This window comes from Symphodus melops (assembly GCF_947650265.1).
Source record: "Symphodus melops genome assembly, chromosome: 7".
Taxonomy (NCBI): Eukaryota; Metazoa; Chordata; class Actinopteri; order Labriformes; family Labridae; genus Symphodus; species Symphodus melops.
The window spans coordinates 8,892,254-9,036,432 of record NC_136697.1 but is presented as its reverse complement, the minus strand read 5'-3'; the positions used below and the strand labels follow the sequence as shown (position 1 = coordinate 9,036,432).

At 41.6% G+C, this 144,179-nt stretch overlaps 2 protein-coding genes across 8 annotated transcripts in view; both read left to right on the top strand.

The window, feature by feature from the left end:
• Positions 1–11,601, top strand: part of cdh24b (cadherin 24, type 2b) — a 178,347-nt gene extending 166,746 nt beyond the window's left edge. For both annotated transcript variants that reach the window (XM_079348041.1, XM_079348040.1), the window contains 4 exons: positions 2,579–2,899; positions 6,663–6,870; positions 8,502–8,985; positions 10,140–11,601. In XM_079348041.1, the coding sequence (XP_079204167.1) occupies positions 2,579–2,899; positions 6,663–6,870; positions 8,502–8,985; positions 10,140–11,126 (2,000 nt within the window). In that variant the 3' untranslated portion in view covers positions 11,127–11,601. The remainder of the gene's footprint in view (positions 1–2,578; positions 2,900–6,662; positions 6,871–8,501; positions 8,986–10,139) is intronic.
• Positions 11,602–40,838: 29,237 nt separating this feature from the next.
• carmil3 (capping protein regulator and myosin 1 linker 3) lies at positions 40,839–137,414 on the top strand. 6 transcript variants are annotated; one of them, XM_079349438.1, is made up of 41 exons: positions 40,839–41,089; positions 42,065–42,288; positions 46,669–46,763; positions 59,669–59,719; positions 61,444–61,503; positions 61,591–61,712; positions 66,067–66,161; positions 66,587–66,657; positions 66,812–66,885; positions 74,648–74,723; positions 76,251–76,339; positions 77,865–77,959; positions 79,679–79,765; positions 83,639–83,748; positions 85,233–85,310; positions 91,947–92,023; positions 97,565–97,669; positions 103,042–103,111; positions 103,218–103,299; positions 107,193–107,289; positions 107,383–107,437; positions 108,459–108,631; positions 109,660–109,728; positions 110,108–110,201; positions 112,851–112,949; positions 113,058–113,177; positions 116,270–116,383; positions 117,908–118,083; positions 118,178–118,265; positions 122,590–122,718; positions 123,049–123,115; positions 123,784–123,971; positions 125,861–125,940; positions 128,839–128,958; positions 130,774–130,933; positions 132,225–132,591; positions 133,863–133,969; positions 134,061–134,271; positions 134,444–134,515; positions 134,855–134,974; positions 136,686–137,414. In XM_079349438.1, the coding sequence occupies exons 2-41, from the start codon at positions 42,231–42,233 to the stop codon at positions 136,724–136,726; spliced, it is 4,242 nt and encodes a 1,413-aa protein (XP_079205564.1). In that variant the 5' UTR covers positions 40,839–41,089; positions 42,065–42,230; the 3' UTR covers positions 136,727–137,414. The 6 variants fall into 6 exon arrangements, with proteins under 6 accessions (XP_079205564.1, XP_079205563.1, XP_079205562.1 ...); XM_079349437.1 differs by having other exon boundaries at positions 130,771–130,933; XM_079349436.1 differs by having other exon boundaries at positions 118,178–118,271.
• The last annotated feature ends 6,765 nt before the right edge of the window (positions 137,415–144,179 follow it).

The window sequence follows — 144,179 nt, the reverse complement described above, 5'->3', positions numbered from 1 at the left end:
TTACAGTAGAGCAAATCACTGATTTCATCAGCTTGTAGTCTTTGTCTTTATTCTGCATGTCAGAGACAGACTGTCAATAGGTGAAATAGAAGGAAACTGAACTGCGCTCACATGGACTACACGTATGCAGAAATACATATTAAAACATCAATGGGGTGCTGTATAGCCTTGCGGTTTTATCATGCGCCCCATGTACAGAGACAATGGTCCTCGTTGCAGCCGCCCGCAGGTTGGAATCTGACCTCGACCCTTTTCTGCACGTCATTCCCCCCTCTGTCCTCCAAACATTTCCTGTCTCTTTAGCTGTCCTGTCTCGTTTAGGCAAAAATGGCCCAAAAATACATCTTAAAAAACATAGCATCAACAATGTTTAATGCTAAGGGGAGTGATGTCTGTGAGCTACTACAGGAAGTCGTCTCAAGCTGCTTAGTAAGACACTAATGACACGGCTTCTTCTCCTCAAACATAAATGGAACACGCCTCGTCCACGCTTGAACTCTTATTTAAAGGTACAGTATGAAGATTCCACCGCCTGGAGGCTCTCAATCAATAACTCAATTACAAAAGATGACGTGAAGGCTAGCGGGGAATCACTGGACTTCTCTCTGCTTTCAGTAGCTTCCTTATGTGGCCTTCCTTTACGGAAGATCCGGTGTTTCCACAGCAACGATTAAACATTCTGTCTCTCTTGGCGGCTTATCATGGCGGCCGCCTCGACAAGACACATCCTGTTACGACTGTAAATATTGGTTTTGGTTTTGATGACTTAGATCTGCTTGAGGTCATGTAACTGCACCAATGCACCCGCCTGTCAGTCATTTGATATTTAATTATCCAAAACACAAGCATCTACCATTATTTGTTTTTGTCTCCAGTAGCACTGAAGCTGGACAAGTAGGTAATTGGAGGTTTATCAGAAAGATACATGAACTGCCTGCTGTGATTAGAAACTAGGTTTTATTTTGGTGTGAAATCCATTTACAGGCCATAAAGCCAAATTGGTCAGCTAAATAACGTTTGAATATGTTGAACACAAAGGCCATTCTCTGTTGGCTCACTGAGATTCTATACATATTTCACTTTATGCAGATGAAATGTTCTTGTTAATGCAGTCTGCACTTGTGTATTTTGTGGCAACTGCCATGACACGAAACATGTTTACTGTTGCCATGGAAACACAAGACGTTACGTCCAAAAGCGCCTCGTAAGGAAACGGGACTGCTCGAAAGTTGCTATTTGTGCTGCAGTGATAAAAAACGTCATGTAATTTATACTTGGATATGTCGTCGGTAAACATATTGTCCTGCTCAGTTTGTCTTGTTCCGCTCCTTTCTGAGTTCATTTTCATCGAGGGTGGGGGTCGAGTAGAAAAGAGAATCACTCCCATGATTCCCCACCAGCCTTGACTTCATCTCTTGTCATTGTTTTTATTGAGAGCCCCCTGTAGGCTGAATTTCCTTACGGTGCTTTTAAGCACTCTTTTGCTCTTATGAGCACTATTTTTCAGCTAATTGTTCCGAAACTTGGCAAACCATGAGAAACACAGCAGCTGTAGTTGGACTGTGGCTCCAGAGAACAAATTGACTGACATCTGCAATCAGAGTCCTCTCTCATGTGTCATCCAACAGGAGAACAATGAAAAAAAAGAACATGTTTTGTTCTCACATGGAGAGCTCGTCTAACAAAGGCGTGCTACATGATTTTCTTTGCTGAAAAGCCAATGATTTGATCTGTGATTTGAATCAGAGAAAATTGTTTTGATCATTGAGTTGAGTGCCTTTCATGCTGGTCTCATATTTTCCACTCTCTGTTATGTGCCCTCTCCTCTAAAGTTGTTATTTTTTATGTTGCATTGCTCATTTAATTTTGATGAAACATATCAAGAAATATTTCTAACATTGACACTTCACATTTCCTTTACTCAAACGTAAAAGAAGTCAGACTGACAGAGTCCATTAGCTGCTCTCTGTGTGAAATTGTTCCAGCCTCTTGTTATTTAAATAAAATGGATGTAAGATGAAAGTTGTGTGGGCTCCTGACATGATCCATGTCTGAAGAGACACTTAAATTGTGTAGCACTTGGAGCTTTGTTCTGCACATACTGGCTTTCAGTCAGAACAGGTGTGAGCTGACGCACGTTTGAAATTGGACAGTTTTCCCACGCAGATGGAATTAGTGGCAGCACTTTTAGATGTAAAACTATATCAGATTTGAGGTTAATAATTTGAAGTCAATTTGGAGCCATCGTATCAAAAATGACATTCAACCATTTAACCATAAACTTAAAAAAACATGTTTTCAAATGTTGTCATATATCAACCAAGAAGTAAGGACATTTTCTCTTCTAGTTCCCTTTCAGACAAGTGGACATCTTTTTGCAACCAGTGCAATCGCCCCCTGCTGGCCGGTAGAAGGAATACAGTCATAAAAAATGTTTGCATTTATACTGTAGCATTTACTCACAGTCCATTTTCCCCTAACAAAATCCTCTACGTGGGAAGCTTTTTTTGCTGATTGGCTAAACCCAAAATACTCAAACGATGGCACCATTCATCCTCTCTGTCTATCTTTTTTTCAGGCCCCACAGCCAGCCTGGTCCTGCTGTCCCAGCTGCAGCCCCTGTCTCGCTCCGCGTCCTCCACCCTGACGCTCTACGTTCCCTTGGTCCTGAGGGACGGGACATCAGGCCTCATAAGCAGCGGGACGGTCACTGTCTCCGTATGTCCCTGCCTGAGAGGAGGGGCGCGGGCCGAGGAGAAAGAGAAGGACAAACAAGCTGAGGGCGAGTGGGACTGGGAACGGGAGGCGGTGTGTCTCCCTCAGCAGTCCACGCTGCCCTCCCCTGGGCTCAGTACTGCCGCCCTGCTGGCTATTCTGGCATGTGTTGCTACACTATTAGGTAAATACTTTGCTTTAACCTGGTTTTTAACATACATTTCGAAGAAGTCTAAGATAACTGTGAGACCATAGAAAACGTAAAGAAGTATTATGCTTAGCTACATCATTTTACTTTACAACAGTGTTTAGTATTTTCAACACAGTGAAGTTATAATACGAACATTTACTGCACATAAAGAAGTTTAATGCTACCCCACAATAAAAGAAGAGTGGTGTGAGAGAGGCTGTTTACCCTCCACTATATCCTGGATACTTCATCTACATATGAAAATAATGGAGGTAGCAGCGTCAATATTTCTCTATACCAGGTTTACTTTCCCTCACAACCCTGGTCCAGTTATCTCCCCTGGCAAGGTCAGCACTAATCACTGCTAAAATAACAACTCTGAGTGATTATCCCAGCCCTCCGGTTTTTGATAGCAGCATAATAAAATGTCACTGCCACCTTTGCAGAAACTCAAATGCTCAATTGGATAATGTGTTAGGTGCTGAGGAGGCTTTGGCTTGTGGCCAGCATCATTGTCATTTCTATTCAGTCTGTTGGATCACTACTCATGCCGTGTTGATGGAGGCATTATCATTCTGGAAGAGCCCAGTTCAATCAAGACAGAGGTGCAACGCAGCGTGAAGGTGATCATGCAAAGTGGCATTTGGAGGAGTTTAGAATTCACTCCTCTAAGTGACAAGGGCATAAACGATACAAGGCAACACACACGACTTTGGAGCGATCACATCAAGTCTGTAGTTTCAAAATAGACTTGACGTTTGTTCAAGTGCTGTCTTGTTTTTCTTGTCTTTAAGACTTCCTTAATCCAGAGCTATTTAACTGGGACCTCCGGGATTCAAGATGTTCCTACAGAAGCTCTGACAGTAGCCCCATCAGGATCCCGTCTGGTTATTAAAAAGGGGCTTGGCATGCATAAGGTGGATATCACACCATTTGGTAACCAGTCTGAGTTAAAGCCTTCTGGATGGAGATTCTAATGAAGACAGAAATACATGTTCATTCTAGCATGAAAAGGCTCCTCAACCCGTTACATGGATTAGAGATTCCTCACTCCTTCCAGCCATCATTTGATTAGATCCAAGGAAATCAAATAATGCGAATAATGCAAAACCACCCAGGGTGCTTCATGTAGACGCACAAGCACATGAACATGTTACCAACCATTCCTGTGCACAGTTGGTTTGACAGTACATCTCCACAAGATGAAGCGTCAGCATAAACTTGGCCTACTAAGCCAGATCAGCCAGGAACATTTTCATTGTACTGTGACAGTAACTATTTAAAAATGGAAATGCAGTTTTGCTTGGCGTTGAATGCTCTGCTTGAAGGATGCTTCCTGGGTTAGCTTAGCAGCATGCCGCAGTTTTCCAGGAAGCACAGTGTTTGACCCCCCCCCCCCCCCCCTGCAGAGCGAACCAAAGGCTTGAGGCAGAAAGGAGGCGGCTCAGGATGTGAAGGCAAAGTTCTGCCAGCAGCAGAGCTTTGACTTTTGGTGTAGGAGAGATCAGTGAGACGGAAATTGTGTAAATGGACCGCCTTGATGTGAGAATGAGCTGTGATTGGTGCGTATGTGTGCGTGTCTGTGTGTGTGATTAGAAGCAATGATTCAATCAGCTGGCTGTCAGCTAATTGCATCTGGGGCGTTTGACTTCCTTGTCCTGCATGAACTAACACAAAGCTTCCTGTTCCATTATAGTAATCAGCATTACTAGTTCTTCTTGTTGTAATTGTATAGCTGCATTGTTTTGTCGACGTTACAGGTGACTTTTACTAACCAAACATCCACCAAGCTGGAACCAACATGCTAGTAGTTTATAGTTGCTTTCATGCTATCTGCTTTGTCCTGCTTTCAAAACTTTGACAGAGCTCTCATCTTAAAAAGAATCAGCTTAAAACATTACATTTAGTCAGTTTTGAACCCATTCCTAAAAATGGAGCGTTGGCATCAATCTGCCTTTATAAACCAGAAACAAAAAGCTTTCATTTTTTGGCTTCCTTTTTGATTGAGTGATTTAAGAAATGCTGCATATTTAAAATGTGAAGTTGTAGTCAAAGCGCTGTGATTCTGATAAGAGTCTCTGTAACTTGTGTCAGGTTGTCTTGTTCATTTTTGGGTGAGCTATAGCTGAAGACTAACCTTAAAGGTTTTCTTAATCTTTCCTCCCAAGGTTAAATTTACAGGAGACGTGCACTTGAGCTTATTTGCTGACAAAGCTGCAACCACAGCGAGACATCACTTCAGACCTTTAAACGACTTTTACCTGACAGCTGAGAAACTCTCAAATTGAACAGCATATCCTTGAGCTTTAACAAAAAATAAATATATGAGGTCCTAGAGCAACCTGTATATAGTTTAATAAGATGGCTATTATCCAGGACTTCAGATTATCTATTTATTCGAAGTGTATTTTGGGTTAAAAAAAAAATCTGTATTTGAAGTGTCCTGACCATAACGAGCAGCAGCACATTTAGACAGAGTAACAGATATTCTATATAGCAAATAAAAATAATGATCAAAACAACTTAGGTCGCAGAGCAGAAGACCATTAAAGCATCTACAACCAGTTGCTTCGTTTTCCAATGCAGGAAATTCATTTTTAAAATGATCAAAAAGAGACGAGCTCCCCCAGAACCAAATCCTTCCGCAGCAGATCCCAGGAGCACCTGAAACTACTTTACGCTTTTTCTGGTGTCTGGCTTGATTGAAAAGACTCCTCCATTAAAGACATCAAGTGACCAGCAGAGGTGGACGGCGCATATTGATCGTTCTAGGCCTCTGGTAGGTCACAGGATTGAAAACTTTCAAAAACAGAGACAGAGCTACACAGCTGCACAGAAACTACAGAGACAGTTTAAACCTTTTTCTCTCTCGGAGACCCCATAAATTCAGTCTTCTTTAACAGTGCAACTTATATTCCAAATTTTTCTCCGTAAAATTAATACTTACATATAAATCTGCATATTACGATTTAACCTTAATCACAGAAACAAACTTGGCAAACCATGTACTTTAAGTTTATAATTTAATGCATGTCCTATCTGATAACATGGAGGAGGCGGAGCTTATGCCTTGCTGCAGCCTGTCAATAGGTGTAACCCAAAATGTTTTTTGCTTCACTTTTTGGAAGCTGTCATGTCATGCATGTTTTAGCACTGTGGTTTAACATATCTTCTGGATAGGGACCGTGTCTACGTGGGTGACGTGTTTTAGGGTAAAACCATTGATGCATGTCGAGGTCATGGTAGATTTCATTTCTTATTGGGTCCAAAGATCTGCAGTTATTAAATGTATTATCAAATATTACAGTAAAGTGTTAAAATATCAGACCGAACCCACCTCTCAGAGTGGATTTATCACAGGTCGCCCTGATGACATCTGTCACAGAGCCACAATAGCTTGATTCTGAGCCCACAGCCCTGGGTCAAATGCAGCTGTCTGCTCTGGGAATATGGGATAAGAGTCATGGAGTCATGGGAGAATAAAGCGTCCATTTGCCTGGCTGGAGCTCAATGTCAATTACACAGTGGAGGCATGCAGCCTGCTGATATGATGTGCCAGCCCTCTAACCCAAGGCCTCTTCTGTATTTGTTTTGTCTCACCTCTTTGTCTGCCTCAAATTTTCTCCCCTGCTCTCTCCTTTATTTTACTCCTTCCCTTTATTTCCCCTGTGACTTCATCCCCTTCCCCATTGTTCATCATTTTTAACAATTTCTCTCCTATGCTCAATATCCTTTACCCCCTCTAACTCCTCTGCAGCGGTGAGTGCCCTGTCATTGTCCCTGCGCCGCCAGAAGCGTGACTCCCTGTCGCCGCTGGAGGAGGACGACGTACGTGAGAACATCATAACCTATGATGATGAGGGTGGGGGCGAGGCCGACACCGCTGCCTTTGACATTGCCGCACTCCAGAGTGCTCCACACAGCTCCCGCTCACGAGGCTATCGCACACTGGACAGCAGGAATGTGTGAGTAGGAGTGCGTGGTTTGTGGGAGAATCTGTTAACTTGCTGTTTATTTGCATCAAACTTCAAAGCTGGCTTTCTCGCTCTACATGTAAAAACAAAGTTGGGAAATAAACAGACTGACCTCTTCAGAGAAAAAGCTTTTATCTCAGTCCAGAAACTTCAGCATCTGATCAAGCTGTAACACCCCGGTCATAATCTGTCACCGATCAAAATGCTGAGACAGAAGGCTACCACGCGCTGCGGTCCGTGGAGACCCCTTTGTTGTGCTCTTTTTGTTAAAGCGAGTTTATTCTCTGCCACATCAGAGTTGTTTGCACCCACTTTGATGTTTCCGAGAAACATTGTTTTTGCCTTTGGACTAATAATTAAACACGATGAATTCATTCTTGCCATATGGGGAGACCATAAAAAAGTACAAAGGCTGTCTTTAGTTTATCGGAAATTGCTTCCATTATTTATGGAGGTGGTCAGAACAACAGTAAAAAGCATATACGTCTAATGCAATCCTCTGCAACATCCCTTTAATATATAAAACACCTTTCTTAAGTTTGTCATGTTTCTTTTTTTTTTTTCTTGACGCTGTTGTCCTGAGGATTGGATAGTTAAAACATTTGGTTACATTGAAGCAGAACAATGTGGTTTAGATGGAGAATTCCCACCAAAGGAATTTTCTTGTTTGTTGGTCGTGGGGAGCAGCAGCAGTACTAAAATGACCTCTGAGGCTGCAGACGGAGCTGTTTTGAGTCTGAGAAAGAAACCCTGATGATGTCGTCAGGTTTTGCTTGGACTGGGCTTGGAAGAGATTTTTTTTAACTGCATACCTATATCACTTCTTTTAGCCTTCATATCTTTTTGAGTTAAAATTAGGATGTCTTTGTTCTGCCTGTCCACAAATGTAAAGAAACATCCTACAATATGGAAATGTTTTACCACCACTCATCACTTGTTAAGTGAATATCTGAATATGCAAAATATGTAGGTAGAGGACATGATTAGTCTTTGTGTTGGAGGTTTTCTGCTTTTCATTAATAGTTTGAGTAATATTCTCCAACCGTGTTTCTGAGGGATTCATTTGTATGCAGGGAAACAGATTGGAGAGCAAAAGATGCAGATTGTATTGGCTCTAATGCAAATACTGTGAACATTTTAACATATTATCATTGTGTGTAATCAGATATGTGCATAGAGATGCAGAGAAAAACACACTGCAAATCTTGTCGAGCCAGCTCCATTCTCACAGTTGAAGTTGCAAGTAGAACTACTGTGACCCTTGTGAGTTTTCCTCAGAGGCCATAGTTATAGTTGTCAGCTAGAAGCCAGTGTTTTCAAAGATTGTAACATAAGGGCCAGTTACAGTCAACAAATGTATTTCTTTGTAAACCCTACTAATATTGGTCCTAACCCCGTGGTCCACTAAGACATATGGTCATAAAACACTCTTTAAATGACCAGGGACCATTTGTCTTGGTGGGCCATGGGGGGTAAGGCCATAAAAAATAATGGCTTTATTCCCAATAGAGACTTTTTTTTGACTGTCACTATTTATTGTTTGCTGTTAAATATGGTGAAAAATGGTACAAAAACAACACAACGTACAGAGTTAAAAGGAGAATTCTCCCTGTGTCTTACAGACGTTACACCCAACGGAACCAAGAAAAAGCTCGTACCTACAGCTGGGCTCAGAACCCAGGTGTGGAGCACAACTATTCAGGACCAGGAGGTCCTCTGTACGGTCGTCTCTGTTACAGCAGCCACACGTTACCGGTTCTTCGGCGCACACCAGGTGGAACATTTGAACCAGGCCTGGCAGAGATAGGATACCGCTTTCCTGCAGGCCATCCAGACCACTCTTTGGTCATCCAGAACCAGGGGGCCATGGTGGGGCCGATGGAATCTGGGGCAGTGTATATAACGCCAACGGACCTCGGCACAGGGAGCCGAACAGGAAGTCGAGCGGGAAGCCGTGATGGTACTGCACCCCAAAGTGGCACATCAGATGGAGGTACACCAAGGACCAGTGACAGCCAGGAGAGAGGAGGGGGCACAGGAACCGCCAGCAACTGTACAGAGGGAAGCAATGAGGATAAAGGGAACCATAGTCAAGATGTGGACTGGGTAAGGACCACGATCACCCCACTTTCACACCGAACTTGAATTTTTTAAATCAAAGTTGATTTGATCCCAAACATATTGCCTTCCATTTTAAATATCCAAGAGGACAGAAATGTAGACTGCATATATGAAGTGGACATAGAACCAGGTTTCAAAAGTGAAGCCAATCTGTAAGTGCCTTAATTGTGCATTACATTTAATGACCAGCAGGGGCATCGCCAGTGGCTGCACACATTAGGCCTGATAGTAGTAAATATTACAAATACCCACTTCTGAGTAGATTTTTTACCTCGGTAAACTCTAAATCCAAGGTTGCAATTCTTCTTGGATATAGTTTGATATTCACTTTGACAAATATTGTCCTGAAATAATGGATGAGCAGATGTATGAATGGACAGATTTATAGCCTGATGTTAAAGGAAACAGACATGCGAGAGACGCTGCATTAAAACATGAATTACAATAAATAAATGAAGTGATTAATGATTGAGGGCGAGCGTTGGAGAAAGCATTAAAGTTGAATGAATGACTCAATTATTCAATTAAATAAGCAAACAAGAAAGTTAGAAAGTAATTACGCAGATATAAAATAATAATAAAGTTTGCTTTCAACCAAACATACCATATAATTGCAGAGATTGCAGCACCGTTATATTACTGGTAGCAGAAGTATGTCGTACAATGCTTGGAGAAAAAGATGATTCAGAGATATCAGCACATTTATATCCTGCTGTTCATTATCTTTTCTATGTTTTGTTTTATTTATTAGATCATTGCAAGGCTCTCTAGTCCTTCCTTTATTTAATTTTCAAATATTTTATCTCCTGATCCCTTCCCTCTCCATCTCCCTCTCACAGTGCAGTGTTAGCTCATTTTAGCATCCAATTAATATGGCTTCTTCCAACTCTGCTTTTCTTCCGCTCTTTTCTGCTCAACGCCTGTCTCTCCCTCCTCTCAATCACTTTTTATCATCACCATCTCCTGCTTATTCTCCATCTGGGCAATATGTCATCACACGCCCCCCGCCATCTTATTACTCCTCTTATTGAATTACCCTTCATTCCCTTTTTTTGTGTATTCAAAACAAAACCTAACAGTACCACACCCATCCCCAGCCCCAAACTGAAACCACTCGTGCTCGCCTACGTCCCCTCCAGGTGCAGTCGGAAACATTACCCAGGGAGCACAACCTCGTCATGACCCGGTCTGGCTCACTGATGGGCCCGGCTCACAGTAGCGGAGGCTGGGTTTGCGACTCAGCGACCCTCCCTTTGGCCGGACGCAGAGCCTCCCGCTCCGGCTTGTCCCCGAAACACACAGGCTCTGTGCAGGCTGAGTCTGACTCCGGTGGAGGAGGAGGAGGTGGAGGTGGAAATGGGGGCACCTCTACTGATGGACAACCTGCCAGTGGACGCAACTACGCCACTGTCCAGCATGGAGAGGTGTCTGGACAGAGGGACTACCCAGGCAGCTTGGGGAGAGGAGGCCTGGAGATGGGGAGCAACTTTGTGGTGGCAAGACCAGACAGGGAGGGCGGGGGGATACCATCGGTCTACCCTGAAGCAGCCGGCTTTATCGGAGACTGGCGTGATCGGATGGGTCTGGGTGGGTATGTTTTGGGCAGGAGGGATATCAGCCCCCAGTTGTTTCCCTTCCATGGGCAGCCGCAGGGGGCATACGGAGGAGTGATGGGCTTTGGGGCGGGCTGGGTCCCAGGGATGGAAGCAGCAAGAGGAGCACACGGTCCCGGGGGTCCTTCTTTGGCACTGAGGGTGGGTGAGTTCCTCCGTCTGCGTCTTGCCCAGGTCACTTTTGACCCTTCACAGCCGCCGTACGACTCTGTGCAAGTGTACGGCCTGGAGGGCACAGGGTCCCGGGCTGGATCTCTCAGCTCTCTGGAGAGTGAAGGAGAAAAGGATACGGAGAAGGAGGAGTGGGGGGCAGGGCTGGAAGAGTGGGGTCCACAATTCCAGAAGTTAGCCCACCTTTTTAAAGAAAGAGAGAAAGAAAGGGAAGAGAAGGAAAACGTTGAAGACAGGGCCATAAAAGGAAATGAAAAGAATAAAGAGAAGGAAAAGAAAGACACAAAAGAGGGAATAGAGAAGGCTGCAGAGGAGGAAAAGACTGAGGGAGGATCAAAATAAAACAAATGGGGGCAAAAGAGGGTAAGAGAGGAAGGGGGGAAATGGGAGGATGATGAAAAGGCAACCAGAGCTCGAATAATGTGAAGAGAAGTTAAAGGAGAGAAAGATGAAGAGGCAAAGTAATAAAAAGAGACAGAGAAAAATGAGTCTGGGGAGGGTGGAGACGGCGAGGGCAGGGGAGGGAGTGATTGATGTAATTTAAAGCAATAAGTGTTGAAACGCTGATATGGTTGAGCACAGATACTGAGACAATGCAGAGGCTGCTTCTGCTCGGGGCAGCAACAATTTGTTAAATGCTTTGGACAAAGAAAAACAACCCAAACATCCAGGACTCGATTTAATTCAGCTCTCACGTATGGAATAGGAAGCAACACGAAACAAGAAGAGAGACGTTTCAGGGCCAGTGTTTGGTCTGCTGCTTTCTGTGTCTGCACGTGTGTTTGTGTGCGAGAGAAGTGTGTGACGGAGGATCGAAGTGCATCCACGCACATGTATGCACGAGTGTATGTGTGTGCAAATTTAACAAAGACAGAAAATGGAGAGATAATTATCCTAAGAGACAAGCTGAAAACGAGACTGCTGACTGATGATACAAAAGCTGCAACATTGCTTTTCATAACAATGTGCAAAAGTAAACATAAAGAAAAAAAAGTTTAGAAAGTAGGATAACACACAGGGGATTTAATATGTATTTAAGTACAAAGCAAACAAGCGGGCAATGGATGTATTGAGAGGAAAATGGCTGGGAAAGTGAGACGATTGTACAGAAACTGTTACTTTTTTTATTCCATCTGCAGTGGCAGAAGAGTGAATTATTCAGCTCACTACTTCATTCCAAATGAAAATGATGAATCATTTAAATCCTGCAAATGATCGTCCCTCCTCTAAGCCCACAAGGAAAACAGATATGGTGAAAAATTTAAGTCATTTTGGGGTGTGATCCCTCACTCCTCCCCCCCAGCTTTTTGTAGTCGAGTGTTGTTATGTTTACAGAGATTTGCACACAAACACACACAGACAAAAAAAGACACCACAAGGCTTTGATTGTACTACAGTGAAATATAAAAGCGCCACCAACACAGAATTCCATCTACTCTATGGAGAAATAACGCCTCTATAATTAATCATTTAAATGTTTTTTTTAACAAAAAGTCTCCTATTTTTTATCCCCCTGTAGTCACTAGTCACACCTTGAAAATAAAGTATGCATGGTTTTCTGAAAGTTATAAAAATCCTTCAAAAAAAGATAAACAAGTCCACTCAAACACTCATTCTGCCCAAATGAAAACCTCCATAGATCTGTGATGAAATGATCATGGAACAAACCCACAGAGATTCCTGCGACAGGCTTTTTTGTTCTTTCAAAAGGTCAGGATGCAAATGAGCTGGAGTTTTCAGCTGGAATGCACTTTTATACTGTGTGATGTCCAATAATAGATTATGAATCATGTCAAAGATTACATTTGTTTTATAAGATGTCAATTAAAGAAAAAGATACATTGTTTGACTGTATGTAAAATCATTTCAGATGTAAATACCACTAGATATTATTGCTAAAAGAGAGTATATAAAAGAAAAACTAGTAAAAAAAAAAAAAGAAGAAGCTGAATTTATATGTCCAAAAGGAGAATTGTTGGGATTATCTGTATGTACTGTAGATTAGAAATGGATTTACTGAGCTGGACTAAACAGCCTCCTGGGCTGAAAACAACACCATGTCTTCAACATCTGTGTACCGATATTAATGAGCAGGTTGGGGCTTGTTTTGTGGTTGCTCTTGTCTGAGATGGACAAGCCAAGGATTCAATTATACATGTGGCCTCTGGCAGATGGTTGTTGTGCACTATATTAGTTACAGAAAGCCTCAGAATCTGCTCGCCCCAGTGAGGAACCAATTTGATGAAAATCCAGTGGAGTGAGGAGAAATTCCCCTCTTAGGCATACAACAAAAATTCATTGTTTTCCCTAAAATCTTGATTATTATTCTGCAAAAGCAGAAATATACACTAAAATGGAATTGGTAATAAATCTCAAGGAAAACTTTGTCATTAGTGTTGCTCTGCCTGGGAGACATGAAATAAGTTTGGTAGATAGTTACTTATCTCTACAAAGATAAGAGAGTGTAGATTTAAGAGTACAATTTTTAATGAGCAGGATAAAATGACTGTCCATTTACTTTAATCTTTCATGTGTTTCAGGAAATGCAACTCAATGACCATATTAGCATTCCTTTGCTTTATCTTGCCTACTGCATATATTTTAATTCAGAAAAGGTTGTAATTTGTGAAATAATAATAATGTTAATAATAATAATTTCAGATTCCAGAGGGAAATTTCTCCGCATATCCTGACCTGAATGTTGATGTCTTTGGTGTAACATCACAGAAATGTCACCTTTTATTACCGGATCACTGTAAAGCCACCCACATAAGTCAAGCTGCCAGCTTTGCTAGAGTCCGCCAGTTTGGTCCACCATAATCTTGTTGTCAAGGTCTTCTACTGTCAGCACTTACTTAACCGATCTGGAGGTCCAAAAGGAAACCCATAACCACCTCTGTACCCTTTACTTGAGCCACAGACGTGTCCACACAGTGCCACTGTGCAGACTGGATGGTGTCCGGTCCAATGTACAAATATCGCACAATGACCACAAGAGTGGGGGGTGCAGAACCAGGGCCAATCTGAGATTAAATTATGTTTGGCCTCAGCAATACGTCAGTATCCTGAAGCTATTTATACCTTCAATCAGCTGTACAACCATTTTAATCCAAAGAGACTCATATACGAGCGAGGACTGTTAACTGGAAGACCACATTGTTTTTGGTGTTGTTTCTCTCAATAGTCATATTGTTGGTCGCTGTAACTGCTGTGATCTGGGGCTAGGGTTGCCATGATACCATATTTTTAAGGTATTAACTTTAAGGTAGAAAAAAGATCATTTAATAGTGATACGTGTTTTAATAACACAACATCCAAAGTCTAAGTCCAATACACCAAAAAATGTCAAGCTAAATCTTGCACACTGTCCTAGTTGCACAGATATGTTGGAAACATTTTGGTCGTGAAAAGTTTCCAATGTAATTGGAGCTCTCTCACTTTTGGCAAACAAATGTGACTGGATATCTGCATTTTATTTCAAGCTTCAGAACTTGTCAGTATCCTAAATAATTTAAATTACAGAAATTCTTTCAATACAGAGATTCTTTCATTTTTTCATTTTCAAGTGTTGAACATTTTGAAAACCTTATCTGGAACAGGGAAATGTACAGTATGGCTGTAATCTGACCAAAGGTTGTTGGTCTTAACCCTTGAGCTACTTGGACATATGTAGAAGTCAAAACAAAGGCGACATTCAAAAGTAGAGTAGTTACATGTATTACTTGCGTTACTTGAGATTGTTCCAAACTGTTGGATCCAATTTGTACCTTGTACCTAAAGTAAATAGGTTTTATTGCTTGTAAAATGGATAGAAATATAGTTGTTTCACATTTAAGCTAGCTGCTACAAAGAAGAAGTTTTGTCTGCCTCTTGAGAAATGTAGGCTACCTAATGTTAGTCCATTAGAAGGCCTTTTCCAGTGGTCTCGAAAAAAATTTGAAAGACTTATTAAATAATAACTAGACTTGTTCCAACTCTTTGGTCTCTATCTTGCATTTCTGGAAGGTTGAAAGTGGTTATCTAGCTAAGTAGCTCAGCTCTTAGCTTGCCAGATGTGCTAGCTCTTAAACCATCTCTCTAGCCTCAACATACACCAAGTTACCGTAGAAACAAATACAACCAATCACAATTAGGCTAACAATTGTTAGCAAACTGAAGCTGTCACTGTTACAGTATAACTTAATGCAAGTCCAAAGTGTAAGTTTAACTGTTTACTGGCTCTCGTGAGATAAAAGGACATTCAAAAACAATTAAGATGAAACATGTGAATTTATCAATGGGGGTAAATAGAAAACATTGTTGTTAGGTTGTCTAGCTTTTGATTTCCTTTTTTAATTTGACATTGTTGTAGCAATGTTGCCATGTCCCTGTTCTCAGCAGTGTTACATTATCATCATAATTGATAGAAACGATGAACAGAACTCAAAATACAAGAACTCACCCAAAAAAAACCTGTGTTATCCTTTACACCTCATTTAATTACATTAAAATTTCAAACAATAATATGGGACAGAGTGATTAATGTCATGAATGATAATTGCCCTGCGTACACCTAGAAAGACTGCCAAAGAACTTGGACCCATTCTGTTATGAGAGTAAGGATTGTTGTTGTTAAGAGCACTAATTCATCATTCAATGTTCTCTCTGCATTTTAGAAGGATGTGCCAGCTTTCTGAGTGCCTCTGTCTCCAAACACACACAAAAACATTCCTCATTTTCACAACAATTATGGCAGTACTGTGGCAGCCATTACTAAAGTAATTATATTTGGTATACCAATAAGTGACCTCTCTTGTACTCAAATGATATGGTTTATTATTGCGTCTTGATTGGCTCCAGGTGTCTCATCTCTGCTGATTCGTCTAAATCAAAGTTCTGCTCCAGCTGATTGGTCAAAATCAAAGTGATGATTCTCTTGATTTGTATTATTTCAGAGTTCTGGAGAGCTGTGCTGACTAAACCACTTGACGGAGCTGATTATTGCGCCTCCTGAGCCCGGCAAATTGATTCAATCAAAAGAGTGATTAGTTGAATAAGTTGTTTAAAAAGGGATAAAAGTCTGCAGACTCAGCTGCGCACCACAGCTCTTTAAGTCTACCTTAGATATACCACACCACAGTGGCAGGTGAAAGTGGGGCTGTCATTGATCAAGTCATCTTTCACCCCCCCCCAAGTTGAAGGCTAACAGTAGGTTAACAATGCATTTACCTTAAGAGTCCCAAAACAGGTAGACCACATTGGTTCTGCACCCCCAAGGAACTTCATTGCTCCTGCACGATGTTGATACAGTTCCACAATTGCGTGCTGAACAAAGTGTATTTATTTCTGTTGTATTTTTCTTTTTGTAAATTTAAATAAAAAAAGGAACTATTTCAAAAAGCGATGACTCAGACCTGTTCTCTGCTTCTTTCTACTCTCCTGATTTTTTGGGTAATCAGACTGCTGCTGCTGCTTCCGTTTGCTTACTTTGTATGCGTGTGTGTGTGCCTGTGTGTGTGTGTGTGTGTGTGTGTGTGTGTGTGTGTGTGTCTGTGTGCGTGTGACAGAGAGACACACAGAGGAGACAGCGATTGAAAGATGTTTCGTGCAGGGCATACAAATATGTGCGCACCTCGTGAGCATGTGTCTTGTTGTGAGTTGGCAGTGGTGCCTTGTCAAATTGGCCCCTTGAAATTTCCAAAGCACAGCCAGAGTGTGTGTATACGCGCGCGTGTGTGTGTGTGCGTGTGTGTATATGTGTCTCTGCAGGATGAAGGAACACCTTGTCTGGTCTGATCCAGCCCGATGAGGGGATGTGAGGTCAGTAATAGAGGACAGACGGAGAGTTCTGCAGAGCAATCACGCTTTCAGATGGAGGGGGAGACTTCTGTGTTTGTTCCCCCACAAAAAAAAGAAAAAAGGACATTTTGAACTCCAGAGAAGAAGCGAATATAGCAGACCTGACAGCCCAGACCAAATACTGAGGCCCCTTTGACAACCCTCGCAGCCATCCTGTATTCTGCAGGCTTTGCTCTGGCCGGATGATGGATCGGGGAGATTTAAGCCATTTCTGTGTGACTGAATTGCTGGTTAAAAAGATTTATTACAATAATCAAATATGAAGGAGGGGATTATTTCTACATGATGGTTTAGAGAATGATCGTGTTAGCCGGGTCTCCGCTTGATTACAATGATAATACCAGCCTCAAGTCAGGAGAGAGAGTGAAACAGAGGGAAGAGAGATGGGAAAGAGAGAAGCATATTACCAGTTAATATGCAAGACTGTTGCGTTACATAAAACTGTATTTGTGATTGGGTTAGAGCTGATTCTACACACTGCTTAAGATAGATTTCTCTCCATCTTTTGTGTGTCTTTGCACTTCTATAATTATGCAGTTCTAGGAACTGACCCCCCCCCCCCCCACCCCCCAACACACACACACTGAGGCAACACCCTGATTTGCCGCCCTCCATCATCAGCCAATAAAACGTAACTTGTAACCATCACAACATTCATATCGATTAACAACGCCTACATGTACGTTTATCAGTCCACCTGGAGCGTCAACACCGCAATGCAGCATCCTAGGTGAGAATGAGATGCTGTCATGGCGATGTCAATAATTACAGCATGCATAATTGATCATAGTATAATGGCAGAGCTGCAGATAAAATAGGCTTCTGTTTAAGCAGTACACCTGGGAGTGACTAAATAAGCACTGGACCAGAGAGCGGCATACACACTGCTGCAGGATTGCATCACAGGGCATCAGCGTGTGTGCGTGTGCGTGTGTGTGTGTGTGTGTGTGTGTGTGTTACAGTCCAAGTACATGGAGATTCCTCATTCTGTTTGAACCTTCCTGCCGCACAAAATCCCTCTGGCTATTCAGCACAGCATGAGTGCCTCTGTGTGTGTGTGTGTGTGTGTGTGTCTGTGTCTATATCTATGTATTATTGTGTGTGCTCAGTGTGTGCTTGAAATTGTGTCTCTGCATCTTTGCATTTAAAGTTTGAAGAAGCGTTAAAGGCAGCTTCCAAACATCAGCAAAGTGTGAGAGAATGAGGTGAATCACAAGCACCTGGGTACCCAAGGCAGCTGGGAAAGTGGCCAAAAGCATCATGTTATGACATTAAAGGTTCACCTGTGAGGATATTCATTGACACTAATTCATTGTTCTAATGCTTGTTGTTTTTATGCACTTTTAATGTTAGGGGATGAAGTTTCATTTATGGGGAAACCCACTTGGAGTGGCGGGTTATAATGTCGAACATAAACTATCCATCCACTTTCATCCAGATGACCAGGGTTTGATTCCTTCTATAGACCCTCGAAGTAAAGCTAAAAGACTTGAAGCTCTCCGTATTGACTGTTTGCTGAAAAGGTCAAAAACCCTGCCACCTTTATGTTAGCAGAAGAGAGAGGGTCAAAATCTAATATCAAAATAACATGACTTTTTTTCTCAGAGTAGATTCTGATGGGCAGTTATTGTGATGCTGATTCCAATCAGGTGTTCATTTTTCTGTGAGCCTCAATAATTATATGATGCAAAAATGAGCAGATGCAGTGCCATGATTGACAGCTCTGTGTGTGTGTGTGTGTGTGTGTGTGTGTGTGTGTGTGTGTGTGTCTGTCATAGACAGAGTAGAAAACTGGCAATATAGTCATTAAACTTTCCATAACTTTGAGTGTCTGCCTCAAACTGACACAAGAATGATATATACAGTGAACGGTTTCCATGGAAACAATCATGCTCATGTATCTATTTTAGAAATCCAATTTAACCAAGTAAAGTTTCTTTTTTTGTAGTAGTATACATTTATCAATTTTGTCATTTCACTTCTGTTTTCACGATGTAACCCTTAATGATTCTGATGATTCTTTCAAGGCCAAAATGTTCAATCTATTAATCAACTTTCATGTTGAGAATATAACCAGATGTTGCTTATTTATTATTAATACATCTAAGTCTTATGAGTTGGTAAACCAAGGCAAACTGATGCTGGGTAGCACCTAGGTTGTCATATTCTGAAGCGTTGGTTCACTTACAAAGCTGCAAGTTTTGATTAGTTGGGAAGCAAAATGTGTCGCAAAACATCCAGTGTAAATTATGGATGTAACAACAACTTGCCGGGTAGTTAAATGCCTAACAACCTCCTAAGAAACTTTTTACTCCCCTGTTCCAGTGTTGTTCTACCAGCCTCTCCTTTGCCTCCTTTCGTCTTCCTCATTACTTTCTTTCTTCTCGCTTGAGCGTTTCGCTCGGGACGCTCTAACAGTTCACCGTCTCATCTGAAGTGGAAAATTAAATCTTCATTAACAATCTTAATTAGAGTTCGATCTTCTCCATAGTAAGTCGACAGGGAATCCATAGTGTGGCAGGGGGAGACCTGGAGCAGGAGCTGGTTCCTTGGTGCGGTGGGGGAGTATTAGGTGGTGGGGGGTAATTATTGAAAGGGAACTTCGGGGTAAATTGCACAAGAGGTATTTACTCTTTAAAAGGCAGAGCGATGGAGGGAGCAGTTGGATAATTAAAGGGACAGTATGCTGACTAATCTGGGAATGTTAGTCCAACATGTAGGAGGGGTTTGGAGGTTTCTCAGTTTGGGTTGGCGCATTAGTAAACTTATGGTCCTTATATCACTCAGGACTGATCCAAGCCTCAGCCAGCTCTCACTAAAATCTCAAATTGAAAAGGGTTACCACAAACAGAAATGCAACAATAGGTAATGGCTTTGCCACAAGAGTTGTTCAGATCGACACAAAACTATATTCTGGCAAAGAAATAGCTTTAAGAAATGTATGGACAGAAATGTTAAATGTGTTTGATACATCATTGTAAGTGATACAGATTGAAATGATTAGTGGATACAGAAATGGAAAATGAATGTTATTTGGACTTATTTGAAATGGCGTCCCTGCATTTTTAGTGCCACAGTTGACACCCATCCAACCATTGTCTTCCGCTTCTCCGAGGTCAGGTCACCGTGGTAGCAAGTGCAGTAAATCAACCCAGACTTCTGTCTCCCCAGAAACGAGGGGATTCCAAGGCTCTCCCAGTCAGATGCCCAAATCATTTCAACTGGCTCCTTACTGTGTGAAAGTAACACAATAATGAGCTCCCCATGAATGTCTGAGTTGCATCACACTATTGCTAACGCTAAGCCCAGCCACTTTCCAGAGGAAACTTATTATGGCTGCTCGTATCGGCGGTCTCATTTTTTCGGTCACTACACATGGCTCATGAACATGAGCTCAACCGGTAAATCAACATTTTTGCCTTCAGGCTCATCTCCCTCCTCTCCACAACGGTCCGGCACAACACCTGCATTACTGCTGACGGTGAGCAAATCTGTCTGTCAATCTCACGGTCCATCTTGCTCTCGCTCTCAAACAAGATTCCAAGATACTTTAATTCCTTCATTTGGGTAAAAGGCTCAATGCCTACCCGGAGAGAGAGCAATCCACTGTGTTCCGGTGACACCCTGCTAAAAAAATTGGACAAGCCCCGAGAGAAGGAGGTTAGAGGGCAACCATTAGTCAGAAATCTTTATTGGAATTGCTTCTTGTCTTGCTGTCTGGTGACATGGTGTGACTGGAGGCAAGATAATCCCTTATCATGCTCCCATAAGCATCGAGAATTTGCCTAATACCAAACAGTAATCATTCAGACACAGCTAAGCATGCAGCCCAATGCTCCCTCTTATCCACATTTACATACCACAGCATGCCATTCAGCTGTGTGAGAGGATTTGTTGGTAAAGAAAACAATTATGTCCCTGCACAATTAGTATATATATATATATATGCACACTGCTCTTAAAACAAAACAAGAAGAAACTCTTCTCCTCGCAGCTTTTCTTTTCAATTCTTGCATTCACTGATGTCTTTTCTGGCTGCAGCTCTATTGTAGCGAGCTGCCCTATCAGAAAGCATCTCTGCAGTCGCCTTTTTGTGCGCAAAATGAGCTGAGGTAAAGAGATTTTTTTTTTACCCGAGGGAAACCAGGTGACACGAGCTAACCCCCGGACCAGTAAGGCCATAAAAGGCGGCACGGCAACCTGGCCTAAGTGAGACTGCATTAGCCCCCACAGGATGGATTATTTGTTCAGCTGTCCAGCTGCTTCTTTATTCCCAAAGAACACACAGATACACACGGCCAAAGGAATATATCTTAAATGTGAGTGCAGGAGATAGTGTCTGAGCCTTGGTTTTTATTTATCTCCGTTGCACGGTTTCCTGGGAGCTGAGCTGGGCGACCGCTCCGAGCAGGGTGATCATATCTGTGGTAATGTTGCTCTGGTGGCTCAGGACCCAGGAGACATGTCTGCAAATGTGTGTGTGTGTGTGTGTGTGTGTTTGAAGGTGACAGACTCTATTTACACTGCCGATCATTAGACACAAAGGAAAAAGAGAACATGATAACAATTACAGGCTCACAATCACAGACGGCGAAGACGCAGACAGAGAGTTAAGTACGTTCATTAGCCCTTTGTGTCAGATTGGTTAATTGTTCAATGAAGTGAGCCGAATAATAAGTTTGAGGGGGATGTTATTGCCTTCAGTGAAATGTTCGTGGGGATTCATTCTCATCTGCTGTGCCTCTTATTGTCCCGCATAGATCAGGGAGAAATGTTAACAGCTGAGGGCTGCAGAAAAGGCAGAGCAAGAGTTTGGTCAACTGCCCACTCACTAAATACCAACAGACACTCAAACTGACCATTAGCAATCCCTCTGCCATCACCCAGAACATTTCTATGCAAAACTAGACCCCTGCCAAATAAACAATATCTGCTCAGTATAGGCAACACAGAACTGGTGTTGCTCAGAATGTGTCAAGACTTATAATCAAAACAATCAACATAAAGAATTACTGTAGGCAACGGGGGAAAAGACACTCACACACTTTTGTTATTCAGTGAAGTTCATATAATAATCTATAGCTGCCCTGAGGGCAAGTAAGAAAAGAAATCTAGCTGATATACAATCCCATTTTGAAAAAGTTGGAACACTGTGTGAAGTACAAAACCATAAAAAACCCTATCTTTCATTAAAGCAACATAAAGACAACATATGGAATGTTGCATTTTAGAAACTTCATTGTTTTTAGTAAGGTATGCCAATTTGGAGAATTGGGGAAATCATGACATACTTTTTCATTCACTCTTTAAACACCATCTCTACAGTGCTCTAAAATCTTGGCAGCGTCATTGAAATCTCTGTTTATTTTTATTTTTTTACATTTGGATAAACATGTTTTGGCAGGTAGAAAAGAAAATGCATCTCATAATATGAGTCACATTGCTGTAAATCGACAAAATCAGTAGGAAAAAAGTTTTAGAAAACTTTCTACAGAGTTTACAAATCAGTCAGTGTTGTGTGTCTTTTTCTGTCCTTCCTTTATGGCCTCAAGAATGTGAACGTTCATCTCTGCTGGACAGTAAAATCAACAAACTCCTCACAGGAGCTTTAATGTGATCATTGCTGACTTTTGTTTGTCATTGTTGACTTTTTTATAAACAAGAAGTACATTAAAGTGAATTAGTTTAAAGGCCACATAAACGTCATGTTTCCCCATTGTATTTCACTGGCGCCATCCTTGTAACTTCATCATTAATGTCTTCATGTTCTGCCTTTCTTCGTCTCTTTCACATTGACTCATTTATACTCCCAGACTTGAATTACATAGGCCAGGAAATAGGGCTGCCTATTTGCATCTCTCTAGGATATAACACATCATGTTGCTGTACCATCAATTATATGAAAAAGAAATCATGATAGATAAAATGTTTTGAATGTGCAATATTGCACATAGGTATAAACATCCCTTGATACAGTATTTTACTGAATATCACAAAACTTCCTTTTTAAGAAAAGGTTATGAAAATGCTTTCTGTCAAACGGCATCACGCAAGTTCTTTTGTGTGTGTGTGTGTGTGTAGGTGTGTGTAGGTGTGTGTGTGTGTGTGTGTGTGTGTGTGTGTGTGTGTGTGTGCAGTATGAGTGCAGTGCATGTATTTAGAATGGATTCACCCCTCATAGTGTGCATGTGTGTGTGTGTGTGTGTGTGTGCATAAGTTGGTACCCATGGCCACCCCTGTCTGGACACGACGCTGCAGTCAGCTGTACAACTTCATTCATCCAGCCTACAAACAAATGTGCCACTACTCTTTATGTAGTACCACATGACATTAAGTCCTCAATGAAACTCAAAGAAGATTGTGACATAAATAGAGAGAGGATCGAGACAAAATGCTGAAGGTTAAATCTCAGATTCTGCTTCAGTCTAAGCAAAAGTGTCTTTTTAAAGGAACTCTTAAGCCCTAAATGGTATCTCTGTTGATGCTGAACTCTAGCTGTCAACCTTTTCTCCTGATAGGGAAAAAGATGTGCTGTGCATCAGTATGCTGTGTCATCACTGTCTGCTGTGGTTACAGGTACTACAGAGCACCGAAAACAAGATTCATTATCAGTGTTGGGATAAAGAAAATTCAATCAGAGTAAGCCTTGAAACATCATTTTAAAGCCTGCTGCTTTTCTCACCTGTGTGTGTAGGTGTGTGTGTGTGTGTGTGTGTGTGTGTGTGTGTGTGTGTGTGTGTGTGTGTGTGTGTGTGTGTGTGTGTGTGTGTGTGTGTGTGTGTGTGTGTGTGTGAGTGTGTGTGTGCGTGTGAGTGCATGTGAGTGCATAAAAGTGTGAGCTTTCAGACCTGCTACTGTTTCTGAAAGTCCTGACAATTACACTAATGGACCAACTCTGTTCTAGTAAATGAAGGGTGTATTATCAGTGCACACAGGGTTATGAAACTGAAACTGAAAGCACAGCAGCCTGTGCAGCCACAATTACATAAACACACTCACATAGCTGCACACATTGGTTTGTGTCTGCTGCCACCTGCTGGAAACCATAAAAACACTCCTCCATACCTATTATGTATTATGTCTGGAGCATGTCCCAGAGGGAGCATCCTTCACACATCAGCTGTTCATTACTGAGGTAGCTCACTTGTACACACAGTGATTCACATTCACACCTCGGGTCAATTAAGAGCCCCTCGCTCTGCATGACCAGCGTGTGTTTGGGGAGAATCGGAAACCCCACCGAGAATTCACAGAGAGGAGAGCTGGGCAGAGGAGTCAAATATTCACGTTGGGAGATTAACACAGCGGGGGGGTCAAATTGCAGAGCACCTTCACTAACTGATGTAAAAGTAAGAATTTCAATTCGGGGTAATGGCTCGTTAAAAGGATTCAGTGCAATAATCTTGAGTCAGGGAAGACAGTTAATGTGTTCGTTAGATTTTTACTTTATATTGGCATGTAGGGCTGCTCCATTATGGCAAAAATTCTAATCAAGATTATGTTCATTGATAATGAGATTGTGATTGTCACACATGAATACTCATTTATTTTACATTTGTATGGCAGGACCCCTCACACCCCTCATCTCCACCTGAAACGGACATACATTAACTCTATCGTCTCTTTATGGTCTTCAGAAGGAAATGAGATCACCAGAAGGAACACAGACTATAATTAAAGTGTGAAAGGGCACAGTGTAGAGACAACCTCTATGCATTTCATTTCAGGTACACAGTGGATGGTATGCTTCTTGTTTAAAGAAAAAAAAAATCTACTACCTAAGATGCACCGGTTTTATTCAACAAACAGATGCTAACGTCGACAAACTGCAGGTTCCTCCCAGGAGCAGGGAGTATTTCCACCTCACATTTAAATAGCTCAAACAGTACTTCAACTGTAATAACGATAATCATGATTTGTTGATATCGGCTGATAGATCTCTGTTAAATGTTTTTCTTTTCCTGTCTTATCTTTGCCTGTTTTTCAAAAATCTCATTCTATACTTAGCTCTGCTCGTTGTATCAGCACATCCGTCAATCAATTGGAGAGTTACAGCTCTTCTCAAATCTGAGATCTGTTGACACGTCCATCATGTCCTTCTGCAACTTTCAACACTTTTCCTTCTCTGCACCCTGAATAACTTTGTCTGAAGAGTCAAATGAGTGTTTGACAGGCTGCTGTTACACTGTGTATGTTGTCAGGAGTCTGATCTTTCCCTCTGGAACAGTAAAACTACAACAATATGAAGTGGACTGGGTATACTTGTGTTCACTGTGTTTTTCCTTCCTCCACTGATACTTTGCGCACTAGAGTTGTGCCTTCGAGTCCGGTTTTATTCCCTTTTATCCCATGTCCAACTGCTTTCAAAGTTGTCTACTAAATCCTCTGTCTGCCTGTTTCTCTTTGCCCTCCTGGCTTTCACCATCACATAAAACAATCTCATTTAAAATAACATCAGCCAGGGCATGTTTTCTTCAGGCTTTTTGCTGAATCATGCAGGAACACTCTTGTTGCACAGTTATTTTCTGGCTCATATCTCTACAACGAGAAACAATTTAGAGACATTTTGCGAGCATTTGTGTTTTGTTTTGCTATAGCACTTGGCAAATAAAGCACTTATAAATCAGAATATAAATGAAAATGCACTCTCCTTCGAAGAATTAAAATGGCTCTTGTAATGGTTTACTCTAACTCTAATGGTTAGTTTAAACCTTGTTTTGTTGATTAGTTGTCACTTCCTGTTCTTTTTTGGTCATTTTCTATGCTCGTATGCTTATTTCCCTTGTGTGTATTTTTGTCTTATCTTTCTCAGTCTGTCGTGATTCCTGTTTTATTTTGTCATTTCTTATGTAGATGTTTCTCTGCGCGTCCTCTGTGTATTGGTATTGTTACATTCTTGAGTTCTCTGTATGTCTTTATCGTTTCCTGTTTTATCTTGTAGTTCTTGTCTTGTCTTACTTTCTTGATATGTTATGGTTTCCCTTCACTCTGATTGCCTTGATTAACTTCAACTATGTCGTTAGTTTCACCAATGTCTATTCAGTCTCAGCGTTCCTTCCCTTTAATTGTCACTTCATACGTCCTCTTAAGGCCCTGAGACACCAAGGAGATCTTCAGCCGTCAGTCCTAGTTAGAATCGGTGAACAGTCGTCACCCTAGTGTTTGTGATGTGTCCAGCTCCCATTGACCCTTCACAGGTTAGTCTTCTTTTTTCACTAAAAGACCAAGGGCTGATAACGCCAGTGCCATTTCCACTTTTTTCCAGACATTATTCTCAATTAGTAGTCTACCTATAATATGAGTGGTGTGGGACAGCAGTGTGAAAATGGTCTACTGTACAGTACCACTGCCTTCTGGCATGGAGAGTTACTTCCTCTCACCCACGTGCGAAACGTACAGTATGTAGTGATTGGCTGACAGCTGTATTTTTTGCGGTGTGTTCTAGTGCAACTTTTTGGCCAAGATGTGAGGCAACTTGAGGCGACACCACACGATGCCTGCATCTCTCTAGTTCTTATAGTGGGGGACTTTCCCTATTCCTCCCTGTGATTCCTTTGACTGTTTGTGGGTTTTGTTTATACTTTTGCTGAAGGTGGGTTTTGATTCTTTTTTGTCAGTTTAGCCAATTTTCTTACTGAACATGGGTCATCCTTTTTGTTTTGATCAAATATGACCGATGTTTTGAAGCATGTTCATGTAGACCCGGAAAAAACCCCAAAAAAACCTCCTACTCCTGACTGTGATGAGGTCAAAGAAATCTAAAGGATTAGCCGGCTCTTTTCAAGTGGAATTCATCAAAGGGAATTTTTCATACGATATAATTATGAAAGTACCTCAAACCCACAAGTTTTTGATCCAGGAAGTGCTCCTTTCTTTTCCTTTTTTAGAGTTTTGTTGAGCACAGAGTGGAGTTAGCATCCTTTATGTCATTCTTTTACCTGTTTGTATTCTCCACTTTTCTCCCTCTCCGAACTACAGTGATAGCTTTCTCCATATTAGCCTCAATCCCCATTGATCAGCAGCTAAGAGGTCAACAGAGAGTCCGGTGAGAGACTTCAGCACAGAAAGAACCCCCCCCCCCCCCTCCCCCCATTCAGTCTCGAGATAACAATTTATATTTTACAGGCTTATAGACTCAGTAGGTTTTATAACCCAGCTGTCTCAAATCCTCTTTCTCTGATCCTGGTCATCAGTCCCCTCGCTGAGGCAGCAGAGGAAAATATAGAGCACAGCTGCTTTTTTGATAGCTGCTGTGAAAGATGGGCAAACAGAGCTGTCAATAAAATGACGGGAGGTATGGGAAGGCGGAAGTCCTGAATGAGAGCTGAGAGAGTTTGGATAAAGAGACGGCACAGAAGATTAAAAGTGGAGCACTCGGTCCATAATTAGGGCCACAATAAATCTTTAGAAAGTGGATACTTTAAGTGTTTCCTCTAAAAGTGGGGGAAAGGGAGCTCTCAGGGATTTGTGGGTGAATTCCAGATGGTCTCGTGAAAAATGAGCAGTCATTATGTCTTAATCCCCTCATTAGAGCACATATTTATTTATGTGATTTTATTCCCCCACTCACCATCTACCTTTCACTGATTGCTCATATATATACAGTATTATATACACCATGAAAATGAAAAATGCGAGATATCTCTTTGTAGACTAATTAACCTGGACATAGCATTACATTCATAGGCATAAATCAAGTCCAACCTGCAGTGTTGGAAGCATGAACTCTGCAGCAGCTGCTACTGTCCCGCCTGAAACACATTTGTGGTCCACAAAAGATCATTTCTAAATTTAGGTACCTTTACCTTTAACATAAGTATTACTACTCTGTATGGAAATGCACAGGTGTGTGCATGCGCTATACCTTAAGAGATCAATTGTTTTTATGCATTATATTTATTTTCTGATAGCACTACAATCACGAAACATGTCCTGTACTTGTTTACTGTAAGGCTCTGAAATAGATAAAAGTTATGACATCTCAAGGGTTTAAGACACTTATTGTCCTCTTTTACCTTACTTTTTCAGCATTTAGACAAACTTGTCTCCATTGTAGGACATTAACACAAAGAGCCAGAATTGGCATGGATCCATTTAGTAATAGTACTGCATTCATAACAAGATTTAAGAAAGCTAAAACACTCCTAAAAAGCAATGTGAAATAATGACGTTTGTGTTTACATTACAGTATTATTTCCGAGGGTATAACTATTTAAATTACATCATTATATAATGCTCTTTTCTCTTTTTTTTGTGGAACTATAGGTTAAAAGAAAGTGCAGCATTAATAATTACTGTGAGGAATCCATAAAAAGGTAATCTTTGAATAACACTGGATAAAGGCTTATTTAAGAGCTGGTACATGTCGTCCTTTGTTGTCATTGTGGAGAGACATCAATAAATTATTTGTTCATGTGTCCCCCTTCTGCTCTTCTCTTCAATTTTCTACAAAAGTCAAACACTGGCGATGAAGAGAAAGACCATTTGTCACAGTTCAAAGCCTGAGAGAATGATTCCTCCTCTGTTTGTTTTGTTGCCTGCTGGTTATTGAAAAGTAATTTGATTTGGAGTCTGTGATCGATCTGTGACTCTGTTCAACCTGTGCTTCTGCTACAAAATATCCAAAAAGTACAACTGCTTTCAAATAAGAGCTGTCACAGTGTGGTATACACAGGAAAATCCTGAAACTCTGCTCCTGATGTATCTGGTCATGCTTGAGTGAACTCATAGTCTAACATTCTGACGTTGATGGAAAAAATCCTGAAATGTTCTGTTTGAATCAGATCAGTTAGGCCACTCTACTGAGACCACATTCCTGTCCTTAACAGAATCGTTGCGTTCAGAAGCAGCTGCTGGTCAGTCCTGATATTGCTGCTTGACGTGTCAGCAGCCTTTGATGAAGTTAACCTTTAAATCCTCCCACTCTCTGAACTTGGCATCTCAGGATCTGCCCTCTAATGACTTCCCTAAGGGAAGGACACAAAACAGCAGTGTCCCTCAAGGGAGAAGTGCAAAACGCACTTTTCATCCACAGGGGTTCCTCAAGGGTCAGCGCTCGCTCCCCTTCTCTTCTTTAAATTCACATACTAACTGGGTCAATATTCTGTTACACCCCTGCTATGCTGACGGCACCCAGCTCTTCCTGGAAAGAATGTCGCCCCCAGGTGGTGAAACAAACTACTAAACTTCATTCGAGTTCCTTTGCACCATTCAGAAAAAGTTAGTGAGGCATAATTTTTATCTTATTGTTTTTATGCTGAAAAGTAAAAAGAAAAAGCTCTTTTTATGAACACCTATGCAACTAATGATATGGATGAACATGATGATGGTGATGGTTTTGTTCGATAACGATGATGACGATATTAAGGAGGGTTTGATGCTTATTAGAACCCTGAAGAGCAGCTCTAGACGTTGTTGTTGATGATACATTATCTTTACTTATTTGACTGCTTTGCCTTTGTGTACTGCCTTTCATCACCTGTGTGTCCAATCACATGTGAAGCTTGTTCTCTCGAGGTCCTTACTTGTGCAGGCTACATCTGATACTACAGATCACATTGGATACAAGAAATAGCTAAATGAATTGTAGATGTGTAGATGCTAGGGTAAGTGATAAAGACTGTGCTGCATCTAAATCTACCTTTTTAAAATAAAAGCATTCTGAAGTCGAAAAAATCCCTGGGTGAAGTATTCAGAATATTGGACTTTCTTTAGATCTGGTTCCAAGACATTTTTCAGCTTGAGTGAAGATATATATATCTTCAACAACCATGAACAAAATAGGGATCAGTTTTATTCAATGAATTAAACTGATCCTAATGTTGTTTAAGGTTGTGAGGCAAACTGTGGATGAACTTCCATCACTTGAGTGACCGCTGAATACCAGATAAAGAGTGAGAGATGGATAAAGTTTCAGCTTTATAGATATTTTATCCTTTTTTTTAAACCCTTTTCTTTTAGCTTGACCACTCTGATCCGGTCCTGTAAGGTCTCACCATGTCCTCTGCCCTGTCTGTCACACAGAGCAGCTTGAGGAGCAGATCCTCACAGGGGTGTGCAGAACAAATATCCCCAGACAGACAAAAAAGGCTTTGATCATTTTCGCTACATCACAACTCCTGCTGCTAATATTCTCAATAGGAGATTTCTATCATCCCACTTCAGCCCATAAGATCGATTTATGATGTATGGCGGTGGTGTCCAACATTTTTCCTTGAAGGCACCGTTTGTATCTAAAATCAGCTGAGTCCCCCCAGGGCCAACTCAAACAACATCGGTAACTCAGATTTACAACAGTAGTTGAATAATATTCTTAAACAGGTTCCTGGTACTAACAAAAGGTTCCTGGTACTTAAAAATGTTCCTGGTACTTCCAAAAAGTTCCTGGTACTTAAAAAGGTTCCTGGTTCTTAAAAAGGTTCCTAGTACTTTATGTATGTTATGCCTTTATTTGAGGTAGAACAGTGGATAGAAACAGAAATCACGGAGGTAGAGAATTACTTGCAGGAAAAGAGCCACAGGTCCGATTTGAACCCGGGCTGCTGGGAGGACTGCATCCTCCTTACACAACCACTCTGTTAAATCCTAAGGCTGTCTTTGGTGTTAAGAGAGTCACTGATGCTGCACTGTTGAGTGGAATGAAGTCAACTAAAGACTTTATACCCATAATGAAGTTTTCATTGCTCTGCAGAAAGTATAGATACACAGAGAATAGAGATTCACTCACTCTGAATCGTTTTGACAGAACAACATTATGTTTGATCTGATGATAACTTTGTTAACAGGAATTAATTGAAATGCACAAACATGCCTTCAGTCGCTCCCAGATAATATTGTTTTGAGTATTTTTCCTTCTTCTTTAACTGATTTAATCATGATCCCACTCAGTGCATGCTGGGACGTGCTCCAGCCCCCTTCTTCTCCCCCTCCTCCTCCTCCATGGAGGGGAACAGATGGGCAAAGAAAATTAATGAGTGAATGAATGAGAAGCTGCAGGTACGCTTCACTACACTGCTCACTTATTACTGATTCTTAAAATCTGTGAAGCATTTCTGTTTTTTGTAACACTCGTGATTTTAAGCATGTCCACTTTTGATCTAATATAAAATAAAACAATGTTAAAGGCAATCATTTTAAACTATTTTATGATCAATGTATGTATAATATGGCTCTAGGATGCATTTATTAGGAGACTTTATTTTGCTGTGACGTAAAATCTTAATCATTTCTACAATCTCAACTTTTCCCCCAACACACCTTGTTTTGTAACAGGTTTCATTGTGAGCTCCTGTGAGAAATCCTTAGTTTGATATGAAATGGACTGACACTAATAAAGTCTATTAAAGATCAAATATTATACTAAATACACCGTTACATGGTTTAGACTGTATACAAATCCCCCAATTATGAGAAAAGTCCAGCCTCTCTGTCTTTTTTCTGCTCCACCTTTCAGAAAATGTGTGCTCAAACAGATCGTTTGGCGATCTTCCCTTTGTGACATCACATAGAGCAGTAACCCCTCCCCCAGGTGGGGGATCATAGACTTTCCTCTCCACATGCATTAATAGCGTTATTCTTTGCCCAGATTACTGCATGCACTAAGCAACTATAGGCCATGCAATCACCCTCATCTTCTGAGCAGCTGGCGTTAATTCAGAGTGTGCTGGAAAGTGCATACTATTTTTCAGCGTTCCGCACATTCAGTTGCAGACGCAATCCAAGGATCTTTAATTTACTTTCTGAGGCGCTGCACCTCACGAATAATTACAGACTTCCTTACATACTGCATCTTCACCACGATTTCCTTGTCTTCAGCCCACCATCACCACCCACTCCATCACCACCAAACTTGGGACTCGCTACCCTCACAAGTGCTTTTGCAGATTAAGTTTCTTGGCATCACCCTTGACTCAGTTTGATTCCAGGCCTCACTGCCCAAAAAGAAAACAGTGCATTTCTCTGCTCCTCTCCAACTACCTCCTGAAAGATAGATGCACCAAACGCCAGCTGCTAGCCCTCCTTTGCTACCTTAATCACGCCATTCGCATCAGTCCTCAAGCCAAGTCTTTTCTGTCCAGCCTCCTGAAAAAATCTGCCACGTCCTCCCTCCCTGCACGATCGTCTCGTCATTGACGAAGCATACCAAATAGAAATGCAAATGTGGAAATCATTTCCTGTCTTCTTGAAACATCATTTTTGTTTTTCAACAACAATTTCATGACATTACATTACATTTGAAGACATTCAGCTCTTCACAGATGCAGCTCCTTCCATAAGTTATGGTAGTTACTATAAGCCCCGTTTCCACCGAGCGGTCCGGTTCGATTCGTTTTGGTACTGCACACATTTTGCGGCACTTCCAGAGACTAATCCCGGGAAAGATTCCCAAATAATTGACCCGTACCGTCCTACTTTTTGGGACCCCTCCATTGGGGTGCCAAGAATATCGAGCCGACCCTAAAAGGTGGAGCTAAACACTGCAGTCCATTGATTGGTCAAAAGAATCGCCACTTCCCGTGTGACAAAGGTAAACACAACCCCTCTGTGTTAAAATACACAGCCGATTGTTTACGTCGGTTTATTTCTCCTCGCGGCACACAGCCTTCTATGAAATAAAGCTGGATTGAGTTTTGTAATAAAAAGCCACATGTCAGTGACAGAGTAGATGACCTGCTGGATGTCTTCATCGTTGGTTATGTGGGTGTCACGTTTTTCTCCTTAGCGGTTAGCTGCTATCATGTGACGTTATCGCGTAGCGGACACAGCTATTGGCAAATAGGGCACAGGTGGCTGTGGAAACACAAACGGGATCAGGCTTAACCGAACCAAACTGTACCGATCCGTACCGGACTGCTGCGTGGAAACGGGGCTATAGAAGGAAGATGGCTGGCTTCCACCTAGCCCACAGAGATAACATCTCTGGACTCCAAATCGAAGTCTCCTTCATCTGCACAAATGTTACCCTATCATCATCGCTGTCTTACTTTGGGGGCAGAAATGGTCACGGAAATCCATACTCATACACTCAGATAACACAGTGGCCATCAAAATCCTTAACAAGGGTCGATCTCCCAACCATAATGTCATTTCTCGGCAGACTCACATTACTCTCAGCCAAGAATCAGTTCATTCTCAGGGCAGCCCACATTTCAGGTCATCGCAACACTATCGCTGATGCACTGTTCCGTTTCTCTTTTCAGAAATTCCGACTCTTCGTGCCAGAATCTGATCTGCATCCCAAACTGGTCCCACTGTTTTCAGCCACAATATTCAATTGGCTCCACAGCTCAGAAACTGCTCCCCAGCTTCACAAGGAGCAATCCATAACAACCTATAGATACTAGCCCACTCTTCGCCTACCTAGCTGGCTCGAACTGCTTCAAGGCAGTCCACGCTATGCAAAAGCTCTCTAATCAATCACTGGACATCATGTCAACAATTTGGACCTATACCTAGCGGGAATATACTCCTTCGTCAAACTGTTAACAGGCAATCAATGTGCTTCTATCTCTCACCCCCACATAACTATGCTAATATAAGGCGTCTCTTTCCTCATCTTTACCTTAAGCCTCAACTCATATCTCAGCCCATATGGGCCTCGTCAGCTCCAGGTATGCTACACAAGCATTACCACACCATCCTCTCTTCTGAACTGAAACCGGAATTCAAATATTTTTATTGAACTTTTTAAAGGCATGGTACATGGCATTGACATATTTAGAAATTAAGGATATAGCAACCCCATCTTACACAAAATATGAGGGCAGACTTCAGTACACATATCTAGTAAACATACACTAAAGCAGCAGGCCAAACAGGAAAAAAAAATATATATATATATATTAAAAAAAAGATAAATACATCCAAATTATTACAAAAAATGCTTTTCACAGCAGAGACAAGTACAATCAGGAATACGTCTGAAAGATGATCCTATCAGGGATGAGATTAAGAATTATTTGAACATCCACCCTTATGTAGTCCCAGAACCTGTCCCAGGGAGACTCCTTTGCCAACCGTCTGTTACTGAGTCTGTTCAGCATACATTTATAAGATGCGGTTTCAGTCATTGCACTGACCCATTCTTTCACATGTGGGGCCTGTGATGTTTTCCAGTGTGTTAAAATAACTCAACAGGCTGTTATTGTACCCGCCACCATCACACAGAATTCACCCTTGGCTTTGATAGGTATCTGAGATTAGTCTCATAGTAAACACAACATTGGATTAAAAGTTATTTCTGACTTAAACCAACTGCTCAGTATATGCATCACTCAACACTTTCATTCTATGAAGTCTGGATGGTGTGTGATAACATCGACGTTTAACCTTGTACAGTGTGAGCTTACCCCGAGCCTCTCTCACATTATTTACCACATTCTACCACAATTTTATTGCTTTTATTACAATCAATCTGATCGTCAAGATCCCATTGCCAAATAATCTTCAAATGTGCAGAGAGATTACACAGCGAAGAGTTAACAATCTTATAAAATTGTGAGTTATTGTGTTTTTCTGAAGTTTTGAAGTTTCGTATAGTTTACAACATTGTTTGTTGAAAAAACAAACACATCTACCAGTGTGACATGAAACAAAAATTGACATGCAAAAACATTTGAATTTCTCTGTTATTACCTTTCTTTCATAAATTCTGCCTATACTGCCATCTTTTGTTTTTTACCGCTATCAAAATACTTTTTTATATTAACTACATCGACAGCTGAAGAGTGCATTAACACTTCTGCATTCTGCAGGGGCTGTTATAAGCACTGGTGAGGTTAATGTTTTTAATCGTTCTTTGTAACTACTTATCACACACCCTTTAGTTCTGTCCTTAAATATACAAACATGAGTTGTCTTTTAAACATGCAGTCAAGTGTTTTAAGTACTGTACAGTATGTCCCTTTAAACTCCGACCCTCAACAAATGCAAACTAACATTAAAATTGATGCTTGAATATATTTTCTTTTCTGACTTTGCAGTGCCATTAGAACCACTCATTACCCCCCTTTATACAACTTGAAACCACATGTTTTTCCAGGAGCCTTGATTTCCTCCTTTACGTCAAGGACCAGGAATGAATAATTATTTTGCACTCACTGAAAAGCCTCTTAATGCCACACAAGTCTTTAAGGTCTTGTCACAATTTTAAAGCCTTTTGTTGCTACCAGACAGTCAGCCATTGTCAGACAAGACAGGAACAAAGTGCAGACCTTCGCTTTGGCCTCAGAGCCCTTTCATTTAGCTTCTACTTTCACAGGAAACACTATTCAGACATATTTGTTTTATAAGAGTATTACAAAGTGCAGCCTGGTGCTGGGGATTCCTTGTGGGAGTGTGAACATACACAACAGCTCTAATGCCAAATCAGCTTTTAGCCTTTGAAATATGTTGATCATGGACATCGAAAATAAACAGATGGATAGAAATGATCAGATAACTTTCTTGGAGAAGTAGAAAATATACATTTCATTGAAACAACTATACTTCTGTAAAACAAGGGTACTTAGCATAAAAACATATACTTCTGCATGATCCTGTTCATTGTCAACTGAGACTTGTCTGCAATACTTTCACCTGGTAGTAAGGTCTATAATAAACCCGTTGGGGGGGGGCAATGTTTTATAGGCAATGAACAAGTATCTGTGCACCTTGAATTCCTTGTTTGTGTGTATCTGCTGTGTTAAGCTGAGAGTCTTATTGACTCCCCATAAAGGACAACAGCACACATTAGTACATGAATCAATAGAAGTGTCACAGGGCTGCTTTTAAGAAAAGCAAGATCCTTAAAAGTCAACAGATCGAGTAACACTCTGTGGGTGCTCACTATTGACAACATTAGCACATGTGATAATTTAACCATTATCTCTAGAAGAAAAAAAAGTGACCTGGACCCTCTCTAAGGAAAGTCAAGGTTGTTGTTTAGACAGTTTCTTGCTACATTACCTTTCAGTTGGTGTTGAAACAAGTTGTAACGCACTTCACATGTCAACAACAACAAAAAAGACAATTCTCTTGTAAAAAATTATCTATAGTCTCTGGTTTGTGTGTGTGTGTGTGTGTGTGTGTGTAGGTTCAGATCATTCCCCTTTGGCTTCAACAAAGAGGCTCAGTCCTGGCCTTGACCTTTCTTTTTTTTTTGTCAGGCCATCGTTTCTAAGATTAATTATGATGTGGAAATTTGAACTGCACCTGTTTTAATGCCTTTGATTACTTTGCCATCCAATCCAGAACATAAGTACTTCATCACCTACAGCTTCCATAAACAGCTTTGACATTCATTCTCTCTCCCAGCTCTGATCCTCGCTATTCCACCTCTGCAGCCTCCTCTTGCATTTGCATTTAGATTTGTGTGATTTCTGGGATGTTTGTGCTCATTCAAATGGCTTTTGTATCTGAGGCTGTGCCACGGGGGTCTGCGTGCCCAGAGACGGTCTGTGAAGGTATTTTTTTTCAATGTGTGTCAGGATCATTTCAGGGGCACAGCATTGCCATCAAACTTAACAGGACTGCTGCAATAAACGCTTCAAGCGTGGATAAAGTGTTTTGACTTCGAACTATAAAAGTGAATGTCTCATTCTCTGTCCCATGCTAGCTTGATGTCAAACCCTGCTTGTTATGAGACATCTAAGACCCTAAAGATGTCTGGAAAAGGACAGTGAAGCCCTTTAGGCATCGTGTCCAATCAATAGTCTTTTCAACTTTTTGGTGTGTGACATTAACTGATCAGTGGAGCCATGAAATAGAAAGCTGGAGTGTTTTCCACTCTCTGGTCTTTGAAGTGATCTTCTATGTTACCTCCAATCACTCACTAGCGACATTATAGCTTGAATGTCTTGCTCCTCTTGCAAGACATTCAACCCCAGGTTGCTGCTTCAGTGGCATGGTTTGAATGTGACTGGATTAGTTAATACTTAACATAGCAGCCTCTGCCATCAGTGTGTGAATGGGTCGGTGTGACCTGCGAGGTAAAAGTGCTTAACGTAGTCAGAAGATTAGAAAAACACGATACAAACCAAAATACAATTTCACATGACAGGACTTTATCTTTTCTGTTATATTGCTGTTCATTTTTCACCTCCTTACCTCTCATATTTATCTGATAACCCTTTGGAGGGGTCGGACCAGTCTTATGCATGTTGTCAGAGTGGGCTTTGAGGTGCTGGTAAGAATTGCTCAAACACTTTTTCCTCTAAAACTATCAAATTATTCAAACCCATAAGTATAAATATTAAGCAGAAGACAAAACATATGTCATTTTTAAGTAGAAACAGATCTACTTAGTTTATATTCTTAGGTCTGTTTACATTAAAGGCATCACCTGTGAAGCTCTTAGCTCTTCAGCTAATGTGTACTCCAGACCACTAACGATGACAAACTGATATAAGAAATGCAAAATTCAGTCACAAAATATAAAGACGAGCTAGAACATTGGAAGAAGTTTGCACAAAACATTGTCCCCAGTAAATCAATCAATCATTTTCAATTCATAAAGTGCCCAATAAAACTAAAAGTTATCTGTGAATGTGAATGAATGTTTATTTCAAAACGATGCAAAAAAAGAATAAGATTAACAAAAAGTAAAAAAGACAGAATAGTAGAATTCGAAAAGGAGTAGGAAGAAGTAAAAACGTATATAATCCTACCCCCATGTGACATATCTTATTATAGTTCATGGATGATTCCAATCTTTGCGAATATTTACACACGTGCAAACAACATTTCCCCGACTGTTTGCCTCCTAAAAGGTAAAACAATCACTGGTGTATCACAATCCTATCAATCCCTAAATGTTGTCAAATAATGAAGTCTTTATTCTAATACAATTGTTCCTCTTTCCTATAACCATCAAACATAGATTCTTTGTGAAGTTTTTTAAATCTTATTTGTGCTGTGTTTCAGCTCCTCAGCCATCCCGTTCCATAACTCCACCCCGGAAATACTCAGCTTCTTCATCATTGTACGATTTTTAAAAAAATTTAATTTGCTTCCCTCCCTGTCACAAAACATTTTTTGAATGTTGCCCAGTAGTATATTATTTCTTGTTTTGTACATGATTATTGCAGTTTTAAATTTGACCAGATCTACAAATTTCGATGCATGTGACCTTAAAAACAATGTGTTTGTGTGTTCCTTGAACCCCACCTTGTGTAGAATCCTGATTGCTCTCTTTTGCGGTATGAATAATGGTTGTAAGTTGATTTTGTAAGTGTTGCCTCACACTTCCACACAATAATTTAAATATGGTAGTACAAGTGAGAAGTACAAAATGTGCAGTGATCTGTGGTCGAGTATGTGTTTTGTTTTCCCCAGGACAGCGATGCTCTTTGTTTTATTCAGACATAATTAAGATGAGGTATCTCAGGACACTAAAGAGTAAGTCAGGACTGTGTAGTTTCTTAGACCTGTCACAGACATCTTCAACAGCACTATAAGATCTGCATTAAATGCTAACGATATTTTAAGATGATCATCCAACCTATGATTTCCAACCAGATCTTAATTCTTATTTTAAGAATGGTGGACAATAAGTTTTGCAGTTCCTAGATTTTAAGGTCGGGAATTTTAGTTTGTTGCCTTCACAGATGATAATCATCATTTGATTATAAATACTACACACTGATGCTTCAGTATGTCACTCATGATCACATATCACATCAGTCAACACAACCATATTTTTTACACAGCACAGTTAACACTTTAAGATTAGCAGTGTTTTGCATAGTTGTTTTGGTGCCTTTATGTTAATAACTGTAATCGAGTTCAGAGTTACAGTAACAGAATGAGATAAATGTACACCACCTGTCCGTTCAGAATACGTCTTCTGTTTATATGTGATACAAGCTGAGTGTCCTCTGGTGTACTGTGTTGAACCAGAGGAGGGCAGTGTATCACAATTCTGTTGAAATGTCTGACAGAATTGTGTGTGTGTGTGTGTATGTCTTCATTCTGCACACTTAGGAGAACCCAGCTTATATTGAATGATGAGAGAGGATCGTAAGCCTGCTTTCAAGCATCATTATGAGTTATTACTGACATCAGGAGGTGCAGTGAAACGGCAGGTGCTCACACTTTTATATCTTCTGGCTGTTCCTGGATGCAGTTGCCAGTTTGATACTCTCCTACCTTTACTCCTCCTCCTCCCCCTCTTCATCGTCTTCTTTATCTTCCTCAGTGCCTTTAAGTATCTCTGTGATATGAGGATGTCTCACGTCCTCTCTGCACAGATGTTGTCTTGTGTGCTTTTTGCCTGCAAAATGACTGAACAAATGTGTGCAGAAGTACAAGCACAGAGCAGATTTTGAAATGAATGTTCCCTTTTTTTTTTTTTTTTTGCACACAAGCTTTTTCTGTGTTAAACACCCCGCTGCTTGCAGGATGCTGCAGCAATTTTGTAAAGCCTTTTATTCCAGCATTGTTTTATGTAAGCAGATTCATGCACACATAGTACCCAGATAGAGGGGTAATTGAGGGCACACTGAGCATCTTGATTCCTTTCTATGAGATGCTGCATTGATGAATAAATAATGCAACGTCCTTTCAAGTGCAGCTTTGAACTGTGTTGAAGTTTTTAACTGGATGAAACCTGGAGACAGTTACTCTCTCTCAGACTATAAACCTCTTATTGTAGCTGTCTTGGCTCTCTCTCTCCTTTAATGCCCCCACCCCCTTTTCTCTCTCTCAGGCATAATGCCCCCCACTGAGTCTTCTTTCATCATTGAGAAAGTATCAGTGAGACGCAGACACAAAGGTCTCCCACCACACACATGCGCAATCACACATTAAACCATGCATGCATATAATGTCTGCACTTTTGTTGTGCGCCTTTGAGGGCCAATTTTTTTTTGGACACAAGAGGCAGCTGCAACCTCCACGACCCATTCATCAGTGCTTTATGAACACATTTGTCAAATTAGGATGTTCTATATTGGACCAAAGGGGTTAAATGTCTGGTGTAGTTTTTTTCCGCATTCACGAAGAACAGCTGAACTGTGTTGCATAAGCGATGACATTGACAAGTAGCGGCCATTCACATGAGTAGGTGAATCATACATCATCGTTACTTCCAGCTTGAGCTTCAACCTGGCCTCACAACTCTCCAGCCCAAATCCTATCACAGCAGAAGTGTGGTGCTCCAGCAACTCGGAGGAGAAATGCACTGAATGAAAGAGTTTGCTAGAGTATGGCTCCATTCCCTCAATGTCCTCAAATCAGTACAGACATATTGCCTTGAAAACACATTCATCAAAGGCATCAAAACAACTTTCTTCTCTGACATATTGAAACCAATATTTCTTCTATTGGGGCTATAGCTTTAACATTCTTTAAATAAATAATTACTTAGTTTCTGTCTACATCAAGCTCGCACAGAATAAGATTTATTGGACACATTAAAGCTTCTCACAATGATCTAATCCATGTCATTTTAAAATAAATGTTAAGATTATTTTTTTTCTGAATTCTCCTCATTCACACCATACACACTCACATTTCTGTTCATCTGGTAGGTTTGGGGCAATCATGACCAGATTTACATCTGTAGTCCAGAGGGAAATAAAAAAGTCAGGGTAGCATGGCCTCAATTTCATGATCTGACTTGTAGCGCCATTACAAAACTAAGTCAAAGAGCTTTATATGTTCTGCTCCCTGTGCCTGGAACCAACTGCAATTGGATCTAAATCTGCAAAACTTTTTGAGAGATTTTGGCAGCTGATGCTTTAGGGAACTTCATAATCTTATTGTGTTAACTTGATTGAGTTTTATGGGGTTTGAGATGGGTAATATTTTAAATTAATGGTTTTAGACAGTACTCGGGCTGTATTAAGACTGCCTCCTGGATAAATCTTTGTATGATTGCACTGAAAAGTGTATCCCATATTTTTTCAGCCTGTACCTTTTTATCTGAGTTTCAGTTTGTTGCATATAGCCTATTTTGTTTTCTGTTGTTTTTTTTTGTTAATTATTCCAATGCCAATGATAAATAATAGATAAATGTAAAAAAGAACCAAGGGTCCCACATTTTAAATATTATAAACAACTAAAAAAAAACCAATAAAATGAATAAAGAAAAAAACAGTCAAGCATTAAGATAATAAACAATTATTACTTTCCGATAATGAACAGTGTTGTTGTTTTTTTCGATTCGCTCTTTCATGGAATAACTTTTTTATTTGCATTTTTTAACTTCACCTTACAGGTGATTTCAGTCGCCATTAGGTCCCGCCCCACAGACCTGTCAGCCAATCAAATTTGAGGCGGCCTCCCAGCGGATTGATCGACTGTTGGTGAAGTAGTGTCTTACTAATAACAAACAAAGAAGAATGTATGGCTGACTAATAAAGTAATTCTCAAAGCAGGGGGCTTTACAAGCAGGCGACTTTCGATAGATTTTGTGTAACTCGTCTTTTAATGAAGTGACATTAACCACGTCTTGGTGTAAATTGACAAGCCAACCTTTAGACTGACGGGTCAGGTAACTTCTGCACGCCCCATTTACCTGAATAAAACGCGAGGCTAGATATTGTATTGTCTACTGCTTTTTGTAACATGTTCAGCTGTCGCTTTTATCGCCTAAATAATTACTTTTCAGCGTAAAAGCTGCTGTAGCAAAAGCTAACTGGTTTAACTTCACAGTGTCAGTGAGCTGCTGATTGATTGGTCAAAATGTGAGGTGGGCGGGCACAGGTGGAGCTCTGCTGTCATACAATAAGACTGCGTAAAAAAATGCTACAGGATAAACATTTGAAAACTCTCAAAAACAAAGGTCCTCCAACATAATAATAAAAGAAAACATTTATAGCTTAAAGTGAAATGATTTTGGCTCGCTCTCCACAGCCAATGAACTGAGTTTGAGTAATTTAATTTACATAGTCATAATTCATAAGTGACTGTAGCCTATGTTTTAATAGGCTAAAGTTTCTTACCCATAATGTCCTGTTCTTTTTTTTATTACATTGAAGAGTCCACAGGGGACACTTTGGCTTACAGCAAACGTTATAGAATAAGTTAAATTCTTGCTGCTTAATACAGATGAGCTACTCCACTCACTCGGATTGTAAATCAATAGAAAGCAAATCATCTGCAGGTTTATCTGTTTCTGAATTTAGTGATGCAAGTGTTAATCTTAGATCTTGAATGGTTTGATATTTTAAGCATCAAATCAACTTTTAGCTCCTTTCTGACTCGCTGCTTATCTGCCGGGGTCCACAAAACTACCTCAAACACTCAGCCACACGTCCACTTCACGTCATCTTTCATTCAGTTACACATGTATCATTCACATTCTCTGTTTGAGATTCTTTGTCACGGGAGCGTTTCTTTTTTTGCTCCAGCCTCTCTCTCTCTCTTTCTCTCTCTCTCTCTCTCTCTCTCTCTCCACCCCCCCCCTCTCTCTCATGTGCTGGAGTGCTGAGTCGGAGGCGCTCCTCGGGTTTCTTTGCCAGTGCGCAGCGCGGCACCGCTTCACACACACCGCTTCTGTCCGGACTGTTGCTGCGTCCCGGAGCCGCTGCAGGCGCTGAGGAACGAGGACCATTAAAAAGTGCACGTCCGGGGACGTTTATTGTCGGAAGAACGAGAAGGGGTCGGGCCGGCGTGAAGGAGCGTACCATGGCTTCAAAGGAAAGCACAGCGGCGGGCTTCGGCAACGTCAGCAGGGAAATCACAGGTGAGCCCCAACGTGACTTTTAAGAGGAGGAAGAGCCGTTTTAGTACATGTGGGGTCAGTTTGTCTTCACTCCACTGCTCTATAAATCTTCGCTTTCTAAGTTCGTTTGATTTGGAAGGAGTTATCACCACAGGAGATCGCAGGAAATGTCTCCCCAGGCAAAAGCAGAGTTAATGGCTGTTTGAAGCTCGGGAACATTGTAATCCCATCGATCTCTGAGCGGGGGTGTTCACTCTCGGGTTGATTTGATATGAAAGATCTGCCGTGGAAATGTATCGGGCATCACGTAGTCCCGTAGTGCTGACAGAGTTATTTTAAGTGCATCACTGTGCGTGAGTGCGCGTCACGGCTCTCGATGTGCATTCATTAGGACTTTTCATCTCTTTCTCTCCTCCCTGCGTGTGTGAGCGTGGGAGTGGGAGTTATTGTGCGACTGGGAGCGCTTTGCGTGCAGCAGGCAGCCAGCATGGGTTCAACTGTTCAACTGCACACTGGCTCAGCCACTTCCTGCTGGGAAGATAGGACCCGTACACACACACACACACACACACACACACACACACACACACACACACACACACACACACACACACTCAGTGACCAGCATGTGTGGATGATAAGGTGTTGAAGTAGGTGTGTCCTTTACAAATAACTATCCAGACGCAGCGAGTTAAATCCCGCTGTTTACCAGCTCAACCTGTCCAAGTCCCGTCTGTCCGGCCTGGTGTTAAGAGTGCTGCATGAGGACATTAGCACACCTGCCATCGGAGCCCAAGATGAAGAGGGGGGGGGGGGGCTGACGATGGGGGGTTCATGAGAAGACAGTGAGTGAGCAAGATCCGTCAAAGTGTCAAAATGACAGTGGAGGAAAAGAGAGGGAATTGAAGGTGAAAAGAGGCAACTGATCCATTGTGCTTCTTCTTCACCTCCTCCTCCCATCATGCACTTCTTATCCTTTTGGGAGCAGATGCCGAGGTCACACCAGCAGTCCTGGGAGTGGGGGTGGGGGGTGGGGGGGGGGGGGGGGGGGGAGAATCAGTGTGTTAAAAGGTTTAAACGATTGGGTCTTACACAGCTTAATGTCAATAACTCTCTGTTTGTCTTCGGCTGATCCTCCGTTCGATCTGACGGCGTGACCCCCCCTCCTCCCCCCCTTCCTCCCTTGCATTCCTGCATCTACAGCTGCTCACCCAAGTGCGAGAGCAGACTCCAAAACTTGTTTCTGGATGTGGGAATCATGAGTGAGGGAGTCAGGAGATTGTGTGACACAGCATGACGCATTGGTTTCTCAAAAGCGCTGGTGGGCTCACATTTAGCCAGAAAAGTGAAAATCACACATAGCGAGCAGGCATATGTGCGTGTTTTCACAGTCTGAGGACACAGGTTGACGTTCCTTTCGCGGAGAGCAGGTGCATTATGCTGGTTGTTGTGGAGGAGAAGATGTAAATGGAGGAGGCCTCCGGTGCGGATCAGTGAGCCTCAGCGGGGGCCGGTCGTGTACTGAGGTGGAGCAGAGGCCCCTGAAGAAGGCAGCCCTGCATGTAGTGGTCGGTTCCATTGAGAGGAGCCAGCCTGTCATTTTCTTTCTCTGAGGCTAAAAATAGCCCAGTTAAGAGTCTTTTTCAGCGAGAGGATATGTGTGTGTGTGTGTGTTGTTTCCTGTCCTCATGTTTGTTACTGTCTTCATGTTTCTCTGACTGTTATCCCTGCGTGGCTGTTCTTAAAAAAAAGAAGAAGCTAGCAGCCTGTCCTTAAGCTGGAAATCAAAGATAAATCATTCTGACGGCATCATCAGTATCTCAGTGGGGATTTTACTGCCAACTGGGAACATTTCTTCGACTCAGCTATGTTCAAATACTGTCGATTGTTTTGCATGGCAGATATTGGGGCGAGTCACAGCGCCTACAGCAACATGTCTGATGTGTGCTTGAGCGAGACGTTGTACCCCAAGTTGCTCCCGCAGCTTCGTCAGCACCGTATGACTGTGTGTGAATGTTATTAGTTACTTCTGATGGTCACTTTCCACAGCAACCTCTGCCATCCGTGTGTGAATGGGTGTGAATGTGTTGGTGTGGCGCCTTGGTCAGCCTAAAGACTAGAGAAGTGCTGTACAAGCGCAAGAACATTGACCATTTATGTGAAACAAAAGCTTTCAGATAGCCAAGGTTCTGATTTCATGTTTTATGACAACGTCCAAGAAAAGTCACCTCCGACTGCCGTAAACCAAAGAACGGAGTTTAGTTTACAGCTTACGAGCTGAAGTAACTTTGACAGCACAAGGTTACCCGTGAGTGTCTGAGGTTTGTTGCTTCAGTGCTCAGTGACAAGAGCTCTCCTCTCATTTAACATTGCACATTGGACTCAAGATGGACTGATCGAAAGGGTTGAGAAGGATGTTGACCAACTAGAGATGTTTTCTTTATTATGCACAATTCATCTCAGCCGCAGAGGTTTACCTTTTTATTTAGTGGTTGCGCTACCTGCTGTGTGTGTGTGTGTGTGTGTGTGTGTGTGTGTGTGTTCTAGTATTGATACCTGAGTGGGGGTCTGTGACCCCGAGCTTTAAGCAGAGACGAGACGTCTGATGAACCCACTTCTTTCCATCCTCACGGCCGTGCAGTGGAAGAGCAGCTGTATGAAGAGGTGCTGTTAACCTGCAGGTTTCAAGCTGCTGGTTTGTCCGATCAACGTTCAAACACCTTAAGACGTCAACTTTCCTCAAACCTTACAGCAAACATTGAAATGTCCGAGGTAGATCACACAACACGATTGCCATTTTAGCAGAAAGCGAACTCAAAGCTCCCGTCAGAAACTTTCGGGTTGTGCGGATTTTGCCGACTTTCTGGATGTGGTCCTCTGAACATAACGTGAAACATAATTCAAAGAATCCTGAAGTACTAAAAAGTAAAAAAAAAAAAAAAAAGAAAGAAAGAAAAAAAATCTTGTGGTACTTTTTGGGACTTAAGGGGTTCCATACTTTCTACAGTGCAACCCACAATGAACATTCAGGGGAAAACATGTCAAAATGTTGATGCATGGCTTACATGCATGGTTTACACAGGATGATGATATTGTGCTCATCAGACACCAGCCCTGCAGCAGAGCTGATGGGAATATTAAACGGCTTTATAGAAAAGATAAATCTTCTCCCTGATTGGCTGTTTTGCTTTTATTGGTCAGAAAGAGGCATCAGTGTTCTGAGCAGCTGCTTGTTCCTTTTTTTCTGATAGAACTCTATGAAGCTTTTCTGATCACTTCCTGTCCGTGTCGGCTAAAATGTTACGCCTGACAATTCATCCTTGACCTTTTTATTCTCTCTGCTGAAAAAAGACCATGTGTCAAAGAAATGATGGTGGTGGTGGAGGGAGAGCGCTGTCTCACTCCAAACTCTCCCACAGGTATTTGTACATGTCTGGTATAGGTCCAATAAGCTGCTTCAGCAAAGTTACTGACCTTATTACGCAGATTAGGTGTCAGCCTTGTCCAATAAAATCTACTTTTCAGTAACTGCTGTTTTAGACCTCAATAATTTAACTTTTACGAAGTTGCATTAGACTATCAAGGGCATTTTGGGCTCCATTGTAACTCCTCAATCGTAAAGGTCCCATGTGATGCCCTTTTTTTGGGCGTTCACATCTCATTTCTGTGCCTACTAAAGTACCTTCACAATCATGAATGTTCGAAAAAAAACGCGTCTGTTTTCATAGACTGCCGCTCCACGCAGCGTCTCTCATCTGCCTGTGTTTGAAACGCTCTGAATCCCTCACGATCACGGTCCCCAACGTGGGCCGAGTCTGATGTGATTGGTCTGGCTGTTCTGCTCTTGTTGTAATTGGTCAGTCGCTCAGCACGGATGTCACATGGGCGTGCAGCACTAGCATGGTCTTGCTACAACGAGCCAATGGGCTTGGATCAGTGATGTCACACTGGCAAATTTCATTCATGGGGGCCGAGCGTTACATGCAGCTACTGCTGAAGCTAACACGAGGACGAAGGAGCAGACACATTTCCACAGACTTTAATATTCAACCTTTCCATCAACAGTTATTGTACATCAATTCAGCATTGTGCCTCCTGTCAGTTTGTTTCAGTAAAATGTCTATTTTTGTGTGCAGCAGGTCATTTGTAGTGACCGAATGTTACCTTACACATGAGGGAGTTACTCATCCTGAGCCATTCAGTGAGCTATAAAGGGATAAAATCAAAAAGCTCAGTGCATCCCTCCAGTCAGGGTTTCCCTTCCATTTATTTCCCAGCTGCATATTTGAATTTATTAGTTTCTCCGTTAAAAGCTTTTTATAGCTTTTCTGAGTGCTTTTCATTCTGTTATGTGTTTACGTTATGTAATTAGCTCTCCTTTTTTTTTTTGTCTCCCTTCAGAGAGCATCAGGAAGGTGCTGGACAAGCAAGCCATTAAGTTTGTGCGAGCCATCAAGCAGGACACGAGGAGCGGCAAAACAGAGGACAGAATTCTGGTGAGAGACGCGCACACCCTCATTTGCACCCCCCCCCCCCCCCCCTCTCCCCCCTCCGCCCCCTGTCTGCTGTCACACCAGGTCATCTGAAAGAGATATCCATTGTTAAAGTGAAAGTGTCTTCCCGTGTGAGGTGCTGAATATGAAGCAGACAGCCGACTGCTCCTCGCAGGCAAAATGGGAAATCGATGGACGTTAATTGGGACAAATTGAAGGAGCCATAAGAAGTCACGGATTACACATCCTGAGACACACAACAGCAGACGTGTTGAGAATCAGGCTTAAGACACATGCCGCCTAAGAAGAGCAGAGTGGACACCATGCCATGGCCTAACTGAGTCCATCCAAAGAGTTTATTAGATGTGGCAGGATGGCCTTAATGCCATAGGCGAGAGTTTGGTGTGTGTGTGTGTGTGTGTGTGTGTGTGTGTGTGTGTGTGTGTGTGTGTGTGTGTGTGTGTGTGTGTGTGTGTGTGTGTGTGTGTGTGTGTGTGTGTGTGTGTGTGTGTGTGTGTGTGTGTGTGTGTGTGTGTGTGTGTGTGTGTGTGTGTGTGTGTGTGTGTGTGTGTGTGTGTGTGTGTGTGTGTGTGTGTGTGTGTAAGCCTAACATCGTGTCCATTCTGAGGCATCCCTTATTGTTTTCTTTTCTTTGAAGGAGGCTGTGTGTGTGTGTGCGCGTGCGTGTGTGTGTGTGCGTGTGTGCCAGAGGGTGTGTGGGCAGTCTGTGATGACTTAAAGGAGAGTGTGCGAGCCAAGGCCACCTCTGTTATTGAGAAATCTTCAAGTCAGCCACATAAATGACTGATCAGTTTCTCACTTCTCGGTGTGAGCTCATTTCCGCCCCTGAGGAGCACAGAAAGGACACGCTGATAAGCCAATCAAAACTATTAATCAGGACTTGTTTTGCTTTTTCTGTCTCTGCTATTATTCCTCCTCCCCGCCCTCGCCTCCATCCATCTCCATCATAACCACCCCCTCTATTTTTGTCATCTGGTCTCTTTGTTTCCTCCCTCCCTCCCTCCCTCCTTATCTGTCCATCTCAATTATCCTCCACCCCATCATCGCCCTCCTTCCCTTCCTTTCAGCGCCACCACACCGCTCGCCTCTCACTTTGTCTCCCTTTGACTCTGCCCTTCCCTATGCCTCCATCTTTACTCCAACCTGTAAAAGGGTATTGAGCTCTTCTTTCCATCACAAGCAATTCAATTAGGTCTCTTGCCTTATGAGAGCTTTTTTTTTTTTTTTTTTAAACTATCCAAATGGGCCTTGGCTGCTGCTACCGCTGCTACATTGCTGCTGTTGCTGCTGCTCCAAATTCTTCCAAGGGAAGACAGGGGGAGATGGATGTTAGCATTCATTCTAGCTCGTTGTCAAGGTCTCCCCCTCTAAAAGGCAATCTTTTCACTCTAATGGATAAATTTGTTTGGATGTAGGAAGGGTGAACAGATGAGGGAGTTTGTAAATAGACTGTTTGTTTCAGTCTCTAGGTATTGTGAACACGATATTCATTCATGCTTGAAAATGTCTTACATGGCACTTAGAGGAAGTGGAATATTTTAGGGTTGCTTACTAATACGGAGGTGGAATTTTGTTTTTGAGATCCTTCTCCTGCGTCTGAAGGTTTGTGTGAGGCCTTTCTGCACCTTTGTCCTCCCTTTCATGTGGATCCACATGTCACGGCTCTCATCGACTCAGCAGGTACCAACTGAATGGGATCAAAGGCTCCTGTTGGTTTGTTTTATCACCTTTAAAGAAGTTTTTTTTTTCTCATGTTGCATTTCATTTCAGTTTTGGTTTACTCTATGACATTCTTTGTTCTACATCTTGCTCCTTCTCCCCCCCCCTTTTCCCTGAGGAGGCTGCTGGTATCCAGCTGTCTGTGTGTGTTGACTGCACCAGCCATCACGCTGTGACACGCACACACACACAGAGCGTTGTATCCCCCCTAACCCCCCATATCTCAGACAGACACAGGGAGGGCCCAGCATGACATCCAAACGGCACCCTGGGCAATGCATTGGGGAGCATCACCATGCGCCTTTCCATGAAGGCAGACATGCACAAACACACATACATGACCACAGACGCACAAAAGCATGCGTAGAGCTTGACAGTGGCAGGAGGCATCCACACAAACACACACACGGCTCGGTGCATCAGAAGTTTCCCCCTCTTCACACTCTTCCGGCCATTATTAGATCAGCCTATTTGAAGATTAGACACAAGTAGGAAAACAAAGCATCTTCAAAGGCTGAGAAGGATGGAGATAGGAGGGGGGAGGAGTGCGTGGCTGGGCGTGATGGAAGACGAGGCGAGGGCACCCCACAAGAGGAAAGCGAATTGAGGAAGGAGTGAGGAGAGGGAGGGGGGATGGGGGTGGGGTGGTGGGGGGGGGGGGGGGGATCTCTGCTGTGTTGTGATGCCCCAGTTGCCGATTTGGTTCTTCCGCTACTTATTTATCGTGATCAGCCGCTCCGCTTTCTCCTCGTCGGACTCCGCGGTTCCCTCGCTCCCACCTAATAATGTGCCTATTACTGGCTGAGATTGCCACAGTTTGACAGTCCAGAGCGCACTCGGGTGCGTCAGACACTTACTTCCACTTAGATCTCAAGATTACACGGGAGTCCCACTCGTGAGACTCGAGTCGGACGCAGATTTGAGGTTGAGTTAGCGGTGCAGAGATAAAAGATCAGAGTGTGGTTGCTCGGTGGGTGGGTCTGTTTCAGGATTTCGCTTCAGGGCGGCAATGAAGAAAGTTATGTTCAGAAATTCATTTTAAGTTGCTTACAGTCTTGACATAAATCATTAAAGTCACTTATGGACAAACCTATTTATTTACTTTACTGTTTCCTACTTCATTGGTACCAGACAGAAGTCAAATCATTTTTTAATCAATTTTGATTTTGAAGATCAACTGAATGTTTGTTTATGAGCCATTTTTTTTATTGTACATTCACACATGCAAGGAATGTCTTGGTGCAGTGGTGCAAAGGAAGGTAAAGGAAGTAAAGGAAACACTTAAATGATAAAAATAAAAAAAGCATATATAGAAGTCCAATTTAAAAGTGTAATAATATTAGACACAAAATGTATAAAAACGTTAAAGGAGCTATGCAGTTGAGAGTGAAACACGCCTTACAGTTTATATTCAGCTGCGAGAGCTCGTCCTGTAGCAGAGTGGGATGGTCGGATGGTTAACGTGACAAAGCCTACATACAAACTTTATCACAATATTCCAGATCAAAATACCCTCAAAGCCGTCAACACCATCTGCTCACTGTGCAGGTAGTAGAGCTTTATGGCAGTGTGGCAGCCGGAGCCACAGCCAACTTTGAGTTCTGTCGAAGTATATAGGGCATTTTTTTTTTTTAGCATTGTACATGCTGAATGTGGCAGATTAGCCACAAACAAACGTGACAGCTAAATGCAGCCCTGCAAACAAAAGGGTTTAAACGATGTACTAGAGCTAGAAGCAGTTGTTTGAATGAATGTTTAGGTATTAGCGTCATACATTATCCACTTACCAGACTGTCTTGACTCCCATTGGCCGCTGCTCCTGTCTTCTCTGTGCATTGTTCTGCACAAGGAGGCTCCTGTGTTACTTTTTTATGGTCTTTGGAGGTTTTCATCAAATAGTGTCGGGATAGCTTTTAAAATGTTGCAGTTGTTTGTTGATAATGTTGCCTATTGTTCATGCATGTAACAGCTATCTGGGCGTTTTGGGACAGATATAGTTCATCATTAGGCCTGGGAATCTGTGGGTGTCTCACAATTCGATTTGATTTCGATTGTTGGGGTAACATTTATTTTTGAATTAGTACATAGTTCAGGATCTATCTGTGAGACTGGCTGAATTTCTTGTTGCTCTATTTGCCATTCTACTGAGTTAAAGAGCAGGGAGTTTCTGTTTTTTTTTTTTTTTTTTTTTTTCTAAAATCGATTTTTGGAAATAATCAATAGATTTTATCTTTATCTCTATCTCTTTATCTTAGAAGAGAAGAATCTCAACTTTTACGTGACTCTTTTTTTTTTACCACCTCTATTCATCGTCATTTTCTCACTACTTCTGTCCATGTGTGTCCTCAGTCCAACCTGGTTTGTCCTTGTTTTATTTTATGTGTTTCTGCTTCTGCTGTGTGTTTTCTTTTCATTTAAACACTTCATTTTTCCCCCGTTTCTCTGTTTGTTTTACTCCTCGGGGCATTTTGTCCTTGTTTGAATGATTTGGTGTTTTCAATCTTTTTGTTCGGTATCTTTTAATTGTTAAATGTTCTCTCTCTCTCTTTGGAATTGTTAAATTGCTTCTGTTATTAAGGGCTCTTTCTGATGTTAACAACATCACTGCTTAACTGATTTTGATCCAGACCCTTAGGTATTTTAGACGTTGTTAGTCCAAGCCTTCACAGTTTAAGTAAGACCACTGACGTTGAAGTGGCTCTGTGATTTGACACATCAAGTTGAGTTACTCATCATGAGTAGAACTGTTCCTCCTGTGAAACACTTTCATCGAGTCTATGCAGGAAGCTCCTTAAACCTTAAAATATCCCCGATGACGTAATCCTTGGTGTATAACTGGACTTTGAAGACGCAGAACATTTCAATAGAAAGCCTGCTGGACAAATACAGGCTCACATATTGAAAAAGGAAACGGGCACAAGCCTCCTGGATGGAAAAGGCCTGGATTCAGTGTTGGATGTAGTGGCCCGTTTATTCCTCTGAAAGCTGCTTAGAGTGGCATAAATCCAAAACAGATGGACTAAATTACCTGGATCTTCCAGATATCTTCATCAGTGTGTGGTCCATAAAGCCAGCACACAACAGTTTCCTTTAACCCTTCAGACAACTCCAAAAATAACTAAATGTGGCTTCTATTTATTTTTATTTTTTTTACAATGTTCTGACTTTTTGGTTAAAGAAACACAACCTAAATGTGTTATGTAGAATTATTACACAGAAAAACAAAGAAAGGACTACACCTATGTTATATCTATGATTTTGTTGAGTACATACAATACCTCAAATATTTCCAACAGTTATTAAGCCAGAGATATCAGTAATTCTATGGTTGGTCTTTCATATCTTTCGTGGCAGCCTCCATGACAGAAACAACATGTTTTTGTTGCCGTGGAAACGTCAAACGTTGCGCCATAGACATAAGGAAGCGGGAACATCTACTGAAAGCTGCCGTACTGTTGCTGTATGGGTCATGTAAATACTTGGATACACTGTCGTTAAACACTGTATTCTCCCCTCAGGTCACACTCCCATGTTTTCCCACCAACCTTGATGTCATCTTTTGTTATTACTTGGATTTGAAGCCACCTGGAGTCTGACTATATACGTTTAACTGTCCTAACCTGTAAAAATGCATTAAAATGATCCATTCAATGAGAGAAATCGTTCTCAAAGTTTAACAAAGGCAGAACTTACAATTAGTGTAAAATCCAGAATATAAGTCGTGCCTGTGTGTAAGACGCAGCTAACTTTGTGCTGAAACAAAAGGTGTTAAAAGTGCGTCTTATGCACCAGATGTTTCAGCTACCTTTAAAAGTTTCCCCGTAGGGATCTCACTGTTCAACTCCACACATTTTTTACTGCAGATCGTGCTTTCATCTGTTTTCATTCACTTGACAAACCTTGCAGCCTCTCCACAGTAACTTCAGCTTCCTTTTAAAAACCAAAGCTTGTTTGTAATCTAAACTGGACATGATGCAACGTCAGTGTAAGGCAGTAAAAAAAGCAAGATAATTCATCATACATAAAACACTTTTTCAAAACTTATCTCCAGAGCTTGAACGTACACCCTTAAATTATATCATTACATCCCTATTGGATTCAACACGTCATATACGTATAAAAAGTGTGCATCTCTACTTTGGCTCTACGGGTGTCGGTGTGCGTGATAAATAATGTGTTCCACTGATTGATGGTGTGCAAGATCTTATGATGAGTTAGATCTCACACATACGTCTGAAACGTAAGATGTGAGAGTTACTCGTCATGAATTCATGGCTGTTTTTTTTTTTTAAATATTTTTTTCCAAAAAGCACAAAGAGCCAAAATACTAACGGCCTCTTGCAGAGTTGACGTCTTCTAAGCTTCTCGCAAAGTCAGTCACAGTCTAAAGTGTCAACATTAAATGAAACCAGAAGGAAGGGATTGAGGGAAGGAGGATGTTTTTACTCTCACAGTCCCAGTTTATATTCCAATATGTTGTTTTTTTTAAAGTCACCATTGTGCCGGTTTGAGACAGCGGAGCCTGCAGGACATGAATAAATGATCAGAAAGCTAAAATCCAGCAGTTTATTTGTTACTCCTTTTGAACTGCTTGATTTTTAAGCTACCAAGATGTGGCTTTGTGGTAAAAACAAAGTAAGATGCATAACACACTTGCTGAATTACATAATGAAATTGTGTCTTTGGGAAAACTGGGCCTCGCTTTTAGTTCTGATGATACTCTGTTGCAGGGAGACTCCAGCTGTGCGTTGGACTGTGATGAAAAGCTGAATACAAAAGCAGCAAAGCAGAGACGGATCGCGCTAGCAGCAAAATCTGCAATTCTTCCAGCCTCTCGACAACACTTCCATTTTTTGGGGGGGGGTAATACGCTTGCGTGATGGCGAACATTACCACTGCATCATCCACTTTTTCCCTTTCATGGGTTTTCGCTGTGAGAGGCTCAGCTCAGAGCTTTTGATTATCATAACACATGTTGGTAGCCTATGGCGGAGAGGCTCTGAAGTGTGACTGCTGACCTTCCCTCTACCCCCATGAGTAGAGTGAAGTGTGTGTGTGTGTGTGTGTGTGTGTGTACACATTTCAGGGCTAAGAGGCAACTCAAAGTATCTCCGCCTCTGTTTTATCTCTCCATCCTATTCCATTTCCCTCTCTCCCTTTGCTCCCTCGCTCTCATTGTCCTCATCCTCGTGCATCAACCCGTCTCCTCTCTCCCCTCATCCATTTGGCCTCTCCCACACTCCTTTCTTGTCATCCCTCCTCTGTCGCATTTGCACACTTTTTTTTTACATTTTGTTTTCTCCTTCTGCTGTTTCCTCTGAGCCCTTTCATGCAGTCTCAACCACTGTTCCAACACCGTTTCTCCCCTTACGTCCTCCATCCCTTTTCTGTCTTTTGTCTCGAGAACCGGACACGCTCATGATCCATCAGGGCGCTTCACCTGCCACCTCTTCGATTTTAAGATGTTTTGGATTCAGTTTTCATGAGAGAATCTGGCACAAGATGCGTTTTTGTGCCCTCCATTTTTCCCACCATCTCTCGCTCGCTCTCTCTCTCTCTCTCTCTCTCTCTCTCTCTCTCTCTCTCTCGCTCTCTCTCTCTCTCTCCCTTTCAGCCACTCCAAAGACCACTTATAGAGCAGGACCTGGGGCATCTGTGCTTTCAAACCCCAGTCTGTCACTCATACACACACACACACTCACAAACACACACATGCACATAAACTGACAGATTGACTGATGGCAGGGTTGTGTTCTTGTGATGCTGGGTTAACTTCAGTGATGGTGGCTGAATCTGTGTGTGTGACATCTAGAGAGAGAGAGAGAGAGAGAGAGGGAGAGGGACAGTCGAGTGTAGTCCAAAGCCAGCTTAGCAAACAATAGTGCATTCAATTATCAGACAGGGATGTGTGTGTGTGTGTGTGTGTGTGTGTGTGTGTGTGTGTGTGTGTGTGTGTGTGTGTGTGTGTGTGTGTGTGTGTGTGTGTGTGTGTGTGTGTGTGTGTGTGTGTGTGTGTGTGTGTGTGTGTGTGTGTGTGTGTGTGTGTGTGTGTGTGTGTGTGTGTGTGTGTGTGTGTGTGTGTGTGTGTGTGTGTGTGTGTGTGTGTGTGTGTGTGTGCGCGCGCGTTTGCGCGTTTTAAAATGCCCTTGTGGTTGAGCCAGAAATACCGTAGGCGGTCAAATCTGGCTCTGATCCTTGGCTTGTACCCTCTGAGGCAGTGCTGCAACACACACAAACACACACACACACACAACCCATAGACACACTTTGATTTGCACCATCTCGTTTGAAGTGCGAGACCCAGCGCCTGGCAGCTTATGATTAATATAAGCCCCCGCCCTCTGCCCCTTTCAGCCGCGTCTGCATGCAAACACACACATCGACAAAGAGATACATTAGGTTTTTTTTCCATGCAAATACTGTACTGTACACACACTTCCTCTGTGTGACACACACTCCCGCTCTGCCTTCAGGGGCTAAACAGCTGGTTGGCTCTTTGAACTAGAGATTCTGACAGTGTGCAGCCACAGCAAGGGCACCTCTGTATACAGACATCCCATCATCTTCCTCCTAGTCCTTTCCTCTCCTCCCTCACTCATCACTTTGTCTGCTCGTCACCTGTCGTGTCCTCGGCTGACCAGGTCAAAACATTTGACCCGTCATGTCTCTGAGGATTTCCAGGGTGGAAATGGAATCTTTGTGGGGCTTTGCAGATTTTTGATTGATCTTCTAAAAGACAAAGTTCCCAGAATTCCACATAAGGAGAAGGGAAAAAAAAACTAGGTTATAGTAATGGGCTTTGGCCTAAGCTCAGGATTTTATGCCAATTAAAATAAAGTGCTGGATAATTTATCAATTTGGCCTCTGACGGAAATAATTTTGTCTGCATAAGAAAAACCTCATTCATTTTTCCATAGATAGTTCATGTACCGGGATTGTCCAGGGGGGGCAAACAAGCCAAATAGTCCTTTTCTTTGAGCTGTACAGCTCCATCCAAGTGATTTAAAAAATACTAGTACACAACAGCAGAAAATGTATGATAAGATGTACATGTTTCACTCTAAATAACACAATAACAAATAAAAGTACTTCCTATTGGTTGCACCTACAGTGAGGTACAAACTAAAAGGCAGGGTTGGTAATTTTCTCCAGATACACTTTAAGATTTTGCTTGAAATTGTCTTTCGGTCTTTACTGAAATGAATATTTCATGTGCTCTGTCAATTGTATCAGCTGTAAGCCTGTAAAACTTTCTGTACCAATCTGATGAACCAATCAAGTCTCCCTGCTCGTGCTTCTTGTGTGCCCTAGCCCACACTCAGCATGTCAACGTTTATACTGCGAGTTGACTTAGTGCTAAATGAGGCGCTCGTGCGTGTAAGTCAGGGAGCACAGAGGGAAGATGGTGGGTGTAGACGGAGCACTGAATGAATGCTACTTTCAAAATCATGCTAGTTTTCAAAAATGACCAAGCCTGCCTTTTAACTTGTATCTGGGAAACAGCACTAGTTTCCTGCGTTTCCATTCAGTAATGGATGAAATATCATACTCACCATTCTGAGCTGTGTTCAAGAGAACGAGCTGGTTTTGAAGTCCATTTCTGTTTCATTTTAAACCAAATAAGTTGTGTCAGTCATTCAGAGCTGAAGAAATGCCCTTCTTGACAGCTCACAGTCGCCCTTTAAGCGTCTGAGATAATGCAAGTCAACATGACTATTTTCTAACTAACAGAAAAAGTTAATACTCAGCTCTGTGATAGGATTGATTATAATATGGGTCTGATTTGCTTAAAAAAGAATCATTAGATTCTATAGTATTAATTAGTGTCTTGAGTCATTCCTTATATTCATTTCTTACCAAATACAAGTTTTTTTTCCAAGATAGACATTGAAGACTACATCAGTTTTTGACTGTCTGATGTGCTTCAGGAACAGTGAAAGACCCACCGCCTGCTAGACTTTTACATTTCACAACTTTAAAGAATGGTATTTAAATCCTCAAAAACCCCTTCTTGGCTGAGTTCATATTCTGGCTTACCACCAGTTTGATTTGGCCAACGTCAGTCCTCCATTTGCGCTCGTTCAGGCTCGGTAATGGCATGAAACATGACGCACACTCACTGCACTTAGTTTATCTAATCTGTGCATAAAAAGGCATTTTGTAGCAAGTGCAACATGAGCTGTTATTTGGCCAGTATAGACGGCTGTGTTGATCTTCAATAGCAATACATCTGCTCCATTTAGACGTGTGAAACTAAGGACTGAAATCATTTAGACATAACTTTAAAATCAAAGATAAAAAAGAGCCTCTGCTTTTTGAATAATGACTGGTTGCAAGGTGGTCGTATTGAGACATGTGTAAGTGTGCATGGAGACGTCACTGTAATGACACACGCTCAAACCTCATATCCAAATGTCATTTATATTGAATAGATAAATTCACTTCTTTTGTCCCACTTTGCTGCACCTGCCCTATCTGAGTAGTTAAAATGTAACAGTGTTGATTGTCTCTAAAATGTAGTGGTCCAACAGATCACAGTTGATCTGATGTTGATTTTACACCATCTTACTCGTTCTAGAAACTGTTGGAACCCCTCCCCCTTGTCTGCGTTTCTTTTTTAGTTCCTAGAGACTGGTACAGTAATGAGTCCTAAAACCAGGAAGTGAGTTGGCATTTTAGCGCCATGGGTTCCTCACTCTAAAAGTCAATGGGAATTTTGAATGGGTTTGTGGTTCGACGCCTGAAATAAGGTCTGTGGTTAACACAAGCTGAAGAGATGTTGACGTATTTTTAAATGAGATAAACTACGTTAGCTAAGACCCCCACTTGTGAATTTTAAAGTTTTTACGCAAACTTTGAACGGCGGTTGCTAACAAGTAGCTAACTGAGACGAGCTGCGCATCAGAAACATGTGTTTGACACAGAGCTTATTTTCTGCAGTGATCCAAAATCCAATGCAAAAATCCCATCGGTGAATTTTTGTAAGAACCACCAGTGCCATTTCTTTCGGGTTGGCCTACAAAAATACGACATCACTATACCAGTCTAGAGCCCCATTAAGTGGAACCTTTTTAGCTTCAGGGTAGGTACCACAACGTCGGGAATGCAGACAGAAGATGAAGTCCCCATGGTGTATGTTCTCAGGGAACTCTCTTGTGGGTAGTTCCACTTCAAAAAGTCCCAAAAACAGTTTGGACCAAGAAAAAAACCCGCATGGTATCAACTTAGCTTGAGGCTGTTAGCTTGTCCATAGGATGACGGAAAGTTAGGTCGAAACAACTTTTGATGTTTCGATGTTCCTCCAGTAACACATGGGTGACCTTACATGCACATTTTGCTGTGGAGCAGGAAAGTTGTATTATAAACTTCATTTTTGAAGCTTATCTAAAAAAAAAAAATGCTGATCTGTGACAAAAATCGGCGATCCTGTCTGACCCATGACAATTGTTTTCTTTTGCACCACTGCTAATAATAGTTAACAAGGCTATAAATGATTTCAAGAGAGGAGGAACATATGCAAGAGGTCTAGTTAAGCATCAGATGATCAAACTAGCCCCTGTCAGAGAACCTGCATTATTGATGCATCTGTTGCCATGATGACACCTTCTGTCAGCTTATTGAAGGGAGGAGATGTTTCTGACTTTCATTTTTCTCACAATATAAATTTCTCACTCAACTCTTTTTTCTTGTTCTCCTTTTCCTCTTCCAGTGTGCCTCAAGGTCCCATCACACATCCCCCGCTCCTTTCTAGATTTATATAACAGAGTTTTCAAACTTGTCAAAGAGCTGTGATTGGACTAACAATCCTCTGCCAAGGCCCTTCCACCAGCTTAGTGCAACGTTTTCTTTTCTTTCCCTTGGTGGTGGTGGTGGTATCATTCTGTCTCCTCGTTTTTAGTCTCTTGTTTTCATTCCTCTCCCTCTCCCCTGTCGTGTCTCTGCGGGAGTCTGTTATGGATGTCTGTATAGTTAAGGCACAGGGCTGATCTGTGAGGCCAGCTTTGCCAGGAGTTGTGGTATCTGAAGACTTCATTATCAGGAGGGAAATCTGGTGTCTCTGTCCTTCCAATCGCCTCCGCTATCACTCCCTCTTCCCCTCTCTCTCTCTCTCTCTCTCTCTCTCTCTCTCTCTTTCTCTCTTTGAACGTTTCATTTTCTTTCTTCCTCTTGACGCCACTCAGCGGGGCGCCATTAGCCATTCAGCACAGGGAGGCCTTGAGGAATCGAAAGCGACAGAGCAGAAAAAGAATAGAAAAAACTGAAACGTGGAAAGGAGACAGGGGAATTGAGAGAAAGCAGGGGGGTAGGGAGGCAGGGCGAGGGCAGGAGGAGATGGAGAGAGGTGTTAAGGCGGGAGCAAAACCAGACAGGGCACCCTGGCACACACCCTGTGTATGTGTGTGTGTGTGTGTGTGAGGGGGGGATTAGGGATTAAGCAAGAAGACAGGGAAAATGAACAGATTTCCATGGAGATGAAGAGAGAAATCAGAGGAATGACAGGATGCAAGGGTTGGAACTATGAGACAGGATGAGATTGGAGTTTGAAAGCTGGCTGAAAAAGTGCATAAGAAAAGTGTGGCCCAGACTTAGAGGAAGAGGTGGGGAGGGATAGAGATGCACAATGCACAATGCATGCACAAGGTATGCTAATGATAGACATTTGAATTATGAATGAGATTAATTACATAGACACGTATGAATTTATTCACATTTTTTCCTCCTCTAACTTCAGCCCAGACACTTTTAAATGGTAATTCCTTTCTTTTGGCATGTGCACACCGTTTTTATTTTTTATTTTTTTTGCTCTCTCTTCATGTCTTCTTTGTCCTCATCCTCCCTGTTATCTCTCCATTAGTTTCCTCTCTGACACAATGAAGCATCTGTTGAATAAGTGCTACTTAGTTCCATCAACACGCTTTAGCCCAATGAAACGGACTGTCATCCGACTCCCAATCTCACCATCATATTTCTTACACACGCGCTCACAGGCGCTATCGTCATTAGCTCGCTAATGTCTGGAGTGCTTAGCATGACTTACGAGCCGCAAGGATGAGCCGCAGAGATGATTTGCTCTTTTTATGGGGTGTTTGTGCTGTGCTATTTTTTGCTGCGATTAGCATTTTGCATTTCCTGCTTTGTGACAAAAAATGAATGTGTTCTCCCCTCAGGTCCTGGCAACATGGAGGCTGTATCTCTTTGCTGTCAAAGTGCCCACCAAGGTAAATGTTCCCCCACGCTCTCAGTGGAATTTTTACGGCTTTCACTCGCCAGCTTTGATCTCTTGGTAAATCACAAGAGATGTGACAAAGAAAGTAGACTTTCAGAGCAGGAGTGAAGACATGACAATGATGACTGTGGCGATGTTGTAGAGTGATAAGAGTGATGACAACGATTACAATGGAGACGACGAGGTGGCAGAGGGAATTAAGTTGGTGAAGCAATAGTTTGACTTTTTGGGAAATGCACTTCTTGTCCTTATTCTTTCCTGACACGAGTTTAACGCAACAATAAAGACCACTCTGATTCAAACAATTCCCCCGCCAGGATGAATAAATGAATTTCCCAAACTGTCTAACTATTAAGGCTGTCCAACTGTTTTAAAAGACAGTCTTTGTTATTTAATGATCGTGTTGAAGCTTTCAAACATCTGCAGATCTACCGTATTATAGATCTATTATTAAACCAAAGCTACCTAAATTGTGCGTTTGCAATGTTTTTGCACAATTCAGACAGCATGCCAACATATTTACCCACTCTTTTACTTTATTTAACTTTTATTTATCTAGGAAAAGTCCCATTGACGTTAAGAACCTCTTTTTTAAGGGAGTCCTGCAAAAGTTACACTCGCAACATACAGACAGCCATTAAAATATTAGGTTCCTGGAGTTACATTTTATTGCTTTGGTATTGCAATTAAGGTTTTGCTATAATTTATTCTTGCTGTTATCATGTTTAAGTTTAAAATTCTGGAATAGTAAACACCCTACTATCTTTGTCTTTCAAGATAAGCTTTTTGCAAAGAGTAACTTTCATTATTGTATTTTCTGCCATCTCACTTGAATCGGTCTGAAACTGGAACAATTCTCCCGCTGGGGAAAAAGCACAACCAATAAATTAGTCATGCAGGTTCTAGTTCAACAGATCAAATGTTTTATTTCTTTATTAAAGTGCTAAAGTGTTGTTTCTTTTTGATATCTGAGTTATTCATTGTGATACAGTTCCAAGAAACAGCAACAACAGTTTAAATATTAGACAGCTTTTAAAAACAGCTTTTATTATATTGTAGCCATAAAGGCAACTGAATTCACCATCTACCAAATCATGGTGAGCAGAAAGTTTGACGAGAACTTTGAGAATGATTTTCTTTTATAGACTTAGCATTAGCTTCTCTCTGTCAGCTAAAGTTATGCGGGTCCATGAGACCCATTTAGCATTAACGTGGCTAACATTAGCTAACATCAGGTTTCAGCTTGTCCAGATTTTGACCAACCAAGGGAGGGTTCAAGTTTTTTTTAATGTTGGCTACCCAATATATACATTTTAAAAAAATATATATAACAGCTTTATAGCTCCCATTGTTTGCTTACCTTATCTATCGATACCTGGATGGGAAGTAAGCAAGCAAATAGTTGACAATGAAACCGGTTCTGCGCTAATCCAAACTGTTGGGAATAATCATAATGAAGAAAACGGTTTCTCAGTACTCAGTGTTTGATGTTTACAACACACAGGGTAATAACTTATCCGTTTGCTTTCTCTATCTTCAAATATTTGTAACTTTCTGACAACGCAAGTGACTTTGGCCCAATCTGACTTCTTTTAAAGTGATATTTCTGCTTTTTCAACTCTGTGCTGTGACTTCATTGTGATCTTCACACAAAACGGAACAGTAGCCTAAAGTTGATGCAAAATATAAATGCATCAGTGTTACTCTGTTTTTTAGGTGGAGGTCACCTTTAACTTCTTGGAAATCCGAGCAATGAACACCTATCAAGAATACCAGGTGACATGCAGCATTTAAACTCTTTACCTTTAGATTTCACAGCTGGATTACACACCACTAATGACAAACTGACATATCTATTTACAGGTTGTCATTGATACAGACAAGACTACCTATTCCCTGAGATTGCAGACCCAGGACCAGCTGGATCATGTGGTCAGCCACATCAACTACGCCCTCTCCCGAGTCTTCAACAACTCCATTTATGCGTAAGCATCTCCCAGCAGCCTCCCCTCGAGCAGAGAAACCAGTCTTTTGTTTTAGTTGTTGTGTGTTCTGAGGAGTAACGACGAGTTGGCCGACGTTAACAGCACTCGACAGTGCGTTGGCAAGTTGGCAGCTTCACTTTGGGGCAGCTTTCCTCCTCAGCGGCCAAAAGAATTCTCGTATTGCTGTAGTAGTTTGCATCCAACCCATTTCTGTGTCACGGTAGACTTTAACACCCTGCAATCACCAGGATTAAATCAGCCATCTGACACTGAGTAGGCTGTTACCTGAAGGCACTGTGTTGCCTCTTCTTTGCTTTTAAAGCAGCTTACTTAGTATAAGCATTGAGTAGCAGAACACACATTCACTTATGGAGCAATAGACTCCGGCCTTCAGTCAAAAAGCTGTTCTTCATGCAGTAGTACGTCGTTTTGCATTTTCTGATGAGGACACAAGCGAACGAAAAGCCTGATAAAAGTTTAAGTCAAGCCCTGCACATGTTTGTCCCACGGTCATGTGAATGTATGGGTGAGCAGACAGGCCAACAGAGTGTATCCTCCCCTCTCTCGGGTCTCATCTTCAGCTTGTAAGAGCAGTGGGATTGTCCGTGCTCCGACAATTGACCTACACAAGGCTATCACCACACTCCATCATCTTTCCGAATGGCTCTTTTCCATTAGGGCCACAGCAGATGATTGCTTGCAGTGAGAACATTAAAAGAGAATAAAGACTGTGTGTATATGTGTGTGTGTGTTTGCTGGAGGTGGGGTGTGTAGATAGAGGACCATTGTTGCGGGTTTATTGTGCAGCCTTGTAACTGATTGGTGCCGCTGTATCAAAGTACGTAATGCAGATAGTATCAGGACAGCGTTCACATACACAGGCTCCACAGGCGGATGGTGATTGTAGAGATAAGGTGGGGATTAAGGTCATGGATGTGGTTAGGTGTTATGTATGATTTCTTGACAAATGAGATTAAGGATAGAGTGTGTGTGTGTGTGTGTGGAATGAAACAGTATAGTGGTGTAATCCTGTCATAAAGCCAAAGCAGGTACGGCCCAGTATTATGTAGAAAAACAGTATTTACTTTATGATCCCAGTCTGCACTTTTTTGTGCTTACTGGACTGTTTGAGTCAAAAAGATATTTGAAAGAGAGCAACCTTTAAGCCTGGGGATATGTATCTTTTCACATAATACGAGCAGCAGCTTCAGACATTATCACAGGGCTACAATTTACCATTTTATCTTATTTTTAATGTCCAAGTGAATAGCGTAACCCTGACTGTTTTAGACCTGACCGATTAATCAACCAGCTGATAATACCGCCGATATTAGAATATAACGTGGCTATCGGTATCCTCTAATTTTATTGCAGGTATGTGCTGATATTTCTGGATTTATTCACCAGTCAAATAACATTTCTGTTAGACTAGCAGTTCTATCTCTGGCTGTCACCAGCAGAGGGTGTTGTATGGATTAAAACATTATCACTCTTCATGGTGTCAAGTGGTGACATGCACCATCTTGTCTTACATTATACATCATTACCACAAGCGCACAATAACTGCATTGGAGGGATAAACATAATGAATGAGTTTATCTGTGTACATCTATCCTTAGAGAGCTATGACAGATCTTGGGTGGCATATTGATTTTTTTCAATTCTTTTCACCAATATCAGCTGTAAAAAATCCCTTATGGGTCGTACAGTTCAGCACGTGTTATGTGACCCATGATAACTATAATATGATAATACAGTGATTCTGGCATAAATTATATCATGTCATCATATTCTCTGCAATTTGGGGTCAGTCTTCACGTTGCTCTCATTTACGTCGAAGTGCCGTCGTGAGGAAGTAGACACGACACGGTGGTGAGTCAGTTTGGCAGCTCAGGAAATCAGCTCAGAACACTGATTGTTGTTTTTTTTAAGTTCACATAGCAACATTTTGCAGCAGCGATTTGATTATTGTACCACATGAGTATCAATGTTTTATTCCACACTCGGCAGTAACGAATAGAAAAAATAGTAAGCCGGAAACTAGCGCCCTGCCAACGCAGATAAGATATTGTTAATATATTGAAAAAAATGTTATGTAGCTGTGCTTTATTTATTAGACAGAGGCTAAATCTGGTTCTGAATCTTGTTGAGTCAAATAACCTTCTGGTAGCCTTATTCATTAAGCTGTCTAAAAATATATATCAATTTCTAACCATGACCTGCAGGAGGAGTCTTTGCAGGGAATGGGAGGGTTGCACTCGGTCTTCTATCATTATTCTGTCTCTTGGGCTCTGAGCTCCACTTAATGCAGCTGGGAGTTCAGCGCCTTGCTAAAGGGCGCTTCAGAGTCAGGAGCCAGGAAGGAGAAAGTTAATATTTACCATCTTTATTTCCCCCCAGTTGTAATAGGGATCGGAGTTATTCTAATCAAACACTGCTTTAATCTGAAATCAAATAAAGTGCCCATCCTGCAAATACAGATATTGAAGATGATTCATTTTCAGTCAAGCCAGCAGAGTGGCTCTGGGGCTTTCACTGTCAGTCTGTCGGTTGTGTCCTCCACTTTGGTGATCTGGTGACTTTGTTCTGTAAGTGCACTGGTTTTCAAAGTCTGACACTGTGGGCCACCCCCCCCCTTGGGTTAAATCGAGACAGCTGGGCTGCTTGTGCTGGGTGGTGCTGCTGATTATGAGTTAACATCACATTCCCAAATTCCCCTATAAACCCTCTCCCCTTCTCTCTTGCAATGCTTACTGTGTTTTCCTGTGTGGTGTTGATTATCAGAATGAACTATCTATTAACAGTACTGCTGCAAAAGCTGACCATATTTCTAAGTTGGCCATATCAGCAAGAAAAACTGTGACTACCTGCTGTTTTCGAAACGTCGGCACTAAAATATCTATTCCACTATAAACAGGACATCTAGCTCTCTGCTTTCAACCAAGCAGGGACATTTGGAATAAAGATTTCTGTTTTCAAAAGAAGGAAATCTGATCACATTGTTGATCTTTTTAGCTTTTCAAATATAGTCCATTGTTTTGTTAAAAGAATAAATGCTAGTTTAACAACCATTCTGCCCATCTCATCTGTTTCAGCTGTACTTGTGTATAAAAGGGAATGCAGTATACCAATTTGCTAAAATCAGACTTTGAAAATGGTTTTCCATTAGGGATGTGCATGATTAGTTTGACTAAATGATGAATCTCTGTCATTCTCTCTAGTTGGCACCAGAAATATTAGTTTATTTAACTAATTAAACCATTCATTATGCTAACAATGCCAAAGCTGTAATGCAGCCACTCCCCACTAGTAGGAGCTGTAACTCTGATTAATGCTCTCTATACTAAGATGGCATCTTGTAGGGGTCTATGAGGTGAAACGTGCAAGCAACCACTCAGAAAGAGCGAAGTGTATGTACTTTCATCTAAGGCATGTTGGTAGGTGCTAGCAATGCTTATATTAGCCAAACTCGCCAAACCATCCTCACATCGTTTCCCTGCTAGTAATGTACGTATAGCTAAATGCCACTCATTACAGCAGCATGCAAAGTAAGTCATAACTTCATAACTGAAGAATGTGATAAAACGTTTCTAAGAATGTTGAAACAGGTTAAATGGTGGTGCTGGAAAAAGATTACTGTTAGCCATGTTAGTTAATTGGAAGTCATTTTGTATGTTTTTCGTAATTTTCGACGAGTCTCACTTAAAATTACCGTTTACCCCACAGGAAAAAAGTTGCAAGGAATATCCCTACTGAGCATTCTACCTGATCAGCAGCATGTCAGTGTCCACATTAAAAGACTTTATGATCCAGTAGATGTCGCCCTTGAGCACCAGCATGAAACGAAAAAACAAACTGCTGTTTGGTGAAACCTCTGCTATTCTTTAAGCCTCCTCTTCTCCTCAAGTAGCACCCCCCAAACCCCTCTCCACTCGCGCTCGCATGAGAATGCACCATGATTAAGCAGCATTCAAAATGAGGTGGACAGATTTGTCCTTTGCTCGAGCTGCAATGGCCGGGAACCGGCGTTGTTGTGCTAGCAGGCTAATGTTAGCACTCTCTGGTTAACTCATAGCTTCATGTTGCACATAAATTGACGCTGAATCACCGTGATCTAAAGACATGACCTCCAAATAAGCAGTGAGTGGGCTTTTCTTCCTTTCTCTAGTCCTTGACTTGAACAGCTTTATACACAAGGCCGTCCCGTCCATATAAACATGATGTAAACATGGCTCTGACAACAGTACAGCTGGTGGGACTCGCGCTTCTCACTCATTGTAGACAGTCATGACTCAGAGAGACATTGAAAAAGCCTAAAGGAGCTGACTGTTGAACCTCCTCTCTTCCCTTTCAGTCCTCCTATTTGTCGAGCCGAGGGAGACCTGACTGATGGAAGTCACAACTTTTCACCCAACTCTGAATCCTCAGTAGATCCACAGAAAACATGCGGTAAGTCTGCTATGTCTCTTCCCGTCATCCTACCAAACAGACATTTTTACAGTTGAGTCAGAGTCTGTTACACTGTCTCACTCACTGACTCACACCAAGTCATTTTGGAGACTAATCTTTAAGTGGGTCAGAAGACCAAAGTTGCTGGATTCACTCTCTCTCTACTGATAATCCCATTAATCTACAAGAAGAGCTGTTTCATGGTGCAATACTTTCATCTCACCTCAATATTTACAGCCAATCTCTCTCTCTCTCTTTCTGCTGACGATCTGTTACTCAATTCTTCACTGACTTTTTCTTCCATCGCTCACCCTTTCTCCACATTCCTTCGAACGTCGTCTCCTCTGCTTCGTTCCTTCTTCCTTGTTATTTCTGATCTGTTAGGGTCTGGATTGATTTGTTGTCTTCTCCTCTCTGTCTTTCAGGCGGTTTTTCTGAGACCTATGCAGCTCTTTGTGACTACAATGGAATTGGCTGCAAAGAAGAAGTGCAGTGGGTGAGGAACAATGTGCAGGCTGTACAAAAACACTCGTGTTTGTTTTCTTTTTCTTGTGTATACTCCTGCCTTTTGTCCTCTTTTTTTTTTGTCTGTTCTTATTTACCGTTACTCTCTGCTTTTTTTTCTCTCTCTCCCTGTTTTTTCTGCTCAGGATGTTGACACAATCTACCACTCTCAGGACAACCGAGAGTTCAATCTGCTGGATTTCAGCCATCTGGACAGCAGGTGACACAGTTACTGACATCTTAACCACACCCAGGCTGATTACAGCACACCAGCATACACTGATTGGAGAAACACAATTAACTTGGACCAGACTTAGACTGCAGCAGTATTTAATGTAGTCAGAGTGTGGGTGTGCGTCGTCCCTGCGCTCAAGCTCATTGGTTTGCAATGAAAACGTTATATAAATGAGTGTAAAGTGCCGACTTTGAGCACCAAGTAAAGGGTTTTTAAAACTGCATCAGGGAGCATTAAAGGAACAGAAAGCAAATCAACAAGTTATAATAAACGGGTTATGTTAAATGTTCTTGGTTTTGTTCTGGTTGTTACCCACAGATGAATCCAAACACTCTGCATTCTCCTGTGAGATGTCTTTACCAGAGCTGTACTGTAGCCACCTTTTAAAATCTTTTCTGTTTCAGGGGATTTTATTAAACTCCAGGCCCATCCTGAGACAGTGAAACACCTACTCAGCTGCATTGCCTCATTACGTTTATGTAGGCAATCTGTTTCAAGTGAAAACAGCACACAGCCTCTGACAGGCCGACCAGAAATTCGACCACAATTTGTTTCCAAACCACTGACACAAAATCCAATGCATGGACACATTTCTTTTAGATTGCAGGTTAGTGCAGATAAACTCCACCCCTTCAGCAGATGGATGTGAACCATTTTCTAACTAATGTTGGCCTGTTTTTTTTTTTTTTTTTTTTTTCATGCAATAGCCTTTCAGTGAATGAGACCCCCTTTTCATGGACAGACTTTTGATGAAACCCATGTTGGGTTGCAGGTTCTTGAATAAAGGTGCTCTGATGTGCTTTTAGAGAAACACAGTGTCCTTCTGATGCAAGGTCATATCCAGGGAAACAATCACTGTCACACTTTATTACATGGTCATATTAAAAACCTGATTCTGATTGGCTAATTACCCATAGCAACAGTGTGCTATTCCTCGGAAGCAGGCAATTGTTGTGAAGAGCAAACCGTTGCTCTGAAGAGCAGGCTGTTAGGGACGAGGCTCGAAATCACAGACTCTGAAGGAGTAACTGCAATCATATCAGTCCGGAGACAAAAAGGCTGGTTAGTTTGAAGTTGTTTGGGTTAACTATAGGGGAGAAAAACAACAGGGATAAGAGGACCGGAGACAACAAAAAACAGCCTTAAATAGATCACACATCTGCGTGAGTCACAAGGCTGTGCACAGGGCACCCATCCATCCGCACACAGCTAGTTTAGCTCATTTTAAGAAGGCTGCAGAGCTAACTGTCGCTATGGACGCAGCTGCAAACTGTTTCAACATTACAACTAACTGTTTGTTCAGCAGAAGATATTCATTATTTTTATATCAACATAATGATTTCGTAACCTTCATTTTGTAGCAAATGTTTTTTGTTTTTTTTTGTCATGTAAAAAGCAGCCTGATGAGTGAGCAGGTCGTCACAGTGAGATGTTCAAAAAATGAAACAGGCTGTGAGTGAGATTTCATAGTAGGCTTAAACGTTGGTCAAAGTGTGCATGTGTTAAATTAGCAGCTCAGATTGACAGGTTTTATAAGCAGCGTCTCTGTGTGATGGTGTATGCGACTTTTCACTTGCAGCGTTCCCACAGAATTTCTCATTGCGGCTTGCAGGGCTCGAGTGTTGCACGAGTTGTGTCACAGTCATCCTTACCCCGGAGGTATTGAATGTACAATGTGCCTAAAGACTCAGCTTCTGTGTGTTAACGTAATTCAGACCTGGAGCATTACTCTGCTCTCGTGGCACAGTTCTGTTTGTAACAATGCCATCATGCCGGCATAGCGAGGAGAAAGCAGATTATAACAAATATATACAACAAGTATGTAGAACATATGGTGTGACTTCATCATGATGACTGCGACGTGATTGTGTTACATGAATTTATGCAGTGTTGTTTACTCGGAGAGCTCAGTTTCTGTGTGCATTTTCAAAAGTTATATAATGCCATGGGACATGCTGCTAAAAATCTATTTGCCATTTTAAACAATAAAGACAGCTCTCAACCAGCGCTGAATCATAACTGAGGATGAAATGTAACTCTCAAACCTCACAGTTGTTTTATTTTAAATCTACTGTGCTTGACTACAGACGCACAACAAATAATCGTCACAGAACTTTCTGACTACTCTCTGGTTTTCCTTTTTCCTTCTACATCGTGACGTTTTGGAAACATGTTTCCCAGGATGTACAATGCGTCTTGTCATCTGCCAGTCCTCGTCTGATCTGACATTAGAGTCGCTGTCAGTCTAACTAGACCCTCCCTGGGCAAAATGTTGAGGGTATTATTCTTTCATTCTCTGTGGCTCACTTGATGTCCTGCGTCTGTGTTCAGTTGTGTTCGAGGTTTTGTAAGATCAGGGAGAAGGAAGCGGAGTGATGTGCATGTCAGGGAAGAATCAGGAGCTCGGAAACATCTGAAAGAAGCCATATGTCTTCTCCCTGCACCTCCCTGCTGGTTTCTTTTTTAAAGTCCCACTCATCGTCTCCCTGATATATTGAGGAAGAGTGTACATGTCGCTCGAGTGCTGCCGATCATAAAAGATTTGACAGCTGACATGCAAATGAAGAATTGGACCCAGCTAACTTTGTCTTTTCTTTGAGGAATGTTTTGTCCTCAGAGAAACCCCGAGGCCTACAATTATTCTCTCTCGTAGAAACAACAATTCCGACCGGAGACGATACATTCACGCTTAAAAATGCACGTCTCATCATTGCAGCGAAGCCGTGCTATGCTGGTAAATCAAAAAGCCATTCATAGAAGCATGATTGCAGCAGCAACTCATGAATATATTAATGTCTTCTCATATCGAGAGCCAAAGTCCCGGCACCGCTGTTGTTTTCTCTCAAATGTTTTATATAGTGTGTGATAAGGAAAGAGATTCTGCAGGGGAAGCTGCCTCTCTACGCTGTTTTTAACATCTTCCTTTAACTTATGGGTCCTTTGAGCCCACAGTCCAGTGCTAAAGACTCTCCCTGCTTTTCACAAGAGACAATGAAAAAGACTTCACACAAATGATGTTGAAAAGTTGCAAATTACTTCAAGTTTTCATTTGATGTGAAGTACACTCCACAAGTATGCTGCCCTCTGAGTCTAAACCAATGGTTTAAAGGGGTCTAGCCTCAGGACCCTCCACCAACTCTTCAACGAGAAATAGTGACCCAAGTTTCTGGAAATGTTCAACCACTCAGATGTATTGAACGAAAAATGTTATAGTTTACACCTCAGATGGAACAAAATGTGACAATAGAAAGAGACCAACATGGATTAGTTGTTCATCAAAGACTTTTTGCAACTTTTTTTTTTTCCAGGCACAAATTAGCAGCCTACTATAAATAGCTCGATAACCCACTTTCAGTTCCCAACCCACCACTGCTCTAAAGTCCTTCCAGAGAGGGGGAGTGGTCAGACACAGCCTCATTTACATTTAAAGCTACAGACACAGAAGCAGCCTGTTCTGATCAGGGCTGAAATAGAGGGGTTTAATAGGTGTGATCAAATACAGGATCAGAGAGGATTTACAACAAGTTCCCAGACATGGTTTAGTGAGCTCTGAGCCAACTCCACATTTGCACTCCAGTGAAGTAGCTGGCGTCTTCTGAGCAACATGGTAGATCCAATCTAAAAATCTTTTGCTGGACATTGAATGTTCAGTCATTAATTATCAAGAATAACAAAACAAAAACAATACTAAGCTTGTTACAGGACGTGATAGCATTATCTGTGGATAATAATCAACAGCTGCTGGTGTTGAGTCTTGACCCAAATGTCTAAATTTATTGCGTGCTGTTGATGATGCATTTTCAGTGGCAGCGTCAGTGGAAGAAAACAATGCATTTACATAATCATGAAGCTCAAGCTTACATTACAGAGTCATAATTAAGCACTTGCAGTCACATCTTTGAGGAAAAATGGTACCATCTGAGCTTTTTATTATCGCACGTTTGCTCAATGCTAACAATGCTGTGGAAGGCAGAGCATTATCACTATTTGGTGAATTACTGAAAAGAATAAGAGGGCTGTCCGCTCTGAGACTGAGTCAGATTACACAGACATATTGTGCAGGGCTGCACTGATGCTGATTGTTACATGAGCTCTTTCTGTGTGCTGAGTCAGGGAAATCCTATCAAACATGACAACAAAAACACGATCAACCACACTCAACACAGTCCATGTCTCGAAATGATGTTGACAAAAAAATATGTTTTTAAATTTCAAGATGAATCTCTATGAGCTTGATGAAGGATCTATGACTCGGTCTTTCCATGATTGAATGTCAGAGGCTGTTTGTCTTGCATTTCTCTCCCCCTCCCCTTCTTATCCTTCCACATTCCCATCACCTCCATCCTCTCTGATTAAGCCCATCCACCGTTACCACGAGCGACCGGGCCATGCTTCTTTCTGCTGACTGCTTGTCCATTCAAACATTGCCTCTGCTCATTCCTCCTGACTGAAAGCGGACACCTTTTTCTCCGGCTCTGTCTCCTCCTCTTGTTATCCACTTCCTCTATTTTCTCCTCAATTTTCTCCGCTCTCCTTTTCCATCTTTCTGTCTTTCAATCAATGCCCTCCTCACGAACACACCAAACACACACCCAATGTTTCTATTGGTCATGTTAGGCCACTGGGTTGCTGAGGGGATTCTGCGCTGAAGGACTCATCCAGATATATTGTGCTCTCATACATTTTTTTGAATCTTTTCTTCGTGAGAGTAATTGTTTACTGCCCTGAGAAATGATTTCTGCACCTATTGGCTTGACATCCACTCTCCCTGTTTGCAGACAATCACAACAGCAACTCAGTTACAAACTCCATTCTGGATGCAGGGTCCAACTTTTTACAAGTTTCTTCCTGGTTATTTTTTCCTTTTATTGAAGCGGGAGGGTAACTCCACAGCTCACTGCTACCATCTGCCTTACCTGTCAGTGTGACAGGACCCGAGTCATGGTCTGCTCAGGGTTAGACAGTAGCACAGATTTATTACCACACACATTGTCAGCTCCAAAATCACACCATCTTCTAGCTCACTATTCAGGTTGGTGGGTCGAAAATCTTTGATGAATATTTATGATCCCCACAGGAAGATATCTGATGTCGTCTGACCTTAACTGTAATGCCACTATGGATGTATTATTGAGGACAGAATAGAGCACTGCTCAGCCTTGCCTCTATTGAAGTCCGGTGGCAAGATAAAATGCAGCCAAAAAAAATCCCTCGCATCACAAAAATATTATCCCGATAGACCGCCATTAACAGAGATGTCTAGTAAACTTTTGACAAACACACAGGAGTCCGTAGAGGTCGTATTATTTTATTCTGGTGACCCCTGCTGACCTGTTCACTTCTATACAATTAAAATGATATTTCCCTTGCAGTCAATTAAATCCATCTGACGTTTCATAACCATGAAATTTACTGAACATAATCAAGCTCCCCAAAGGATAAACACTCTTTATTGTGGACACTTCATGACCTTCCCTCATCGTTTACCCACAAGCTGTTAAATCATGTAACAGGCTTATTACCATGAAATGTTCTGGGCACAGTCACGCTCCCTTGGAGACTTTTGATTTGAATGACCCCATGATCTTTTTTCCACCAGCACCTCAGGACTAACTTTGTCTGAGCTTTGGTTCTGTTCGGAGGATATCACTGGTCTCTGTTGTGCTTATTGTGAGCTGTAATAAATGTCTTAGCCTTAAGGGTTTGCTAGAGGGATAAAAATAACCTTTTTTTTTTACTATTCATGATTGTTAAATTGCCCGTCAAGGCCTGATTAGAGTCAGAGCAGACATTCTGCAAGGCTCTAACAGCATGCAGATGATGATATTTGAATCATTCTTGGCATCTAAAGGCACTTCCATTACTTTTAATGCATTTTTTTTCTTGTTTATTTTTGTGTTTTTGACTTTTAATCAGTTTTGTATTTCTTGTCGTTTCATTATTATGAATTTGTTTTGGCTTTTTGCTGCAGATTTTTTTCTTGTGTAGCATCTCTCTCCTGATGGACATCTTTTTGTAATCTATGTTTTGCTTTGATCAGACACAGAACCAGGTATGTGCAGAAAGACAGATACAAAGCTCATATCAGGAAAGTAAATGTGAACCTGCTGCTAGTTAGCTTAGCATTAAGACCGTCAGGTATTGCCATGGCAGTATCTTAAAATCGTAGTAATAAATTTCCTTGAGTCTTGTGACCCTCTGCTGATCTACTGTATGTGACGTTATAGTCTGGATGGTTGTTTAGCTAGCAGTAAGTCGTGATGTGTAGTGACAGTCAGGACAGATGGTCTGCAGGATTTCTGGCAGCCTGCAGATGATGATACTTGCATCATGCTTCAATCCTCCATGGTTTGTGTTTGGTTTTGACATCAGATCAGTCATGTATTTGCCACACTTTTGCTTTGAATGTATTTAATTTTGCTTTTTGCTAACAGTTGTTTTTAAAAATTGTTTTAATTTAGAGCCATGTTCCTTTTTTTCCATTTTGTTTGCACTTCTGTAAGTGTTTTTAAATTTCATGTTATCTGTATTTTCAGCTTTGTTTCTGTATTTTCCTTGTCAGACATAGAGCTGGTCAGGAAAGTAAAATCCCACACTCATGTCAATGACGTTGCTATGTACAGTACCTGCAGCTAGCTTTGCCTAGCTTAACATAAAGCTTGTAAACAGAGTGAAGCAGCTAACAGAAGCTAACAAAAACACCCTTAACTAGCACATATAATAAAGCGCAATCAATATTTTCAGGAGTCTTATCCTCACTTGAACTTTGAGTTGACCTGCATGAAGAAGTAAACAGCGACAGACTGACTCACCGCGCCAACGTGTGCTAATGAACGATTTCAAGTACAAGATGACACATCAACACGGACGCACTGCATGACCGAGTGAGACATCCCAGAGGTCAATTACATGACCTGCTGTCAAAACATGAATCAACTGAGAGTGTTGATGATGGATCTTGACATGAGCATCATCTGCTCACTCACACGCACACTAACACACACATGGACTCAACTGTGTTTATTCAGTATACACCGGTCCGAGGGCTACTAGGAGGAAAAAAAAGGAACACAGCCTGGAGACATTTTACTCCTCTGAGATCTAGTGTAATGTCCTGCCGACTGCAGTTACTGGAAACAGGATCGTCCCTGGCTTGATTGCACTTTTTTTTTCTCTCTCTCTCTCTCTCTCTCTCTCTCTCTCTCTCTCCCTCTCCCTCCTTGTGTTGCTGCTTGCTTGTTTGTCAAATGATGTATAGCATGTGTAGCAGCAGTGTGGCTTTAGTTGGACCGTGGAGGATACGAAAAACTCCCCTTCTCCTCCCTGTCCTTGTTTTTTTTTTTTTCCACCACAAACGCATACAGGACGGTCTGTGGACTCTGTGTATGCCTCTGCAGCAGTGAACGTAGCAGTGTTTGAGGTCTGTAGCTGGGATCAAGCTGTGGCTTTATTGAATAATCCACTGACCTGGTCATCGATCTTTACATCTCTCTCTCTCTTTTTCTCTGCCTCTCCTCCTCAGCGGGGCTGCAGTATCAGTCATCTTTTAGAAAGCTGCCCTGCCCACACTGTGCTCACTGTCACCATGATAAACTGCTTACAGCCAAACAGGGAGCAAAGAAGAAGTTTGGCCCATGATAATATGAATTTATGGATCAATGACATCAAGTGGTTTGGAGCAGATGGAGTTGGCTTATTTAAAGTTTTAAAATTAAAATCACTAATATAGTGTTTGTTTCCATTCCAGGGACTTGGCTGTGATCGTGGCCTCCATTGCCTACAACACCTGGTTCACCAAGCTGTACTGCAAAGACATGAAAATAGTAACTGTCTATTTTATCCTTTCTTTATTTTATGTTCCCTCTGCGAGTCTGTTTGTTATCTGATTGCATTTATTTGACTCGATTGGCGTTTTCTATCTGTTTATACGGCAGAGTGCAGTCCAAATGTTTATAAAGACGCCTCTGTCATCATTTCGCTGAAACTCCTGGGATCGCTTAGTATTTTGAATGTTCGCTAGAATCAATTTGCTTTTTGGTCGTACCATACATCATGTGTAGAAAGACTCCCCTGGATGTCATTTATTCTCATGAGAGCACAGACCGAATGAAAAACAAGCTGAGAGCACGTTTGAGGACAGAGGAGGAGCACGTGGAGTCAGGTTACCTTCAGCACAGTTTGATAAACCCATTTTAGAAGATGTCAATCATTATCAAATATTAATATTATGCATTAGAGTAAGTGGTATCCATCGGAGTTGAACTACATGAAAAGTCAGTTCAAAAAGGAAAGTAAATATTTGAAAGATACTGAATTACATGAAGTGGCGGAGTCATTGGAGCTCTCTACAAACATTTGTTTGGATGATAAAGTTTCTCTGTGGAAATGATTTCAGAGCAAACTAAAGGTGACATTGAGTGCTCTCATGCTGGGAACACTACAGACAAACAAACTAGTCAATTACACTACCAATCCCACCTTTAAGAAAAAAGAAAGGTAGAGCTGATATATGAGCGATGTCCATTCACAATAAAATAAACTTGGTCATTTTCAGTGTGCCACAGACTATTGATTTAATTTTCGAGGACTTAAAACAATTGATAGAGGGATTAAACTAATTAAAAAAAGGTTAAATGAGGTCATAAATCCACTGAGATATATGTTTATTTCTGAAAGGCTTGTTGTACTGTATTTATAATCCCACCTTTTGCAATCACAGGACTCTCCCTCTGCCGGCTGTTTGAAAGAATGAATGATTTAAGACACTTTCACATTGACTACTTTGAAATTGAAATTAAAAAAAAGGCCTTCATGTCTTTTGTTAAGTCGAAGCTACTTGCTTTTGGCATCTCTGCTGCTTGTGGCACATATAACTACTTTAGCTGCTGTGTAACAGCATTCACAAAACACTCCTAATCCTTTGGTTTGAAAAGTGTCTCACACTGAAACACCCAACAACCGCTGACAGAATGTGTCAAACTTTAATCTGTGCATCACTCTCAACTTCACCCACTTCACCCACCAACAATAAGAAGAGCACAGAGAAAATCAAGAACTAGAACAATTCCGTGTCTTAAAATAACCAATTTCTTCTGTTTTTTGCAGAGATTTTGTGTCGATGCATTTTTAGATAGTGTTTCTTATTTTGACCCCAAACTCAAAGTATTTAACACACATCAGTCTAGGAGGTTTTAGAGCGTGTTGTACGAGTGGAGTGTGAGATATCTGCAATCCATTGGTTAAGATCTTCCAATAATCTAATATCTGTTGTGTCAGTTTCTTTGTTTACGTTTCATTTCCTGTGTAGATCCGCTGGTCACCGGCTTTTTTGTCGTCTTGTGTGTCTCCAGGGGTCGGAGGTGGTGGACCAGGTTCTACACACAGTCAGCAAGTCCAACAGTCTGGAGGAGCTCACTCTGGAGAACGCAGGACTCAAGTCGTAGGTTTTCTTCTCACCAGCCCTGCCAGTCACCTCTTTGTTAAATCTAATTTCTTCTGCCTTTCTTCTCTTCACACTTTCACCTCTGAGACACTTGTCTACCTCTCCTCTTTTGTCCCTTTTACTGGGTCCAATCTTTTTCGTTCCCTTTCTGTTTCTCACGGCTTGTTGCCCGTCTTCTTACTTCGATCTCTTCTGCGTCACCTCTTCACCTCAGCTCATCTCACCTCTCCGCTCGTCCTCTCCTTCCCTCCTCTCCTCTGCTGCCTTGACCTTTCCGATTCCGTCTCTCCTCCTTTCTCTTGTCCTCTCACCTCACTTAATCTTTGCCCTTTCCTCCAATAAGGTCTGCCTGTGGCGGCTCTGCTCTTTCTCCACTGATACATGAGTCATATTTTGGGTTTCACCTGCCAAGACTTTTCACCTTCTCTGCATGGGTAGAATCATTAGGCAAAGCAGTTTCCCTTTTTAGTACTAATTGAGATGAATTGGCTGCCTCAGGGCCAGATGATTTTCTGCCGCATAATGATGAAGTTAACAGGTTTTTAAACTTTCCCTGGGTTATGTCGCTTTCAATACAGAGGGCCATTTGTACAAGATCCTCTCCAGCATTGAGCCCACACGTTATGTCAAAGCTCTGCACCAAAGCTGACATTGATATTAAAAACAAAGCTAATACATCTGTGATAAGTACCCTCCTCACAATGACTGTTTAATTACATCATGTGACTTAAAAGACTGTGATTGAAGAGACTTAAAAAGGGAATTAGTAGAGTACAGAAGTGTAGAAGGAAACATTAGCCCATAATTCAAAGCAATGCTCAGATGAGATTTCTCTTGAAGTGAACAGATTTTTGACATATTAATCTTTGTTGACTGCAGATACTTATGTTGATAGATGTGAATTACTTCAAACAATTTAAACAATCATTTTTGTCTGCATTATACTATATTTTACTTACTGTCTTCTTATCAGGTTGGGAAAACATGATCGCAAATCCTTGCCAGTTAAACATCAGTGTTTTAACTGATCCTGAGACACGCTGCATCTCAGATTAGGTTGATTTGAGCTTTGAGACTGAACCATTTATGGTGCATTTTTAAACCTTCGAAACCAAAACAATTCTCTGAAGGCTCATTCGAGATGCTTTTGAAAAACTCAAAGACACTGTACAATTAGATTAAAAAAACAGAAACGGTAAAAAAAAAGGCTCGCCATCATGTTTAGACAGTGTATCTGTTTTCCAGTTCAAATCTGTCTGTCTCATATTTCTAAAGATGAGATGAAAATTGTTTTTATGTCAACATTGAATCAAATTGTACTGCAAAAATAAATCCACCTGTGACGTTTTGTCTTTACTACCCAAATGTTCTTGAGTTTAATTAGAGTTTCGACAGCGGGACAATACTGCATCTTGAGTAGGACAGTCGGTGCACACTGCTCAGAGGTGAAATTCGAATAAATCAGACTTTATTTGAACTATTCCAAAAAGTCTCATTTTTCTTTTGCATGATTTGTCTCCAGGGATTTTCCGCAGAAGATGGCGTCAGCGCTGTCAGAGAACCCAGCCTCTGTGATTCACTCCCTAAACCTGGCTCATAACACACTCGACAACCAAGGTACTTTTCTGGACTGTGAATGCGTGCTCCCTCCTACCGCTGTCTCTCCCAGGGCTCCTCTGATTGTTCTCTGCTTTTTTTTTTTGCTTTACCAAGGCGTTTGTTTACTCTCAAAGAATTCAAAATCAATCTCTGTCCTCACCAAACCTGTATACTCTGTTCCACTTTGTGTTTCTCTTTCATTTCTCTTTCATACTATATGTGTATGAGTGGCGCTGCTCTGCAGTAAACTGCTTTGATTCTTCAGTCTCGCCCACAGATTTCAGCACCAGCTGAACCTCTTGTGTTTCTCTCTGCACTTTACAAACATACTTTTATTGTCTCTGCCTGGCTGCTGTTTTATACCAAACAAAAACCTGAAGGCAGCATAGAGTGTATGCGTTTAGATCACAGGGAGACTTTGCATGGACAATCACACAAAAGCTAATTTTGTCCTCCTTCTTGACACATGTGCCTTCCACTTCATCGTGTGCACAGTTCATGTGTGTATTGATAGCTGGCAGACTGTTATTGTGATTGCTGTTACAAAGTCCCTGCAGCCTTTACAATCTGTCCAAATAATACAGATAGTCACAGTACAAAACTTCAGTGCTGGGCCTAATTTCAATGCTATAAAATGTTTGTTTTTTTAAATGGAGAAAGATGCATTTACTAGTGTTATAGTCACGACCACATGGACAGAAACCAAGACATACCAGAGACCCGAGACAAGAGTGCTCAGAGAGCGAGACAAGACCAAGACCATAAATATCACAAAATAATTCTCATCTTGGGAGAGTCTCACTCACTTAGACCGTATGACTGGGAAGGTTGTGGCTGTAACCAGGGGACAAAAATCGAACTACAAATGAATTAATGTTATTTGTTCTTCTGCTGTAGAAAGGGGCGTTACTTCTAATCACAGTAATGACATGGGGGGGAAAAAAAGCCTTTCAATGGTGGTCTTGAAAGGTCTTGATTTAAAATCCAGAGCCTGCCCAGTTTGAGACTGAGTAAAAAATCTTTCATTTCCAAGATGAGACCTTCGAAAAGTGCTCTCAAGGCCGTTGTTAAGGCCATGACTGATTCTGAATGCTACAACAATATTACCCCGAAAGAAGCATTGACACTACAGCGAAGCCAATGTTCAGAAAAGTCGAGGATTCTATCAGCTTTATGGGCTTTACAGTCTCCTGGTTCAATAAGTGAAATCATCATCGCCGGCTGGAAGCAGTTATGTAAGCTAGTCTGGCATACGGTATTTCTATGGTTTTTGTCTCTGCGTTGGGTATGTGGGAGAAGGTGACATTGTGAAGTATGCTGGTGTAATTTTTTTTTTTAGCTCTAGTGTACTTGTGGGTATATCTCTGTGTATGCTTTAGAGGGGGTGTATTGAGAGAAGTTGCATTCTCGCTTGGAGTTGTGTTGTGCAAAGCTGTGTGGGCTCATAACTCTACAAGAGCACTTGTGTGTAGGGCTGTAAGTAGCTATTATTGTCCAAATAAAAATGAAATCACGAGTATACTCTTGATTAATCTAATATTCTTTAAAACCAGCATTAACAAGAGAGGGCAGCTAAGAAAAACTAAACATAAACACATTCACTGGCTTTAAAAAAAAAAACAGAATTATTTTTCATTTTTCTGGATGACACGACTCGTAAAACATTTTGCGACAAATGTGTGTTTTGTAAAGTAATGAGGTCCTTTGTCCTTCCTCTGAACTCTCTCTTCATTCCAGGTGTCTCCAACCTGATTCAACAGGTGTGTCGCCTCAACAAGGGACTGCGCCTCCTCAATCTCTCCAAGACCTCCCTCTCCTCCAAGGGTAGGAGACGCAGCAGCCTCTAGTGGCTGCCAATGCACAGAACATACTTTTTTTAATTACACGTTAAAGACAGTCATATGTAATGTTATAGCTGGGACAAAAAAACATTCAGCTGAAAGGTAGAAATGTCGTTCAACGTTTGGGGTTGTCACAATCCTTCTGTTCCTGACGGTCTCTCGAAGCACATTGCTCCCCTGTTGGCCCAAATGCAGTTCTGTTTCTCCTGGCATCTACACACAAAGATAAACCGAGCCATGCATGCACAGTGTGATCCATTTTCCAAATGATAATCAGGTCACAATCATAAGTAGTTGATCTGTTTTTTTTTCCCTACAGAGGAATTAGTACAGTGTCCCAATTCCATTATCCTTAGCTGAGAGGTGGAAGCATGCATCAGATAGTATTGCAGCAGATTCAAAAGGATCATTTTGGAAAAAAAATTAAAAAATCCATACATTAATATCCTGATTTTCATTGCTCTTTTTTGCCGTCACAGAAAATTGCATTGCGTATTTATCTTTTTTTTTAAAGCTTATATGCTTTTTAATTCCTATGGAGTGACACAAGGGTTACATGTTGCCATATATATCAGCTAAACACAGTGACTGCATTGTTGTTTAAATGTATCTTAGGAACACAATTTGACTTTTTTTTATAAGTTTGTACCAATAGCCCTTTTCAGACTACCGCTTCAAAGCAATGTTTTGCCTTCAATCCCAAAGGCACTATGGCAGTAACCGAGGTGTTATAAAGGGAAGATGGTATCAGTGGAACAAGCGGGGGAGCGCAGCACTGTGTGTGCATATCTGACTGTATGTGTATGTGGTTCGCCTGCTGTGCTGTGCTTCCGCAACACCGAAACGCAATGTCAATTCCGAGACTGGGACAAGACTTTAACGCTGTCACAGATTCAATATGAATATTCAAAGACGTGATGACGGCTGAGCTCACTGGCGGCACTCGTGCGAAAACAGGCAGTCTGACATTGGCTATAGACTGTATAAAGAATGGATAGTGGACTACCTCGACTCAAGTGACGCAAAACAATTTAGAGCTCCCCCTGCTGACTGGTTCATAAACCAATCTGTTCTATGTCAACAGATTGGACATTGGTAAAACAAAAAAATCTAAATGTTGGTCAAATACACAAGTCTTAAAGTGTGCGTCTGTCATGATAGTTTTTGTTGGACTTTTTCTGTTTTTTTTCTAAGACATTGTTTTTTTAATTCATTGTTTGGTTGGTTTTGGTTTGGACAGCTCTATCTAAGACTGTGACTTTGTGCAAAGGATGAGCAGAGTACAGCAATAAAACGGCAGGAGAAAACATATTGAGGTGTTGGACTACCCTCAATACCTACGAGTATCTGCGTCAAACAAACACATGTAGCTGTCCTGCTGTGGACTGTATCCACCTGAGGGACTTTTTCCGTTACATCAGTGAGTTGTTAGAGGAAGCATTGTCACTCCAAATCATTGCTCTTCCAGCCAATCCCTATGTACACCCCCTCATGTTTTCTCTGAGGGGGGGTTACAGCAAATGCGGTGGAGGTCCGCCTGTATCTGAAGAAGGCGCTCTTGGGGGCTTATTCTGTTGAGGTATTTCCAGCTGCATACACATGGCCCTGAATCTGCCCTGTATTTGATCAAGCATATCAACCCCTCTATTTCAGCCCTGATCAGAACAGGCTGTTTTTCTGTCTGTAGCTTTAAATGTAAATGAGCTGTGTCTGACCACGCCCCCTGGGCCTGTGTGGTTTTTCTTGCTCCATGTGCTGTTGTTCAAGTTAAGAAAGCAGACTCAGAGAGCAGAACAAACACCTAACTGTGGGAGTGTCACCCACCTGGGGGAGGGGTTACTGCTTTTTGTGATGTCATGAAGGTAAGATCTTCAAACGGCCTGTTTGACCAGGTAAAAGAAGGAGAGGATTGGCTTTTTTCATAATTGGGCGGGGGGGGACACATTAGTGTTAGGAAAACATGGTAAAGTGTATTTTGCATAACTTTTGGCCTTTAACCCCTCCAGTTTTTTAATACTGATAGTACGAATTTCTGTGACTACGTTCAGTTTGGTTACATCTTGTAGAGATGATTATGCTGTTAGCAGACTACGATTTATTCTGAGAAGATATGACCATATTTAAAGAGAAACCCGTTATATGAGGTATCACAAAAGTATAATGTATGGCCTCAGTTGACAGTAGAATGATGAAGTGTTCCTCAAATAGAGGTTTGACATTTAAAGAGTAAAAGTAATGTGATTCTGCATACCATGTATAGAAATATCTAAAGTGGGAAGGAATTTGTGACATCTGTTGTGCTGTATATAATGGCTCCACACTGACCATTAAATTGTCTATCTTTCAGCCTGCACAGAGTCTCAGTGTTGTCTGTTAGATCAGAACCACGGCCGTGATATGCTGCGTTAATATTATCCAGTCTGTTGATAGATTCAGCTTTAGGGACATTTATATTATTCAACCCATCAAATACTATCAAATTGGAATGACTTGTTTTTTAGTTACACGAACAACAGTTAAAATATAAAAGAAAGCAAGCCCTCTAAATTACCTGAGGAGCCCAGATAACCAGCCATACAAGAATGAATTAATCGAAGTGGAGCTTAACAATGGAAGTACTTTGTAAGTTTTGACTGTAAAAAGTCTGTTCATATTTTAAGAAGTCGGCTGAGAGTGCTGTAGGGACCTGAATCCAGCGTTGGAGTAAACAGGAGAATCACACTCACTGTAACTTTAAAGAAAATGGGTAATGACACAAGGATTGAGAGGGAACGCAGTGATGAAACTGACCTTGAATGGTGAGTGTTGCTATGACTTTGCAGAGGGCTGAGCATTTTTTTTTTTTATTGAATATTTATAGATCACTCCCCCTCCCTATGTCTACCAAGAAAATACCTGCACATATGTCAACACAAGCTGAGAAGACACACTTCTATGTGTGTTTCACACAGATCGGTGTTTTCTGAGCCGCGATCAGACATGCTAATAAGCAGATTTATCACACATACTTGACAGTGTCTCACAGGTCAGATGGCTTTGAAAAGTTTCCACTCTCAGCAGAAACACGCAGCTGATAGATGGATGGATGGATGGATGGAGGGGGGATTAGACACCCTGTCCCCTCTTCCCCCTCATTTCCCCGCTAATCGCTGTAAATTAGGGATGAAGAGCTTAGAGCCTCCGGAGCGGCACAAGCAGTTGATGTCTTCTTCCACATTTTCTCCCCAATGATAAAGAACAAGACAAAAAAACACCTCCCATTACTGCTCACAATAGTTTATGATGCATCTTAAGAGGAAACAGAGAGAGAATAGTTGTAGACTTTTGTTTTTGTTTTCTGCTTCCCTGTTGTTGCTGTGTCTATATTTAATCCTCAGCTTGTTGTAGCTCGCTGTGCTTTGCCTTGGCGTTGCGGGGTGAGGGTTTTAATGAGGGGTTCGTTCAGGCCTGTGGGTGTGATTGTGGAGCGATGTAATTCGACGTAATGACTTTCTTTTGTTTTGGCTTTTAGACTCTTAGATACTGCGATGAAGGAGGGGAAAGGTGGCTGGCTTCCACCAGAACCTGTTTTTATACTGGGCGGCTACATGAGCGCAATAATCCCTGCGTGATTATTTCTGCCACCAAGCTTACTCACTCTCTTCCATTATCTAGTTTTGTTTTCATGAGTAAGCTAATAAGGCACGTCCTGAGCACTAAATTGATGGAGTGATCATCGCTGTGTCTGTCTGAGGAGTGAAAACCCGCCGATGATTATAGGAAGATTAAATGACAGAGGGATGGCTTGTTTATCCTGATCCCCTCTCTTGTATGTCTTCTCTTCTGTCTCCTCTCCTTTCTCTCTTCCTCGCATTAGGTGTTGTGTCTCTGTCCCAGGCCTTGTGTTCCAGTGATGACTACTCTAATTCCCTGCTGCATCTGGACCTCAGCAAAAACCCCGGGGTCCTGTCTGGAGAGGACGCCACGGTGAGGGACATTCACCTTTTGCATATTCTTTTGTAAAGTTAGCAAACATTTGGTCGGAACATTTCCTTCTGCTGTACGACTTTTCACTTCATGGAAATCGATTTCTACAAAGCTACGTCTTTGCAAAAAAAAAAAAAAAAGAAAGAAAATGTATTGTTGTCTAACTGACAACTCATATTGACTTCTCACAAGCAGGGGCTTTTAAAAATCCAGCCTCAGACTCTGGACTGAATAGAAATGTTGACTCGGACACTGCGGGATATCAAAAGTAGTTGTTTTACCATGTGCAGCTTTGTTGAGCTTATGACATTGCTGCAAAACAGATTTTGGATCATGCAGTTTCTTAAGAAAACTGTAAAACAGGGGGAGGTTTTTTAGCCAGGATTTCTTTATATTGTCTACATCTGTTTTACCAGGACTCACAACACGATTCTGCCACAATCAGACTTCCCACCAGGAAGCCCTTTCTGTGTTTATGATGATATGATGGGAGGGGGGGATCTTTGTTCCATCAAACCACAAAACCTTCTCTATCAGATGTTTCTCCTGCTCGCCCTTTGACAAACTGCAGCAGAGATTTTTATTTTGTCAGAGTGGCTTTCTCTTATCCGCTCCACCATCAAGCTGACAGGTTAAACGTCTGTTTTCAATCCTTCCCCTGACGTCTGCTTTGAAAACACCTTGTTTTTTAGGAAATGCTTGTAGTGGTTATTTGTCTTCATGGAAGTGTTTTTCCAGTACGTTGATTCACCAAAACATGAATACAATCGACTGGAATCTCCTGACTCCAGACAGATCATCGTCTTTTAACTCATTATGTGACTTGTGCCAAAATGAAAAATGTTTAGATACATTCACGAGTACTGCTCCGGATATTCTGCTGACCTGGCCGGTTACGTATGCACATCCCAGTGGGGGAAATATCCCATGTCAGATGGGGGGGGGGGGGGTCTCCTGAGGTAACTCGTGACGTAAAAAGAAACAGCGCCGTGGTAGTGGATGAAGCAACAGAGTCTGCTGTACAATGCTGTAATGAGAATATTTGCCAATGCTATGCATAGATCAATGGAATGACAACATCAACAAAAGAGTGGAGACGAACATACTGCTGACATGGACGTAATGCAGCTGTCTGAGTCATGTGCATGGGGATCATACTGGAGCGGTCTAGGCATAGAAACGTCACTCCCTCTCCCATTGGCTCGATGTGAATTCTGGGGATAATTTCCTGCTGCGTTTCACATCTGTTCACTTGAACTTGCTGCAGAAAAAAATTCTTGACGGCTGGCAAGAAAAAACCCGATTCAACCTGAGTTTTCTGCATGTGTGAAAGCACGACGAGTGAAGGTGTTGTTTTACTTTTTACTGATGTATGAACGCTTCCAAATAGAAGCGCATCCTTTTTATGAGCATTGTGAAGTTTGGGATATAAATTGCAGGTATGGATATTGTTTCTGAAGAGCCGTCTTCTTCTTCCCCTGCAGAACCTGTACCTTTTCCTGGCCCAGCCGAACTGCCTGGTCCATCTGGACCTGTCAGGGACAGACTGCACCGTGGACTCGGTTTGTACTCACCTTCTTTGTTGCAGTCACTATCCTCCCATCGCTGTTTGATCTCATCTTGAGGATGGGATTCAGGCCAAGAAACGGAAAGGGGAAGCGCTGTGAATATGAATCGCCCGACACACAAACACAATGTTAGCTCAGTTGACTCAGTCTTTCTCCTCTATGCATAATGCTTTGAGTGATGTTAAAAGCTTTTGCAAGAAGCTACAATACAAAAACATATCCTCTCGTGAATTATCCAAATGATACATTGTATGAAGAGCATACAGGATCCTTTTTGTTTCATGCATTTATTCACATCCTTGTCACTTCACAGGGATGACTTTGTGTCTAAATTTAGTACATCTGCTTGTGTGACAAAATGCTGTCTTGCCGCATTAGCAGAAACCCTAACAGCTGAATGGATGACAGAGACTCCTCTCTGAGAGAGTTCATTGACCACACGCCAATGTGTCTGCCCCTGCTGGTTACTGCTGAGATGGCATTTCTGCCTGTTTAACTGTGAATATATAAGACTCAGTGGAAAAATGTCGTTTACGACTTTTCTCAGGAGGATTTTCGAGTCATCCCTCCCACTGGAAGATGTAGTGGTTGGGAAAGTGCTGGCTGAATTGAAGCTCACATTTTTAGTTTATGTCCAGCCGTTGCTGTTTTGTCAGTTCTGTGCTGCTGCAGACATAATGGTGTGCAGTAGAGGCATGCAAGGAGGGAAAGTTGTTTTCTTACTGTACCTGAGGTCAGAGTGAGGTAGAAATGTACTGTGAACCCTTCTCCTGCTCCGGGTCTTCAGCAGACTGGGGACTTGCTGTCATTGTAGGTGGTCATATCACAGTTGGAGTGTTTTTTCAAGTCTGCACTTCTTAGACAACACTTTAATAGCATGAGCTAATAATAACAGCTGATTCAGTATAGTTTTTGCCCATGGGGAGGAATTTAACTTTGGGGCGTGAAATCATTCTTTTGAAGATTTTTCTTCTTTTACAAAACACCATGTCAGCTGTTCAGAGAGAAAACCCTCCAACACTCAGGGCATTGTATTCTAACTGAGTACTAAAGTTGTTTTTAATAAAAAGCCAAGACAGCAAGTAAAGTACCCTGAGCTTAAGCCAGGGCATTATGTCAAAATAAAGCCTAAGAAATGTTATTTTTAAATGCAAAATAAAACAATTTCAAACCGGATTACAAAGGCCATTACTCGCTATTAAAGAATACTCACTTGAAAATAAGGGAGAAGCTCGGAGGCTTACCTATGGTGCGCCTAAAGGGACAAAATAGCATGCAATAAAAACCAATTTATATGCCTAATTTTTTTTTTTACACCTTAATCGCATTGTGATTAATATGTTAATATTGACAGCCCTAATTAAGCGCTAAGAATTGTGCAATTGTAGTAGGATCATATCAAACTCATTTAAAATGACCATCGACTGGGGTTGCTGGTGGTGCAGTGGTTAGTGTGCGCGTCCCCATGTATGGAGGCTATAGTCCTCACACGGGCGGCCCGGGTTCACGTCCGGCCTGTGGCTTCCCTCTTGTATGTCGATCCCCACTCCCTGGTGTCCGTCTCTATCCACTGTCCTTCCGCTATAATAAAGGCTCAAAAATACATATTTTACATGATGAACACATTTTTTAGTACAGTATGTATTTTTGAGCATTTTACAAGAAGTTCTGCAACCTGCCACACTGTCAAATACAGACACTGACTTTTACAGACTAGATATGTGAAATAAACGTTATGTTACAGGCATAGGCGTAGATGTGCGTATGGACATGTCCATACCAATCTCAAACGATGGCTGAAATGTCCACATCAATATTTACTCATTTCCCACTTCAGCATCGCCTCCCAAATGCACGAACCGCTGAAACGTCTCTCAGTCGATAACAAACACGTTCTACATCCAGCAAGGTCTTCACAATAAAAGTTCCGAGTTTAAGTGTCGATGACAGACTTTTATTGTGAAACAGTGATATCAGGAAATGGGGTATTTTCAATGCTACCAGCTCAACACATCTTCGACGTCTGATATACAAATGCAGGAGAGAAACCCTCAGACAGTTAGAAGCCTAAAACGTCCTGAGAACTGTGAACCCAGTGACTAAACAACTTTCTTTTCAGCAGAAACCTTTATGATTGTGAGAGCTGTGTGATTCTAAACTAAAATAACTTTTTTTTTGTTTTGTTTATAAAAGAGATGAAGAGACTGCCAGTATGTTCTTTAATAGTTTAAGTTAATTCCCAGTACAAAATAATACATCATTTAAATACTTCATTTCATGTCCCCACCAAAGTCAAACTTAAACCTACACCCTTGGTTACAGGGGAACGCTGATCATCACTGGCTGCCATACACTGCTAACCTTAATGAGAAGCATATTGTGTTTCCTGCTGCACATAAAAGCCACTCTGTGTTTTGCTTGTAAACTATGAGCAGAGAGAATGATCAGCTTGCATTAGCAGTAATTTCATACAGCTCTGAAGCAGCTTTGTCAGAGTGAACAGTGGAACAGTGAGGCTAATATCAATGAGACACAATTACAAACACTACTGGGTTACTTTCAAGCGTTGTTCCCTGTGAGTCTGTTTATGTGTGAAGGCAGTTTAAATCCAGAGAGTAAATGACTCACTCTGCCACTTACAATGCAAACCGACATCTGAAGTCGTGATTCAATGTAAATGTGTTAAATGACAGTTTCTGAAACTGAAGCGTATAAAAGCTGAAATACTTCAAGACAATTTGATCCGTGAGAATGATGAACTTCTCTGTACTCTATAAAGCAGGACCCAACCGATGAGCCAGTTTCGTGTTTTATTGATACTGGGGAGAGAAAAAAAATCTGACCAGCTTTTTTCAGATCTATTTTTTAATGTGTAGAGATAAATAAGTTATAAATATAGATTTAAACATGCTTTGATCCCTCATATGCAGTCATCAAACTCTTTGGGAAAAAACAAACAAACATGTAATCAAGAAAATATCTACTGGATTCAGAGCATGTACATCATTAGCATCACAAAATGACGCTCAGAGTGTTAACGCTTGTTTTAATCCATAAAGTACACTCTGCTGGGGAAAGAGAACTGGTTGTGTGATCCAATGAAACTCAAATGAAATGCTATTTAACTGTTCAATAAATCTCGTTATATCGGCACATATCTGTGATCAAAGTAACCGATGCTCACCTGATGTGTTATTATCAGCCGATATTATCGGCTGGCCGATTCATCAGTCAAGCTTTACTATAGAGTAGATAAATTAGCTTTATCTTGATCAAGTGCTTATATTGCTTTACTTCAGTCACACTTTTCATTGGAGAACTCTAAGTTATTTTGGAGATATATTTGATGTTTCTTGATTATACTTAAAACAAAGTTCAGAGTCAGATTGCTTCCACTGGGTTTTTTTCTTCATCAGATTCCCCAGTGTTTAACTCTGCGTGCGTTAGCTGTCTTTTCTTACTGTGCTTCACTCGAGCCGTTTTAAAACCCCTCGGATCAGCCAGCATGTCAGGCAGGTATCCGTTTCAGGAAGTAATAGTCCAGCTCATGAAACTTACCCTCCTCTTTCCGCCCCGTAAATGTGGGCCATGAATTTTGTATTGAATTATGTGCATGAACCGGAATCATTGCATACGTTCTGCTTTGTTTGCAAGTTTTCAAACCTCGTATCTTTTTAAAAATCCCCTTGAGATTTAAAGAGGACTCTCTGTGATACCTGCTGGGGTTTTTTTTCAGTGTTATTTCTCCTTCAACCGTCTGAGGGAGAATCTGTCTTTTTTAATGTTGGCCTGTTGGATTGAATAATTAATAAGTTCCTGTTTTAATCTGCGCTGATGTTCCGATGACGGTCGATTAGTCAGTTTGCTTGATGGATCACTCTGCCAGAGAAAAATTGATCTGTCCGATGGTTTAACCTCTCTGGAGTGATGATGAGATTCCACTTAAAGGCTCACCAGAAATTAGGTTTTGATGCCAATTTATTTGAGCCTAGAGCTTTCTCCTGTCCAACAAACACACGTTTGTCATCTTTATTTGAAGATTAATTAGTCAAACATTTCCAAAGTATTAATTTAGGTGATTTCTAAAAGGCCTGAAGTTTGAAAGGGAGCCATATCGTCACAAGATGAGAGGTGATTGGGTATGCACTTTGATGAATGATAGATGAATGGCTGCTGCATGATGTACATTGATCATAAAAGCAGGGAAACTGCAGATGACAGAACACTTCAATCATTCACAAGGTTTCAGTGTCTTTCTCCCATCTTTAATGTAAAACTTGACATTTGATAGATATTCTACATAACAGATTGAGGAATGTAAGTAATTCCTTTTTTTCTCATTTGGTTTCAGCTCCACTGACAGAATTTCTAAAATAATTGCACATCTTATTGCTAGTTTGCTCTTGCTATTGGGAATCGGTAGACTCTCTGGCAGATGAGCACTCTATGTACATACTTATAAAGAACGAAGGAAAGAAAGAAAGAGAGACAGTTTCTACAGATCTCAATATGATGTTGCATATATCTGCTGGAGCTACTGGAGTGGTGAGAAATCCTAAAATTGCCTCAATTATGATGTTGATTTGTCAAAAGCTTTTGACACAGTCTGTGTCTTGGTCTATTCATTCATTCTTAAAATGTAAAATTGATTTAAATAAAAAAAAAAACTATAAAAATAAACAACTGTTAACTGGCCAGTCAGGCTCTACTTAAAGTTACTGAAAAAATGTGTTCCACAAGAATCAGTTGTGGGCCTATATTTACAATAACTGAAACTGAAGCTATATGTTCATTCTTTAGCAGATTGTAATATTTTAATAATACTTCATTCACGTAATGTTATTTTACATTCTTTACTACTACTGTAAGTACAACTAGTAAAAAACCTACACTTGCTTTAATAATCTTCCGAATGCGTTTATCACCCACAAATGTTTATTTTTTATTTCAGCTAAATTCAAAAAAATTTTATTTATCAAATTCATGATCATGGATGTTAACAGTCTACAGATATCCACGCTCAGTGGTAGCAGTTTTGAAAGGATCACAGTTGATTTGTATTTATTTTGTTATTTGGCTCGATTAATTATTTACACTGAAGCACAACATTGAAAATTATACTGGTAAACTTTGACAGACACTTGAGGTTTTTATTTTTTAAAGCAAAAGATCTAAGTTCCCGGTTTATTGAAGTATCGTCAAAGTAGTCTTTTTGTCTCTAATTATGGAGATTCTTTACAGGCATGCTGCTGAGACTCAATTTATCACTGCTCGTAGATTCATAACGGGGATCCTTAAAATACTCATTGCATTCTGTATAACAAAGTGGTTTGGTCTACTGCCTGAGAAACACTCGTCTTTTTGTCTATAAATCCCTCAGGGGACTTTCAACATCTTACATAACTTCTATGCTGATCTGGCCCACCGGACCCAACCAAACTCGCTCGACTGACTGTCTAACTAATGCTTCAAGCCTCGCGGGTTTACAATGAACTTGGAAAACCTGCATTAAGCTTTTTATGCTCCAAAAATGTTGAATAATTTAAAACACAGTCTCAAGATTGACACTGCTGTTTCTCCTGCTCAACTTAAGACGGTGAGATCTCAAACCACTTGGTCATGATTATACACTGATCACCACGGCGTGCAACGTCAATGTCATTGTAACTGAGGGAAAGCAAGGATTTTTAAGGCTTTTTAAACATCAAGGTTCCTGTAAAAGCTGTCAGTGTAATGCAGTCTAAAACCTACCCTCTGAAAAGTAGTGGAGTAGAGGTATAAAGTTCCAGTAAATATAAACACCTTTGAATTGTGCTGACGTATAGTATTTGAGTAGATGTAATCCTCGACAGCTGTATCCACCGAACACAGCCAAAGTCTAGACACCAAGTTAATGAGTACTTGAGCCAAATCCCCTTATCGGTGTTTTCCAGTGAAAGTGAGACACCACAATTTAGACTCTCGAATAAAAGGAGCATTTGATGGTTACAGCTTTGCTTCAGTGCTTTTTGTCAAGCATATAGCTGGAGCAGATTACCAGTAAGAAGTCGGAACAGATTTGCGTGTTTATTTTTTACCTGCAGCAACTTCCCTCGATCTCCCTCAGACTTTTTGCGGCCACATATTACAGATGCTCGACACACTCGAATGAGACGTTTTAGGCATTAAATATATTAAGAAATGATGTTTGATTATTTTCAGAAGCCTAAATATGACGGTCCAAAAAACAGGCCAAAAACATCCTATAACAAATTGATTAAAAAAAAAAAAAAAAAAGTCCTGATTTGATCAACTGGAGTGTCCCTTTTTAGATCGGCCTGTTTTTCCCCTCACACAAATCTGCAGGATCAAGCTTCTATGAAATTCTCAATGTTAATGCTCTCTATAAGGCTGGGGTTATTTTTTTTACGGAGGAGGCTTTGGCAAAAAAAAAAAAAAAAAAAGGACAAAAAAAGAAACACGGTCGCATCAATTTTTCATGTTGCTCGAGACCGCGTTTGTGTCGGCTTAAATCTCTACTATAACCATTTGTGCAGCGTTCGGGAGCCAAAATAACTGTTACACAACACACTTGCATCCTCTGTGAGTGAACATATTTTCTAGCCATTTGTCTCTGTGTTTCTCTGCCAGTTGTTTGGGGCGTTGCTGCGAGGCTGCTGCGCTGACCTCTCCTACCTGAACCTGTCCAAGAACTCCTTCTCTCACAGGTGGGCGCTCACTTTTACGTGTAAAAACCTCTGATGCAGCGTCTTTTCTTCTTCCCCTCCTTCTGACTCAGCCAAACAGCTCTGGAGGAATTCCAGTGAGGTGGCTCCGAGCAGAGCGAACATCATCATTTATTTTCTGCTGTAGATTAGTGTTTAGCCCTGGACCTCATTGACGTAATTAGCGTGCACGCTCTGCTCGCTCTCCTCTCATTTGTTCTGGCTCACAGCTTATGTGTGTCTGTGTGTGTATAGGATGTGTTTCACTCTTTCTCTTTTACGTACACATCTCTGTTTGCTAACAAGTTTTTTTCCATCTGTCAAGCAGTTGTTAGCATGCCCACAGGTTTTTTTTTTTGTTGTTGTTTTGTTTTGTGAGGAAATGTATGAATGTGTGTGGGTGTAGCGATGTGTTCGCGGTGTTTACCTAGCTAGCAGGCAGATAGCGTCTCCAGCTCTCATCATGTCAGTTCCCCAAGGAGCCCGGGAGCTTCCCTGCTCAGCATATTACATTTCACAGTAATAGAGAGAGAAGTTGGTGAAAAATGAGACTAATTTTAGACAGGAAGGGAATTATTGTTCCAATCCCCAAGGCTCACACGCTTGCATCTTTTTTCCTCGCTCTGTCTGTTTCCTTGTTTCTACTGTATCTCTCAATCCATCTTCTACTGTTTCCCTGTCTGTGTACACTCCCGATTGACACCTTTCCTTTCTTTAATTTGTGTCTTCATGATGTGAATGTTTGCTGACGTTGGAGCTGTTGCATCCTGTTAAGAGACGTCCATACTCGCTGCTGATCTGTCATGTGTGTCTGCTTTTTATCTTTCCGTCTCTCCTCTCCTCTTCCCTAATGTCTCCTTGACTCTGTCCTCCTTCTTCTTCTCTCTCCTTATAAATCCTCCTCCCTGTCTAGTTATTCCAGCTTTCATCCTCTTCCTGCTTGTACCCTTTGCACCCCTTCCGGCCTTCCCTTTTTTCATCCTCCCCTTCATAATCCATCCTGCCTCCTGTTGGGTCATGACTTCTGGTAGTAAATGCCCGTGGACTCTGTGATGCCGGTCAGACGGCCGCTGTTTTGTGGTGTCAACATGGAGCCACAAAGCTGAACCGAGCTGATAAGAACCCACCGGGTGCAGTTTCATGAATATGGAACTGCATGCTCGCCCGTCAGACTCTCACAGAGAGATGTCACTTTCGAGTAACAATGAGCAGTCGATGTAGATTCTGTTACGCACACACACACACACAGACACACACGCGCACACACGTGTGGTAACAAGCTGCTGACACAGCTCCATGGCGACAGGGTTCAGTAAGAGAGACAGTGACTTGGTTTGTACGTATGCGACAGAAGCCATTCAGTATCAGTGGAGTCCTGACAGCCTGTATGCTAAACATTACAAATGGTTCAAAGACGAGCCGGTCTTCCTCACACAGGGAGGAGGTTATCACAGTGGCAGTGACAGCGGCCTGTAATGTAGCTTCCGACTTTCCCCACACTATCTTAATATCGTCGTCTTGGCTCTTTTTTCGCCTCCCACTTTGCCCATTCTTTACGACCGTTTTCATTTTTCCGCCCTCATGACTGAATTTCTCCTGCGACAGTATTTCTCTTCCTTATCTGTCTTTTTTTGTTCATTTTCTTTTCATCGTATTACATACAGTTTTATCTTTAACCAAGTTCAAATGGTTTCAACTTTGTGGGATGAACGCCAGAGCATTATGAAAGCCTGGCTCGCCCATAAATTTGACTTAAAGCTGGAGAAGCGCATATACTGCCGTTCAAGGAATACATTACTTTTGTGATGGTGTGAGCAAATGCACGCCTCGCAATTAGCATCTCCCACAAGCTAATTGTGTCTGATATTACTGTCATACGACGAGCCAACTTTGCAAGTCTAAAATGAAAGTCTTATTTTAACAGCACAATCAGTGAGAAGCGCCGGGTCATGTGCACACAAGGACAATAAGGGCTTACACTCACGGTGCAATATGCACAAAGAGATCCTGTGAAGCGGAAGAGAAATTGGAGGGGTGTAGTGATTATTCATTATATTCTCAGCCGGTCACATTACCGCCATCTCATCCCTATTAAACAGCTGTGCCAAACACATGGGCACATGGCAACAAAGGCTCAGTAATGAGAGAGGAGAGAGCGGAGCAGCTTTCTGCTACAATGTCAGAGAGGTTCAGGCAGAATCTGCTGCTAAAGGCAAGCCATGTAGCTTTTTAGGCTGAATTTGCATTAGTGATGTTGAAAGTTAATTCAAGGGCTTTAAACAAACAACATAAAGATGACAACAATGAAAACAGCTTGTAGAGAGAGAACTGATGTGTGCAGTTGAAACATTTGAAATTTAAATCTTGACCCTTTAAAAATAAGCCTTTTAAAGAAGTTATAGAACTTTTAAACACTTAAAGTTCAGCAGTCTGAGCTTGTTTGTTTTGTTTTTGAAACTGCTGAGGTTGAAGTTTGAAGTTGCTGAAAACTGTTTAGTTGGTCAGGAATCCGTTCACATAGATTTGAAACAAGTATAAAAACGAGTATCCAAAGAAAGAATTCAGATGATTTTAGAATAAAAATAGTGGTATCATAGCTAGAAATCTGTTTTTTTCATTGTTGCTTCGTTTCTCTCTAGTTTAGCATCTCCCTCTATAACCTCACAACCTCAACACAGTCTCAGCAGACTCTTCTTGAGTCTGGTTCTGCTCGAGGTTTCTGCCTCTTGAAGGGAGTTTTTTTTCTTGCTACTGTGACCTGCTAAATGTTTGTTAGTGCTAATGATGGATTATTGCTAGGTCTTTGGTAATAATGTAGCACAGAAGAGTAAGGTCTAGACCTGCTATTTTTGTAAAGCGTCTTGAGGTAAAACTACTTAGTCTCATACAAATAATAATTGATTGAGTTAGCATGCTAGCGGTATAGCAGAAGTCCATCTGTCTGAGAAGACGCTGGTTCATCTCAACAGTCCAGAGTCTTATATCACAATGTGTAAAGGAGGGAAACATTTATACATTAGTACAAACATTCAAGGTGCCCAGAAGATGAATTGTAATAATATACGATTACCAAGATCTCTCCAGTTCCAGCTTAAAGTGAACATTTGTAAACTCAGCTATGTGCATCCCTTTAGGAGAGGGACCTACACAATTATCAAAATTCCCATTTATAGCTGCACTTTGTTTGAAGTTCCAAACAGCCACTGTTATTAAGCTCATATGCTTAAATTAGAAAGTGCGCTTTGGCCCCAAGTCAGTATTTAGCTTTGTCATTGTGGGAACATTTGCATGCTGATGATAGCTATTTATTCAAAGCAGTGTTTGTGAACAGCCTCACAGAGCAGCTTGAATGGCTGTACAGTTTTTTATTTTTCTCTATTCCTCCACTCATCTATGATATGCTGGTAGATATATTAGAATCAAATAATTGCACTGTTTAATCTTCGCAAGAAGTCTTGACCAATCAGAGACAACATTAGAAGAAATGTTGGGGGTGTTCGCAGACACTTTGGCATGTCACAGCATAAAACACAGAGCTGTGGTTGATAACATTCATCACTGGATCCTTTTCACTCAGCCTTCATTAACAGCTCTGTTTCCACCTGCACTTTATTAAGCTACAAGTCAGAATGTCTGTCATGAAAGTGACGCCATGAGATTATAGATTGAAAAGTGAGGACGTATTTTTGTAGACCATCCCGGAAGTAGCTTCTCCATGGGGTCCACTGAGAATTCGCAGATGGTATTTTTGCATTGGATTTTGGATCATTGCAGAAAATAAACTCTGTGGCAAACACACATTTCTGATGCTTAGCTGTTTTGTTCAGTATAATAATTACAGATGAACACCCTTTCATTTGAAATTTAAAGCACTGATGCAGCAGAGAGAAGTAAAAAGCTAATGTTATGCTACATGCGAACTACACAGAGGACGTCAGATTTTGAAGTCACGACCGTTATGCTTCATCGATCTAATCGGCGGTTTTGACAAGCTAGCAAAACTTTAGCTTAATAACTTGTTCATTAATCTAATGTTTGCAAGAGCAGTGAAAAACATGACTATAGGCTGTAAGGCAGATTCGTGAGAGAGTTCCTGGCGTAATGGCGTTTAATGTCTCAGAAAACCAGTCTCATTTAGCGACTTGTTAGCAACCGGCGTTGTAAAAACTTTAAAATTCACAAGTGGGGTTCATAGCTAACATTGTTTATCTTGTCTAAAAACATCAACATCTCTTAAGCTTGTGTTAACCACAGACCTTAAATCAGGCGTCTAATTACAAACCCAGTGAAAATTCTCATTGACTTCTAGAGTTTAGAACCCATGGAGCTAAAATGCTAACTCACTTCTGGGTTTAGGACTCATTCCTGTGCCAGTCTATCATCATGAAATTGAAGAGAGCCATGTCATAATTTCTTTTATCGCTGATGGACGACTTTTACAATGAAGTTTATGAACAGGAACATATTAAAAGACATTAAAACACACATTGTGTAAATTCCGCCACCAGGGGGCTCTCACACTGTCAAGGCTCTTCAGAGTGATTGTCTCTGCTACGCCCCCCCACACTCCATACGAAAACCAACTGAGTTGACCGTTGTTTAGATGAACAAGCGACCGGAGGAAGAGAACTTGTTTAGGGATGATTTATCCGAGTAACGTCACATTTTTATCTCAGCAGCACATACGAAAACTTTCAGTAGCAGTTCCTGTTTACTCATACAGTTAAGATTGTGTTGTAGACGTCCCTAACTGCGTGAGGAGCAGTAGAAAGTAATATTTTATCCATATTTTTGTTCCTGGAGGATGAAGTCATCCTCCTTCCCTCTCTCTCTCTCTCTCTCTCTCTCTCTCTCTCTCTCTCTCTCTCTCTCTCTCTTTCTTTTTGCCTCTCATGCTGTAATCACTTCCCCCTGTGGTATCCAGACCCCTCCATCTTTTCTTCCTTCTGTGGGGAATTATTTGTGCTGTGGGGGCTGAAATAGCAGATTGTCTGCTTTGACAAGTTTCAAACACAGATCTGAACCGGTGTACTACATCCCTCCTGTGTAGGCTGATAGATGGTCCCCTAATGTGTTGTGGCTCAGAGGGATGTTACATACACACACAGACACACACACACACGTTCAGACATATTCTCCGTCCTTCCTCTGATGACAGGTTAATGTACTGTATGAGCCCAGCAGATGGTTGGATAATTGGTCAATGTTACCTTTTAACTGGTGACAGTAATGAATGCAGGCTTCACCCTCTCGTTGATATAATACTGACCTTAATATCAGAGGCAGCATCTGTCTGCTTCAGTCTTTCTTTTCCATCTCTCTCTCTCACTCTGATGCTCCTTTCCCGTTTTTCACCTGTCAGTTTCTCTCAGCGTATCAGGTTCTTCTGTCAGCTGCCCTCCTGTCTCCAGCACGCTCTTATCTGTTCTCGTCGTTCTCTCGCCTCCTTTCATTCTCTCTCCCTGTGTCTGACTGCCTGCTTGGGATCCATTATTTATCTTCACAAACTTTAAAATGTCTTTCTTTTTCACTCATCTCCTCCAGGAAAGCGAGAGATTCACTGCCGACCTTCCGCCAGTTCTTCAGCTCGGCTTTCAGCCTGACCCATGTCAGCCTGGCCTCTGTGAAAGTCCCTCCTGATTCACTCAGGTGAGTCGCTGTCACGGGCGAGGATTTAAAGGGACCTTTGAAACTCTCACCTTCCTTGAGCTTGTCTTAGATGCTAATAAGTTATGAAAAATGGTCAGCAGTTCATCTTAGAGTAACCTCATTCAGTTTGACCCTGTCTCATTATTATATATGTATCCAGACTATAGCTGGATCCAGGAGAAAGAGAAAGTGCAGCCTATTGTATTTAAACACAGTCCATTGTATCCAGCTAAGAAGCCTGAGGCTCTCAGAGAGTTAAGTATAAAAAGTCTTTAATTCTTTTGAGTTAGAGGTTCATTAAAACATGGCAACATGTTTCAGCCAGATAGGCCTTCATCGGCAGATACAACATGGCCGCCAAGCTACTTCCTTTCAAGGTTAGATATAAAAACACTGACACAAAATGAGGCAATCACAACAAAATAAGGCGTAACAAAGCACAGACAAGATACATCATGTTTGTTTTTAAGGGCGAGTTTTGACAAAGGAAGGTCAACGGAAAATTGAGGTCTGCATTTCCACATGCTGTAACTTCTCTTTTTTTTTCGAGCCAAGAAGGTTTCTTACAGGTGCCCAAGCCTAATTTAATTACAAAATGATACGTTGACATGTTACGTTAGAAAGTCATTGAACATGTTTAAATAGACATGAGCTTGTACAGCGGTTCTTCTGACTATTCAAAGCTCTTTTACACCGCAGGTCACACCTACACATTCACACACTGATGGCAGAGGTTCTAATGTAAAGTCACCATCAGAAGTAACTAATCCCATTCACAAACATTTCACATCGACGTGCTGCTGCAAAAGCTGGGGATTGAACCCCCAACTGAGCCACAGCCTCCCACTTTAAACTCTCCGTTAAACTGGTTTGGAAACAGTCTTCATTTTAAACAATTTTTTGTCAACCACAGCGGCCGTAATCCGCTGTAGCGATTTAAAGCTCTGGGACCAAAGGAGCCTTTGTTACATTTCTCCAGGCCATGTTTTAAAGTGTGTTAGGAAGGTAAAGAAAAGCCTTTTTTCAAAGAGTTTACTACTCGAGCATGCACAGGACAGGAGAGGTATGCACCGCTCTGTCCACAGGGAACGCCACAAACAGCACTAAAAGAAACGGTTCCTCACAGCTGCTTTAGGTTTGATGTAGTGCAGAAAAACAACTGCAAGGGTTCACGTGAGGTTTCAGTGGTACATGGTATATGTTTATGCAATAAGAGTGGTGCCTCAATTTTTAATGGAGCACAAACATCAATGTGGGAACCAGAAAGAGTGCCATTATTTAGATTTTGAACCAGAACAATAACAGAAAAGACAAAAGCAAGCATGTCAAAGACAATGAAGAGACAAGACGAACAATAAAACACGTTTTTTATTTTGGTTTTAATTTTATGCTGATGCCCCTTGTCTAAACTATTGTTGTGGTACTCGGTCTTGTGTCGGTCTCGGACTGGGTGAACTCTTGATTTTAAATACAGAGCGGTCAAGACCCCCTCTGAAAGGTTATTTTCATTACTGTGATTAGAAGAAAAACGTCTCTATGTAGAAGACCAAATAACTTCAACTCATTCATAATTCAGATTTGTATCCTTTTGTTACGGCTCTAACCATCTGGGTGTTATGGTTTAAGTGAGTGACATGCCCCCTTTACACAAGATAAGGATTTTTTAGGGCTATTTATTATGTTCTTGTTCTTGACTCAGTCTCAGAGCCCTCCAGTCCCTGTTAAGTATTTGTCTCCCAGACCCTTCAGGAGGTTGCATGCCCAATTAGTACCCAAGAGCAAAACTCAGTTTATTATTCTTAGCCTATTTAAAGCAGAAATCCCAAGCTAATCATCGCTATTATTTAACTGCGTTTGACACTCTCGCTGCTGAATATAAAAGGTTTCATTATAAGAGAAAACTTCTTCATCCCTGTTGACGAAAGTCAAATACTAAAACCAACGAGGCTTACCAAACCGAATCATCTCGTACTGTTTGTTTTTACTGCTGCTGTGGTTGTGTCTTACTCTGTGTGGTTACAGTTTGTCATGAATATTTCACTGAATGATTCCCACTCTGACGGTGATCAGATGTGGCGAGTGAATCACCAACTGTGACAGCCAACTGGCAAACAACCCCTCCCCGTCATTCACAGAACCCCTGGACAGAATATACACACTGTGAGCTGGCAAAATAAACAGCAATAAAAGCCAAGAGACGGCGTTTATATACGAGTCAAACAAGCCTTGTAATATTACACTGATGTCTTGTGAGGAAGATGCCATCAAGTCTTTATGGAGGTGGGAAAACCAACATGTCATAAGATGTGTAGAACGAATGAAAAATGAGCACAGTAAAACTCAATTTCTTTATTTTTTTAAGATATTTTCTTCGGGGCATTCTTACCTTCATTAGAACGGACAGCTGAAGAGAGACAAGGAAATGTCGGGAGGAGATAGTGTGGGATGGTACGCAGCCAAAGGGCAGAAGTCGGATATGAACCCACAATGCACTGCAAAACCACAAAGCTACCAGCGTCCCAAGCTCATCTCTTTTTAAAGCCCTTTGGCCCCTTTTACTAGCCCAGTGTTGCTGCTGATTTTGACTCGGTTTTAATTAGAGCCCTCTTTATGTTTACTGTTCAAAGTGTTTATGGCTCAATAATACGACAAAACTGTGTAAGAATGGAATAAAATGACAAAGAACCTCAACATCTGTGCAAGAAAGACAGAAAAATGCGTACCAGCCATGCTCTCTTAAAAAACAACATCAAACCAGTGATTAGTTATTTTGTACTTTACATCATCATTTTGTACTCGGTTAAATGTTGATGTTTAGTCTTTCCCTTCTTTGCTGTCCACAGGTCTTGTTTGAAGAATGGCCTTACTTATGGCCTGTCCCAAATATATACAAGGTCAATTCATTGACTGAAGTCAATCAAATCCCGAGCTATTTGAAAAGCTGTGACGTTTTACTGACAACGTGTTGCTCGTTCTAAATGTGCCTGAGCTTTTCCAAAAGGGATTTAATTAACAGTTTAGCTATGATCAGGTAATGGGAAAAGAAGTGAATATGAGTTATTCAAATGTTTGAGCCAGCTCGTCTCCTCAACTGACAGCAGCTGTGTGTGTGTATAATGGTTGAGAAATGATGTTGAACTGATCTTGAAACACCTCCGATAATGTTTGATTTCACTTTGAAAAGTAGCTTCATAGCTACAAGCTGATGATGACTCATGCTGCACTTCATTTCTAACTCTGCACCTGCTGAGTGTTAGCAGCAGTTTTTACCTTCCTGTGTCAACAAGCATTTGTGCTGCTGAAAATGTTTAGTCACACTTGACCCCTCAGAGTGGTGAACGATTTATTCCCCACTCAAGCTCAAAATGTAGCCACTCATGATGCAGTGAGATGTGTTAGTTTAAAACATTGTTTAGAATTTCATGTGTAACATCTGATCGTTTATCAAACACATCGACAGATACTTTTATTTGTAGACAGCTGGGGCTTAGTTGGTAAAGTCGGTTGTTCCTCAAACGGAAGGTCGGGGGTTTGATCCCCAGCTCCTGCAGCCATGTCCCAAGTGTCCTTGGGCAAAACATCCCAAGGTGCTCCTGCTGCTTGGTCTGTGGCGTACGGTGTAAAAGCCCTTTGATAAGTAAAGAAGGCCAGAGAAGTGCTTTACAAACTCAAGTCCATTTACCATATTAAAATATTAGAATTCACATGCATTATCCTAATCTTAGGACGCAGCTGCTGTAAAAACTGGACATGTGATTGGATGGAAATAAGTCACATCAATGATCTGCTCTCCCTCAGGAGTACAAACCTTTCCTAAACACATGGTGGTTATAGTGATAGATCTGATCACAGACTCTGGAGGACTAACTGTAATCATATCAACCCGCCAAAATAAGTCCCGTTTATTCAACGTCGGTCTGTGAACTTGGAGGAAAGGGAGACATGAGCAGTCATAGCAGGGGAAAGAGGTTAACATATGTACACATTGCAGGTTATGACAGAAATCTACAAAACTGAAGATGGCACATAAAGTTAACACGAGACTGAACCTTATGTAGTTCAGCGTATTTTATAAAGGCTACAGAGTTCTGCTGACTGTATATTACAAATGGACTATTTTTTGTGGAAGAAAACAATAATTTTGAGATTAAATGTATTTAAAATAATTGATTTTATAAGAAGTAGCTGTTTAACAAGTGGGATAATGAATAGTGAGTCGTTTGCCGACAACTTTTCATCATTAAAAACAAGAAATTACCCACAATGGGAAAGGACTTAAATTTGTGTTGCTGTAATATAGAAACTGGAATTGATATGTTTGTTTTTCTGTAGTAGCATATCTGTGTTAAACAGTCTGGTGTGCTACTTATTTAGGGAAGTTATGGTTCAGCCTTTTATATGTAAGGCTAGAAGACTAAAATAGCCGACACCATATGGAGCAAAGTTGACTTCCAAATCATCACTCGGTTTTAATGATCAATCCTCAAACATTTTCCCCAACAGTGCACATTTGCTCCTGTGTCATGAGACGCATTAAAGCTCACGTATTGGCCGGCGTCCGTCATGCTGAAACATGAGTCTCCGTCCTCACAAGCTTCAGGAGATCTGAAGCTAAACCAGCAATAGGGAGCTAACCCTCTGGAGATGCTAATGCTATTTTAGTTTCTCGGTTAGCCGTGTCGCCTGCTGTTAGCGTCGCAAAGCCAACAAACTGAATCAATAGCAGAGTAAACAAAGCAAACTGCCAACAATTGAGAAGATGACTACTGCATGATGGATCTCAGCCAAAAACCGAAGGAGCGGACGCCCCACTTAGCACTTGTCCTCATTACCTCCTCCTGGTGATAACTCTTAAATGTGTATTCATCCAACGAGAACAACCTCCAGCAGTGCCTTGATGTGCAAATGTAGCTTTATCTTTCTGCCCTGTGTGTGCATGTGCCAAGGTGCATGTGCAACAATTAGCCACTCCTTCTGAATAAATGTAGAAGGTTTTTAAGGTGATTTCTGGATGGGACTTATACTGAAATTAACCTTCTTTTTTAAGCTACTTTCCTCTCAATCCTTTAAGAAGGCTCTAAAACTTTGAGGTGTGCCGCGGTGGGATGAAGCCGCAGGGGAGGGATCTGATGATCTCTTCAAGTTGTTAGAGGGAGGAATTTAGGTGGTACTGATCTTTCTGGCTTTTTTTTTGCCTTGCCTTTGTCCACTAATTGCCTTTATTTGCCCTTGTTTCTTCTTATCTACCCATCATGCTGTTTCCTCCTATCCTCCCTTATCTGTTTTCCATTAATCTCTCGTTTTCTCTCTCTGTGCTGCTTCTTGACTGTCTCTCTTTTCTCACCCTCCCCGCTGCCTGTGTTTTACCTCAGGGCTTTGTTCCTGGGTCTGTCCAATAACCCTCATATCACTGATTTACACCTGGACATCAGCAGCTGTGAGGTACGCTCTGTCAGTCTGTGCCGCTGTAGGTAGATTCACTCATCCTCCTCTCAGATTAACGCTCGCGGCTATCCCATCATGCTCCGCTCTGCTCTTTCTCCTACAGTTGAGGTCAGCAGGTGCCGGCGTGATTCAGGAGCTGTTTCCTCGAGTTTCGTGCGTGGGGTCTTTAGACATCTCCGATAACGGTAAGAGACACCCGAGCACACACTTGAACGCCCAACATGACTTATATTATCTTTTGTTTTGCATTTTCACATTTGATACTTTAATCCCTTTTGACCCTCTTGTTATATCTTCTGTTGGTCAGGAGCATAGATTGTATAAATTATGGATGTAGTGTCTGTGATGTCACACATTGGTAAGCGTTTTGAATAATGATATTAGAAATGCTATTTCTACTTTGCTTTTGATCAATCTACCAACAGCTAAAGCTCAGGCGGGACTATAGCGTTATTTATTATTAGTCCCACCTACTGTGTGTACCAATGCAGACGCGTCACATTATTTAACAACCTGTTTAATTGGCTGTATCATTAAGCATTTTAATAAGAGACCTAATGGGGATTGCTAGACCTTTTCAGCCATCCTCTGGTGGACACGCTGTAGTTTTTTTTGCTCTTCTGCATCCTCCATCAAACTTCTTCTTTACTTCTTTATTCCTTTACACACGTATAATAAAGTATTTATAGTAAACACTTACGCTTTTAGATTTGTTTTAAAAATCTGTTGTGGCAACTCTTGCAGCAAACAAGCGATGCTGTTTTGAGGAAATGCTTCTTCAAACCGTTCTTCGAAGAATTACAGCAGCAGCAGGGTCTCTGCTGGGAGAGTTTATGCCCTACAAAACATACATGAGGATTAAGGTTTGAATAAATCAACAATACACAGCAAACAGTGTTGACTTTAGTGGAGCAGCAGAGGCATGATGAGAAGTGTCGGAGCTCTGCAGCTGCATGAATAGGATTCAGCAGTGAGTTGCTGGCCGAGCACCGAGCGGCTGATGTGAAAGATGAATGAGGCTGCGGATGTGTGATCACCTAATGCAATAGTGACTTCAAGAAACAACAACAGGGACTCTTTCATCTATAAGCAAACAAGTGATTTGTCTTTTTTCCTTCAAGCTGGATTACTAACAGAGCAATGTAAATCAAGAGCCGCACTCGGTGCATCAGTGTCGCTCCGTTTTGATCTGATTCATTGCACAAGGTGCTTTCACCTCTGAGGTGCAATATCAATCAAGATGTATTGAATGATCTCATTTTTTTTATTTGCGGCTGGTATGGTCCAGAGCCAGATAAATAACAAACATTTAATCATATGTTAAAGTTATTACTCCTGGATAATTGTTCTGGTGGATGTGTTAGCTTAGGAGCAGCACAATTAGAGCTCGACACACAGTATGGGATCTATTAAACCCATACATGGCTTTCCAACTTTTTCAATGAAGGAGTTAATTAAACTGTACTGTATTAATTGTGCAGCTACATGACTTGATTTATTTTTTTGGATCAACTAACCCATGTGTAAGTATTCTTTACATTACATCCCCTCCCATGTGCAGACCACCATCTACCCAAATGTGATGCTTGGCTTCACGAGCTGCACACACGTCTAAAAGTTAGGGTGTCTGTGGCTTAGTTGGCCGAGTTGATCAACTCTTAACTGGAAGGTTGGGAGTTCAATTCCCAGCTCCTGCACCAACATGTCCGATGCGTCCTCAGTCATGTCACTTAACCCTGAATTCCTCTGCCATCAGTGTGTGAATGTGGAGGTGTGACATGTCATGTAAAGCTTGTTGTAGTTAGAAAAGAGCTTTCCAATCTCAAGTCCAATGACCGTTTATCAAGTATTGACTATAATCCGAGCGTGCCCCGTGTAAAACAAATAAATCAAACCATTTCCAGCTCCCAAGCAGTGTTTCAGCAGTTTGGTTTACAATCATACCATACACAGCAGTATACATGAAATACACATACTTGTACCAACATTAATGGCGGGTTGGGCTAAAAGTACAGTACTGTGCAGCTTCTACATCAATCTGAATGAGTCAGGGTGCTTTCACATGCTGGTGGGTGGATTTTTGTTGTTAACTTTGATTCATTTTATAGACAAAAGATGTCCATAGCTTCATTTATTTCTCAGATCTTTGTGACTCAGTCTTGGAAAACCTTGTTATTCCACCCTTTACACTGTGTCTTTACTGTGCTCTTTTGAAGTCACAGACGGCTGATGATGTAGACAAACTTTCATTCATGTTTTTAGATAAAGACTATAGAGACACTGTCACCTTGAAGCTACAGTCCTGCTCGCTAACACACATCCTACGCCTAACCACTTCACTTCTCTGACACTGAATAATCAAATCAGAGGATCTCTATTCTAAACACACTGAAATGTTTTCACCCACATTAGTTTAGCTTATTTGCACATTGTTAAGAGAAGAGTCGAACAGGAAAAAATAATTAAAAATAAATCACATTTGCAGGTGAGGTAGAAACAATAGGAGCTTATCTTAAAACCTCACCTAAAGAGATTAAGAAAATAACAAACAATAACGAATATTAAAATATTATTTAAATTTTACCCAACTGTAAATTACATACAAATATAAAAAACACAAAGCAAGGGAGGACATACAGTAATTAAAAGATTTTACAAAATCAAGACAATTCACTATTTACAAGAAATCTTTCTGACATCAAAGCATTTTTGAGTCTCATGGAAAAAGATAGAAAATCAGTCAGTAAATACAAATGTGTTTCATAATTTGACTTCACGGTATCTTACTAGGTACTGTCCTCGAGACACACAGGTAAGTGTAGGTTATTGGTTTGTCTTGTTGACTAATAGTTCACTTGAAAACTAAACAAACAGTTTTTAAAGCATTCAAGTTTGCACTCATGTATTTTATTTTAAAAATAAAACGACATATTTAAAGAATATTGACGTCAAAAAAATGTCAATATGTTACACTTAAGTCAGAGAAAGCTTTTGAGCTTATGAGATGACCACGGCCATTTAGCTCTTCGGTGTCACAGCGTCCAGTCATTGACATGAGACTAAACTGCCATTGAAGCTGCGTAAGCTCATTTAACCTCAGTTATTTTTGCTCTCTGAATAAGGCTTTTTCATTCCTTAAGGCTGAAATAGCGTACCATGGTAACTACCTCTTTTTAGCATATCCTCCATCCTTGAGCTGTTCAAAATGTGTGTGGGGGTGGAGCATGGGGGGGGGGGGGTTTAATTGGAAGTATTTCGGATTTTTTGTGGGCACTCCGAATAGACTGAGAGAGAAAAAGTGAGCTCTGAAAGCCACCTGGCCAGATAAAAGAGGAGTCACTGGAATGATAGTCTATACTTTAGTAAAGTATAGTTTGAGGGATGTTCCTATGGGGACTCATTTACTTGTTGTTTAAATGAATATTTAAATTCAGAATAATCTGATATTCAGTGTTTTGGACATAACCACAAAACACAGAACTGTACGCATCAACAGATGTGGATCCCTGGAGTTTTTCCTATACAGACTCAATAAAGAGGCCTGACCGCTCTCTCTTTGACCATCTGGTTGTCTCCTTGCCCTACGATCCACTGACCACTGATCAGACGGCGTGTATGGATCAGAGAAACCTCATCCCATTCCTTGTACTGTAGGTTAAAATCCACATGCATGGGCTGGTTTGGTGCATTGCTCCGGTCGAATCCTCATATGCCAGTTCACCTGCACTGTACTGTAATAGTCGTCAGTAGTTCATGTTGCTGGTTTGCATCGAGGTAGCAGAGTTAAGAGAGCTAAGGCCCACTGACTGAAGCTACAGCCCTGGGTGTGGGTGGGTGGCTGTGTTTCAGCTAAAACACATTGTTTAACTGGCCCTGGAGCCTACATTAATATAAAAAGGTCTCATTAGTTTAGCATCTAGTAATTCTGTTGCCATCTAGCGAGAGTGTCATTTAATTTATCTCGTACATCCTTTGTAAAAAATCTAGAAATGGGTTTTTACAAAAGCTCAAGAGCTTTGAATTGCTCGCGTACAATTAGTTCTCCATCGATGTGTGTGTTGTGCTCTGTTGTGCGCAGGCCTAGATGCTGATTTGCTGGCTGTCATCCCAGCGTTCTCCCGACACCCTTCCCTCAAACACCTGATGCTGGGGAAGAACTTCAACATCAAGGGCAGGTACGGACTGCGCGGGGGAACCAGGAGAACAGATGGTGTTGAAGACGATTCTGATGATGAATGTGTCCCTCTTCTCTCCCTCTGCCTCCTCAGGGTGCTCGATGATATTCTGCAGAAACTGGTTCATTTGGTGCAAGAGGAAGAGTGTGTGAGTTGGATTATGTAACATATTGTGCACACACACACACACACACACACACACACACAAATCCTCTGTGGCATTCCGCACAGATGCACGCCTACACCATGCCTCACAGATCTCTGTATCTGTACACACTCTCACACACACACACACACACACACACATCCTGTTCACACACCAACAAATGTCACCATTTAAATTCACAGTTTAAACTAGTCTGTCCGCATTCATGTGCGTTTAGGCTCAATCTGCCAACTGACACACTCACAAGGTGGAAGCAGGTTCACCAGTCGTGTCATCTGTGACCAATCAACAGACTGCAGTGTGTCGCTCCACCTTTTAGGTTCAGATCAGTGTACTTGGAACTCCAACAGAAGGGGCTTATATTTAGTTTTGCTCCTATCTCTTTTTTCCCTGCAGTTTGTTTGACTCCTTGCATCTTAAAAACAGTTGCATCAGTTTAAAACTATGACCGAAAGAACCCATACAATAACATGACACCTGATTTTCACTAAAGAATGTCCCCATTACTGTTAACAATAGATATATAGGATTGTGCTCTACATTTGGATCGTGTGCATCTACAAGAAGACGCGGTTCCTCGCAGTATATTGTCGACAGAATTCAAGCCAAATCAACTACAGATTCAGGAAAGGGGACAAACAAATTAGTAGAAAAAAAGCATCCTCCCTTAGAAAGCAGAAAATCAATAGCTGTAGCTGAGCCCAGACGAAAAAGGTGTTTTTAACATCTGATTTACATCTCAGCAGCAGCATTCCTTTCTCCATCCTTTGTGTAATTATAACGTAAATACATTTCAAGATATTTAGAGTAATGATCTCAATAAACCCCTGAATAATTGTATGACTGTTGTTCGTTTTCATCCCTTTGTGAATGTCTCCTCTCAGTTTGAATGTCTTGATCACAGACTTGCGGCTCACATCCATTTTGATTTTGAACGTTCCCGATTTCAAATCATCTCTCACCCCCCCCCCCCGTTCTCCCCCTCTGCCACGCCCACTCACAGGCCCTTCAGTCCCTCTCCCTGGCTGACTCGAGGCTCCGTCAGCGGGGCACGGTGCTGGTCAACGCTCTGGGCTCCAACACCTGCCTGCGAAAGGTGGACCTCAGCGGAAACCTCCTGGAGGACTCCGGAGCAAAGATGCTCAGCAAAGCCTTGCAGATCAACACCACACTCAGGTTTGTGCTCACTCCCTGAAACATTAGTCTATCAGGTCATTCCTCTTGAAGAGGACGGTTCAGGAGGAGGAGGAGGAGGATGAGAGAGGAGAAAAAACGGGCGTGTAAGGATGGAATAAATAATAGGGTCAGAGGTAAAATTAATATGTTTGGTATGTTTTGGAGAGAGGATATGAGGAGCCTGCTGAGAGGCTGACTAAGCTTCAAAGTGAACCACGGAGGAGATAAGAGGGGAAGACAGGTGTTGGAGGGATAGCGGGGAGAATTGGAAGGGGGGGGGGGGGGGATGGCCTTGAGGCGTACAAGGCACTGCACCACCTTTATGTACAAATAGAAACTAAGTGACGTCTTGTTTTTGTTTTGAAAATGGAAGGAGACGATGTGCTCCAGAGAACGGAGGGGGGGGGGGAAAAGCAAGAAAGGGGATGGGATGCCAGTAGTAGGATGGGAAAATGGTTGGCTTTGGCCTAGAGAGGGAGAAAGTAACGTCAGCACGGGGGAGGGAGGCCTCCCAAGGAGTGAGATTTGGGTTTAGCTTATTGAATTTCTAAGTCAGAGCAAGTCGGGCGGAGGAGGAGGAGGATGGATGGATGGATGAAAGGAAAGAGGGTCTGAAAATGACTGATATATTAAAAACAGGAGTTAGACAGAGTGGAGTGTAGGTGGAGAAACTGCACTGTGAATAACAGACGCTCATTAGTTGCATGGCATTCGTTCATGCATTCCTAATTCTGAGATATGGACTCTTTCTTAACATCGAGCAGCAAAGACAGTTCTGAGAAAGCCTTGTTTATATCGCTGTGATGTTTGTGCAGATGCATACTCGGTATCATAGTTACATTACTTATTAATGTAATGATACTCTGTGTGTGTGTGTGTGTGTGTGTGTGTGTGTGTGTGTGTGCGTGTGTGCGTGTGTGCGTGTGTGCGTGTGTGTGTGTAAGGAGCTTTCGAGAGTGTCTCATCTTCTCCTTCTTCCTCTCTCTGCCTGTCTACTCCTATTTCCCTCTCGTTTGATCTGCTCTCAGGAGTGTGACGTGGGATCGCAACAACACCACAGCGACAGGCTTCCAAGATGTGGCTCGAGCACTGGAGCAGTAAGACAACACAACACGCTCACAAACGCACGCGCGCACAAACGTTTGAAGGGGTCTGCACACATAAAAAGGATCAGTCACACACACACACGCACACACACACACACACAGGCAAAACACCATCTCTGTACAATGTTTACTATTACACAGCGTTTCATCAGTCCTCTGACGTGTGTGTCTGTCAAACAGTGTTTTTGAAGTGTACGGCTGTGATCTCACTTTTCACGTGTGTGAATGTGCGTGGGTGCATTCGGGATTTAAAAGACAACTGTCGTGGGTGTCGTGTGTTTGTTCTGGTTAACGTCACAACACGTTCTCTTGTTTTTGGGGCGACGTCATCTCTCTTCCCCCTTTTCACTCTCCTCTCTCGTCTTAACAGCAACTTCACCCTCCAGTACATGCCCATCCCCCTCAGTGATGTCACACAGGCGTACCGCAGCGCCCCCGAGAAGACAGACCTGGCCCTGACCAAGGTGAGAGACGCTCAGCTGGTCCTTCACTTGGCTGTGTTTAACTGTTGTGCATCATGTTACAGAAATGAGCACCGGACCAGTCATCATGATTCTTTGGCTGGATGAAGGATTTAAAATAGCAATTGAATAATAAATGATGATTGCTAATATATTTGCACATTTCAACTCCTGAAAGCCAGTACCTGAACTGCACTGTACAAATGATTGATATTTTAAAGTAATAAACAAAAGGGATTATAATTATTTTAAACGTAACATTAAAGCTCCCATAAAGAGAATTTAGCTTGAAAAGAAACAGACTGGGATTCATACTGATGCTTCTTTATGACTGACAAAACTAAAGCAGACCATTAGAGAAAAATACAATTAATCCCTTTTTCCCGTTTGTTTTATATCCCTGTTAACCCTGCCGCAGGGTAGGTGTCAGACAAGTTGATGAAATATACACAAGATGTTTAAAAAAAAAAGAGATTCATCCCAGAAAACAATGCTCACAATCAACAGGAAGAAATGACATGTACAAATGGTCCACAAGGGGGCACCGAAGGACGTGTCACCTAACAGGAGCTTTAAATTATAGTGGTGAGCTTTTGTCACATTAATCTGGCTTCACAGGATTTCAGTGTCTTTTAATTTAAAAACACAGAAGAGCTTTACAGACATCATATCCGAAGATTGAAATTCAATCTACTCATTGAACAATTATTGATTCATTAAAGGTTCTTATCTGTATGTTTATGACGGATAAAGACTTCATGGCTGATGGTCATTGACGACAGGGCTGTCAACTTTAAAACTGAATGGTTATGATGCGTATCAAAGACTTGTTTGTAATCTGTTTCTGCACAGTCAGTAAATGTAAAAATGTGCCTGCAGCTCGTATTCGTTAATGAACTGCATTTTACCACTGCCAGTAGGAGTTAAGAAGAAGAGGTTATAACATATCATCTGTACCATCTGGTTCCAAACTACCAGTCATCTCGAGAGCAGCCAACAGACAGGATGCAGGGTGATAGCTACTTCAGTCTGTCTCCCTCTCAGCTTCTTCACACCTACTTTAGTTGTTTTTGATCCTTTGTGACTGTGTTTACATCTGTCATTCTGAACTCTTTGAACACAGAGGCAGCTAAAGAAAAAACACGGATGTGCTTAGATGTTTTGTCGAGATTTTATTCAGGCTTGTGTATCAATTCAGCTGGCATTTTTTTGAGAACATACTTTTTGGATGTGATCTATCACGCCTTTATGCTGATGCTTATGTCTGTTACTCAGAGTCTCTCGAGTGGAAGTGATGGATCTTTAGATCTATGGATCTATCGGGCTGTTTTTAGATCAGTCCGTGGTGGGCTTGAGTTGCGAACTAGAGGGTCGCCGGTTTAAGTCCCAACTTCAGACCAAGTCTGTAAATTCGTCTCGGAGTTGACGCGGTGCTAGGTTACTTCCCGAGCACTGCCCAGGTAGCCTTAAGCAAGGCGCTGGACCCCACCACCATTAGTACATGTCTGTTTGTATTTCAGCCTTGTGTGTGCATGTTCCACAACAGAGTCTAACATTTCCCCTTGCAGGATTATTAACATACATCTTCTACATAACTGAAGTTCTTCTGTTTAAAAAGCACCTGAGTTCCAGTTCTGCCTCTGCTATGGAGAGTTTTGTCCTCTGTTCCATTTCACATTTTTTATTCCACTACATCTTCATCTGCCTTTTTGTACTGAAAACGTTCTTTTGATAGAGCCAATTGAAACATTTCATTTCAAGCTACATAGACAAAGCAGTCACCTTCTCTCAGGGGCATGACGGGGACATTCACTGACAACACTAACAACCGCTAATCAGCCTAGCAAAGGAGACAAAGACTGTTCAAGCAGCACGCTTCAGCTCTCGCCTCTATTATCTATTTTTCCTTTGGCACGTAGCACTATCTGATTTAGCAGGTTAGCTTGTTGAAATCAAAAGACAAAAATGTGTCATTCCTCGGCAGAAGAGATAGCCGTGGCTGAACATAAGAGCTTTCGCTTCACACCATGAAGGATGTGGTCATTTTCTCGTCAGTGCCGCCTCAAACAAAATGATGTTCGTCACATAGCTTGTAAGCTAGGGTGTACAGAGCTAGTCTGTTTACACTGCACGTCATCCTTCATTTACCTTCCGACTCAGCTGTCACTCAATCACTCACAACTTCTCTCCTCCCCGGAGTGTCGGAGGCTGAAGGAGCATTTCTGATAACACTCCACAAACAGATGAAATAAACATCAGTATGTGAGCATACGGTTACTCCTAGGGCACTTCTTAAATCAGAAGTAAATGTGAAACATGTGCAACAATGTGCACTGTGGTCTTTGCTTGTCTTGACATCTCCTCAGTCCTTGGGGGAACCCTTGATTCCCTCTTTCTTTACATAAGATGATTAAGCAGTGAAAACTTCCACCTGCTGAGTCCAGACAAAAAAAATCTAAGGCATCCCATTTATTTCTGGAGATCAGAACTCTCTCTCTCCAGTCTACTTATTACCATGCAAATGGACTTGTCTCCTGTCGCCTGTCTCCTGCACACTGTGCTTTGTAAACACCTGTCATCTCCTCTCCTCTCTCTCCTTGTTTGTTTTCCTTTTTGTGTGTGTGTGTGTGTGTGTGTGTGTGTGTATGACAGATCCAACGTGCCCTGCTTAGGAACAACCAGACTCAGCGTTTTTCACAGAAACAGGCGCTCAGGCTGCACCAGGGCCTCGTCACCAGCACAGCTGAACAGGTGAGTGTTAGAGCACACGATGGTGAGCAAGTCTGTAATGTTGTTTCATTGTACATTCAAATACGTTTCTTTCTTTGATGATTTGAATTGATGTGTGTGTGTGTGTAGGTCATGGAGCGTCTGTGTGTGCGCGTGCAGCAGCAGGTGTGTGTCCTAAAAGGCTGTGAGGAAGGAGAGGAGGTACAGACTGCCAGACAAATCCTGAAAGAAGCCAGAGACTCGCGAGCTGTGAGTAGACTGTTACTCAAAGCTCCTGTGAGGAGTTCTTAGATGAGAAAGAATTCTACCATTGAAACGGAGAGGCGGTTTGCCCCCAGTCCCAAACAAAGGCACAAAATACCTTTTATATACACGTCATTTTTATGCACTGGTAGAGCGCGAGCGTTAGGGTTTATTATTTTTTCAGAAAATTACCTGAATCAGATCCCAGGAAAAGACAACCAATTTATTGGGGATCCTGAGAAAAAAAAAGCTTTTTTTTTTTTTTTTTTTCCCCAGCTAAACCCAAGCAGGCCTAATGTTCTGACATCATTCAAGTAGGCCTATTTGTTCCCAAATCCTAATCACCTTTATGGTTTGTCTCAGTCACAGTGCCAGAAACTCAGTTTTCAGAGGGTTTCCTACCTGAAGAAGTTACATCCATTTCCTTTTCCTATACCGTGTCCCACATTGACATCTTTTTAAGATATTTCTCTGAAACATTTACGATACACAGGCAGCTTTTTCTCTGTTTTATCACACATGAAACACGTTGCTCTTACAAGCCCAGTGGAAAACAGTAAGGGTAATGTATGTATGACCTATTCATCCATCTTTCATGACAGTGTGATTTTGATTCTGTTTTTTGAAAATCTGGATGGATTATAATTTAATTAATTTATATTTCATTTCAAGGGAGGGAGATCATGTAGATCCACATTGACTTTTAATCAGAGAGAGAACCCTTTATCTATCAATGAAAGTCCCATTGAGGTTAAGAACCTTTTTTTCAAGGGAGTCCTGAGCTCATCTCTTATCAATATTTGTATTGAAGCTCCTTGATTGAAGCGCTGTTGTTTATTTTAATGTGCTATATAAATAAAGTGACAAGAATCAACAGAAACCGACTGTTTGTGAAACACTTAAGAGAAGATCAGATCAGACGGGAGCTTTCAGCAGTCTTCTTCGTCCTTCTCTGTTTGTTTCGAGGGTTTGTCCAGCTCAGCAGGAAAGGCTTTCACAGCCTTGAAATCCCACAGTGACTCTCCCAGCAGAAGCAGCGTCAGCCGCTGTGAATGAGATCGATGAAGGAACCATTGTAATCCTTGAGATGTTATCTGACTTTAATCTGGGTGAAAGTTGAGTCCCTGTCCTTCGCTTGTTGCCCCCCCCCCATCAACTGAGCCCTATGTCGCTCTGCTGGACACAGTCACATGACGTACTTTAAAGTGCATTAGTTTAACTAGCAGCTTTGAAATCCAGACTTCCTCACTCAGGTGGACCTGATGAATGCAGGAGGGGAACCTGAAGTCTGTGTGCACACACACAAAGGGTGAAGGGCTATGCCCCTCGTGCAGGCGGCCCGGGTTCACATCCAGGCCTGTGGCTCCTTTCCCGCATGTCTCTCCCTGATTTCCGCCTCTGTCCACCTTCCTCTCTCTATTATAAAGGCAAAAGGCCAAAAATAAATCTTTTAAAAAAAAACTTGATAAAGTGACAAAAACTGTAATTTAGCTCTTTGTAAACACTGATTGACAATATTTTTAACAAGAACTATTTATTTACTCAAGTTAGTGTTGTAGTTAAGACCACACTACCCGAGACCAACACATTTAAAGATCGAGTCATGAACGAGACTGTAAATATCAATGAAGAATCATCGGAAATCAGGGGCTGTGTACTTTAATAAAGATATATGATTGAATGGAGGTTTTTTGCTTTTTTAGAATCACATTTAATGATGTGAACGTAGCCCGTCAGTGGTGGTCATGACCGGTCTTGATTTAAAATCTAGAGTCTGGCCGGTCTGATACAAACTTCCTTAGCTTGAGCGTGTGAGCGAGGGGCGTGGCTTTTGGTGCGGCCTATGTCATGTCAGTCTGAAGAAATACTCGGGACATATCGTCCCAAGCATCAGAGGAACAGAAAACATCCAACACGGGCTGAAGATAACCAGAGGAGCTTATGATCAAGTCTGAGAGTCCTCGCAGAACAAGCACACGAGTGAGATATCACACTACAGTGCTGCTTGGTGAAGGTTGCTATGACAACACAAGACATATTACACAGTATGACTTAAGGATAGACTAACAAAAAAAGAGAATCTTTCATTAGTAAACCTAATGCAAGGGCGACCTAAGGACAAAAAGAAGTGAAAACAGTGCATGGCAGCTTTAGCAAGATAAACTCGACACTGTCGATACGTCGATCCACGAAACAACCTGTAAAAGAAACAAACCAGTGGCACCTGTGCAGCAGAGACAAACGTGCCGCGATGAGGAAGCAAAGTGAAACGCTGTTCAGTGCAGAGAGCATTTGTAAAACAGTAAAACCCCAGGATGTTACAAATGTACAGTATATTGCTGCCTTTGCACTACGTTTTTACAGCAAAGCCTTTCCCAAGTTGTTGATCTTCACAGATTCCCAACAAGAGCAGCAGTGGGACGGAACATTAAACACAGAAAGTCTACATCACTGTAGTTTGTCTTCAGCCTGCTTTTTTTGTTTTTTAATGGTTTATTTGATGTTGTCGTGCCTTTGTTTCAGTGGCTAGAGTCAGAAATCAGGGACAGAGAGAGAGAGAGTGGGGAATGGAGCTGGAGGTTGGATTTGAACCACGAGACAGGAGGACAGTCTTCTCTGCACAGTGGGGCGCGCATACTAACCACGAGGCTACTGGCGCCCCCCACCCTTTTGTTCAGTGACCCTTGGAACCCTGTGACAGTGCGCCAGTCTCCTTTAATAGCATTGCACTGGTGAACACATCACAGAATTGGACGAGTCACCTCCTATAAACTCCAATTTACTTCCGCAAATTAAGAAACAACTAGTGACCAACGAGCAGAAGTTTAAGGAGCCGACGTCGAGACACAACTGTTAACACTTTTTAAATCACAGCTTAAAACATTTAGTTCCCTGTCTCATAATGTCATTATAACGAGAGATGCTCATTCTACGCACTGATTATAAACTAATTCTTTTTTTTCTCCTCCTGCGTGTGTGTATGTCTGTGTCTGGTGTGTGCGTGTGTGTGTGTGTGTGCGTGTGCGTGTGCGTGTGCGTGTGCGTGTGTGTGTGCGTGTGCGTGTGTGTGTGTGTGTGTGTGTGTGTTTTGGTATCAGCTGTATCCGTCTCTCTGCGAGTTGGCCCATGTGCTGTCGGTGGACGGCCCCGTCAAACAGCGACTCGACACTCTGGCGGGAGAACTCGCCAAGGCTGCTGACAAAGAGCTGCAGGTGGGTTTGGAGGTGATGCTGCGGCTGCTGAAATCGCAGAAAGATTTCTCCCCTTATGCATCTGCACTGAGTGGTGAAGTTGCCGACTAGTTGCATTTAAATTGCCCATTAATACAGTGCGACTGTGTGTGTCGCAGGTATGCTGACTTTAAAAAAAGAAACACAGCATTGAAATTCAAAAGGAAGAGTTTATCATTTTTGTAGTTTGGGTTTATTCCCTTTGGGATTCAGCAGCAGGGCGCAGTGCGATGATGAAGAAGCAGCACACCCCGAGGAGGAATCTGCAATACTTGATGTTGGATTTCATCTTACTCCAGCCTTATTCAAATGAATGTTTGTGCTGTTCTGCACAAGGCTACTTTTTAATTTGCAAAAGTCAAAGTGAATCAAAAATTATTTAACAGCAGCTCGAAGTGTGATGCAGAATTCACTTATGTGTTGGCGCATTACTGTGTCACGTTGCAAAGAGGTTTAGACTTACAGTTGTGAACAGATGATTTGAATGTTGACACAATGACACACAATAAATGGGAATGATGCCATGCACATAAATAATAGAGGACAAGTCAGAGAAATGCAGATTAAAAAAAACAAACAAACGCTGTGTATAAATACTTGATCGCTCTGGGAAACTAACTTTTAGTTCAGTCAGACAGGTCACGTTTGTATCGTTTCAAATATTCATGCAGCAGAACATAGTTTGTGTTTGGCTTCTAGACTCCGACCTAATCACTGCTCGCACTTTTACACTCATACATGCAGAAGATTGTTGAGAGTGAGTCCGGAGTGAAATTAATTTTAAACCTTTATTTATTCACCAAAGGACGTTCTGGTTTGCCTCTTGTCCAATGCCGTCGAGATAACAAGCACGTAAAAACAACAACCACTACCACACTATGAACCAATTAGCATTAGCTGGAGGGAGTTCCGAAAAATTGCAGAATACAAAATATCAAAATGCAGTTTTACTGAGTTCAGTGAAAACTCGAGGGACTTGAAGGAGCCAATCAGGAGAATGAGTCATGTAGGTGCCTGAATTCCACTTCAAAAGGTTTGTAATGTCGGGTGGAAGTTCTCCAATAAGAACAAATATAAAAACCAAGGCCAAGCCGCCTTCTCATACAGGTCACAGTGAGGAGGGCAGAATCTATCAACGAAACAAAATAAGTTTCAGATTACATAATTGACATATTATGCAATACTGCAGTTCTGTTGGGCAGTGGGTCCATCAGAGAATAAAACTTCATAGAGGCAAAAAAGGTGGTGAACAAACACATTTGGAGGGCGGAGTCACAGACGGCGTCGAGAGGCTTTAAAGTTGAAGCTGCAGCGTGTCTATAAATGACATCGCCGTTATCCAGAACTGACGATAATACAGCTTCAACAATTCCTTTTTTAAATGATCAAGGGAAACTTGATTTCTTCAGCAGAGGACGACTGCCTAAACAAGCTTATACTGAAAATAATACATACATATTTAAAAGCGTTGTAAGTTGAATCCTGCTTTGGGTCGTCCCTATCCAGGTGGTGGTGGACTCGATGGTGTCTCTGTGCCGAGAGTTGTGTCCAATGTCCTGCTCCGCTGCAGAGAGACTCAGCCCGCCCCTCTCCTCCATCTCTGAACAAGTCTCCATCCCTCGATCCGCCATCCGCAACGCCCTGATGGAGCGAGCAGCTGAGGATATCAACCGAGCCCTGGAGTAAGAAAAAAACCCCCGACTGAGAACAGTTCAAGTAAGGCAAAGAACTCCAGCTGCAAAAACTCAATCATGAGTCATTGTCTTCTTCATTCAGGGAGGTGAAGCTGTCTGTGGTCTCATATCTAACCAACTCCATCGTGGATCAGATTCTGCAGGAGCTCTACACCACTCATAAAACCCTGGTACTGGTAATAACCCTTTACTGCATGACTTCTTTATAGAAATGTAGAGACAAATGTTTCTCTGTTTGAGGCTGAAGTGTAAAACTTCATTTCAAGGACGGCTTTGGGTTGTGTGTCGGCTTTGTAAAAGGGTTGTTTCGCAGTGATTTTGCAACAGTTACATTCTCAAACACCGCGTTGGTCTGGATAGAAGAGGTTATCTCCTTGAAAACGCATCTTTCACCATGCGTGGAATCGTCTCGTATTTGGGGTCGTGACTTTTAAAAGCGAAGATACATCCACAACAGTAGACATGCCACTCATCTGTGTAGCATGGAACTGCACATGACTGAGGCCAGCCGCCACATGACGACGCTGCACGAGAGAGAGAGAGAGAGAGAGAGAGACCCGGTGATCGTCCTAAAAGGTTGCTCCTCAGCAGGTCAAGTCAATCAATGCAGCGGAGTCATTAAACTGTCTAGTAGTTAAGAACTAGTCATAAGGTGAGTAAATCAGAGTTCTTTGTATTCATATTTATATGGTGATACCGATGTTCACCACCAGAGCTTTGTACGCAAAAGTCTATTACTATTTGACATGATAGGATGATTTCCTGTTTCTCAATATTTATGTAAGAGGGTTTCTAACACCATAAAATGCCTTAAACTTTAGTTTCCTTTATCATTACAGCAGCTTCTTCACAAAACGACACATTTTGACTAAGACGGATGAATAATAGATGGGAACAGATTGATGGATGGATGCTTTATTGATCCTGAGGGAAATTCAGCTTCCAAAAACACATGCCATGTAACATTTGTTACATCAACACCTGCTGTCCCCTCCCTCCCATTTTCATTTTTTTAACCCCAAAGATTAAACTTGCTGCGCCACAATATAAACTTTGTCAGACGAGACATTTTGAAGTCAGTCATTACAGAGTGTGTCTGCCTCCCAGATACCATGTTTTTCACCAGTATGATGTTCACGTACTCAGTGTTCAACATGTTCTTATGTGTTCCCCGTGACTGATTTCACAGCTGCATTAATATGTCTGCTGCTTATGAGTCAGGGTAAAGCGTTACAACAACCTGCCACCTTTCTGATACCTGTCCTGAGAAAATGCTTCGACTAAAAGTAGAGACTCAAATATGTTGGCTTTATTGACTGATACTGGATGAACAAAAACAACAAAACTAAGTGTTGTCTGAAGAGCACAACTCGGTGTGAATCTGAAGTAGCTGCCACACTGGAAGCAGAGGCAAACAGCTGGCATGGCTTTGTCCCGAGCCGAAAATAAATCTGCCCAACAGTGTCTGCCATAAAAAAAACATTAACCCAATAGATGATTAAGGAGGGGTTTTCTATGATATTCAGTGGGCCTGGACAAGCTTACAGTCACAACAAGCCAAGGTGAATCACCTCATTTGCAAAGTGTGACAACTATCTCTTCATGTAGGTCACCATATGTCCGCACTGTGAAAAGGTTTAGCCGTATTTCAGCTTCAAGGACGTTTTCTCTCGATGCCTCAAAATAACTTTCTTTTTCATTGCCTTTTTTTATTTGTATAAATGTTGTTAATCCAAAAGTCACTTGCTGTAGCTTTGAAGACTCCCTGTTTTGGACAATGGTGGATTAGCGCTGTGTGTTTGTGGACAATGTCAGGATTTCATTTTTTTTATTTTTTTTTTATGAGTCAACATCTCCAGAGTGAGATGAGTCACTGAGTCATCTGAACTCCCAAACAAGATCTGTTTGAAAAGCACGTTGTCTTCCAGGCCCTACACTATTTAAGTCCTAACAATGTTTTTGAAGTCTCTGTTTATTGCAGATGAACGTCTATATCAGATAAGAGAAATACAGATAAAACAAAAACCTCTCTCCAGTTCTGTCAAATTAGAGATGAGACTTTTAAGCTGAGTGCTGCAGAAACAGATAACACTGGAGTGTCACAAGGCAACACTTCAGTCTCCTGGAAGGACTTGTTAGCTGGTTATTAAACAAAGTGTTTTTAGTGTTTCTATGTGACCTACTGAAGCAAACAAGGCTACGGCCCCATCATGATTATTTTATTTTATATTGTTGTCAATAATGCCTGAAAACACTGACGCGGTACGGTGCTTGGTAGGTTTCGACTTCGCTGCTCAAACTTTATCAACATCTTCCACCTCAAAGGTTTGCAGCTTCACTTTTCAGACGGCTCTCTCGCAAAAGTACCATAACTAAGTTCAGTCTTTGGACGGTCATATTGAGTCGTAGCATTAATGCACCAGTCTGTGAATTCACATCGCGTCTCGGGGTACGCAGCAGAGCGGGAGCTCCACATACACACACAGTCAGACATGCACACACACACACACACATACACAGCGCTGCGCTCCCCACTGCTGGCTCAGCTGTAACGGTCTCGTTTCTGTAACACCCCTGTTACTACCGCTGGAGATCACGACCCCGCATAATGACCCCCCCACCCCCCCCATTACGCATCTGAGACATCCAGATTGAAGGCAAAATGTCACAGCGTGAGTAGCTTGGCTTTAAACGGCAGTCAGGATCAAGCAAGCGATACCATTGACTGTTAAAAGAAAGCAGGGTGAGACTTTGTTTTTACCACTATCACTAAGAAATATCACACACTACTTTGGCTACAGGTGGCACCAATATGTTCACAAACCGAAAGTTTCTCACAGGAGCTTTAACAACATTATGAAATGTGATTGGTTTGATGTAGTTTGATTCAAAACAGATTTAGAGGAATTCAGCTGAAGTGCAGCAGCTTGTTATTTCTCAACAGTCTGAAATAAAATGAATTTCTGTAGTGTGGAGGAACCGTTAAAGTTTATAACAGAATTCTCTCCTGCTGTCTGAAGTTTGTGTATCTTTAATTTGTAGCATCTTTGGATGATAAAGGTCGGCATCATCTCTGAGCTTTTGTGTTTTTCGAACAATATGAGGATGAAGGGGTGGAAGAAGAGCTGTGTTTTTAGGAGAATATTGCCCTCTGAAACAACGCGAAAACTAGATTAGAGTCAGTTAAGGCCGTGATTAGACCCCGCAGGTTCTCCTCTCTGGGAAATCAAATTGTTTAAGATGAAGCTGGTGGGAAAGGAAAAAAAAAACAGACTTTTGGCAATAACACTGCCTGCTCTGCTCTGTTTTACATTCTATGCACCGCCTCTATCTTCTCATCTCATTTTCCCGTCTCTGTTTTTGCTGCAGTGCCTGTTTGTCCTCTATAACACTAACCTCTGCGCTGATAATCGAAAACATATTTCATATTTTCATTCTTCATGGGCTTTGCACAGTATGCCTGATGTTTTGTTTGGGGTCCCGTCAGGTACAAGGGCGGACACACTTCGCCCTGAGTTAAAGGATAGGCACGGATCGGTTATTTAGGAATCTTTCCCGGGATTAGTCTATGGAAACACCGCAAAATGCACGCCGTACGGAGACAAACCGAGCCGGACCGCTCGGTGGAAACGGGCCGTTAGAGGACAGGCTCTCCGGACCGCGGGGTCCCGATCCCACGCAGTGTCCAAAGGAGTTCAAATGGAGTCACCTGAAATTTGGAATTCTTGATCCAAAAAGCATGCTACAATGCTGCTTTAATAAAGGCAGCATTGTAGCATGCTGCCTTTATTAAGCTACTTTAGGCTGTTAAGTCTGAACTGGACACAAATGCAAAAATCTAATGGTGCGATTCATTGACCTCGAAACGCAGATCTTTTTATCCGAGCTCCAGTTGCAAGTCAGACAAGCAATATGGACGCCTTTAGGAGCACCATTGTTTGTTAGCTAATAGTACAACATAACAACATACTACATAATCGTTTGTGTAGAAAATAAACAACATGACAACATGTCCACAGATAGGACTTGCACGTTACAGTCGATGCACCTGGCAGCCATGTTGGATTTGAACTCTATTGTTCTTTAAGGCGTTCCTGATCTCGTATCAGACCAGCCAATCTGAATTTTTGACCTCCGAGATCAAATGGAACACACTATAACAAACTTGCAGTCTGTCTTTCTGTCACTTATCCATGTGCTCAGTGCATGCTCATGCACACAGAGTCACATACACTTCCTGCCTCCTTCCACAATAATCTTCATGGGGCCAAAGTGTGCTCTAAAATCAACCTGTAATTAGAATAAAATGTGTTTTTAATGTTGGGGTTGCCAGAGTGGGATCATTAACCACAAAAAGGTTGGAAACCACTGCCATAGGATGTCGTTCCAGTCGTGTCAGCACTGCATGTGTTACTGTTTGACCATGCTTGTGTGTGTGTGTGTGTGTGTGTGTGTGTGTGTGTTCATGCATGGGTTTTGTGTGTGTTGCATCAGCTGCGGCAGGTGTCTCAGGTGAAGCGTTGGGATGATGTTGGGACGGGCAGGCGCACGGTCAGACAGTCCAGGATCATCCAGGAGTCTCTGGAGTTTACTGACGAGGAGTTCGGGGTCAACCTGGGAATCGTGAGTGTCCAACGTGCCTGTAATGCGTGTGTGACTTCTTTTGACATGTGATAGTTGATCATAAAACATTTAATATATCCACTATTTGATTCTCATCAGAAACATTTCCTCATTTTCAGCTTTCACACTTCTTTATTTCATCTCGCATTTCTGGAAGCTTTGCTTCACTTTCCTGATACCTGCATAATTAGCTATGAATGATAAACTCATTAAAATACCTTGGGTGAATTCCGTTAGCCAGACGTGTGTGGTTGTCATGTCTGTGTTTACTTAGATTTTCTTTTTAAATCAAGTCACAGCTAATCAGTCGTTCATCCTCTTTTCCAACAGGACACAATGGCTATCAAGAAGAGGAGCTCCAGGACTCGAAGAATCCGACCCGTCTCCACCAGACTGAGTGAGTTATTGTGACCTCCGGTCTTCAAAGTGTATAGAAAAAGATTATTTCCAGGAGCAGAGAGGACAAGATCAATTCACTCACTACTGGTCCTGAAATGAAGAATAACTGTATTTCCCTTAGAGTGCAGTTTACAATGCTGAAAAAAGAGATTTTTAATCTGTGAACTGGGTCTAACTTTTAGCATTTAATTTAGCAAAAACAGACCTGAAAATAAAGGGTTAACCTTTGTTTAAGATTTAATGGGGGGACACTTCTCTCTGACACGTCTCATTGTGTCTTCTCCAGCAGGCATGACTTTCCTCTCTTTCTCTTTGAAACATTTATGATTAAAGTTTCCATCATCGTTCATTATATCTAAGAACGTCTGAAATAAAAGGCATTCAAAACTCATTTCTTTTATTGCGTCTTCAGCTGTGAAAGTGAAAAAAGGTTGCACCTTAAAACATGTTATCACCGAGGCGCTGCTAGCTTAATGTTTAGTGCGCGCCCCATGCGAGGAGGTGGTCCTACAGGTGGGCAGCGGCCCAGGTTCAGGTCCAGCCTGTTGTCCATTGTCCTGTCTCGAGAATAAGGGCTTAAAAATAAACCTAAAATAAAAGGTTAATTTTCATAAAGAATTGTAACATGTAGTTTTTTGTCTAACCATCCTTCTCGTCTCGTTATAGGTCTCGGTGATGAACCCAGCTCGTCTCCGACCCCCTCTGCTCCTCCGCACTCGTCCTCTCTCTCCCACTCGGCATCATGGGAGTGTCTGTCCACCCTCCCCACCAATGGCTCCCCCCTGCGTCACGTGACTCACGTCAGGCCCCGCCCACCACGCAGACATAGAGCAGGGCATCTTCCCCCGGAGTCGGTGAGTTAATTACAAATGTGGCAGCAGAGATCTTTGAGTTGTTTAAAGGGAAACTGCTGAAACATGAAGAGTGAACTGAGCCAATACTCAGTCTGTTTAAGTTAAAGGGATGATGTTTTTTGAAATTAGGTTTTGTGAATGATTGTCAGCAGTAAGTGTATTACTCCGAGTAGATGGCGGGAGCTCAACGACATGGCTGCAGACTGGGTCAGATGTGCTACCTCTTTTCTGACCGAACAACTCATGTTGATGTTAGTGTTTTCTATACTTAGACATTTTTTCTGCACTCTGCTGTCAGAAAGCCACCAATCATACATGTTCCTCCGCCTGCAGCTCAATAATGAGCCCTTCTGTATCCCAGTCTGAGATGGTTTCATGTCAAACGTCATCCATCTGACTCGGCACATTTACAGCTACAGAGGTCATCATAGCTCAGATTTCCTCTTCTCCGACACTTACCATGTAGTTTTTTTTTTTTTTTTGACTGACCACAATCGTCAACACACGAACATACAACACATACATATATAAGCACATACATGCTATTATACATGACGTATACATAGATAAAATAAGTAACAACAATAACAAAATAAAATGAGGAACGAGAAAAAATAAACTAAAATGAATAACAATTAGCGTCATTAAACCAAAAGACTGCGGCTGTAAAGCAGACACACATACTGTGTGTAAACATATCGAGCCAACAATAGGTTGTCAAACACTCAGTCATTATTCAATAAAAGCACTGAGATCAGAAGAATGTCCATTTGACCTTTCTGGTTTTCTCTTTAGGTAAATTGAATCAAGTCCATAAATGGTCAGTGTTGAGTTTGGCAGGAGACTCAGTAGAGTGAGTGAAGCAGACAGTAGAGCCGCTGCTATCCTCTGATTCAGAACGCTCTTAAAGGTTGCTCCTGTTTTAACCAGCCGTGACAGTGTGGGCATGGGCTCACAGTTTAAAAACCTGCACCACCAGTTCACTTTGGATCTCTCCTGTCCTCAACTTTCTGACCTGTTGAGTCTCATTCTGCTGAAGTCTGTCCTCTGTGCACTCCGGTCTATAAACTAATGGCATGTCAGAGTCGCTGTCAGTGGCTTTTTTAATTTTAGATGTATTTGTTGTTTTGGGGGTTTTTTTCAAAGCCAGCAGTTCTGACATGATCAGTGTGCTGCATTTTTTTTATTATAGTACTAGTCTTCAGGTCGGACATTCTTCAACAAGAAAAATTACAAATACAAGTGGCCTTAATGCAGCAGTGTATAGCCTAGCTTCTGTACTGGCTCTCAAACCGCTTCATCTTTGGACTACTGTGTGTTAACTTTTTGTGTTTATTTTGTTTACCCATGTCACTGTTGTTCCAAAAATAGGTCCCTTTAAAGCAGGAAGCTGGCACTTGTGTCTTTGTGCCTTCAATGCTAATCATGCACAACTGTCTCCCCGGGGGGCTGCAGGGCAGCCTCCAACTCAGCTGCGTGTTTGTTTTAAGACTTTGTGAAAGCTTTTTCTAAATCGGTACAAACCCCGTTAGGGTGGCATGATGAGGAGTTGTTTTACAAACAAAGTCCTGTTGGCAGTGGACTTAGTTTAACCAGCCAGCCATCTGATGTGAAAAAGAAAAACAAACCTTTTGTCAGCTTTTCAGCTTTGATTGTCAATGTGGACTGATTTCTGTTCCCCTGTTACTCTCTTTTCTTTTCTGTCCTGTGTGTGTGTGTGTGTGTGTGTGTGTGTGTGTGTGTGTGTGTGTGTGTGTGTGTGTGTGTGTGTGTGTGTGTGTGTGTGTGTGTGTGTGTGTGTGTGTGTGTGTGTGTGTGTGTGTGTGTGTGTGTGTGTGTGTGTGTGTGTGTGTGTGTGTGTGTGTGTGTGTGTGTGTGTGTGTGTGTAGCACTGCTCAGAGAACGGAGGCGTCAGTATGCTGGAGGATGGACTGCCTGACTTCTACAGCAAGAGAGTTCTACCTGACAGGTCAGGTCATTGATTCAGTTTGATTATTAAAAAAACATTCAGACATGATTGATTTGATGGATATATCAGAAGTACTGAGGACTGTACATATTACATACGTGAAGCACAAACTTGAACTGTGCTGCAAATCGAGTGTGTCAGCTAAACCTGATCATTTAGCCTCTTCCAGTTCAGACGAGAGGCATTAAAAAACAGGACTGTTAGCTGTCTCCATCTCCACTCCTCTCATCGAAGCAAATGATATTCGTGATGGATGTACAGCACACACAAGCAGACTTTCCATTGTAGCTCTGTTTGTTTAGTAAGAAGAACATTTGCACCACGTGAAATAAATCATGTCGTTTGCTGTCACAGTCCAGTAACTCCTTTCCTTTGAAACTGCCCAGTGGTCACTGAGAGTCTGTGGCCAAGAAATAATTTATTAAAGAAGCGAAACTAATGATGTTCATTAGAACAGCTTATTGAAGGCCGAGTAAAGTCATTGTTTTTATGGCACATGATGAAAACAATCAAGTCCTATTAAAGCACTGTACGTGAAAGTGCTCTGATCCCTATAAACAACGTTTGTGAGTAACTAATGACTCAAACTATTTCTTGTTCTTATGAACCCACTAATATATATTTATATTCTCCTCAGGTTTTCAGCTCACAGCTTTACATCTTAGCTTCACTTTCCTCGAGCTGCTCAGTCAAAGTGGTCAGCTAGTTTGACTAAAAGGAAATGTGTAAAATAAATTCACATATTACCAAGTTATTACAAACCTAAGGTGTGATAGCAAGGTGAAGTGTTTAGCAGCTTGACAGCCTCATACTTCTCTGAGAAAAAAAAAAAGTCAAAATCAAATTCAAGGCTGCTGAGAGAGGCATTCATTCGATCGACAGAAAAACTTCTCCGAGTGAAAACAAATGATCCTGTGAATATATAAGTGTCTGCTGGCAGGTTTTTAATTTCAACTTTCAGTTTGTTTTCTCTGCTGCAGATCTCCATCATTGCAACACCCCGTGTGTACCTCAATCAATTCAGTTTGAACAACATCTGAATAAAGCAGCTGTGTGGTGGAGCTTCTTTTAAGAGATGTTTGAATAGTCAGAATTCTTACAGCACTTTTTTTTCCAACACCACTGTTACAAAATAAAATAGCAGTAATAAAATGAAATCACACTTGAATACATAAAAGCCACCAAAAACACAAAAGAAGACTTTCAAATACATGAAAAGTAAAAAAAACATGGAACAATAAACTAAAAGCCTGCACACTTAGTGTAATGCATAAGAAGCAGCTCAGCAGGGAATCTCTTCATATCGAGGGTATGAAAGAGATCAGAGATGTTCTGTATGTAGGCGCTAACTCATTTCGAGATCTAAAAACAAATCTAAATATGAATCCTGTCATGAACAGGCTGCCAGGGGGGGAAGGAATGTGCTCTTCTCTCTTACAAGAGCCTCTTAAAAGACTGACGGGAAGTTAAAATACTGCTGCACAAGGTCATTTTAGAAACTGTTGATGACCTTCTCTTTGGAAGAACAATGAAAGTGGGTGATGCTTCAGAAGAATTTAATTATAATGACATCACGAGGAGATGAAACTTTTAAAGGGGCTGGTACAATATAAAGATTTCACATATTTCACAGATTCGCGACATGAACTTCCCTTTCATGTGTTCTTCCAAGGTCAAAATGTTGGCTGATATTGTAAGATTATCAATGATGGCTGAAGTATGACTGGTCAGACCAAGATGATTATTGTTTTGGACAGTGAATAGAGTGAGAATGGGGAGTGACATTGATAGATGGATGGATAGATGGATAGATAGATAGATAGATAGATAGATAGATAGATAGATAGATAGATAGATAGATAGATAGATAGATAGATAGATAGATAGATAGATAGATAGATAGATACTTTATTGATCCCGAGGGAAATTCAGGGACATGCAGGGAAAGGAGCCACTGGTTGGATTCACAGACTATAGCCTCCACACTCCAGTGCTCCCATTGTTGGACAAATGTTGATGCAAACGAGTTACCTCTCAGATCTTTGTTTTTTCCAAAGGGGTGTTTCTGATTGGTGCAAGCAGATATCTTCTCCCCAATAAACAACAAGTCTCTGGGCTTGGAATGAATACACTTATAGTGTGAAGTTCAAACACCTCACTCATTAAGCTCCTAATTCAACATCGTAACGTGATCTGATTAAGAAGCTGAAACTCACCGTTTACATCAAATCTAGTTTGCCTGATACCACACACCACAGCAAGATTTCCCACATCAGCAGCAGCTTTTTTTTTTTTTTTTTTTTTTTAATTTACAAAAGTGCCTCACCGTCAGCGCACTCCTCTGATCAGTCAGTCATCATATTAAACCTGCCCCATACTAAAAGATCCAGATCAGGTCGGCCGGAAATGTTTTTAGCAAACTACATGAGCCTGCAGATTTTAGCCTCCCTGCTCGCCGAGCTCAGAAATAAGTCGAACCCATCCGCACTGAAGTCGTAGTACGTGGCTGCGTGACATTGTGTGCCTAGTGCTCACCAGCAGTGCATGAAAAAGATTAATCGAGGCAGCATAAACGGTTCCTTCTGTCAGATTAACTAAACCATCTGCACCCAGAGAAGAAGAAAAAAAGTCGAGTCAGATGGTTCATTAGCATAAGGAACCCATTTATCGTCAGCTGTTCACACTGGTGTCCTTTAACTAATGACGGTTAATATAGAACGTATACTTCTCAGTAATGGTTGATAATAACTGTGATCCCTCTGCGTATCGTCCTTCCTCTTTCTCAGCTTACTTATTCCTCCTCTTTTCTCTCTCTCTCTCTCTCTCTCTCTCTCTCTCTCTCTCTCTCTCTCTCTCTCTCTCTCTCTCTCTCTCTCTCTCTCTCTCTCTCCTCTGCAGTCAGTTGTCCTCTCTCCACCAGGCCCAGTCACTGAGGAGGAAGAAGAGACGCAGCGTGTTGTCCCTTTTCTCCGGCTTCCGGAAGAACCGCAACTCCACCATCTCTAACCAGGACTGCGAGTGAGTATGCAGCACAGAGCAGGAGGAGAGCCACGTAACATGAAAGTGCAGCCAGACCTGAGAATGAGAAAGCTGCTAAAACTAATCCAGCAAAGGCATTAACGTCACTTCACAGTTTCATAAATATTTTAAAAGGAAGAAAATATTTCGCTCTCTCCAACTGTTTTCCTTTTCTTTATAGTCTTGGCTTTGCATACATTTAAACTGCTGTTACATAACAGTTAAAAGTAGTCAAGCTGCATTGGGAAGTACAGGGAAGGGAAATTAATTTCAAAAAGTGAATCACATATTAATAGCTGAGGGGAGAGAATAGCACCCAGTGGGCACCTGCCATTAAAAGAGTTTAACATAGAGGAGATAAGGCACCCTGTGAGAGCTGCAGCGTGTGTTTCAGCTGACCGAGGTGCTTACATATTCAACTTCAAGGATCTCTGAAAACTGGTGATGTAATGGCCTCAGCTGGTGAACAACTTTGCTCTGCCACAGGGGTTTGTCTTAGACAGAGGCTGAGTTTTACAGCAGTTTGAAACAGAACAGATGAGTCATCGTCAGGGCTGATATTGATAGAAAAACACTAAAGAACGTTTTTTTTGCCGCCTTCTTTAGGCTCCCCAGTGCGCCTGATTTGTTAGAATTTTAACAACCAATGGTGTTTATGTAGTGAGAATAAATCAGGATTAAAGGATCAATATTGAGGTGCTGTTGGCGTAGTGGTTGGTGCGCGCATCCCATGTACTTGTATGGAGGCTGTTGTCCTCAACGCTGGAACCCCGGGTTCGAATCCAGCCTGTGGCTCCTTTCCCGCATGTCAATCCCCCCTCTCTCTCTCTCTCTCTCTCTCTCTCTCTCTCTCTCTCTCTCTCTCTCTCTCTCTCTCTCTCTCTCTCCCTCTCCCTAAATTCTCTTTCAACCATCTTATCTCCAAAAAGCCCAAAAATAAATCTTAAAAAAAAAAAGAGTCAATACATAACTCTGACACCTAGTGTGCAAAAGTGGTACTGCAGTCAACCATTGGAGAGAGCTGCCTCCCCCTCGCCCCCCTCCTCCCGAGAGTCGATGTGCATGAAGGCTGCCATGTCATGGACACTGAAGCTTCAGTGTTTAGCCGCTCTGCGTCAGTCTTGAAACTATACGCTCTAACCTCTCTCAATTTTTCATCAAAGCATCTCCAACGTTTAGTTTGACAACGTTTCTGGTCATTGAGCTTATTTGGGTAATGCTTTTTTAGGTCAGGTGAAATTAGTTATTTCTGAACTAGTTCATTTCTCTGCCTCCATCGCTTCAACACCTGTTGCTTTGCCATTTGCCCGTCCGTGTGAGGGTGCGTGTGATGACAGTGCTTTCTGCGCTGTTAGTGCTCCTTTTACAAAACCGATGTAGTTCAGTACCCTGAGCACAAAAACACATCTGAGACAGCTACTCTTTGTCCCCACTCTGCTGTGAACGCTTCCAGTGCTAAAAGCACTGTCTGTGGATACAGGAACCACCCACCCTCTCTGGACACAATAAAACATAGCGTGTCTCCTTAATGTCTGACATAGTAAGTTCATGTTATCAATCCACTCTGAAGAGGTCTCACAGATTGGTCCTTTAACTTTGGCATATGAAGTAGCTGGAACTGAACTGGTCATTATCAGTCCTTCTGTTGTATTAGTGAAAACTATTTTTGTTTAATTGGGTTCGAAAGTAAGTCAGTATGTGGGCAGCTTAGATCGGCCTTTCCTCTCAGGTCAAACCTCCCGCTCATAAATGTGATTAAATATGACTCATCAAAATGTCCTCAGTCTGTCTCTGTCCATCTGTCTGCTGCAGCAGCGCCTTAGAGAACGTCTACTCGATGATTCAGCACCCTAAGGATGCTGGGAGGCCTGAGAGCGCAGTTCCCGGAGCCAACGGGGCCATGCCTTCACCTCGGCCCATGCAGGGCGGGCCTGGGATGAGGGCTCCCAGCCCCCCCTGCCTCATCCAAAGACAGGTACAGTGTTACACCACAGCTTGGGCATCTTACAACCTCTTTGGTTTTTATTCCAGCGGCCATTTGAACAGGTCAGAGCAGCCATCTATCATAACCCCTTTTACTTTAACTCCAATCTGTAGAATATGTCACTAAATAGAGAAAGAATGTACCATAGATGAACTCAACACCTCTGTATACAGAGTTTAACATAATACACAAAATTGTATTTATATATATATTTTGATTGATTTACTGACAACAATAAACAACTGCAGGCATAACTGTAAAAGATAGTCCCATCTTTACTTCCTGCTCAGGGAAACTACAAAAAGGGCGACAGAAAAAAGGGACACATGGGAAGACACAAAGAAGCATACAGAGATATCAAACGGCAACAAACAAAGTCAAATGAAAATGAAATTTGACTATTAATGACCATTATCTAAGGTAAACTTGAGGTCAAAAAGTCCGGTAGTAGTAGCAGCTCTGCAGCAGAAATGTTGTCCCTGTGGACATGCTGACGTGAGGTAAGGTACCCTTCAATCGCAGGTAGTGGGAGGTAGTGCTGCCTAGCCATCAGGGACATTCACAGCGAATGTGTTATGACAGCCGGTCAGCTAGAATCCAAAAATTCTCACTTTTGTGACAGCAAGCAGCCACTGGCACTGAGTCCTGACCAGCTCTGAGGGGGCAACGCTCGAGCAAACTGTGACCTTTGCAGGAGGAGTGACACACATCCGAGTGGCCAAAAACACTTTGGCACATTTAGCTTTACTCCTTTGTGTATAAGTGCTCCAATCTGGCATTACCAACTGTTCAAAGTGAATGCAAATGAGCCATTTCTTCATCAACTATCTTCTGTCCGATTCTGATCTGAACTGAAAAACAGGGAATTAAATTGCAGACTTGTCATTCCCCAATCCTCCAGTTTCACTCGAGACAGCGCGTAGCTGCACACTGTGCCCACCACCTGCTATTCCCGGCCTTTCACTGCCTCGTCAGGGCTATATTTTAATCTCTGCCCACAAACACACATCCAAGAAGGGAGAGTCATACAGTCGTCCAAATCCCTTTGCCTCTCAAAGCAGAGTCCAGGGATCCTCACTGATCCGCGTGTGGATTTGAGGACATCCCCAGCTTCTTCATTTAGGTGTAATTGAATTAGCTAGATTTGTCACCTCCTTTTTTTTTCTTTTTTTTTCTCCCAACACGAGACGCTTAAATAAGCAACAAAAGAGAACTCTAGCCTGATCATTTTATCATGTGAAGCAAATCTTTGATTTCTTTCCGTGTTATTATTCTTATCCAGTCCACAGACCTGGTCAGCATGGTCTACAGCTGCATCGGGGCAGAAATCGAGGACTCTGATGGGAGCAGCACCTGTGACCTCAAAGATACAGGCGACGCTGACAGGTCAACCACCGTGTCAGATGCCCCCGCAGAAACCCAGAGCAACGGCCACGTGGCGTCCTCCAAGCAGCAGACGGACAGACAGATGGAGGCGTGCAGGCAGGAGAGGATCGTCCCCCTGACGGATGCGAGGACTGAGATGGAGGAGGACGGACAGAGCGGCGGTGGAAACGTGGCCCCCTGTGGGACGAGGCCAGAGCCCCCTCCGCAGAGCAGCAAACCCAGTCTGGTTGCTATGAGGCAGAGACACCTGCAGGAGAGTTTAGGTACTGCAACTTTTATTTACGCTTGTGCTCCATTTTAAACTGCACAAGGAAAGAAAGAAATAATTCACAACATCATGATGATGATGAATACAATTACTGTTCACGGGAGGTAAAGACAGGGAGCTGCTGCTGCTGCTGCTGTTATTAAAACACTGAATGTTTATCTTCTGTGATGTCTTCAGGGGACATATTTGATTTAACGTACAAACACAACAACAACAGTGCATTGTCAGAGCTGTGTTAATACAAATAATTAACTTTTTTTAAAATTTGGTTTACAAATTTAAAAGTCTAGTCAAGACATTTGAAGGAGCCCAATCAATCCAATGCTATGGACATTTATTTAAAAAAAGCACATTTTCAAAAGTTAACCGATCGTGCAGAAACAACAACATTAAAAACTCGACAACAGGAGATTCAAACACTGCAAAGCATGAAGACCAATATTTAAGGAAGAAAACAGGAAGCTTCCTCCTGAACCAAAAGGTAGCTCTGGAGCTCCCCCCCTGAGTTTTAACTAAGACCAGAAGAGAGACTGGTCTGTGGATCTGAGTGTCCCAGATAAATTACTGCATGTGGTTTTCAAAGAAAATAACATTTAAAACATTTTCTTTATTTGCAGAAGAAAGAAAAGCGATAGAGATGCAATAATAGAGGAAAGACAGCAGATTTGTTGAGGTCCGTAGGTCTTCACTGTTAAGAAGTTTCAGGTCTAGACTCCGTGATGAGCCGAACCTTAGTTTGAAAAGAAGCTATAAACTCCAGTCTGGTTTGAAAGGGAGTTATAAGATTGGTGCAGTAGCTCGAGGCCAGACATAAAATCAATATCAAAAGTCTGAATTTTGACATTTAAACTGGAGAAAATGTGCAGAAAAAAAGCACTCTGCTCTGACTCCAAGCCTCACTGCTTCCAGGAGCTGCTGCTGCTTTTTCATCTTTAACTGGATTTACCACTCATCTAAACGACAACCCATCAACATTGTAGGCATATGGTCATAAACTCTAGGCATAATCAAGTGGCCAGCACATAATACATAACAAGTCTTAGAGCTCTTAACAGAAATTAACCAGCAACCCATTCAGTAATTGTCTGACTTTTATTGTTGTTTACTTTACGCTAATGAATTTGTGTCGCAGTCTAGCCTTACACTTCCAATCACAGAACATTCATGAAATGTATCTCGGCATTTTGTGCTTCACTGGTTTTTGTTTTTAATTTTCCAACCACTTTTTGACAGCTCATAGTAAGTTGTGTGTTTTCATGTAACCAGAAGAGGCAGGAAGGCTGGAAGCAGAAGAAGAGCAGAGTGAAAGGAAGCGTGAAGAGAAGCAGAGAGCGAGAGGACCAGAGGGCCAGCGTCCCCTTATACCCAATAAAGTATGAGTGCACCACATGAAAAGGAGAAACAATAAGGACTGTTAGCTCCCATGAGAAACGTGACTTTTTTATTTTTTGTTTCTTTCCTCAGCCAAGCCTCGACGTCCCGAGAGACCGGACCTCTCCGGAAAAATCTGCGACCCCTCCCAAAACCTCACCTGCCAGCCCAGGTGAGAAAACAACCACTGAGCAGAGGGGTTTGCCTCCTGTTCAGCCAATCATTGAAGAGGAGATCACTGAGAGGAAGAGCCCGCCCGCTTCTGCCAAGCACGGGATGGAAGCTGCAGAAGATGTCAGCCCAGGTAACACTGGTTTAAAACAAAATACCAAAAGGAGACCGTGAATGGCAGTTTCACTTTCACTGCAGATGAAAAACTTCATAATGTTCCTGATGCCTGTAAGGCGTCATGGAAGGAGTAGGATTGTGCTGCTGATGGTGATGATGATTATTGTGATTGTTTTTTTTCCGCCCAGTTGATGAAGAAGGCCGAAATGGATTTCCAGCGACATCGCGTCACACCAGGAAGTCCAACTCATTCGACATAGGTACTGTTTGTCTGACACTGTGGTAACAGCCCCCCAGCTGTTTTTCAAACACTATAATATACCCATACGCATGCTGTTTACTTTACACATGACCGTCTGAATGAATTTCACTCCAAAATGCAGTTTTTGTTCATAACTCATGACAACGACGCAGGGCCTTTGTTATGATTTATCAAATAAAAAACAGCATGAGCCTTCTTTTTGTGATGCGCTCGAGCCGCCTGTAGAGCTTGTCGGCTGTGTATTACTTTTCCCTGCAACCTCCCCTCTCAGTTCCCAAACTTCTGTGTGTGTGTGTGTGTTATTCTTGTGTGTGTGTGTTATGCGTTTTTCCCTCAGGCATGGAACGGGACAGCCCCTACGATCTGGAGAGGTCTTCAGATCGCAGATTCCCTGTGAAAAAACCCTATTTGCCCCAGTACAAAAACAGATCTCTGGACTACCCTGCTGGGACCAGGTGTATGTATTTGTTTGTCCTCCTGCTCATATGTGTGGTATGACCGCCATGTGTTGAATCTGAGCTGGATTACCTTTTAGAATTCAATTTGACTGATATAGAAGAGTTTTATTATCACTTGATAAAGTTAACTTCAAGCAAAAAGTTAAACAGAAGTGTGAACAGCTTCCTTGGAAAGTGTGTAGACATTTCTAGCATCATGCGTGAGTCATACCTTACATATTGAACGCATGCCTGTCCTGCTACAAAGAAGTGATGGAACCTAATCTAAAGACATAATTAGACTTCCCCCACAAACATTTCTTTGTAGCCTGCAGCTGGTTTTGACACTGCCGGGATAAGGGGCCATTAGATGAGAGCTCCACCCGGAGGATCTTTAATCATTCCTGCTTTAACCGTAACTGATTCATTCTTGATACTATCTTCTATTATTGAAATAATTGGCAGCCATGTTTAGCTGATTCATCATCAGTTGTGCACGGGTTTTGAAGATGGAAACCCTGAGGCAGAGGGATTCAACGGTCGCTTAATGACATGTCAAAACTGCTGCCAATTACCTCTGTTACAGAGAAGTGTGTTTGAAAAACCTGCTGCAGGGACTCAATTACCGTCACAGTGAGAATGATAAAAGGCTCCACATGTCACGGATGATGGCATTAGAGCCAGTCCGACAGAACATGTGAAACCAAAGTGGTCCTCTGTGTCCTGTCCGGGGGTATTTGACGCTATGTGATGCTTCAAGTAGGGATGTCATTCACAAAATGTATTTTATCACTCTTGTTAAGTGAACACAGGGAGACTGCAAGGACTGTTTAAGAGAGCTTTGTCCTGTATATGGTTCATTAAAGAGAGGTTTTGAGCAGGTTATGAAATCAATCCTGATGACTCTTTATGACCTACAAAAGCAAAAAAGACCATTTTTAATAAAGTTGATTATTTCTATATTATCATTTATGTATGGACCTGCAACATAGATGTCAAAGTGACAAAAAAAGATGCTGCTGAAACAGACTCTTCTATATATTTCAAAGTCACAGATTTACAGTGAGTGATATTTTGACAGTGAAAAGAAAGAGAGAGATTGTGTGTTTGGGGGGGGAAAAAAACCCCTTGACTTTCGCATTTAAAGGAAAGGATCAGCACTTTGTCCACAGGGGGGCGCCAGAAACACCACAAGTAAGAGTTCCACAAAGCAGCTTCAAAACTTCCACGTCCAAGTTTGGAAAACTTTAAGCTGAATCGATAGAGCGGAACATGCTTAAAACACATCAGTTATCATAAGAAGATTGAATTTCTGGTCAGTGCCTTTGCCTGATAAAGGTAGTTCAAGACAATATACAACAAATGATCACTTCAAGCAGACAAACATGATCCTTGTTTTTAGGATGTGTGACCTGCCAGCAGATCAATGTAAATCCAGTCTTGATTCTATGTTGAGGATTTTGGAGTGAAAGCTTTATGACTGACTAAACTGATGAATGCGTTTCCCATATTTAGCTGTGACTTTCTCTCTGACTGCTTTGATGTGATCTTATAGCTGATACCTGCTTCACTTACAGTAACTAACAGGTCAGCTGGTCGCTGTCGAAAGTTTGTCCTAGGAGCTTAGTGAGCATACAAATGCTTGTTAAAAATGAGGCAACAGTTTCTGGTAACACATAGTCACTTGACCAATTTAAAATCATGTATTGACACTGAGCTTGCTTTGTTTAGGTTATGAAAGTCCCCAGCTTGGAAACAGAGACCCTTTATGACGTTATGAGAGCGCCGCAGGAAGGAAAGACTTAAACCTGGAGGACTGGAGAGAGACGAGCTTTTAAAACGGTGTGCACTGAACTAACAAAGATCCTACAGCGGATTTATTTTGTTTTGAATCCATTTGTTGCTAAAGATGCATGTAATGTAGGCTTTCTGTTTTTTTACTGGTTAAACTTGGAATGGTTTTTTCCCAGACAGAGGAGAAGGGTGAGCTGCGGGACATAAGGAAGTTGTCCCACACAGTCGTTCTACGTCTCTCCTGTACCATGAACTCATGTTTTAAGCATTTGTGCAAAAATTGAATATTGATCAAGCGTCTGCTCAGCCCCTCCCCGTCTTTTACTGACAATCTGTGACGACTATAAAGTGACTTTGTATTGTATTTATTCACATGGACGTGTATATAGTGATTATACAACTGCACTAACCATTGTGGTACTCTACCAGTAAACAATCATGTTTTTATTTGTGATGATCAATCATTTGATAACTGTGTTTGTAAGTATGCTTTTGGTGTATGCTGATGATTGAGAATTGTGTTTTCATGCACTTAGCTCTCCCATCTCTTCAAGAGTATATAGATCAGTGGGTCCAGTTTGAATCTGATTTTGCAGCCTGGAAATGAGTATATTTTCTAAAAATGCTTCTATGAATCAAAATAAATAAAAGTGACTTTACACAAGTGTTTGTTTATGAGCCTGTTTGAATGAGAGTCACATGCATGAAGCCTGGCTCAGGACACAGAAGTTACTGTGGTAACTTAGACTGTGTGATACTTTTGTAAATTCCCCTCATGATCCAGAGGAGTTTGGTGAAGTCTCAAAAGACATCCCAGCATAGTCTGAACAGTTCACTTATCATTCATTCATTTATTGTTATAAGAAGATATTTTCATGTTATGATACTGAGCCTTTTTGTTTATATTCAAGTGTGGCAGCACTTTGTATAGGTTGGAGACCACGTGTGCTTGCCTTCAAGAGTTAGATTAAAAACATTGACACCACGCTTTCCTTCAGTGTTTAGCTGACGACATGACAAAGCTGCCAAGTCTCACACTTTGTCTGTGAGAATCGGGCAATTAAGCACCTTCACACTGTCGCACGTTACTTCTCCTATTTCACACGGTGACAATTATAACTTGCCCCTCTTTATTTGTTCCACCTCTAATATACTCTATGTCCTCACTTGCTGCTTGCCCTACTTGGGGCTATGCTGTGCTATGCTAGGCTTTTACCAGTTTTGTATTTAAAAGAGCAGCCTGACATAGTCAAGCACTTTCCTGTCGAGAGGATGAGACAGTTTAAAAAGCTCTTCAGTTTGTGAAGTAAATTTGAGGATGCTAACAGGGTTCACCTTATAGCGTAGCACAAAGGAAGGTGGGAAGTACATTCATGCGCTCCCAAAAAATGATTAAACAAAGCGATTGACTGCTGGATAAAGGAATCTCTCGTCTACAGACACTACAGACAACAAATCAGACTCTGCTCCCAAACAACATTCATGCCATAAATAACTGTTATGTGGAACCGCTTATAGGATAAAGGAAAGAAGACGTGTTCTGTTGTGAGCTTTAGAGGTTATTGTAGGATGATTTTGTCAGATAACGACAGAGCAAGATAAGAATGCTGACTTACATCAGTCTCAATCTTTCCAATCAATCTTTTTGGTTGTTTTCTCGAGATTTCTACTTTTCTTATCATCGCAGGATAACAAAGCTGGTTTTTCCTTAATGTGTTAATTACTTGATCTCAACAACAAAAAAATACATTTGCTCAGTATCAGGGGAAAGATTCTTGAATACAATGCATTGATGTATGTCTTCTCCTGTAGCCAGAAGCATTTTCCCATCTTTTTCTGGTCTTTAAGCTATACGTTCGATCACTGGCAGCTGGTTGTGGATTTATATTAAACAGAAACACATGACAGTAACATCACTCTACATTTTTAATAGCAAAATAGGTGTTTGCTATCAATCTTAATCAAGATACTGCCTTACAAACTGAAGGCGTAGAGTTTAAACATAATGTAGCACTTACCACACAGAGATAGATCTAACACTATCGGTTGCATTATGGGAAATGCAGTATCTGACGTTGATGGTATTTGATGAAAGCCAGGTGGGAAATGTCAGGATACTCTTTAACATTTTGTCCCATAGAGTTCTTCACTAGTCCATCTACAGTGCTTCTAAAACTACTCAGACGTCTGATAATAAATGTGGATGTGCACGCCTTTACTCTACACAACAGTCATGGCATGAGACAGTATTTGTCTTGTAAATAGTGTGTAATAGAAATTATAATGTAAGACACTATCTTCATGTTCTTCATGAGAAAAGTGAAGTGAAAACGTATTTCTCTTTATAGGATTTTAAAAATGGGTCCAACCACGAGCTCCTCAGCCATCGATAAATACTTGTGTGTAATGCTGACTCAGATGGCTCACTTGTGACTATTATATATATATATATATATATATATATATATTACTTGATCAGTCAACATCCACCTTTTGATCAGACTGATCCTCTCTTTGACCAGCAGGTGGCAGCAGAGGCTCAATGCTCCCCCCACCTGTAATCTCCTGCTCTCTCTTACAATGACATGTCTCTGCCAAGTCATGTTGCTCTTACTGTCATTATCATAATTTTGGATCCCATCAGCTGGCCGTATCGCTGAATTAATGAGGACAGAATATGCATGAAGTTGTTGTTTATTTTTTTTTTTTTTTGGCAGATGAGATCACTCAAACGTGTAGAGGAGGCGTGCTTATGAGTGACATCTGCACTTTATTAACATATTAAATACGCTCATTAATTACTCTCATCTCTGGCATGTAAACAGCAGATTAGGCCTTTTTCATTAGGGTCTGTGTTGCATGCTATCTCTCGTCACACACACAGGTGAGATCAGGCTTTTCCAGACAATGATCCTGTTTGTTTTGTGGAAATGAGAGGCTTTATATTCCCTCCATTCAGTCACCTGATCTACCACACAGGCAGAAAGGATCACATCACCGGGTCACCGGATAAGCTCGGTTAATTCTCCCTCTGTCTCTCCATCCACACACCATATGCTCAGCTGAATGTTTCATTATTGTGTGTATGGAAACCAACACGCACTCACACATGCATACACAAAACTTTCCACTGACAACACTACGTGAACACGACTATCTGAGGGTATTCCAGCTGCATCAGATGGTGTGTACTCGGTTATCTCATTCATCTATGTGTAGAGTTTCTTCAGTGAATGTGTGTGTTGCATGTTCTCAGCCCCAACAGATGGGTCAGCAGCGAGCCACTTGACTCTCTCTGTCAACAGAGGAAGGCTGGTAATGAGTTTATGTGAGCCTGTGTGCTCCACTGTGCACCCACAGAGAAGCACAACACCAGGTAACACAGTCTGACACATGAAGGGTTTCCCTGTGTGATGAGATATGAGTTTAGGTCTTCTGTCAGGGCTTCTTCATATGGAACAGACACCACATTTCATCCTCCCCTTTGTCCAGGTTGACATGGAGTTTATTATATCTCTTTAAGTCAGAGAATAAAGTTGTTTTCCAGTTGTCGATTACAGTCAATAATTTATCTCAAATAGACTTTTTTTTTAAACTTTAAAACCACAGGAATCGTTAATCTACAAGGATCTTTGTACCATTTAAGATATAGGGTCCTATGTAGGATACATCAAACTGAGCTTCTAAAATTGATTAGAAAGTATTTTCACACTAAATATGAATTATTCTCAATTCATTTTCAACAACTTTATATAACATATAATGTAGTATATATACAACACAAGATAGATAGATAGATGGATAGATGATGGATGGATAGTTGAAAGTTTCAGATTACATAATTTACATATTAACCAATACTACAGTTCTGTTGGGCAGTGGGCCCATCAGAGAATAAACCTTCATGGATGGATGGATGGATGGGTGGGTGGATAGATAATGTTAATTAATGATGTGCTTTGAGTTAGGTTTGGAAATATTAAAGTAGGGCTTATGTTACAAAGCTATCCGTCAGCATGCATTCGTAGCTCTGAAGACAAATTAATGCCTCTTTGTTAACACTGCATGTGTATGTTAACTGCTAACAAATGCAAATGGAAAAGAAATACCCATTTTAAGAATGCAGGGCTCCTACTGTCTTTAGTTCTGACTCAGAAAACTCAAACATACAGCATGTGTTGTACAAGTGATCATAACGTGGAGTTGAACAGCCGTTTGAATCTGAAATGACGCTCAGGATGTTCTCATGCAACTGGCAGCCACTGTGCTGAAAAATTACAACAGAAAGAAACAGGTTTAGCTTGGTTTGAAAACAGTTTGGTCTGAAGAGGTCATGTCTTTATCAGCACAAACTTCACCTTACCTTTTTTTTTTCTAACATTTAGATTTGATTAAAGTTAAGAGTTATTCATTCAGAGGTATTGCTGATCTGACTGACAGATGGGCGCATTGTCGCTGTCTGCCAGAAGGTTTAAGGCCCGTCTCAGCTCCTGCTCTTTGAATGTGTCTTGGTTGAAGTTAGTTTAAGACAGCTTAACAACATGCCTACCACCATTAATGGGCTTCAAATAGCCGCCTCAGACACTCATTGGTGATGTCATCGTGTTACTGTTTTACAGCATGGTTCAAAAAAGGAAATGGGTCTGATTAGCTCATGTCTCTAAAGGCTTCCCCTAATTAACAGAGCTACATTTTTTGGTAACTCATTTTGATTTTATGAAGGATAGATTTAGCGTTTTTCATAAGAATGAGTGTAGTGCTAGACATAAACATTGAAGTTTATGAAGTCGGCAAGTGTATTAAGAGCCAAGTCCATGCTTAAGGGGCGTCTGTAACTCAAGGGCAGAGTCAGTCGTCTCTCTACCGGAAAGGGGGTTTGATCCTCTACATATCTGCTGTCTCCTCGGGTAAGACTCAACCCCAAGTTCTTCTTCAAGTCCTTCTGCTTCATAGCAACCTCTGCCATCAGTTTGTGAATATGTAGGTGTGACATGGCGTAAACGTGGTCTGAGTAGATGGAACACTTGAGAAAGAGCTGTACAAGTTCAAGTCCATTAATCATTTACCTTAATATAATACTGTCAATTTTGCCACCATTTATACATAATTACTATTTCAACTCGACTTTTCAGAGGTTTTAAAGTTATCCATGCAATCATAAGACAAAGAAGAAAAAAAGTGTGTGCACAGTCCAAAGACTGCTCTGATTATCTTGTACACTCTCACTGTATCTTTCCTATATGCTTTCCTATAGAAGATGTGCATAATAGGGATAATGATGCAAGTATTAGGATGCAAAGGCTGTTCTCATGATGGAGAGTGACACTGGTGGTATTTGAAGGTGGTGGTAATGTAGTGAGCTCAGCTGCAGCTCTGGATTGTTTTGATGAAAAAACAACAAAGCAGTTTTTTTTTCTGTTTATGACACTCGGGTAGCTTTGCTCTTTAGTTCTCTTGTGGCAATCGATGCAGGGGACAGAAAGACAACTTGATGGGAAGCAAAACAGACTGTCAAATGGTAAACAACTTGCAGCTCAGTCTGACATCTGGTGACTTTTATATCTCTGATTATCTCTGAGTTTTCTTTTAAACTATTTGCAAATGTTTCATTTATCATTTCTTAGACTACATGTTTACACTATGTGTAACTCAAAGCGATAGAGCCCTGGCTCTATGTGGATTTTTACAGTGAGAGCAAAGCAGCCTCTCGTACCTCTGTCTTGTCCAGTACAAGTGTAAGTTGTGTTTTATGACAATAAAGCTCATCCTTCTTTTAGTTAACAGTCATACCTATCAATCCCTGAATGTTCAGGGAAAATGTTACAAAAGCACTTCCACTGTGCGTGTCATTGATCCATTAATTGCCTTGTCTGACTCCAGCCTTGGCAGCGGCAATACACCTAAAAAAACCTTCCTTCCTCCCTAGTGTCTGATAAAATAACGGTAAAAAAAAAATTGGTCCCCAGATCAACACAATATACTCAAACATCTTGTAAGTTTTTCAACCAAACTGAGGTACTGAGTTTACAGAAATAATTCCTTAATCTGTTACAAAGCATCATTGATTCAGTTTTGTACTCAATGATTGGCTAAAAATAATGTATTCATTCATAATAGCCTATTTATTGACCAACTGATGAATTAATCAAGTGTTTTCAAAGGAGATGATTAGTTTATCAATGTTTCTTATTGACATTAACCAAACAAGTTTTGCTTGTTTGAAACTGACTGTTGCCAAGCAACCCAACAGTTCTCCTCACAGAGTCACTCAGATATGTTATGTGTAGGCTATAGGGCCTTTCAGGTAGGATTCTGTGTGTGCCGCTCTCGCCGCAGTGTAGGACACAGGGCAGGAGAGGAGCACATGCAAGCAAAACTCGACGGCACACATGGATTTGAGGGAGTTTAGGTCCAGGAGCTGCAGCTCTATAACGAACCCTTCACATACATGCACACATTACTTCTTCTGTTTTAAACACTCCTGCTACACTCAAACTGTTAGAGATTTGTTTTAATCTAAAGCCTTCACACCAATGTCTCAGGAGGTCCGTAAACTGGAGCTCAGGAAAGTTGGACACCATTTGATGTGATGTAATCTTCCCTCCTATTAGACGCGAGGAGGTGACATCACAGAGTGCTGTGCTCAAGTTAAACTTTGTTTTTACTCCCACCATTTCCTGTCTTAGATTTTTTTATTGTGAGATGTAAAATCATAATGTGATTTTTAACCACAATTCGAATGAAATCAAACCCATACGACTTTATCTTTAAAACGTTCTTTTTTTGATTGAAGACCACATGTAAAAGACTGAGATGTAAGCCTTCAAATACTTTAAAATGTGTATCTGCTGATCAACAGCATTTGTCCTCTAAAGAATCATCTCTTGAATGGTCAATCACACGTTTTGCACTGGTTTGAACATCACCTCAATCATTTTTAAAGCAAATAAACCTCGCTTGGTTATTGTTTCTCAAGTTAAAAACGTTCTGCTTTGACTTTTCTGCCTTTAATAACTCACATCTTCAGCCCTTTAAAAGCATTGTAAAGATGTAAATGAATAAAACATCAGCTCATGAAGCCATAACAAAAATAATCATTGTATGGAGAGTGAAAAATCACACAATGCGTTTGTAATAAGGCCAGATGAAAAAACTGTTCTGCAGTGAATGTGTCAGTTTTAAGTATTTCTACTGTTATTTGAGATTTTCTGTTCTCTTACTTCTTCCTTATTAGATAATCGATGCTGCGTCTGACATTTTGTTCTTGTCTGATAGTGTTACCAAAAGTACTGAATACTCTGTCCCCAGCTAAACTTTAAAAAGACAATAAACTGAATAATAAAAGAGCCACAGCTCACTCTATGAGCCGAACTGTGCTGTAAATCAGCCATGCTGGAACTACCTGAGCTTCAAGTGGACCCGTAAACCCAT

Coding starts and splice junctions, on each gene's coding strand:
- carmil3 (XM_079349441.1), top strand. CDS start 42,231: ATGGCTTCAAAGGAAAGCACAGCGGCGGGCTTCGGCAACGTCAGCAGG. Junction 103,300..107,192: donor TTTAGACATCTCCGATAACG/GTAAGAGACACC, acceptor TGTTGTGCGCAG/GCCTAGATGCTGATTTGCTG. Junction 128,959..130,770: donor ATCTCTAACCAGGACTGCGA/GTGAGTATGCAG, acceptor TGTCTGCTGCAG/CAGCGCCTTAGAGAACGTCT.